This window comes from Ciona robusta, chromosome 3 (assembly GCF_009617815.1).
Source record: "Ciona robusta chromosome 3, ASM961781v2".
NCBI classification, from domain to species: domain Eukaryota; kingdom Metazoa; phylum Chordata; class Ascidiacea; order Phlebobranchia; family Cionidae; genus Ciona; species Ciona robusta.
In genome coordinates this window covers 4,134,782-4,263,370 of record NC_143237.1, presented here as the reverse complement: position 1 = coordinate 4,263,370, position 128,589 = coordinate 4,134,782, and the positions used below count along the sequence as shown (strand labels likewise).

At 33.9% G+C, this 128,589-nt stretch overlaps 8 protein-coding genes, 2 long non-coding RNA genes and 4 pseudogenes across 24 annotated transcripts; 10 read left to right on the top strand and 4 right to left on the bottom strand.

Annotated features, from left to right (window-relative positions):
- Positions 1-19,611: 19,611 nt before the first annotated feature.
- On the top strand, positions 19,612-21,813 carry LOC149738319 (uncharacterized; annotated as a pseudogene).
- Positions 21,814-30,981: 9,168 nt separating this feature from the next.
- LOC149738318 (uncharacterized) lies at positions 30,982-31,729 on the bottom strand (annotated as a pseudogene).
- A 1,763-nt stretch (positions 31,730-33,492) lies between these two features.
- LOC149738317 (uncharacterized) lies at positions 33,493-34,744 on the top strand (annotated as a pseudogene).
- An 8,228-nt stretch (positions 34,745-42,972) lies between these two features.
- LOC149738316 (uncharacterized) lies at positions 42,973-44,210 on the top strand. Its single transcript, XR_016384603.1, has 2 exons — positions 42,973-43,126; positions 44,003-44,210. It is a non-coding gene; the product is annotated as an uncharacterized LOC149738316 (long non-coding RNA).
- A 5,085-nt stretch (positions 44,211-49,295) lies between these two features.
- On the top strand, positions 49,296-55,859 carry LOC149738315 (cytokine receptor-like factor 3). Its single transcript, XM_089874520.1, has one exon. It carries the CDS (start codon positions 49,760-49,762, stop codon positions 51,149-51,151), a length of 1,392 nt encoding a protein of 463 aa, XP_089730646.1. The 5' UTR covers positions 49,296-49,759; the 3' UTR covers positions 51,152-55,859.
- A 2,162-nt stretch (positions 55,860-58,021) lies between these two features.
- LOC149738314 (uncharacterized) lies at positions 58,022-79,084 on the bottom strand. 10 transcript variants are annotated; one of them, XM_089874512.1, is made up of 5 exons: positions 71,860-74,216; positions 69,965-71,319; positions 67,952-68,755; positions 67,824-67,892; positions 58,022-67,751 (listed from the first exon to the last, which is right to left on the bottom strand). In XM_089874512.1, exons 1-3 carry the CDS (start codon positions 74,214-74,216, stop codon positions 68,295-68,297), a joined length of 4,173 nt encoding a protein of 1,390 aa, XP_089730638.1. In that variant the 3' UTR covers positions 58,022-67,751; positions 67,824-67,892; positions 67,952-68,294. The 10 variants fall into 10 exon arrangements, with proteins under 10 accessions (XP_089730638.1, XP_089730642.1, XP_089730637.1 ...); XM_089874516.1 differs by having other exon boundaries at positions 70,448-71,319; XM_089874511.1 differs by having other exon boundaries at positions 67,952-70,696; positions 71,102-71,319.
- A 251-nt stretch (positions 79,085-79,335) lies between these two features.
- Positions 79,336-82,209, top strand: LOC149738313 (deubiquitinase DESI2-like). Its single transcript, XM_089874529.1, has 4 exons — positions 79,336-79,456; positions 79,526-79,619; positions 81,183-81,324; positions 81,553-82,209. The coding sequence occupies exons 1-4, from the start codon at positions 79,351-79,353 to the stop codon at positions 81,733-81,735; spliced, it is 525 nt and encodes a 174-aa protein (XP_089730655.1). The 5' UTR covers positions 79,336-79,350; the 3' UTR covers positions 81,736-82,209.
- Positions 82,210-85,566: 3,357 nt separating this feature from the next.
- LOC149738311 (uncharacterized) lies at positions 85,567-89,503 on the bottom strand. 2 transcript variants are annotated; one of them, XR_016384601.1, is made up of 4 exons: positions 89,370-89,503; positions 88,378-88,521; positions 87,377-87,456; positions 85,567-86,713 (listed from the first exon to the last, which is right to left on the bottom strand). It is a non-coding gene; the product is annotated as an uncharacterized LOC149738311 (long non-coding RNA). The 2 variants fall into 2 exon arrangements; XR_016384602.1 differs by having other exon boundaries at positions 87,377-87,453.
- On the top strand, positions 86,977-88,530 carry LOC149738312 (uncharacterized). The gene is made up of 4 exons (XM_089874528.1): positions 86,977-87,104; positions 87,167-87,462; positions 88,127-88,279; positions 88,407-88,530. The coding sequence occupies exons 1-4, from the start codon at positions 86,999-87,001 to the stop codon at positions 88,425-88,427; spliced, it is 576 nt and encodes a 191-aa protein (XP_089730654.1). The 5' UTR covers positions 86,977-86,998; the 3' UTR covers positions 88,428-88,530.
- LOC149738310 (uncharacterized) lies at positions 88,366-90,654 on the top strand. Of its 4 annotated transcripts, XM_089874526.1 has the most exons (5): positions 88,407-88,492; positions 88,586-88,691; positions 88,748-88,936; positions 89,016-89,195; positions 89,352-89,848. In XM_089874526.1, the coding sequence occupies exons 1-4, from the start codon at positions 88,467-88,469 to the stop codon at positions 89,190-89,192; spliced, it is 498 nt and encodes a 165-aa protein (XP_089730652.1). In that variant the 5' UTR covers positions 88,407-88,466; the 3' UTR covers positions 89,193-89,195; positions 89,352-89,848. The 4 variants fall into 4 exon arrangements, with proteins under 4 accessions (XP_089730653.1, XP_089730652.1, XP_089730651.1 ...); XM_089874527.1 differs by lacking the exon at positions 88,586-88,691 and having other exon boundaries at positions 88,366-88,492; XM_089874525.1 differs by lacking the exon at positions 89,352-89,848 and adding an exon at positions 90,222-90,654 and having other exon boundaries at positions 88,467-88,691.
- Positions 90,351-128,344, top strand: LOC149738306 (uncharacterized). Of its 2 annotated transcripts, none has more exons than XM_089874518.1 (6): positions 90,351-90,544; positions 93,948-94,117; positions 113,273-113,419; positions 115,912-116,016; positions 124,920-125,639; positions 125,845-128,344. In XM_089874518.1, exons 2-6 carry the CDS (start codon positions 94,018-94,020, stop codon positions 128,193-128,195), a joined length of 3,423 nt encoding a protein of 1,140 aa, XP_089730644.1. In that variant the 5' UTR covers positions 90,351-90,544; positions 93,948-94,017; the 3' UTR covers positions 128,196-128,344. The 2 variants fall into 2 exon arrangements, with proteins under 2 accessions (XP_089730644.1, XP_089730645.1); XM_089874519.1 differs by lacking the exons at positions 90,351-90,544; positions 93,948-94,117 and adding exons at positions 94,132-97,120; positions 97,225-97,853.
- Positions 101,028-107,838, top strand: LOC149738309 (zinc finger MYM-type protein 1-like; annotated as a pseudogene).
- Positions 109,457-110,319, top strand: LOC149738308 (zinc finger MYM-type protein 1-like). Its single transcript, XM_089874521.1, has 2 exons — positions 109,457-110,079; positions 110,117-110,319. The coding sequence occupies exons 1-2, from the start codon at positions 109,457-109,459 to the stop codon at positions 110,175-110,177; spliced, it is 684 nt and encodes a 227-aa protein (XP_089730647.1). The 3' UTR covers positions 110,178-110,319.
- On the bottom strand, positions 117,151-118,317 carry LOC149738307 (52 kDa repressor of the inhibitor of the protein kinase-like). Its single transcript, XM_089874522.1, has 3 exons — positions 117,707-118,317; positions 117,458-117,654; positions 117,151-117,402 (listed from the first exon to the last, which is right to left on the bottom strand). The coding sequence occupies exons 1-3, from the start codon at positions 118,308-118,310 to the stop codon at positions 117,307-117,309; spliced, it is 897 nt and encodes a 298-aa protein (XP_089730648.1). The 5' UTR covers positions 118,311-118,317; the 3' UTR covers positions 117,151-117,306.
- Positions 128,345-128,589: the final 245 nt, after the last annotated feature.

Below are 128,589 nucleotides of genomic sequence, written 5' to 3'. Positions count from 1 at the left end.
ATTTTTTTTTGTTTTTTTTGCATAAAAATTGTAGTTGTACCGTTTATAAACTTAAAATTTTTATAAAAAATTTTTGCAAAAAAAATTGTTTTAAAAACTAATGTTAAATATTTTTTTTTAATAAAATTAATTTTTTTATTGTTTAAAACAAGTAACTGTACAGTTTTAACTAAAACATTTTTTTGAATTCCTTTGGAAAACATGAAAAAATTGTTTTTTTTTTGTTTTTTGCATAAAAATTGTAGTTGTACCGTTATAAACTTAAATTTTTTTAAAAAAAATTTTTGCAAAAAAAAAAAAAAAAAAAACTAATGTTAAAAATTTTTTTTAATAAAATTTAATTTTTTTATTGTTTAAAAACAAGTAACTGTACAGTTTTAATTAAAACATTTTTTTGAATTCCTTTGGAAAACGTGAAAAAATTGATTTTTTTTGTTTTTTTTGCAGAAAAATTGTAGTTGTACCGTTATAAACTTGAAATTTTTTTAAAAAAATTTTGCAAAAAAAAAAAATTGTTTTAAAAACTAATGTTAAATATTTTTTTTAATAAAATTAATTTTTTTTATTGTTTAAAACAAGTAACTGTACAGTTTTAACTAAAACATTTTTTGGAATTTCTTTGGAAAACATGAAAAAATTGTTTTTTTTTTTGTTTTTTTGCATAAAAATTGTAGTTGTACCGTTATAAACTTAAATTTTTTAAAAAAATTTTTGCAAAAACAAAAAAAAAAAAAAACTAATGTTAAAAATTTTTTTTTAATAAAATTTAATTTTTTTATTGTTTAAAACAAGTAACTGTACAATTTTAATTAAAACATTTTTTTGAATTCCTTTGGAAAACATGAAAAAATTGATTTTTTTGTTTTTTTGCACAAAAATTGTAGTTGTACCGTTATAAACTTAAAATTTTTTTAAAAAAATTTTGCAAAAAAAAAAAAATTGTTGTAAAAATTAAAGTTAAAAATTTTTTTTTAATATAATTTAATTTTTTTATTGTTTAAAACAAGTAACTGTACAGTTTTAATTAAAACATTTTTTTGAATTCCTTTGGGAAACATGAAAAAAATTGATTTTTTTTGTTTTTTTGCATAAAAATTGTAGTTGTACCGTTATAAAGTTAAAATTTTTAAAAAAATTTTTGCAAAAAAAAAAAAAAATTGTTGTAAAAACTAATGTTAAAAATTTTTTTTTAATAAAATTTAATTTTTTTATTGTTTAAAACAAGTAACTGTACAGATTTAATTAAAACATTTTTTTGAATTCCTTTGGGAAACATGAAAAAATTGATTTTTTTTGTTATTTTGCATAAAAATTGTAGTTGTACCGTTATAAACTTAAAATTTGTTTAAAAAAATTTTTGCAAAAAAAAAAAAAATTGTTGTAAAAACTAATGTTAAAAATTTTTTTTAATAAAATTTTAAAACAAGTAGCTGTACAGTTTTAACTAAAACATTTTTTTGAATTCTTTTGGGAAACATGAAAAAAATGATTTATTTTTGTTTTTTGCATAAAAATTGTACTTGTACCGTTATAAACTTGAAATTTTTTTAAAAAATTTTTGCAAAAAAAAAAAATTGTTGTAAAAACTAAAGTTAAAAATTTTTTTTTAATAAAATTTTTTTTTATTGTTTAAAACAAGTAACTGTACAGTTTTAATTAAAACATTTTTTTGAATTCCTTTGGGAAACATGAAAAAATTAATTTTTTTTTGTTTTTTTGCATAAAAATTGTAGTTGTACCGTTATAAACTTAAAATTTTTTTAAAAAATGTTTGCAAAAAAAAAAATTGTTGTAAAAACTAATGTTAAAAATTTTTTTTTAATAAAATTTAATTTTTTTATTGTTTAAAACAAGTAACTGTAGAGTTTTAACTAAAACATTTTTTTGAATTCCGTTGGGAAACATGAAAAAATTATTTATTTTTTTTGTTTTTTTTGCATAAAAATTGTAGTTGTACCGTTATAAACTTAAAATTTTTTTAAAAAATTTTTGCAAAAAAAAAAAAAAATTGTTGTAAAAACTAATGTTAAAAATTTTTTTTTAATAAAATTTAATTTTTTTATTGTTTAAAACAAGCAACTGTACAGTTTTAACTAAAACATTTTTTTGAATTCGTTTGGGAAACATGAAAAAATTGTTTTTTTTGTTTTTTTGCATAAAAATTGTAGTTGTACCGTTATAAACTTAAAATTTTTTAAAAAAATTTTTGCAAAAAAAAAAAATTGTTGTAAAAACTAATGTTAAAATTTTTTTTTTAATAAAATTTAATTTTTTTATTGTTTAAAACAAGTAACTGTACAGTTTTAATTAAAACATTTTTTTGAATTCCTTTGGGAAACATGAAAAAAATGATTTTTTTTTGTTTTTTTTCATAAAAATTGTAGTTGTACCGTTATAAACTTAAAATTTTTATAAAAAAAATTTGCAAAAAAAAAAAAAAATTGTTGTAGAAATTAAAGTTAAAAATTTTTTTTTAATAAAATTTAATTTTTTTATTGTTTAAAACAAGTAACTGTACAGTTTTAACTAAAACATTTTTTTGAATTCCTTTGGGAAACATGAAAAAATTCATTTTTTTTTGTTTTTTTGCATAAAAATTTTAGTTGTACCGTTATAAACTTAAAATTTTTTTAAAAAATTTTTGCAAAAAAAAAAATTTGTTTTAAAAACTAGTGTTAAAAATTTTTTTTTAATAAAATTTAATTTTTTTATTTTTTAAAACAAGTAACTGTACAGTTTTAGCTAAAACATTTTTTGAATTCCTTTGAAAAACATGAAAAAATTGATTTTTTTTGTTTTTTTGCATAAAAATTGTAGTTGTACCGTTATAAACTTAAAATTTTTTTAAAAAATTTTTGCAAAAAAAAAAAAAATTGTTTTAAAAACTAATGTTAAAAATTTTTTTTTATTAAAATTTAATTTTTTTATTGTTTAAAACAAGTAACTGTACAGTTTTAATTAAAACATTTTTTTTATTTTTTTTGGAAAACATGAAAAAAATTGATTTTTTTTGTTTTTTTGCATAAAAATTGTAGTTGTACCGTTATAAACTTAAAATTTTTTTAAAAAATTTTTGCAAAAAAAAAAAAAATTTTTGTAAAAACTAAAGTTAAAAATTTTTTTTTAATAAAAATATTTTTTTTTTATCGTTTAAAACAAGTAACTGTACAGTTTTAACTAAAACATTTTTTGAATTCCTTTGGGAAACATGAAAAAATTGATTTTTTTTTTGTTTTTTTTGCATAAAAATTGTAGTTGTACCGTTATAAACTAAAAATTTTTTCAGAAAAATTTTGCAAAAAAAAAAAAATTGTTGTAAAAACTAATGTTAAAAATTTTTTTTTAATAAAATTTTTTTTTTATTGTTTAAAACAAGTAACTGTACAGTTTTAACTAAAACATTTTTGTGAATTCCTTTGGAAAACATGAAAAAATTGATTTTTTTTTGTTTTTTTGCATAAAAATTGTAGTTGTACCGTTATAAACTAAAAATTTTTTTAGAAAAATTTTGCAAAAAAAAAAAAAATTGTTGTAAAAACTAATGTTAAAAATTTGTTTTTAATGAAATTTAATTTTTATATTGTTTAAAACAAGTAACTGTACAGTTTTAATTAAAACATTTTTTTGAATTCCTTTGGGAAACATGAAAAAATTGATTTTTTTGTTTTTTTGCATAAAAATTGTAGTTGTACCGTTATAAACTTAAAAATTTTTTAAAAAAATTTTGCAAAAAAAAAAAAATTGTTGTAAAAACTAAAGTTAAAAATTTTTTTTTAATAAAATTTAATTTTTTTATTGTTTAAAACAAGTAACTGTACAGTTTTAACTAAAACATTTTTTTGAATTCCTTTGGAAAACATGAAAAAATTGATTTTTTTTTGTTTTTTTTTGCATAAAAATTGTAGTTGTACCGTTATAAACTTAAAATTTTTTAAAAAATTTTGCAAAAAAAAAAAAAATTGTTGTAAAAACTTAAGTTAAAAACTTTTTTTTAATAAAATTTAATTTTTTTATTGTTTAAAACAAGTAACTGTACAGTTTTAACGAAAACATTTTTTTGAATTCCGTTGGGAAACATGAAAAAATTGATTTTTTTTTGTTTTTTTGCATAAAAATTGTAGTTGTACTGTTATAAACTTAAAATTTTTATAAAAAAAATTTGCAAAAAAAAAAAAAATTGTTTTAAAAACTAATGTTAAATATTTTTTTTTAATAAAATTAATTTTTTTTATTGTTTAAAACAAGTAGCTGTACAGTTTTAATTAAAACATTTTTTTGAATTCCTTTGGGAAACATGAAAAAATTGATTTTTTTTTGTTTTTTTGCATAAAAATTGTAGTTGTACCGTTATAAAGTTAAAATTTTTAAAAAAAACTTTTGCAAAAAAAAAAAATTGTTGTAAAAACTAATGTTAAAAATTTTTTTTTAATAAAATTTAATTTTTTTATTGTTTAAAACAAGTAGCTGTACAGTTTTAATTAAAACATTTTTTTGAATTCCTTTGGGAAACATGAAAAAATTGATTTTTTTTGTTTTTTTGCATAAAAATTGTAGTTGTACCGTTATAAACTTAAAATTTTTATAAAAAAAATTTGCAAAAAAAAAAAAAATTGTTGTAGAAACTAAAGTTAAAAATTTTTTTTTAATAAAATTTAATTTTTTTATTGTTTAAAACAAGTAACTGTACAGTTTTAACTAAAACATTTTTTTGAATTCCTTTGGGAAACATGAAAAAATTGATTTTTTTTGTTTTTTTGCATAAAAATTGTAGTTGTACCGTTATAAACTTAAAATTTTTTTAAAAAATTTTTGCAAAAAAAAAAAAATTGTTTTAAAAACTAATGTTAAATATTTTTTTTTAATAAAATTAATTTTTTTTATTGTTTAAAACAAGTAGCTGTACAGTTTTAATTAAAACATTTTTTTGAGTTCCTTTGGGAAACATGAAAAAATTGATTTTTTTTTTGTTTTTTTGCATAAAAATTGTAGTTGTACCGTTATAAACTAAAAATTTTTTTAGAAAAATTTTGCAAAAAAAAAAAAAATTGTTGTAAAAAGTAATGTTAAAAATTTTTTTTTAATATAATTTAATTTTTTTATTGTTTAAAACAAGTAACTGTACAGTTTTAATTAAAACATTTTTTTGAATTCCTTTGGGAAACATGAAAAAAATGATTTTTTTTGTTTTTTTGCATAAAAATTGTAGTTGTACCGTTATAAAGTTAAAATTTTTTAAAAAAATTTTTGCAAAAAAAAAAAAAATTGTTGTAAAAACTAATGTTAAAAATTTTTTTTTAATAAAATTTATTTTTTTTGTTGTTTAAAACAAGTAACTGTACAGTTTTAATTAAAACATTTTTTTGAATTCCTTTGGGAAACATGAAAAAAATGTTTTTTTTTTGTTATTTTGCATAAAAATTGTAGTTGTACCGTTATAAACTTAAAATTTGTTTAAAAAATTTTTGCAATAAAAAAAAAATTGTTGTAAAAACTAATGTTAAAAATTTTTTTTAATAAAATTTTAAAACAAGTAGCTGTACAGTTTTAACTAAAACATTTTTTTGAATTCTTTTGGGAAACATGAAAAAAATGATTTATTTTTGTTTTTTGCATAAAAATTGTACTTGTACCGTTATAAACTTGAAATTTTTTTAAAAAATTTTTGCAAAAAAAAAAAAATTGTTGTAAAAACTAAAGTTAAAAATTTTTTTTTAATAAAATTTTTTTTTTATTGTTTAAAACAAGTAACTGTACAGTTTTAATTAAAACATTTTTTTGAATTCCTTTGGGAAACATGAAAAAATTATTTTTTTTTTTGTTTTTTTGCATAAAAATTGTAGTTGTACCGTTATAAACTTAAAATTTTTTTAAAAAATGTTTGCAAAAAAAAAAATTGTTGTAAAAACTAATGTTAAAATTTTTTTTTTAATAAAATTTAATTTTTTTATTGTTTAAAACAATTAACTGTACAGTTTTAATTAAAACATTTTTTTTGAATTCCTTTGGGAAACATGAAAAAAATGATTTATTTTTGTTTTTTTGCATAAAAATTGTAGTTGTACCGTTATAAACTTAAAATTTTTTTAAAAAATTTTTGCAAAATAAACAAAAAATGTTTTAAAAACTAATGTTAAATATTTTTTTTAATAATTTAATTATTTTTATTGTTTAAAACAAGTAACTGTACAGTTTTAATTAAAACATTTTTTTGAATTCCTTTGGGAAACATGAAAAAATTGATTTTTTTTGTTTTTTTTGCATAAAAATTGTAGTTGTACCTTTATAAAGTTAAAATTTTTTAAAAAAACTTTTGCAAAAAAAAAAATTGTTGTAAAAACTAATGTTAAAAATTTTTTTTTAATAAAATTTAATTTTTCTATTGTTTAAAACAAGTAACTGTACAGTTTTAATTAAAACATTTTTTTGAATTCCTTTGGGAAACATGAAAAAATTGATTTTTTTTTGTTTTTTTGCATAAAAATTGTAGTTGTACCGTTATAAAGTTAAAATTTTTTAAAAAAATTTTTGCAAAAAAAAAAAAAAATTGTTGTAAAAACTAATGTTAAAAATTTTTTTTTAATAAAATTTACTTTTTTTATTGTTTAAAACAAGTAACTGTACAGATTTAATTAAAACATTTTTTTGAATTCCTTTGGGAAACATGAAAAAATTCATTTTTTTTTGTTATTTTGCATAAAAATTGTAGTTGTACCGTTATAAACTTAAAATTTTTTTAAAAAATTTTTGCAAAAAAAAAAAAAATTGTTGTAAAAACTAATGTTAAAAATTTTTTTTTAATAAAATTTAATTTTTTTATTGTTTAAAACAAGTAACTGTACAGTTTTAACTAAAACATTTTTTTGAATTCTTTTGGGAAACATGAAAAAAATGATTTATTTTTGTTTTTTGCATAAAAATTGTACTTGTACCGTTATAAACTTGAAATTTTTTTAAAAAATTTTTGCAAAAAAAAAAAAATTGTTGTAAAAACTAAAGTTAAAAATTTTTTTTTAATAAAATTTTTTTTTTATTGTTTAAAACAAGTAACTGTACAGTTTTAATTAAAACATTTTTTTGAATTCCTTTGGGAAACATGAAAAAATTGATTTTTTTTTTGTTTTTTTTGCATAAAAATTGTAGTTGTACCGTTATAAACTTAAAATTTTTTTAAAAAATGTTTGCAAAAAAAAAAAAATTGTTGTAAAAACTAATGTTAAAAATTTTTTTTTAATAAAATTTAATTTTTTTATTGTTTAAAACAAGTAACTGTACAGTTTTAATTAAAACATTTTTTTGAATTCCTTTGGGAAACATGAAAAAATTGATTTATTTTTGTTTTTTGCATAAAAATTGTACTTGTACCGTTATAAACTTGAAATTTTTTTAAAAAATTTTTGCAAAAACAAAAAAATTGTTGTAAAAACTAAAGTTAAATTTTTTTTTTTAATAAAATTTATTTTTTTTATTGTTTAAAACAAGTAACTGTACAGTTTTAATTAAAACATTTTTTTTAATTCCTTTGAGAAACATGAAAAAATTGATTTTTTGTTTGTTTTTTTGCATAAAAATTGTAGTTGTACCGTTATAAACTTAAAAATTTTTTTTAAAAAATTTTGCAAAAAAAAAAAAAATTGTTGTAAAAACTAAAGTTAAAAATTTTTTTTTTAATAAAATTTAATTTTTTTATTGTTTAAAACAAGTAACTGTACAGTTTTAATAAAAAATTTTTTTTTGAATTCCTTTGGGAAACATGAAAAAAATGATTTTTTTTTGTTTCTTTTGCATAAAAATTGTAGTTGTACCGTTATAAACTTAAAATTTTTTTAAAAAATTTTTGCAAAATAAAAAAAAAATTGTTTTAAAAACTAATGTTAAATATTTTTTTTAATAATTTATTTTTTTTTATTGTTTAAAACAAGTAACTGTACAGTTTTAATTAAAACATTTTTTTGAATTCCTTTGGGAAACATGAAAAAATTGATTTTTTTTTGTTTTTTTTGCATAAAAATTGTAGTTGTACCGTTATAAACTAAAAATTTTTTTAGAAAAATTTTGCAAAAAAAAAAAAAAATTGTTGTAAAAACTAATGTTAAAAATTTTTTTTAATAAAATTTAATTTTTTTATTGTTTAAAACAAGTAACTGTACAGTTTTAACTAAAACATTTTTTTGAATTCCTTTGGGAAACATGAAGAAATTGATTTTTTTTTGTTTTTTTTGCATAAAAATTGTAGTTGTACCGTTATAAACTTAAAATTTTTATAAAAAATTTTTGCAAAAAAAAAATTGTTTTAAAAACTAATGTTAAATATTTTTTTTTAATAAAATTAATTTTTTTTATTGTTTAAAACAAGTAACTGTACAGTTTTAACTAAAACATTTTTTGGAATTTCTTTGGAAAACATGAAAAAATTGTTTTTTTTTTTGTTTTTTTGCATAAAAATTGTAGTTGTACCGTTATAAACTTAAATTTTTTTAAAAAAATTTTTGCAAAAAAAAAAAAAAAAAAACTAATGTTAAAAATTTTTTTTTAATAAAATTTAATTTTTTTATTGTTTAAAACAAGTAACTGTACAGTTTTAATTAAAACATTTTTTTGAATTCCTTTGGAAAACGTGAAAAAATTGATTTTTTTTGTTTTTTTGCAGAAAAATTGTAGTTGTACCGTTATAAACTTGAAATTTTTTTAAAAAAATTTTGCAAAAAAAAAAAAATTGTTTTAAAAACTAATGTTAAATATTTTTTTTTAATAAAATTAATTTTTTTTATTGTTTAAAACAAGTAACTGTACAGTTTTAACTAAAACATTTTTTGGAATTTCTTTGGAAAACATGAAAAAATTGTTTTTTTTTTTGTTTTTTTGCATAAAAATTGTAGTTGTACCGTTATAAACTTAAATTTTTTTAAAAAAATTTTTGCAAAAACAAAAAAAAAAAAAAACTAATGTTAAAAATTTTTTTTTAATAAAATTTAATTTTTTTATTGTTTAAAACAAGTAACTGTACAATTTTAATTAAAACATTTTTTTGAATTCCTTTGGAAAACATGAAAAAATTGATTTTTTTTGTTTTTTTGCACAAAAATTGTAGTTGTACCGTTATAAACCTAAAATTTTTTTAAAAAAATTTTGCAAAAAAAAAAAAAATTGTTGTAAAAATTAAAGTTAAAAATTTTTTTTTAATATAATTTAATTTTTTTATTGTTTAAAACAAGTAACTGTACAGTTTTAATTAAAACATTTTTTTGAATTCCTTTGGGAAACATGAAAAAATTGATTTTTTTTGTTTTTTTGCATAAAAATTGTTGTTGTACCGTTATAAAGTTAAAATTTTTTAAAAAAATTTGTGCAAAAAAAAAAAAAAATTGTTGTAAAAACTAATGTTAAAAATTTTTTTTTAATAAAATTTAATTTTTTTATTGTTTAAAACAAGTAACTGTACAGATTTAATTAAAACATTTTTTTGAATTCCTTTGGGAAACATGAAAAAATTGATTTTTTTTGTTATTTTGCATAAAAATTGTAGTTGTACCGTTATAAACTTAAAATTTGTTTAAAAAATTTTTGCAATAAAAAAAAAAATTGTTGTAAAAACTAATGTTAAAAATTTTTTTTTAATAAAATTTTAAAACAAGTAGCTGTACAGTTTTAACTAAAACATTTTTTTGAATTCTTTTGGGAAACATGAAAAAAATGATTTATTTTTGTTTTTTGCATAAAAATTGTACTTGTACCGTTATAAACTTGAAATTTTTTTAAAAAATTTTTGCAAAAAAAAAAAAATTGTTGTAAAAACTAAAGTTAAAAATTTTTTTTTAATAAAATTTTTTTTTATTGTTTAAAACAAGTAACTGTACAGTTTTAATTAAAACATTTTTTTGAATTCCTTTGGGAAACATGAAAAAATTAATTTTTTTTTGTTTTTTTGCATAAAAATTGTAGTTGTACCGTTATAAACTTAAAATTTTTTTAAAAAATGTTTGCAAAAAAAAAAATTGTTGTAAAAACTAATGTTAAAAATTTTTTTTTAATAAAATTTAATTTTTTTATTGTTTAAAACAATTAACTGTACAGTTTTAATTAAAACATTTTTTTTGAATTCCATTGGGAAACATGAAAAAATTGATTTATTTTTGTTTTTTTGCATAAAAATTGTAGTTGTACCGTTATAAACTTAAAATTTTTTTAAAAAATTTTTGCAAAATAAACATAAAATGTTTTAAAAACTAATGTTAAATATTTTTTTTAATAATTTAACTTTTTTTATTGTTTAAAACAAGTAACTGTACAGTTTTAATTAAAACATTTTTTTGAATTCCTTTGGGAAACATGAAAAAATTGATTTTTTTTGTTTTTTTTTGCATAAAAATTGTAGTTGTACCGTTATAAAGTTAAAATTTTTTACAAAAATTTTTGCAAAAAAAAAAAAAATTGTTGTAAAAACTAATGTTAAAAATTTTTTTTAATAAAATTTAATTTTTTTATTGTTTAAAACAAGTAACTGTACAGTTTTAATTAAAACATTTTTTTGAATTTCTTTGGAAAACATAAAAAAATTTATTTTTTTTTGTTTTTTTGCATAAAAATTGTAGTTGTACCGTTATAAACTTAAAATTTTTTAAAAAAATTTTTGCAAAAAAAAAAAAATTGTTGTAAAAACTAATGTTAAAAATTTTTTTTTAATAAAATTTAATTTTTTTATTGTTTAAAACAAGTAACTGTACAGTTTTAATTAAAACATTTTTTTGAATTCCTTTGGGAAACATGTAAAAATTGATTTTTTTTGTTATTTTGCATAAAAATTGTAGTTGTACCGTTATAAACTTAAAATTTTTTTAAAAAAATTTTGCAAAAAAAAAAAAAATTGTTGTAAAAACTAATGTTAAAAATTTTTTTTAATAAAATTTAATTTTTTTATTGTGTAAAACAAGTAACTGTACAGTTTATCTAAAACATTTTTTTGAATTCTTTTGGGAAACATGAAAAAATTGATTTATTTTTGTTTTTTGCATAAAATATGTAGTTGTACCGTTATAAACTTAAAATTTTTTTAAAAAATTTTTGCAAAAAAAAAAAAATTGTTGTAAAAACTAAAGTTAAAAATGTTTTTTTAATATTATTTAATTTTTTTATTGTTTAAAACAAGTAACTGTACAGTTTTAACTAAAACATTTTTTTGAATTCCTTTGGGAAACATGAAACAATTGATTTTTTTTTGTTTTTTTTGCATAAAAATTGTAGTTGTACCGTTATAAACTTAAAATTTTTATAAAAAATTTTTGCAAAAAAAAAAAATTGTTTTAAAAACTAATGTTAAATATTTTTTTTTAATAAAATTAATTTTTTTTATTGTTTAAAACAAGTAACTGTACAGTTTTAATTAAAACATTTTTTTGAATTCCTTTGGAAAACATGAAAAAATTGATTTTTTTTGTTTTTTTTTGCATAAAAATTGTAGTTGTACCGTTATAAACTAAAAAATTTTTTAGAAAAATTTTGCAAAAAAAAAAAATTGTTATAAAAACTAATGTTAAAAATTTTTTTTTAATAAAATTTAATTTTTTTATTGTTTAAAACAAGTAACTGTACAGTTTTAGCTAAAACATTTTTTTGAATTCCTTTGAAAAACATGAAAAAAATGATTTTTTTTGTTTTTTTTGCATAAAAATTGTAGTTGTACCGTTATAAACTTAAAATTTTTTTAAAAAATTTTTGCAAAAAAAAAAAAAAATTGTTTTAAAAACTAATGTTAAAAAATTTTTTTTATTAAAATTTAATTTTTTTATTGTTTAAAACAAGTAACTGTACAGTTTTAATTAAAACATTTTTTGAATTTCTTTGGAAAACATGAAAAAAATTGATTTTTTTTTGTTTTTTTGCATAAAAATTGTAGTTGTACCGTTATAAACTTAAAATTTTTTTAAACAATTTTTGCAAAAAAAAAAAAAATTGTTGTAAAAACTGAAGTTAAAAATTTTTTTTTAATAAAAATATTTTTTTTTATCGTTTAAAACAAGTAACTGTACAGTTTTAACTAAAACATTTTTTGAATTCCTTTGGGAAACATGAAAAAATTGATTTTTTTTTGTTTTTTTTGCATAAAAATTGTAGTTGTACCGTTATAAACTAAAAATTTTTTCAGAAAAATTTTGCAAAAAAAAAAAAATTGTTGTAAAAACTAATGTTAAAAATTTTTTTTTAATAAATTTTTTTTTTTTATTGTTTAAAACAAGTAACTGTACAGTTTTAACTAAAACATTTTTGTGAATTCCTTTGGAAAACATGAAAAAATTGATTTTTTTTGTTTTTTTGCATAAAAATTGTAGTTGTACCGTTATAAACTAAAAATTTTTTTAGAAAAATTTTGCAAAAAAAAAAAAATTGTTGTAAAAACTAATGTTAAAAATTTGTTTTTAATGAAATTTAATTTTTATATTGTTTAAAACAAGTAACTGTACAGTTTTAATTAAAACATTTTTTTGAATTCCTTTGGGAAACATGAAAAAATTGATTTTTTTGTTTTTTTGCATAAAAATTGTAGTTGTACCGTTATAAACTTAAAAATTTTTTAAAAAAATTTTGCAAAAAAAAAAAAAAATTGTTGTAAAAACTAAAGTTAAAAATTTTTTTTTAATAAAATTTAATTTTTTTATTGTTTAAAACAAGTAACTGTACAGTTTTAACTAAAACATTTTTTTGAATTCCTTTGGAAAACATGAAAAAATTGATTTTTTTTTGTTTTTTTTTGCATAAAAAATTGTAGTTGTACCGTTATAAACTTAAAAATTTTTAAAAAATTTTGCAAAAAAAAAAAAATTGTTGTAAAAACTTAAGTTAAAAATTTTTTTTAATAAAATTTAATTTTTTTATTGTTTAAAACAAGTAACTGTACAGTTTTAACTAAAACATTTTTTTGAATTCCGTTGGGAAACATGAAAAAATTGATTTTTTTTTGTTTTTTTGCATAAAAATTGTAGTTGTACCGTTATAAACTTAAAATTTTTATAAAAAAAATTTGCAAAAAAAAAAAAAATTGTTTTAAAAACTAATGTTAAATATTTTTTTTTAATAAAATTAATTTTTTTTATTGTTTAAAACAAGTAGCTGTACAGTTTTAATTAAAACATTTTTTTGAATTCCTTTGGGAAACATGAAAAAATTGATTTTTTTTTGTTTTTTTGCATAAAAATTGTAGTTGTACCGTTATAAAGTTAAAATTTTTAAAAAAAACTTTTGCAAAAAAAAAAAAATTGTTGTAAAAACTAATGTTAAAAATTTTTTTTTAATAAAATTTAATTTTTTTATTGTTTAAAACAAGTAACTGTACAGTTTTAATTAAAACATTTTTTTGAATTCCTTTGGGAAACATGAAAAAATTGATTTTTTTTTGTTTTTTTGCATAAAAATTGTAGTTGTACCGTTATAAACTTAAAATTTTTATAAAAAAAATTTGCAAAAAAAAAAAAATTGTTGTAGAAACTAAAGTTAAAAATTTTTTTTTAATAAAATTTAATTTTTTTATTGTTTAAAACAAGTAACTGTACAGTTTTAACTAAAACATTTTTTTGAATTCCTTTGGGAAACATGAAAAAATTGATTTTTTTTGTTTTTTTACATAAAAATTGTAGTTGTACCGTTATAAACTTAAAATTTTTTTAAAAAATTTTTGCAAAAAAAAAAAAATTGTTTTAAAAACTAATGTTAAATATTTTTTTTTAATAAAATTAATTTTTTTTATTGTTTAAAACAAGTAGCTGTACAGTTTTAATTAAAACATTTTTTTGAGTTCCTTTGGGAAACATGAAAAATTTGATTTTTTTTTGTTTTTTTGCATAAAAATTGTAGTTGTACCGTTATAAACTAAAAATATTTTTAGAAAAATTTTGCAAAAAAAAAAAAATTGTTGTAAAAAGTAATGTTAAAAATTTTTTTTTAATATAATTTAATTTTTTTATTGTTTAAAACAAGTAACTGTACAGTTTTAACTAAAACATTTTTTTGAATTCCTTTGGGAAACATGAAACAATTGATTTTTTTTTGTTTTTTTTGCATAAAAATTGTAGTTGTACCGTTATAAACTTAAAATTTTTATAAAAAATTTTTGCAAAAAAAAAAAAATTGTTTTAAAAACTAATGTTAAATATTTTTTTTTAATAAAATTAATTTTTTTTATTGTTTAAAACAAGTAACTGTACAGTTTTAATTAAAACATTTTTTTGAGTTCCTTTGGGAAACATGAAAAAATTGATTTTTTTTGTTTTTTTGCATAAAAATTGTAGTTGTACCGTTATAAAGTTAAAAATTTTTTAAAAAAATTTTGCAAAAAAAAAAAAATTGTTGTAAAAACTAAAGTTAAAAATTTTTTTTTAATAAAATTTAATTTTTTTATTGTTTAAAACAAGTAACTGTACACTTTTAACTAAAACATTTTTTTGAATTCCTTTGGGAAACATGAAAAAATGGATTTTTTTTGTTTTTTTGCATAAAAATTGTAGTTGTACCGTTATAAACTTAAATTTTTTTTAAAAATTTTTGCAAAAAAAAAATTGTTGTAAAAACTAATGTTAAAAATATTTTTTTAATAAAATTTAATTTTTTTATTGTTTAAAACAAGTAACTGTACAGTTTTAACCAAAACATTTTTTTGAATTCCTTTGGGAAACATAAAAAAATTGATTTTTTTCTGTTTTTTTGCATAAAAATTGTAGTTGTACCGTTATAAACTTAAAATTTAAAAAAAAAATTGTTTTAAAAACTAATGTTAAATATTTTTTTTTAATAAAATTAATTTTTTTTATTGTTTAAAACAAGTAACTGTACAGTTTTAACTAAAACATTTTTTGGAATTTCTTTGGAAAACATGAAAAAATTGTTTTTTTTTTGTTTTTTTGCATAAAAATTGTAGTTGTACCGTTATAAACTAAAATTTTTTTAAAAAAATTTTTGCAAAAAAAAAAAAAAAAAAACTAATGTTAAAAATTTTTTTTTAATAAAATTTAATTTTTTTATTGTTTAATACAAGTAACTGTACAGTTTTAATTAAAACATTTTTTTGAATTCCTTTGGAAAACATGAAAAAATTGATTTTTTTTGTTTTTTTGCACAAAAATTGTAGTTGTACCGTTATAAACTTAAAATTTTTTTAAAAAAATTTTGCAAAAAAAAAAAAAATTGTTTTAAAAACTAATGTTAAATATTTTTTTTTAATAAAATTAATTTTTTTTATTGTTTAAAACAAGTAACTGTACAGTTTTAACTAAAACATTTTTTGGAATTTCTTTGGAAAACATGAAAAAATTGTTTTTTTTTTGTTTTTTTGCATAAAAATTGTAGTTGTACCGTTATAAACTTAAATTTTTTTAAAAAAATTTTTGCAAAAAAAAAAAAAAAAAACTAATGTTAAAAATTTTTTTTTAATAAAATTTAATTTTTTTATTGTTTAAAACAAGTAACAGTACAATTTTAATTAAAACATTTTTTTGAATTCCTTTGGAAAACATGAAAAAATTGATTTTTTTTTGTTTTTTTGCACAAAAATTGTAGTTGTACCGTTATAAACTTAAAATTTTTTAAAAAAATTTTGGCAAAAAAAAAAAAAATTGTTGTAAAAACTAATGTTAAAAATTTTTTTTTAATAAAATTTAATTTTTTTATTGTTTAAAACAAGTAACTGTACAGTTTTAATTAAAACATTTTTTTTAATTCCTTTGGAAAACATGAAAAAATTGATTTTTTTTTGTTTTTTTGCACAAAAATTGTAGTTGTACCGTTATAAACTTAATATTTTTTTAAAAAAATTTTGCAAAAAAAAAAAAAATTGTTGTAAAAACTAAAGTTAAAAATTTTTTTTTAATAAAATTTAATCTTTTTATTGTTTAAAACAAGTAACTGTACAGTTTTAACTAAAACATTTTTTGAATTCCTTTGGGAAACATGAAAAAAATGATTTTTTTTTGTTTTTTTGCATAACAATTGTAGTTGTACCGTTATAAACTTAAAATTTTTTAAAAAAAATTTTGCAAAAAAAAAAAAAATTGTTTTAAAAACTAATGTTAAATATTTTTTTTTAATAAAATTTAATTTTTTTATTGTTTAAAACAAGTAACTGTACAGTTTTAACTAAAACATTTTTTGGAATTTCTTTGGAAAACATGAAAAAATTGTTTTTTTTTTTGTTTTTCTGCATAAAAATTGTAGTTGTACCGTTATAAACTTAAAGTTTTTTAAAAAAATTTTGGCAAAAAAAAAAAAATTGTTGTAAAAACTAATCTTAAAAATTTTTTTTTAATAAAATTTAATTTTTTTATTGTTTAAAACAAGTAACTGTACAGTTTTAATTAAAACATTTTTTTGAATTCCTTTGGAAAACATGAAAAAATTGATTTTTTTTTTGTTTTTTTGCACAAAAATTGTAGTTGTACCGTTATAAACTTAATATTTTTTTAAAAAAATTTTGCAAAAAAAAAAAATTGTTGTAAAAACTAAAGTTAAAAATTTTTTTTTAATAAAATTTAATCTTTTTATTGTTTAAAACAAGTAACTGTACAGTTTTAACTAAAACATTTTTTTGAATTCCTTTGGGAAACATGAAAAAAATGATTTTTTTTTGTTTTTTTGCATAACAATTGTAGTTGTACCGTTATAAACTTAAAATTTTTTAAAAAAAATTTTGCAAAAAAAAAAAAAATTCTTTTAAAAACTAATGTTAAATATTTTTTTTTAATAAAATTTAATTTTTTTATTGTTTAAAACAAGTAACTGTACAGTTTTAACTAAAACATTTTTTGGAATTTCTTTGGAAAACATGAAAAAATTGTTTTTTTTTTGTTTTTTTGCATAAAAATTGTAGTTGTACCGTTATAAACTTAAAGTTTTTTAAAAAAATTTTGGCAAAAAAAAAAAAAATTGTTGTAAAAACTAATCTTAAAAATTTTTTTTTAATAAAATTTAATTTTTTTATTGTTTAAAACAAGTAACTGTACAGTTTTAATTAAAACATTTTTTTGAATTCCTTTGGAAAACATGAAAAAATTGATTTTTTTTGTTTTTTTGCACAAAAATTGTAGTTGTACCGTTATAAACTTAATATTTTTTTAAAAAAATTTTGCAAAAAAAAAAAAATTGTTGTAAAAACTAAAGTTAAAAATTTTTTTTTAATAAAATTTAATCTTTTTATTGTTTAAAACAAGTAACTGTACAGTTTTAACTAAAACATTTTTTTGAATTCCTTTGGGAAACTTGAAAAAAATGATTTTTTTTGTTTTTTTTGCATAAAAATTGTAGTTGTACCGTAATAAACTTAAAATTTTTTAAAAAAATTTTTGCAAAAAAAAAATTGTTGTAAAAACTAATGTTAAAAATTTTTTTTTAATAAAATTTAATTTTTTTATTGTTTAAAACAAGTAACTGTACAGTTTGAACTAAAACATTTTTTTGAATTCCTTTGGGAAACAGGAAAAAATTGATTTTTTTTTTGTTTTTTTGCATAAAAATTGTAGTTGTACCGTTATAAACTTAAAATTTTTTAAAAAAATTTTGGCAAAAAAAAAAAAATTGTTGTAAAAACTAATGTTAAAAATTTTTTTTTATTAAAATTTAATTTTTTTATTGTTTAAAACAAGTAACTGTACAGTTTTAATTAAAACATTTTTTTGAATTCCTTTGGGAAACATGAAAAAATTGATTTTTTATTGTTTTTTTTGCATAAAAATTGTAGTTGTACCGTTATAAACTTAAAAATTTTTTAAAAAAAATTTGCAAAAAAAAAAAAAATTGTTGTAAAAACTAAAGTTAAAAATTTTTTTTTAATAAAATTTTTTTTTTTTTATTGTTTTAAACAAGTAACTGTACAGTTTTAACTAAAACATTTTTTTGAATTCCTTTGGGAAACATGAAAAAATTATTTTTTTTTTTGTTTTTTTGCATAACAATTGTAGTTGTACCGTTATAAACTTAAAATTTTTTAAAAAAAATTTTGCAAAAAAAAAAAAAATTGTTGTAAAAACTAAAGTTAAAAATTTTTTTTTAATAAAATTTAATTTTTTTATTGTTTAAAACAAGTAACCGTACAGTTTTAACTAAAACATTTTTTTGAATTCCTTTGGGAAACATGAAAAAATTGATTTTTTTGTTTTTTTTGCATAAAAATTGTAGTTGTACCGTTATAAACTTAAAATTAAAAAAAAAAAAAAAATTGTTTTAAAAACTAATGTTAAATATTTTTTTTTAATAAAATTATTTTTTTTTATTGTTTAAAACAAGTAACTGTACAGTTTTAATTAAAACATTTTTTTTGAATTCCTTTGGGAAACATGAAAAAATTGATTTTTTTTTTGTTTTTTTTTGCATAAAAATTGTAGTTGTACCGTTATAAACTTAAAATTTTTTTAAAAAATTTTTGCAAAAAAAAAAAAAAATTGTTGTAAAAACTAATGTTAAAAATTTTTTTTAATAAAATTAATTTTTTTTATTGTTTAAAACAAGTAACTGTACAGTTTTAATTAAAACATTTTTTTGAATTCCTTTGGGAAACATGAAAAAATTGATTTTTTTTTTGTTTTTTTTTGCATAAAAATTGTAGTTGTACCGTTATAAACTTAAAATTTTTTTAAAAAATTTTTGCAAAAAAAAAAAAATTGTTTTAAAAACTAATGTTAAATATTTTTTTTTAATAAAATTAATTTTTTTTATTGTTTAAAACAAGTAACTGTACAGTTTTAATTAAAACATTTTTTTGAATTCCTTTGGGAAACATGAAAAAATTGATTTTTTTGTTTTTTTGCATAAAAATTGTAATTGTACCGTTATAAACTTAAAATTAAAAAAAAAAAATTGTTTTAAAAACTAATGTTAAATATTTTTTTTTAATAAAATTAATTTTTTTTATTGTTTAAAACAAGTAACTGTACAGTTTTACCTAAAACATTTTTTGGAATTTCTTTGGAAAACATGAAAAAATTGTTTTTTTTTTGTTTTTTTGCATAAAAATTGTAGTTGTACCGTTATAAACTTAAATTTTTTTAAAAAAATTTTTGCAAAAAAAAACAAAAAAAAAACTAATGTTAAAAATTTTTTTTTAATAAAATTTAATTTTTTTATTGTTTAAAACAAGTAACTGTACAGTTTTAATTAAAACATTTTTTTGAATTCCTTTGGGAAACATGAAAAAATTGATTTTTTTTTGTTTTTTTGCACAAAAATTGTAGTTGTACCGTTCTAAACTTAAAATTTTTTTAAAAAAATTTTGCAAAAAAAAAAAAAATTGTTGTAAAAACTAAAGTTAAAAATTTTTTTTTAATAAAATTTAATTTTTTTATTGTTTAAAACAAGTAACTGTACAGTTTTAACTAAAACATTTTTTTGAATTCCTTTGGGAAACATGAAAAAAATGATTTTTTTTTGTTTTTTTTGCATAAAAATTGTAGTTGTACCGTAATAAACTTAAAATTTTTTTAAAAAATTTTTGCAAAAAAAAAAAAATTGTTGTAAAAACTAATGTTAAAAATTTTTTTTAATAAAATTTAATTTTTTTATTGTTTAAAACAAGTAACTGTACAGTTTTAATTAAAACATTTTTTTGAATTCCTTTGGGAAACATGAAAAAATTGAGGGCAAGACACTTAACGACAATTGCTCCAACCCAGTGGTCACTAATGGGTTGTCCAAATTATCAGCCATACATAAAAAAATAAAAAAAATTCCAAAAAAAAATCACACACATAGTAACATACATGGTAACTCGTAAGCTGGCACGAGGTGATAAACCCGTGTGATAACGACTGTCGTTTTCCGGCCACGCGAGGATAAAAGTAAAGTAAGTTACATTCATTCATTCATATTCTGAAATGGCCGCTAGTTGACGCTGTTGCCGACCGGACCAGGGATGTGTAATCTTAAACAAAAAAAATTCCATCATTCTACGTTAGCGCTCGTAGCGAGCGGACACTAAAGGGCATGGATAAAGGTCCAAGCTTTGCGCAAGTTGTGCACCAAAAGGGTGGAGGTTATTTGAAGAGACCCACCTGCCTTAGCTTCAAAACTAAGGATCAATGCAAAAGAGAAGATGTTATCAAAATCATAGAAAAAGAAAAATTTTCAGTTAAAAATTTGATCGGAATGACGGAAAGAAAAGGAAACCTAATAGATGTTACATGCACTACGAGAAAAGCTGTATTGGATTTGTACGAAATACTGATCAAAGTAGATGCACTATATCGGTGAGACTTTATGAGTTAGATAAAGTGAACGTGGCGGTAGGATGGGTGCCAATACCTTTCCCTAATGAGGTCATTAAATCCGAATTCCAGAACAGATGCGGAGAAGTTAAACATATTCAACATAGAAAGGATAGAAATGGCTTACTAACAGGAATGCGAATTCCCACACTGGATAAAAAAACCCAATCCCAAGCTATATTACCATAAACAACTATGAGTTCTACTGCACGTATAACGGGCAACAAATAACGTGCAAGTATCGCACAAAATCTGGACACAAGCAGCAAAACTGCCATAAAAGGAAACAAGACTATCCAAAGCTTACCAATAAAAGAAACGAGAAAAACCAAGAAGACGCCGAATGCCGCGAAACCGATAAGAGTAGTAGCAAATTGTCCGCCACAGGAGGAGAAATAAAGGAGAGAAGCAAGCAGAATGGAGAACAACTCGACCACAGCACCACTGCCGCTTCCGGCGAAAGTAACAACCTAAAACCAATACTACCTGATAAAAATCAAAACAACGAAATGGAACCAATGCCTAAAGTTACAAGGAAACGCCAGGAAAGAAGTCCAACCGAAATTAACCTCCACCAAGCAAAGTCGATAAGTCTCAGCGAACTTAAAATACCAGTTTCATGCCCAAAATGTGAGGAAGAGAGCTATGTAACAGACCAAAACATCAACTTCTTCTGCTGGAAATGTTCATCGGAATTTAGAATTGCGACAGTGTGCTGCAACGATAACGATAAATTTCTTGTCCCGAACAAGGAGGTAACAACCAACTGCTCCACCTGCCACCTACCGATGAGAAAATTGCTCTGCTGCCACACATTTCAACCGGAGTTTCAGACCGATGAAGGAACACTTGAATGCATACAGTGCAAAAGGTGTGACTTGCAATGACTTGTATATGTAAAACATTAAATTTTATCCCAAAACGAACCATGACATCTAACTGTATTAATAATGCCTGCAATGCTACACTAGTCCACTGTAGCTGCGGGTAAAAAACGTGTCAGATTATGGAACCGGACAAACCGTATCAGTGCGAATGTGGTTTCGAGTACGAATACGATATTTATATAGGGGTAGAACGTTTTTAATGCCTCTTAGTTTAATCACATACAATGTTGCAGGGTTGCAAAACCCTCGAAAACGACGCAGTATTTTTTTTTCTACGCCAAAAAAAGTTTGATATTATTTGTCGGACCCCTTTAAATACCGCAGTACACCAGTGCCTCCAGTGCCTCCAGTGCCTCCAGTGCCTCCAGTGCCTCCAGTGCCTCCAGTGCCTCCAGTGCCTCCAGTGCCTCCAGTGCCTCCAGTGCCTCCAGTGCCTCCAGTGCCTCCAGTGCCTCCAGTGCCTCCAGTGCCTAGTGAAACTAATGTATCGCCACGTTTACGTTGTTTTGAACTAAACGAAATAATAAATGTTTATGACATCATAACACATATTAAAACTGTACAAGAGATACATGCAACCACCTCACCGTCAATGACGCACGTGTTTTTACATTTTACTGTTTTTGAAGCTCCATGTGACCACTGAGCAACGATGTCTGCACGTCAACTTTTTAATAAAACTATTCTGGCAATGATACGATTTCATTCCAACGTTTCGACGTCCTATTAAGGTCGCCTGCATTAGGGTAAATGGATTTGGCATGATAAAGACGACGTCGAAGCGTTGGAATAAAATCGTATCATTGCCAGAATAGTTTTATTAAAAAGTTGACGTGCAGACATCGTTGCTCAGTGGTCACATGGAGCTTCAAAAACAGTAAAATGTAAAAACACGTGCGTCATTGACGGTGAGGTGGTTGCATGTATCTCTTGTACAGTTTTAATATGTGTTATGATGTCATAAACATTTATTATTTCGTTTAGTTCAAAACAACGTAAACGTGGCGATACATTAGTTTCACTAGGCACTGGAGGCACTTGGAGGCACTTGGAGGCACTTGGAGGCACTAGAGGCACTAGAGGCACTAGAGGCACTAGAGGCACTAGAGGCACTAGAGGCACTAGAGGCACTGGAGGCACTGGAGGCACTGGAGGCACTGGAGGCACTGGAGGCACTGGAGGCACTGGAGGCACTGGAGGCACTGGAGGCACTGGAGGCACTGGAGGCACTGGAGGCACTGGAGGCACTGGAGGCACTGGAGGCACTGGAGGCACTGGAGGCACTGGAGGCACTGGAGGCACTGGAGGCACTGGAGGCACTGGAGGCACTGGAGGCACTGGAGGCACTGGAGGCACTGGAGGCACTGGTGTACTGCGGTATTTAAAGGGGCCCGGCTCAACTAAAAGCAAAGGAGTCGCGGTTTTGTTTTCAAATAAACTGTCATACTCAAAACAAGACGTATTGCGTCGATAACTTCGGAGGATATATAATCATGAACCTCGAAATAACTGACCAGCGGTTAACGTTGTGTAATGTCTATGGACCAAACCAAGACAGCCCTCAGTTTTACGGCAACCTATTTACGCTATTTACAAAAAGACAAGCGGAAAGCGGGATAGAAAACTGTATTATAGCCGGTGACTTAAACTGTGTCCTTAATGATAAATTAGACAAAACCGGCGGGAGAGAAAAACACGGGAACCGGCGCGCAAAAACTACCATATTACAGGCAATGAATGATCTCGAGCTATACGACGTGTTCCGCATCAAACATCCAAACTCTAAGCAATACACCCGCATGCAAAAACGCCCGCACACGGCGAGTCGGCTTGACTTTGTTCTCGTCACAAGCGAAATATTACAAAAGACCACTCAAATCCAAATTTTTCCGAGCACGCAGTCGGACCATTGTATCGTCAAACTTGTACTCAACCTTGATAAAATACCCAGGGGTAGAGGCTACTGGAAAATGAATACGTCCTTGTTAGAAGATGCAAAATTCGTCGAAAATACTAAAAAGTGGATCGCGGAATTTCTGATAAACAACGACAATGGTGCCGTATCCCCCCAAGTTCTCTGGGAAGCACTAAAATGTAATATACGGGGCTATATTATCAAATACGCGTCCGAAAATAACAAAAAAATTAAAGCTAGACAGACAAACCTAGAAAGTAAACTCGCGGATCTTCAAAACCTACTCCAACCTCACGATGAGTGCACGATGGGTAAAATTGTACAAACTCAAGAACAATACGACGATATTATCGAAAGCTATAGTAAGAGCGCAATAGTCCGAAGCAGGGTTCGATGGGCAGAATATGGGGGTAAAACTAACGCCTATTTTTTTAATCTAGAAAAACGTAGGATGGAGAAAAGGGCCTTTAATAGACTAAATTCAAATGCCAATATAGAAACGGACCAGCAGTCTATTTTACGACTCCTAAAAGAATATTTTAAAACCTTGTATAGCTCAAGTAATAACCCGGGCTGCACTAGCAAAGGTAAAATAAAAGAGTATACAAACAGCTTAATGTGTCCAAGACTCGATGCGGAAAAAGCAAACGAATGTGAAGGTAAACTGACCGTCGGCAAATGCTACGAAGGGCTAAAGACTATGCAAAACAACAAATCTCCCGGATTAGACGGTTTTCCGGCCGAATTTTACAAAGTATTCTGGAAAGAAATAAATTCCACATTAGTCAACGCATTTAACCATGCATTTGAAAAAGGTGCTTTCTCTGGTCAAATGAATTGGGGGGTCGTAACTGTAATTCCTAAACCTGAAAAAGACCTTTTGTACCCAGAAAACTACCGGCCAATTACATTATTAAACGCTGACTATAAAATAGCCGCAAAAGCAATTAACAACCGTATAAAAACGTACTCACTAAAATTATAGCCCCCGAACAGACGGGGTTTATAAAAGGAAGATACATAGGAGACAACATTAGAACTCTTTTTAACGTCTGGGATCACACCACTGATCAAGGCTTACATGGAGCCCTCTTGTTTTTAGACATACGTAAAGCCTTTGACTCGGTAAATTGGGACTTTGTTAACGCAGCATGTTCTAGTTTTGGTTTTGGGAAAGATCTGTCGAGATGGATAAGAACTTTTTATGTTGACGCAAAATGCCTAATTATTAACAACAACCACATGTCTACTCCATTTAGAGTTGTAAGAGGCGTGCGACAGGGGGACCCATTGTCCCCTTCTCTATTTTTGTTGGCCATAGAATTTCTGTCACTAGCAATTAAAAGAAATAAAAGCGTAAAGGGAATCCCAATTGACTCACAAGACATTAAAATCTCACTTTTTGCGGATGACGCGCTGTTATTTTTGGATGGTTCAGAAAAAAAGCTTTCGTGCAGCATTTGCAGAAGCAACAGAATTCGGGAACCACTCGGGCTGCAAAATTAATATTGCGAAATCCAGTGCCATGTATATAGGTAAAAAACAACCTAACTCACCTCACCACCTCTCTTCGCGAGGTCTTTCTTGGCCAAACACGTTTATAAAATACCTCGGGGTTAAAATCCCAGTAAATAGGAACAAAACCAACTTGTTTACAATCAAGTTTGAATCAATAGGAAAGGAAATTTAAGCTGTAACTAAGCCTTGGCTGGCAAGGTCACTTTCATTACTAGGGCGAGTTACGATTATTAAAACCCTAGCGATACCAAAGCTACTCTACAAACTTAGCGTGTTGCCGGTCAGTCTACCCAAACAATTTTTCAAAGAAATTAAAAGAAAACAGTTTACATTTTTGTGGAGCTCCAACTGGGAGAGAGTAGGAAGAAAAACACTATGCAGTAAAATAAAAGAGGGTGGCCTGAAAATGATAGACCTGGAGGCGTACGCAAAATCAATACGCTTCTCTTGGATACGAAAACTACTAGATACAAATCACGAATCGCATTGGAAAAATATTGAAACTAAAATTACCTCCCTAAATGCCATGATTTGTGTAGCCGCCTCCGATTTAAAACTTACGCATAAGGAAATCACCAAACAAACGCCTCTCTCGACATTCTGGTCATCGATCGAATTGTGGAGAGAATGTGTCTCTCAATTTTGGCCACAGGACAAAGTTTACAATTGCGCTAGTTGGCTAAACAAAAAAGTTCTTTTCAAACTTTATAAAATCTGGTATATTAATGTACCAACAAATCATAGACAACAACTCGGACTATTGCAGCTTTAAAATATTATGCGAAAAGTATACGTTGACAAACAACAATCAAAACCACGCGGACTACCAGCGCCTTATTGCAGCCATTCCAACAACTTGGGAAACGTACACGACGGACAGACCGGAACGAGAAACTGCCATCGACAGACTAAGGAAGGGTGAGACAATTTGCCTACATCCAAAATCGCATCGACAGACTGAGGAAGGGATAAGCGACAATTTGCCTACAGCCAAAAACGCATACGAATATTTTGTATCTCCCAATAAACAAAAGCCGACCAAACAACAAAATAAATGGGAAGTAACCTTACAACGGGGACCTCTGAACTGGTCAGAAATTTACAAAAACTTATACGACTGTACGTTTGAAACGAAGCTGCGCTCCTTTCAAGTTAAAATGAATCTGAGCGCCATCGTCCTAAACGATAAGCTCCATGGCTTCGGGATTATTGAGACTGATGTGTGCACTTTTTGCAGTGTAAACAAAGAAACAATATACCATCTATTTTGTGAATGTAAACATGTCCAGGTATACTGGGAAAGCGTCAGTGCCTGGATGGACAGTGTTTTGTGCCATAAAACAATTATAAGCAATACCGTAAAGCTCTTCGGAATTCACAATGATTGCCTTGAAAAATGTGTTTTAAATTTAATGAATTGCATGCTTGTAGTTGCCAGATTTGTTATATACAAATGTCGAATTCAAAACTTGAAGCCAAATATAGAAATGCTAGTTTTGGTTTTGGGAAAGATCTGTCGAGATGGATAAGAACTTTTTATGTTGACGCAAAATGCCTAATTATTAACAACAACCACATGTCTACTCCATTTAGAGTTGTAAGAGGCGTGCGACAGGGGGACCCATTGTCCCCTTCTCTATTTTTGTTGGCCATAGAATTTCTGTCACTAGCAATTAAAAGAAATAAAAGCGTAAAGGGAATCCCAATTGACTCACAAGACATTAAAATCTCACTTTTTGCGGATGACGCGCTGTTATTTTTGGATGGTTCAGAAAAAAAGCTTTCGTGCAGCATTTGCAGAAGCAACAGAATTCGGGAACCACTCGGGCTGCAAAATTAATATTGCGAAATCCAGTGCCATGTATATAGGTAAAAAACAACCTAACTCACCTCACCACCTCTCTTCGCGAGGTCTTTCTTGGCCAAACACGTTTATAAAATACCTCGGGGTTAAAATCCCAGTAAATAGGAACAAAACCAACTTGTTTACAATCAAGTTTGAATCAATAGGAAAGGAAATTTAAGCTGTAACTAAGCCTTGGCTGGCAAGGTCACTTTCATTACTAGGGCGAGTTACGATTATTAAAACCCTAGCGATACCAAAGCTACTCTACAAACTTAGCGTGTTGCCGGTCAGTCTACCCAAACAATTTTTCAAAGAAATTAAAAGAAAACAGTTTACATTTTTGTGGAGCTCCAACTGGGAGAGAGTAGGAAGAAAAACACTATGCAGTAAAATAAAAGAGGGTGGCCTGAAAATGATAGACCTGGAGGCGTACGCAAAATCAATACGCTTCTCTTGGATACGAAAACTACTAGATACAAATCACGAATCGCATTGGAAAAATATTGAAACTAAAATTACCTCCCTAAATGCCATGATTTGTGTAGCCGCCTCCGATTTAAAACTTACGCATAAGGAAATCACCAAACAAACGCCTCTCTCGACATTCTGGTCATCGATCGAATTGTGGAGAGAATGTGTCTCTCAATTTTGGCCACAGGACAAAGTTTACAATTGCGCTAGTTGGCTAAACAAAAAAGTTCTTTTCAAACTTTATAAAATCTGGTATATTAATGTACCAACAAATCATAGACAACAACTCGGACTATTGCAGCTTTAAAATATTATGCGAAAAGTATACGTTGACAAACAACAATCAAAACCACGCGGACTACCAGCGCCTTATTGCAGCCATTCCAACAACTTGGGAAACGTACACGACGGACAGACCGGAACGAGAAACTGCCATCGACAGACTAAGGAAGGGTGAGACAATTTGCCTACATCCAAAATCGCATCGACAGACTGAGGAAGGGATAAGCGACAATTTGCCTACAGCCAAAAACGCATACGAATATTTTGTATCTCCCAATAAACAAAAGCCGACCAAACAACAAAATAAATGGGAAGTAACCTTACAACGGGGACCTCTGAACTGGTCAGAAATTTACAAAAACTTATACGACTGTACGTTTGAAACGAAGCTGCGCTCCTTTCAAGTTAAAATGAATCTGAGCGCCATCGTCCTAAACGATAAGCTCCATGGCTTCGGGATTATTGAGACTGATGTGTGCACTTTTTGCAGTGTAAACAAAGAAACAATATACCATCTATTTTGTGAATGTAAACATGTCCAGGTATACTGGGAAAGCGTCAGTGCCTGGATGGACAGTGTTTTGTGCCATAAAACAATTATAAGCAATACCGTAAAGCTCTTCGGAATTCACAATGATTGCCTTGAAAAATGTGTTTTAAATTTAATGAATTGCATGCTTGTAGTTGCCAGATTTGTTATATACAAATGTCGAATTCAAAACTTGAAGCCAAATATAGAAATGTTTATCTATGATGAACCGCAGCAGGGCCAATGAAAAGGCTGTTGCAATAAAACATAACAAGTTATTGCAATACAAACGGAAGTTGAACGCAAACTTGCGTTAATTTTAAGTATCGTTTGTTCGCTACAATCGTTTTCGTTATAATTTGTCGCTGTTGTGTTATTATCACTATCGTGTTGTAAACTTTATATGCAATAAAAAAAACAAAAAAAAAATCAAAAAAAATCATTTTTTTCATGTTTCCCAAAGGAATCAAAAAAATGTTTTAATTAAAACTGTACAGTTACTTGTTTTATTCAATAAAAAAAATGTTGGATTACTTTGGGAAACATGAAAAAATGGTTGATTTTTTTGTTTATTTTTTTTGCATAAAAACTGTAGTTTTACTGTTATAAACCTAAAAATTTTTCGAAAAAAAATTGCAAAAAAAAAAAAAATTTTTGTAAAAACTAATGTTAAAAAATTTTTTTTATTAAAATTTTAATTTTTTATTGTTCAAAACGAATAACTGTACAGTTTTAATTAAAACCTTTTTTTTGAATATCTTTGGAAATCATGAAAAAAATGATTTTTTTGTTTTTTTTGCAAAAAGAGAGTCCAAAATCGTTTTTATTACAATGGTTACACTTCATACAACAGTAAGAATAAGGCAACTGAGAGAGTACGGTAACAGAAAAAGGTAGTGTCTGTAATTAAGCAATGGCGATAGGCAAATAACACGTGACAGTAATTACGCAATACCGAATGTGAACGACTAAGTTTCAGTCGCCACATAACTCCCCCCTAGATGCCAAGAGTTGTCTTTAGCCGAACAACCGTAACGTTCCGGTGGCCGAATATTTCGTTGTGGCCTTGTTCGGATCATGGTTGGTTTAGAGGAAGTTGCTTTCATCTGGTCAGCGATGATTTTTGGTGGGCGTCCTCGTCGTGGGCGTTGGGCGGTTTGGACTGGTGTTCCGAGATCTACATGTGCGGGTTTCAATCGATCGATTGAGACCAGTTGGTCTTTACCGCCCACATCTAGTTTAAACGCCTTTGGACCATTTTCGATAACCCTGTACGGTCCGTCGTAGGGAGCGGTGAGTGGCCTACGATGTGCGTCTCTGCGAATGAACACGTACTTGGCTTGTTGCAGGCTGTTTGTAACGGATGAGGGTGGAGTGCAATGACGTGACATGGCAACCAGAGCCAGTATTCGCAAGATTTCTTGTAGTTGTTTAGGAAATTCGGGTGCTGCCGGTTGTGTCTCCTTTTACGTTGTTGTATCTCCTGGAGCGGCGACCGGAGTACCATACACCAATTCCACAGACAAAGTTTGCAAGTCGTCCTTTGGCATTGTTCGGATTCCAAAGAGAACCCATGGTAGAGCATCCACCCAGTTTGGATCGGTCAAACGGGCCATCAGGGCACTTTTCAAGTGATGATGGAACCTTTCCACGAGACCATTTGCCTGTGGATGAAACGCTGTGGTTCAATGAAGCTTTATATCTAGGAACTTGTTGGTCTTGGACCACAATTCGGATGTATAGTTGACACTGTTGCCGACTGGACCAGGGATCTGTAATCTTAGAGAATGCAAACGTTAACGGTTTGTGATCCGTGTAGGCAGTAAAGTCGCGACCTTCTAGAAAATACCGAAAATGACGGATTGCAAGATGCAGGGCTAACAGTTCTCGGTCAAAAGCGCTGTCCTTTACCTCAGCGGCCCGTAATTGTTTTCTGAAAAACGCCAATGGGCGCCAAAGCCCATCTATAAACTGTTCAAGCACACCCCCAATTGCAGTTTTTAATGCGTCGACCGTCAAAGCTGTCCGAGCCTGCGGCTTAGGGTGCGGTAAAAGGTTTGCGTTGGCTAGCGCCTGTTTGGCTGCTTCAAAAGCCGTCTGTAGGTTATTTGTCCAGGTTAACGTTTTTTGTTTGCCAGCCATGGCTGAATAGATCGGCGCCATTATTTTGGCTGCAGAAGGTATAAATCTATGATGCAAATTCCTTTAGTCCTATAATGGTTGTTGGATACTGGAATTGTAGAATAGCGGCCACTTTGTTTTTCAACGGTCTTGCGCCTGCCCGGTCTACGTGATGACCAAGAAAATTCATTTGCGCTTTTCCGAATTGGCATTTCTTGGGGTTGATTATCAGACCAAATTGCGACAGACGGTGGAACACTGCTTTTAGATGCTCGAAGTGTTGTTGTTCATTCTGACTGGCCACTACGACGTCGTCTAGATAGGCGAAAACGAAATCGAGTGGTTGACAGACGGTGTCCATTAATCTCTGAAAGGCTTGGGCTGCATTTTTCAATCCGATAGGCATTCGACGGAATTCGTAAAGACCGAATGGCGTGGTGACGGCTGTTTTGGGGATATCTTCAGGTGCTACCGTGATCTGATGATAGCCTCTGATTAAGTCGATCTTTGAAAAAAAATTCGCCCTGGCTAGCTTTGCGGTAAAATCGTGGATGTGCGGTATATTATAGCGATCCCCTTGCGTACGCGCGTTCAACCTCCGGTAATCTCCGCATGGTCTCCAACCTCCTGACGATTTAGGGACCATGTGTAGCGACGACGACCACGGGCTTGATGATCGTTGAATTATGCCCATTTCTAGAATTTTTGCAAATTCAGCTTTGGCGAGCGCAAGTTTCTCTGGCGGTAGTCTTCGTGTTCGTGAGTGTACCGGTGGTCCGTCGAATGTAGTGATATACTCCCTGTTTTGTCGTCGCTTGGTTAAACGGAGGAGTGGTGATCGTTGGAAACTTTTTTAGAAGAGCAGAGTAGCTAGTGTTCGTCTTTGAAATGGTCCTTCTTTCCGCCTGGTGCACTACATTTTGACATGAAGCACTCTTTACCGTATTTGCGATAAGCAGCCAGTAATGTTTAAAGTCGATTATCAACAAATATGCTCGTAAAAAATCGGCTCCAATGAGAGGACATGAGACATCGGCGATGTGGAACTTCGTGGTGGAGAGGTAAATTTACCTGCTAACAAGTTTTTGTACCATAAGTTTGTATTTTGCTTCCGTTAGCAGCTAATAGACTTGTGCCCCTCGCACGTGTCCTACGGTCTCGCCCGGATGGAGGAATGACGCTGACTTCTGCTCCACAGTCGACTAAGTAGTTAATTCCGGATGTGCGGTCCCACATATAGAATAGGCAGTTTTTTTGCCGGTTGCTGAGGAATACATCAACGACCGGCTTGGTCGTTTCCGGGGTAGCCGACGGAGGGACACATTTTCGCGCTTGATCCCCAAATCTGCGATGGTAAAAGCACAGCCTTGCATCTTCTCCGGCAGGTTGGTTTCTCTGTGAGTGTGGGCTCTTTTTTTTGACGATCTTAGCTACGCTTTGTACCCGCTCGCTGATGGATTGCCAGAGTATGTCTGGTCGCTGTGCTAGCTCTCGTGGGTTATTTGTTTCGTCGCCGGACAATATGACGCGGATATCCTCTGGCGGGCGTTTCAGGAACAAATGCTTGAATAGAAAGCAGGGCTCATATGGTTTCCTAACAGTGCCAGCATGTCATCCATGAGCTCGGAAGGCTTCCGGTCGCCCAAATCTGGCATGTTTAGGAGTTGAGAAGCTCTGTCCTGAGGCGAAAGGCAGAATGTTTTGTAGCCGTTGTTTTATTGTCGCGTACTTTTGTTCTTGCGGCGGTTTTTCTAGGATATCGATCAGGCGTTTTGCTGTTTCTTGGTCCAACGCTGCTACTACATAGTAATACTTGGTAGTATCCGCCGCTACATTTCGCAACACAAACTGCGCTTCTGCCTGCTGAAACCATACCCGAGGTTGTGACGTCCAAAATGTTGGCAGCTTGAGTGCGACAGCGTTTTCCATCTGGTCGACAGTTTGCAGAAATATCGTTCCTGCTACGTCGAGGTCACCAATTGTAGCGATGTTGAGTCCAAGATCGTTTTTATTAGAATGGTTACACTTTACACGTTCGTGTGTGAAAACAACAACAGTAAGAAAAAAGCAACTGAGAGAGTACGGTAATAGAAGAAGAAGGGGGTGTCTGTAATTAAGCAATGGCGATTGGCAAATAACACGTGACAGTAATTACGCAATACCGAATGTGACCGACTAAGTTTCAGTCACCACCTAACTCCCCCCTATAAGCGAAGAGTTGTCTTTAGCCGAACAACCGTAACGTTCCGGTGGCCGAATATTTCGTTGTGGCCTAGTTCGGATCATGGTTGGTTTAGAAGAAGTTGCTTTCATCTGGTCAGCGATGATTTTTGGTGGGCGTCCTCGTCGTGGGCGTTTGGCGGTTTGGACTGGTGTTCCGAGATCTACATGTGCGGGTTTCAATCGATCGATTGACACCAGTTGGTCTTTACCGCCCACATCTAGTTTAAACGCCTTTTGGATCATTTTCGATAAGCCTGTACGGTCCGTCGTAGGGAGCGGTGAGTGGCCTACGATGTGCGTCTCTGCGAATGAACACGTACTTGGCTTGTTGCAGGCTGTTTGTAACGGATGAGGGTGGAGTGCAATGACGTGACATGGCAACCAGAGCCAGTATTCGCAAGATTTCTTGTAGTTGTTTAAGAAATTCGGGTGCTGCCGGTTGTGTCTCCTTTTACGTTGTTGTATCTCCTGGAACGGCGACCGGAGTACCATACACTAATTCCGCAGACGAAGTTTGCAAGTCGTCCAATGGCATTGTTCGGATTCCCAAGAGAACCCATGGTAGAGCATCCACCCAGTTTGGATCGGTCAAACGGGCCATCAGGGCACTTTTCAAGAGACGATGGAACCTTTCCACGAGACCATTTGCCTGTGGATGAAACGCTGTGGTTCGATGAAGCTTTATACCTAGGAACTCGTTGGTCTTGGACCACAATTCGGATGTGAATTGTGGCCCGCGGTCTGACGACACGTTCGTAGGGATTCCGAATCTTGATATCCAGTTGTATATGAACGCTCTTGCACAAGTGATTGTCGTTGCGTCCTTCATCGGAACTGCTTCGGGCCATCTCGTGTACCTGTCAACCATCGTTAGGAAATACATGTTACCCTGAGAAATTGGAAGTGGGCCGACTATATCAATGTTGACGTCGGCAAATCTTACTCTATCTTACTCTAATTTTGTAAAGGAGCTCGGGTATGTTGTTGGATTTTAGCTTTTTGAAAGGCTAGGCATCGCTTAGTCCACAGACCGACTTCCTCTTTAAGCCCATGCCACACAAACTTGTTTGCCATAAGCCGCCGTGTGGTTCTTATAGAGAGGTGGGCCAAACCATGTAAGACGACAAACACCTTTTTTCGCCATTTTACCGGTATGATTGGTCGTGGGTTACCGGTGGAAACGTCGCACAGGAGTTTAGTGCCTGTGACGTCAACAGCTACATCCTCTCGTTTAAGGTTGGATATAGCGGTGCGGTATGCTTGTACTTCTGGGTCGAGCTGCGCTATCGCCAACTGCTTGTAGTCCAGGTCGATGACCGCAGCATGTATGTTTCCCAAGAGCGCACAAGAGAGAGCATCAGCAACCCTGTTGTTCTTACCGCTGACGTGTTGGACGTCGGTAGTGTATTCTTATATGGCCGCTAGTTGACGCTGTTGCCGACCGGACCAGGGATCTGTAATCTTCGAGAATGCAAACGTCATTCAACGTTAGCGCTCGTAGCGAGCGGACACTAAAGGGCATGGATAAAGGTCCAAGCTTAGCGCAAGTTTTGCATCAAAAGGGTGGAGGTGATTTGAAGAGACCCAACTGCCTTAGCTTCAAAACTAAGGATCAAAGCAAAAGAGAAGATGTTATTAAAATCATAGGAAAAGAAAAATTTCCAGTTAAAAATTTAATCGGAATCTCGGAAAGAAAAGGAAACCTAATAGATGTTACATGCACTACGAGAAAAGCTGTATTGGAGTTGTACGAATTACTGATCAAAGTAGATGCACTATACTCGGTGAGACTTTATGAGTCAGATAAAGTGAAAGTGGCGGTAGGATGGGTGGCAATACCTTTCCGTAATGAGGTCATTAAATCCGAATTCCAGAACAGATGCGGAGAAGTTAATCATATCCAACCATGGCCTACTCAAAAACCGTGACGTAACAATGTATTATAATGGGCATTATTTGCGTTAATAGGCCTCTTATTTTCTGAGCAGTTTCGGTGTATTCCTAGGCCGTGTATTGAGTAGGCCATGATCCAACATAGAAAGGATAGAAATGGCTTACTAACAGGAATACGAATTCTCACGCTGGATAGGGCCGATATTGAAAAGAACCCAATCCCAAGCTATATTACCATAAACAACTACGAGTTCTACTGCACGTATAACGGGCAACAAATAACATGCAAGTATTGTACAAAAGCTGGGCACAAGCAGCAAAACGCCGAACGCCCCGAAACCGATAAGAGTGATAGCAAATTGTCCGCCGCAGGAGGAGAAATAAAGAAGAGAAGCAAGCAGAATGGAGAACGACTCGACCACAGCACCACAGCGAAAGTAGCAACCTAAAACCAATACTGCCTGATAAAAATAACGATAAATTTCTCGTCCCGAACAAGGAGGTATCAATCAACTGCTCCACCTGCCACCTACCGATGAGAAAAATGCCCTGCTGTCACACATTTCAACCGGAGTTTCAGACCGATGAAGGAACACTTGAATGCATACAGTGTAAAAGGTACTCAATGACTTGTATATGTAAAACAGTAAATTCTATCCCAAAACGAACCATGACATCTAACTGTATTAATAATGCCTGCAATGCTACACTAGTCCACTGTAGCTGCGGGAAAAAACGTGTCAGATTATGAAACCGGACAAACCGTATCAGTGCGAATGTGGTTTTGAGTACGAATATGATATTTATATATGAGTAGAACGTATTTAATGCCTCTTAGTTTATTCACATACAATGTTGCAGGGTTGCAAAACCCTCGACGCAGTATTTTTTACTTTCTACGCCAAAAAAAGTTTGATATTATTTGCCTGCAAGAAATGCACACAACCGCATCATGTCTCAGGCAATGGTAATTAGAATGGGGTGGAGAAATCTTAGCCTCACATGGCTCAACTAAAAGTAAAGGAGTCGCGATTTTGTTTTCCAAAAAACTGTCTTACTCAAAACAAGACGTATGTGTCGATAACTTCGGACGATATATAATCATGAACCTCGAAATAACTGATCAGCGGTTAACGTTTTTTTTTAACTGTGTCCTTAAATTAGACAAAACCGGCCCGAGAGAAAAACACGGGAACCGGCGCGCAAAAACTAGCATATTACAGGCAATGAATGACCTCGAGCTATACGACGTGTTCCGCACCAAACATCTAAACTCTAAGCAATACACCCGCATGCATAAAAACGCACACGGCGAGTCGGCTTGACTTTGTTCTCGTCACAAGCGAAATATTACAAAAGACCACTCAAATCCAAATTTTTCCGAGCACGCAGTCGGACCATTGTATCGTCAAACTTGTACTCAACCTTGATAAAATACCCAGGGGTAGAGGCTACTGGAAAATGAATACGTCCTTGTTAGAAGATGCAAAATTCGTCGAAAACACTAAAAAGTGGATCGCGGAATTTCTGATAAACAACGACAATAGTCCCGTATCCCCCAAGTTCTATGGGAAGCACTAAAATATAATATACGGGGCTATATTATCAAATACGCGTCCGAAAATTACAAAAAAAAATAAAAGCTAGACAGACAAACCTAGAAAAATAAACTCGCGGATCTTCAAAACCTACCCCAACCTCACGATGAGTGCACGATGGGTAAAATTGTACAAACTCAAGAACAATACGACGATATTATCGAAAGCTATAGTAAGAGCGCAATAGTCCGAAGCAGAGCTCGATGGGCAGAATATGGGGGTAAAAATAACGCCTATTTTTTTAATCTAGAAAAAACGTAGGATGGAGAAAACAGCCATTAATAGACTAAATTCAAATGCAAATATAGAAACGGACCAGCAGGCTATTTTACGGCTCCTGAAAGAATATTTTGAAACCTTGTATAGCGCAAGTAATAACCCGGGCTGCACTAGCAAAAGTAAAATAAAAGAGTATACAAACAGCTTAATGTGTCCAAGACTTGACGCGGAAAAAGCAAACGAATGTGAGGGTAAACTGACCGTCGGCAAATGCTACGAAGCGCTAAAGACTATGCAAAACAACAAATCTCCCGGATTAGACGATTTTCCGTCCGAATCTTACAAAGTATTCTGGAAAGAAATAAATTCCACATTAGTCAACGCATTTAACCATGCATTTGAAAAAGGTGCTTTCTCTGGAAAATGAATTGGGGGGTCGTAACTCTAATTCCTAAACCTGAAAAAGACCTTTTGTACCCAGAAAAATACCGGCCAATTACATTATTAAACGCTCACTATAAAATAGCCGTAAAAGCATTCGTTTGCTTTTTCCACGTCAAGTCTTGGACACATTAAGCTGTTTGTATACTCTTTTATTTTACTTTTGCTAGTACAGCCCGGGTTATTACTTGCGCTATACAAGGTTTCAAAATATTCTTTCAGGAGCCGTAAAATAGCCTGCTGGTCCGTTTCTATATTTGCATTTGAATTTAGTCTATTAAGGGCTTTTTTCTCCATCTTACGTTTTTCTAGATTAAAAAATAGGCGTTATCTTTACCCCCCTATTCTGCCCATCGAGCTCTGCTTCGGACTATTGCTCTCTTACTATAGCTTTCGATAATATCGTCGTATTGTTCTTGAGTTTGTACAATTTTACCCATCGTGCACTCATCGAGAGGTTGGGGTAGGTTTTGAAGATCCGCGAGTTTATTTTAGACCCACGAGCTGCTGATCCGCGACAAATTAGACCCAAGAGCTGCTGATAACGTATGTAAGGGAACAACGTGAGTTTCAATGTCTTTCCAAGGAGCACTATAGTCTGAATCAAGTAGCTGTTTAATTGATCGACTTCTGAGCGCAGTTATGTAGGACCCTACATCGATCATGTTGGTTCCTTCATTTTCAAAATCGTTTACTAACACCGTTCGTTTTATTCTTTTCCAGCTCGATCCCCAGATGAATGTGAAAATCATTCTATTCAGTTTACGCACGAATTGTTCTGGGACGAGAGCTGGTACCATGCTGAGTTTGTATAGTAGTGTAGGGATGATTAAACTTTTAATAATTGTGACTTTTCGCAGAAGTGTAAGTCCACGTCGCGACCACGTGTTTATAATTCGTCGAGTATTCGCTAGACTACTGTCGAAATTTAGATTAAACAGTGTTTCTTTAATGTTTCGTATTGGTATTGCTACTCCTAGATAGGTAAATTTGTTAACCGGCCACGTTAGTTTTCTTCCATTCAATGTTTTTTCGGTGCATTCCCTTTTTAAGCCAATGTAAAAAGCGTTAGATTTGTTGCTGTTCAATTTGCATCCAGATAGATCTCCGAATAGTCCTGGAATTTTCATTGCATTTGTAATTGATTCTATTGAGCCGTCAGTTATAACTATAGGGTGTCAACCGCATACATTGGCACCTTGTAGCTGATTTCAGTGATGTCAAAGCTTTTAATTTGTTTACACAGTTGCAATGCTAAGCCGAGTGTTTCAATCGCGAATATGAATAATGTTGGCGAGAGTGGGTCCCCTTGTCTTACCCCTCTTCTAACTTGAAAAGATTTAGAGATTTTATTGTTGTTGATCACAACTCCATTTGCATTGTTATATAAAGTAAAAATCATTTGTAGAAACTGTGGTCCGAAGCCAAAGTTAACCAACGCCCGCTGTATAAATTTCCAGTTTATTGAGTCAAACGCTTTCTTCATGTCGACTGCGAAAAGTGCTCCTGGTAGGTTTACTTCATCTGCATAGTCCACAATGTTGAACTCTCAATAGAATTAATTACAAATGCAATGAAAATTCCAGGACTATTCGGAGATCTATCTGGATGCAAATGGAACAGCAACAAATCTAACGCTTTTTACATTGGCTTAAAAAGGGAATGCACCGAAAAAACATTGAATGGAAGAAAACTAACGTGGCCGATTAACAAATTTACCTATCTAGGAGTAACAATACTAATACAAAACATTAAAGAAACACTGTTTAATCTAAATTTCGACAGTAGCCTAGCGAATACTCAACGAATTATAAACACGTGGTCGCGACGTGGACTTACACTTCTGGGAAAAGTCACAATTATTAAAAGTTTAATCATCCCTACACTACTATACAAACTCAGCATGGTACCAGCTCTCGTCCCAGAACAATTCGTGCGTAAACTGAATAGAATGATTTTCACATTCCTCTGGGGATCGAGCTGGGAAAGAATAAAACGAACGGTGTTAGTAAACGATTTTGAAAATAGAGGAACCAATATGATCGATGTAGGGTCTTACATAACTGCGCTCAGAAGTCGATCAATTAAACAGCTACTTGATTCAGGCTATAGTGCTCCTTGGAAAGACATTGAAACTCACGTTGTTCCCTTACATACGTTATCAGCAGCTCTTGGGTCTAATTTGTCGCAGCAAGAAAAATGTACAAATCGCTCATTCCGCTTCAAGCATTGCAAGCCGACCTGCTAACATGGGTGAAAACGGTTAACCGAACAACTGTCCAACACAACATCAACCGCTGCGGTTAAACAAACATGTATTAATCAAAAGAAAAGCAATATTTTACGACGAATGGGCAGAAAGGGGTAGCCTATAATGAAATATAGGGACATATTATCAGGCAATAGAAACGTCTTGACATTTGCCATAATGGCATTCAAATACGGCCCGTACAAAACAGCATGGGAGTATAACAGATACGTAAAACTAGTCGCAGCGATTCCAAACAATTGCTTTCAAACCTCGCCGGAAACTACACCACAAACCAACGAAGAAGAGTTAAGAGGCAGAAAATGGTTCGACAACAGGAACTATACGAAAGATTTTTACCGGACGATTTTAAAATTCAAATTGACCAAACCAATTAAAGCCCAGCAACATTGGGAAGAAGACGTGAATACAAACATAGAAGACGCCGCGTGGTCCTTTTACAGAAACACGCTCACTTCAACGATTGAAACGCGCCTAAGGTCCTTTCAACTGAAATTTAACCTTCGGGCAATTGTACCAAACGTCGATATGCACCGATTTAAAATAACAGACTCTGATTTGTGCACTTTTTGTAGTAATGCTCGAGAAACACTCATACATTTGTTTTACAATTGTTCATATACTAAACTTCATTGGCATAATGTTGAAGGTTAAATAGCAGCAAAACTAAGACAGCCCCTAGCGTTACAACGAGATAATCTATTGTTTGGTGTTCGCCGTGATGTTCTTTTAAACTGCTTACTTCTGATCGCTAGATTTGTTATTTATCGTAGTAAAATGCAAAAACACCGTCCTTCCATACTTTCGTTTAATAATCTAGTCGCCTCTGTTAAACGATCTGAACGCGTCATTCCTTTTAATTACCACACATTGTCGATACACCATTTAAAATGGCCAGGTCTTCTCTAGAACCTTTCTTTGTTACCGTTTACCGTATTTATATGTATAATTCCTAAACTGTATTTTATGTACAGCTGTATTTGCTTATCAGCCGCTTTCTAGTCAACTTAGACCTTGTTTACCGCCAAGTCCTTTAATATTTTCATATTTGTGTTGTTATTATTGCATATATTAAAAAAAATATTTAGGCAAATTTTATGGCAAAGCTGCAAAAACTAATTATCTTATAAAATTAATTAATTCTGTTACAGAAATAAAAAAAAAACGTGATATATATATTTTTTTCTATTCACGTGACCGACTCCGTTCCCATTTCGCTTGGTCTCCATCTAGATAGGCGCATAGTAGTTTTAGCTGTTTATTTACACAGTATTTATGTACACAGTATCCGACATGCGAATTTGCTTACGAAGTCGTATGCAAACCCATTACTGAGTTTCGCATTCGGCAGCGAAATCCGGACAAAACAGAAAAAACGGACGAATTCCGGATACTGTGTACCTTAACGCATACAGTTTACCACTTTTTAGGAAATTTAGTTATTTGATACATTTAATTAAAAACCTTCAAACAAACGGTTTGTTAGAATTATGTCTATATTAGAAAATAATTGTTTTACCCTATAACTTTAAATCAAGTCAGATACCGAAGAAAAACTACATCCAACGCCCTCGACTTCATTGTCTACAATAGTAAACGGGAACCTCCGCGAAAGAGAGAGAGTATATCACCTCCCTCCTTTACCGACATGGAAGATGCACCTTCTATTTTTTTTTATTTCTGTAAGTAGAACGCGCAACTTTCCAAAACCGTGATATATTTTTTTTCTATTCACGTGACCACCAACTCCGTCCCCATTTCGCTTCGTCTCCATTGTAAAAGATAGGCGCATGGTAATTTTAGGAGGTTTTAGCTGTTTATTTAAAAAACTACACCAACTATTCAAGTTTATTAGGTCAGTTTAGTTATTTGGTAGATTAACGCTTACAGTTTACCACTTTTTAGGAAATTTAATTATTTGAAAATTTTAATTAAAAACCTTTAAACAAACGGTTTGTTAGAAATATACATATATTGAAAAAATAGTTGTTTTACCCCATAACTTTAAATCAATTCAAAATCAAAGAAAAAATACATAAACCGGCCTTATTGACTACACTAGTAAACGGGAACGACCCGCGAAAGAGAGAGAGTGTTTCACCTCTCCTTTGCCGACATTGGAGATGCGCGTTCTATTGTTTTTGAGCACGTTAGTATATAGATCCTTTCAGTGGCGTCGATTTTATAAAAACGTAGGGGTTGCGACATTACACTATGTTAGCTGAAAGTAGGTATATGTAGAACAAGTAAAACCACGCATATAAGGTGTGCGGCATTCAATAGAAAAGGTATGACATAAGTCTGGCAGTTGATTGCGGGTAAGTGTTTAAAAAACTTACAATATGACATGTAAATATCATCATATAATTGCCAATACGTTGATTATACAAACGCACTGTAACCCGTTACGATAATGGACCACATCACAATACCGCGTATGACGTAACATTGTTCAACTGACAGGTGCAGCATTGCGCAATATCTTACGTTAATTCTCTGCGTCACAATATTGGTTATAATGCAACATTTGACTTTAAAACTCGTAATTGCGCAACATAAAACTAAAAGTTGTTCGCATCACAATTGAACACGTAACAATTTTGTGTTGGTTGACGGGCGCAATGAAGTTTAAAAAAATCATTTTAACAAAAGTCGAGGAAACAAAAAAAATTAATTAAACATGCGTCAATCATGTTGTACAACACACGATCAAAGCTGCGTTCGCCTATCACCGATCAAAGGAGCATTACCGGCACCGCCACGATCTCCCTTTTAACAGACGAACTTAACAGGATAAGGTTTGCGAGCGAGAATAATGTTTCACATGTAGGCTAAATAATGAATGTGTGAATTGCTATTATGTTGCAATAATCGACGTGTAAATTGTCATTATGTCGTAATGAATCCACGCGTGAATCCTTACTATTTCGTAACAAACATGTTGCTTGGCTGAAGAAAATATCATATATAAATATAAAGCAGTGACCGACCCGATTTAGGTAGTTCATTTTCGCACGTTTAACAGCCAAATTACATCGATTTTACACGCAACTGTTGTTAGGGATTCATGGCATGTGCGCGTCATAGAAAAAGAACACCTATTCCTTTAGTTTAATTTTCTCCTGGTTCGCGTGTTTTAAGTTTAATTCGAATTGCCTTCGGGAGAAAAGCAGCTTTGGAAGTAGACGTTAGACAAAATTTAAAAGGTAGAAATGACTAGTAAACATTACATTCTCACACAATAATATAATTGTTGCTGTAACAATTGGCTGCGATTATTAATGTGACGTAAACACTTGTCTGACGTAACACGCAGCCGTTATAGGTAACCGCGCAGGGTACAAAAACGGCTAGTTTATGCGGAGAATGAAGGTGTTGCGTAACTACTATAAAGTAATTGTTTGATAAAGTTAAATATATTTATTTAAAAAGAGTTTAAGAATAATTTCCTTTAATAATTTGAAAATCCAGGGGTTGCTGCAACCCCTGCAAAATTGTCAGGGTAGGCCTGCATACCCTGCACCATATAAATCGACGCCAGTGGATCCTTTTTCGTCGAACAGTTGTTCTTGTTGTTGTTTTCGTGACTTTTTTCCGCACTTATCTCAATCCTTAATTGTATCATTTTTCTTTATTCTCTTGATTGAAATCAAATCATAATATATATTTATGATTTTAGACTGGATTTTCAGATTTAAAACCGCACAATGAGCAATTAATTAACGATTACTTTCCTCATGCACTTTACATAGCGGAAACACTGTCTGGGAGGGAACGACGGCACGTGCTGGTGAGATAAGAAATCCACACAACGGTTAACGACTGAATCTAACTATTAGCATTTAAGTGGGGACGCATTAAATGCACTACTCTTATACCGTATTATCAATAATCGTAATTGAAACATTATTTTTAATTTAACACCATATGAATAATTATACTTTCTAAAAATTACCTAATTACTGCGTGACTACGGTTTATCTAAATTCACGAAAACAAGCGATTTTAAGCATCGACAAGGTTAACTAATGTAAGTATACAGTTGTACAAAGCGTATTTACACATATTCTTTACCAATCATTTAATCCTCATACATAATAATAATAAGTCTTTATAATACATGTAAAGGAGTTATAATACATGTAAAAAATGCATTCTACCTACTACTCCACAGTCACCAATAATGGCAACTAAAAACCGCTTTGTTGGTTACTTCGGGTTTGTTTTTAATCGAGCGTAGTCGACCGTTGTTATAGTAAAAGGGTTAATTAATACTATGCCAATTAGTTTTAAACGTGCTTACGCGTCAGTTCTGTGATCTCTTGTTTATTTCCGTGCTTTTAGTAAAACCCTAAGTCCATAGAAATCACAAGTTAAGAAACGTAACAATTTGGACGCCATTTTTGTTCGAAAAAATTGGCGGGAATAAGAAAGCTACTATGTTTATGCTGTACATAGAACTGCGTTATATTGATGTTTTGTAGCTTATACAACACTTTATGGTGTTTGTGTACTCTGTATTTCGTCAGTCTGTGTATAGGTAAAATGTTATCGACAATAATTGTTAGTATAGTGGCATACTTTGCTCCTAACTGCGCTGAAAGCAGCAGTGAAAACGTAACGTCTTTTCTTTTTCATTGAAGTCGGAAAGAAGAAAAAGTTGGTCTGTCAACGGCGGAAAAGGTGACAACGGGTTTCCAATAGCAAGGAGTAGTTTATGTGAAGTATACTTTTTAAGAAAAAAATCTATATAGAGATGTTTTATGTCACTGTTGTGTATAAGCAAATCTATGGCATAGGAAAACTTTTTTACATGAGAAAGTTTAGGACTTGAGTAATAATTTATAAGTATTTTAGTTAGTCTTATTTATGCAAACAGCATTTTTATTTGTAAAACACAGCTTACATTTAGACTTTTTGGGTTAAATTATGTTAGTTTAAAAAAAATCGCAAAAAGTTTTTGACCCACATTTGACTCGCAAAAAGGTTTTTGACCCACACTCATTTTTTTAGATTTCTATTTTAAAACAGCCAGGACATTTTATGACTACACTGTGTGGCAAATAATTTACTAAATGCAACTAGAAGTGCAAAACTTTCGGTATTAGAAGAAAATATGATAATCCTCACTTGTGGCAACTGCAACAAGGAGTTGGTTAAAAGTTTCCAGTGAAGCGTGGAGGTTATATATTTGTTATAAAAATTTGAGAGTACCAAGGAGATGCATAATGTCCTCGTAACTGTCATAAATTTGTTACTTCTTAAAATGCATCAAGTAAAACTTTGTTCGTCTAAAAAAAGAAACAGTAAACCAACTGTGCATTGTCCTGCAAGGGTATCTAACAAGATTTATTTATGCAGTTTATTGACAGCGTGACAACCAGTAACTAGTGTTAATAAATAATAATGTTATGAAAATGTCATATAGAGAAGTAAAGAACAAACAAAACTGAGTGTGAGGATAGTCAGGATACCCTGACTGAAGTTTGGTGCTGTAGATACAAAAGAAACAACATTATGAACAAAAATTACACATATTCCTCTTTGATTTTGCTGCAGATGCTGATGAACAAAGTGATCTAAACAGATGTCGCTTGGTCCAGAAGCTAGTCATGAAAAATCTAACAAAAGAACAGTTTAATGTTTGTGACTCAAGACGATGGCATTAATCAAATGTAGTTACTTACACCTTTCATTTGGTTAGGCAAGAATTTTTGAGTGGTTTGCTCACTTTCCTGGATCTTCCAATAAATTAAGCAAGATAAAAGTTGTTTTTATTATTACAAAAAACTTATTAGTCACTGTAACAATTTTGCAATACAGCATGATGTTTATACTTTAATAAAATGTTTTGGCAATAATGGTTTGGCTTTAAAAATTTGATTGCTGCATATGTGTCACATACTTGACAGTACAGAAAACTATCGCCTGATGTTATTACGAATTTGGCTCCCATTAAAATGGATACCATTGGTTGGGATTTGAAAATGAGCATTATAATTAAAATATCTGAAACATAATAGAATGTTTCATTATTGGGCATAATTTCCCAGACTGCCACTTCCTTTATAGTTTAAAAAGTTTTTGATTGCCTATTTGTTATTAATAATTTAAAATCGCCAGAGCTAATATAGAAACTGTCACCTCTCAAAAAAATCTCTGTAAAAACAGTAGCCTACATACATATTCAACATTATCAAAACACTTTATATACATACACTTTTACTGATATCTGATACTACTGTTATATGCATATTTATAGGGTACTATACTGTTTTATTCGTATTTTGGCAATAAAATAACATAGTTTTAGTTTCTGTATTATTAAAATGCTGGAAATGTCTTTGTAAATGCCTCAATTGTCTGTTAAGAGGACATTTTTACATATATTTCGCAGTTTTGCCATTATCAGCTGTACAGCTGCTCGACCAAAAATGGCGTCCATGCACGCGTAAACAATAGACAAGTTAGTTGCTTAACTTGTGATTTCTATGGACTTTGCTTTTACCCAGAGTTGTAGAAACAGCAAGTGGTTAAACAGCCGCCATCTTGTTCCCAAAATCGAGCAAAAGTGGTTGCCTTCGCAATGAATTTAAACGAACTTGTTATGTTCCATTTGCGATTTTATTTTGTGGGAAGCCGTAAAATAGCTTATGTTTACCTTATTAAACATTCTTTGCGGAAAATATAAATAATTGCCCATATTAAATGAATGAAATGTCACAAATTCACCGCTTCTAAATCTCGTTTTTAATTTTATTTCGATACAGAAAACGAATTACGCATGTTTTTTGGACTTTGCAGCATTTAAATTGATTTTAAGGTTTAAGTTTTGCTTCAAATTATCAAAAAACATGCATTTTCCTTTCATCTGCTGTGTGTTTTGGGAAACAAAATGGCGTTCAATTTGTCTTTTACGTAACAATGGGTTGGACCAAAGCCATAGAAATTGTTACAATACAATTTCTATGGCTTTGGGTTGGACTACTCAGTATTTCTATGGCTCTGCTTTTACCTAGGACCGTTTGTTACACCAAGGTGATCCTAGAATACAGATATTTTAGCGGCCATTTTCGATACCTTCTACTGGTGCCACCAACCTAAAATTTGGACACTGTACTAACTAGACCCCAGCGGTACCGATTCTAAAATAAAAAATAAAAATATTAATTATGAATATTAATATTCGTCATAAAAACATATTTATAGAATTTTCTCCCGTTCCAGCTTCGAATATGTTATAGCGCTACGTAATAGCTACAAAATGAAACATTATTTTCTTTAAAAAAGTGCGGGGATAGATGTTAAATATAAAAAAGTATGATCATAACTCGAATCATATAAATATTATATTTTCGATTTTTTTTTGCGAAAATATAACTCACGCATACATCTATGTAGGTCACTAGCATGTTATCCCCATCGAAAAAAAAAATAATTTCAATTTTTTTTTATAACTGAATATTAATATTCGTCATAAAAACATATTTATAGAATTTTCTCCCGATCCAGCTTCGAATATGTTATAGCGCTACGTAATACCTAAAAAATGAAACATCATTTTCTTCAAAAAAGTGCGGGGAAGGGTTCAGAATACAAACAAGTATGAGGGTCATAACCCGAATCATACAAGTATTAAATTTTAAAATATTTCGGCGAAAATATAACTTACGCATGCATCATGTAGGTCACTCACATGTTATCCCCATCAAAAAAAAAAATAATTTCAAATTTTTTTATAACTGAATATTAATATTCGTCATAAAAACATATTTATAGAATTTTCTCCCGATCCAGCTTCGAATATGTTATAGCGCTACGTAATACCTAAAAAATGAAACATCATTTTTTTCAAAAAAGTGCGGGGAAGGGTTCAGAATACAAACAAGTATGGTCATAACTTGAATCATATAAATATTAAATTTTCGATTTTTTTTGCGAAAATATAACTTACGCATACATCTATGTAGGTCACTAGCATGTTATCCCCATCGAAAAAATAATTAGTTTAATTTTTTTTTTAAATTTGAATATTAATATTCGTCATAAAAATATATTTATGAAATTTTCTCCCGATCCAGCTTCGAATATGTTATAGCGCTACGTAATACCTAAAAAATGAAACATAATTTTCTTCAAAAAAGTGCGGGGATGGATGTTAAATATTGCGGAGAGTATTAATTACTCGTATTTTGGGTTATTTACGGTTATCCTGTCCGTACTTACGTACCTGGAAATATACCAAGAATTTTAATTTATTTGTTTCAATTAATACAAAGGATTGTTTGTTCTTGAAGCCTCTAAGATTAGCGCCTTTTATTGATAGGCTCGATCGAATTGTCGCAGACAATAATGAATGTCTAAAGGAAAGGAAGATAAACCTGTTTGTTTTAGAAACGCCTGAAGTAGAGGTGCAAGGTCGCTTTCGCCCATATTATGATAATCTTTGCACCTCCGTTATTTAAATTGGCGAATGTGTTCATCTTTGGCATTTAAAGAGTTTTAACGCTGTTGGTAAGGTCCACCAGGAGAGGAGTTTTGTGCAGTTGTAATCCAAACACTTTACTCTTCTACTATTCTGCAAACTGACACGATGCAGAATTAATAGAAGAGTAAAAAGTGAGGAATAGTGACCAAACATTTAGTGATCTCCTCGTTGTCTGTTCGTTGATCATCGTCGGATACCTGTAGAATATAACTGAAAACACATAGTTATCGTAGGTAGTAAACAAATTAGTCAGAGCAATTGATACAAAACCATTTAACGCCGATACTTTTAGCCTCACTAGGTATTTCCTCAGCGACGCAGTCAAAATGGAGCCATGTCTTGCATTTAGAACACTGTATATACTCGTTGTCGTCCGCCGCGAGTCTTTCGCGGGGAACATCATTCGTACCTAAACCAATAATAACAGCATTAACATTCTTCATGATTGAAGCGGGACATCGCAACTCAATGTCTCCGTGCATAATGCAGCCACCGGGCACAGAGATTACGGAGAGGTTGAACGGGAACCCGATGGAAGGACGAACCACACATGGCAAAACCAAATCTCTCCCGTTGCTGTCCGTGATGAACAGAGCATTCTTCTCCCATTTTGGCTCTGGAAACAACCTTGCGGTTTGTTTCCCTGAAATCCCAATCGGATATCGAACAACACGTGCCCTCGCACCACGATGAGCAAACTTGCCACGTGTACATTTAGTTGACATCTATAAAGCAGAAACGTACAGATAGTAATGACAAACATAAACAAACGAAGAGCATATTGTACGCTAGCATTGTAGATACGTTACAGAACAAATAGCAAAACTAACCTTTGTCGCCATCATGTTTGTTTTACTTGAGAAAGATGATCTTCAGATTTCGTAAAAAAATTCGGCAGAACTTCGGTATATTTGCAATATAATATCACTGTGTCAACTGTCAGAGTAACGGTGTTCACAGGAACTGGAATGACTGCACCTCTAAACAGGGTTTATGTACAACTTTCACTAACGAGGCTCCAAACTTTGATTAAAGCTTCACCGCCACTTCAAAGGTCGGGTGCGAACATTATCAACACGGAGATATCATACTCGAGCCAAACAAGTGAACAGTTACAATAACAACAACATGTTATTGCAAAACAAACGTTCAGTTACAAAAACAACTTTTGTTTTCCAAGTTTGAATGAAAAATAAAGTCAATTAACAGTGAAGTGACATGAACTATATCAATATTCTTCACAATATTTAATACCCATCCCCGCACTCATCAGTTGAAGAAATTAATGTTTCATTGTTTAGTTATTCAGGAGCACTATTACATTTCAAAGTTTGTCTGATGCAAGACTCTATAAATATGTTTTTATGACATATATTAATAGTCATTTCAAAAGATCTTATTTAATGAACAATGCTGTCGTATAAAAATGAACCGTGTCGTTGTACATACACTTTAACAATTCTAAGCATATTAGACACACAACTGTAAATATTTACTGTTATAATTTTGTTATAAAAACATTTATGTGGATTAATATGTACTATTTTTGCGTTCGTGCAAAAAAATATACAAACACGAAATTCGAGTAATTAATACTCTCCGCAATATTTAACATCCATCCCCGCACTTTTTCGAAGAAAATTATGTTTCATTTTTTAGGTATTACGTAGCGCTATAACATATTCGAAGCTGGATCGGGAGAAAATTTCATAAATATATTTTTATGACGAATATTAATATTCAAATTTAAAAAAAATTAAATTAATTATTTTTTCGATGGGGATAACATGCTAGTGACCTACATAGATGTATGCGTAAGTTATATTTTCGCAAAAAAAATCGAAAATTTAATATTTATATGATTCAAGTTATGACCATACTTGTTTGTATTCTGAACCCTTCCCCGCACTTTTTTGAAAAAAATGATGTTTCATTTTTTAGGTATTACGTAGCGCTATAACATATTCGAAGCTGGATCGGGAGAAAATTCTATAAATATGTTTTTATGACGAATATTAATATTCAGTTATAAAAAAAAATTGAAATTAATTTTTTTTTCGATGGGGATAACATGCTAGTGACCTACATAGATGTATGCGTAAGTTATATTTTCGCAAAAAAAATCGAAAATTTAATATTTATATGATTCAAGTTATGACTATACTTGTTTGTATTCTGAACCCTTCCCCGTACTTTTTTGAAAAAAATGATGTTTCATTTTTTAGGTATTACGTAGCGCTATAACATATTCGAAGCTGGATCGGGAGAAAATTCTATAAATATGTTTTTATGACGAATATTAATATTCAGTTATAAAAAAAATTTGAAATTAATTTTTTTTTCGACGGGGATAACATGCTAGTGACCTACATAGATGTATGCGTGAGTTATATTTTCGCAAAAAAAAATTGAAAATATAATATTTATATGATTCGAGTTATGATCATACTTTTTTATATTTAACATCTATCCCCGCACTTTTTTAAAGAAAATAATGTTTCATTTTGTAGCTATTACGTAGCGCTATAACATATTCGAAGCTGGAACGGGAGAAAATTCTATAAATATGTTTTTATGACGAATATTAATATTCATAATTAATATTTTTTCGAAATTTTTATTTTTTATTTTAGAATCGGTACCGCTGGGGTCTAGTTAGTACAGTGTCCAAATTTTAGGTTGGTGGCACCAGTAGAAGGTATCGAAAATGGCCGCTAAAATATCTGTATTCTAGGATCACCTTGGTGTTTGTTACGCCTTAAACTGTTTTGATTAGACTGTAAAACTTATAATAGTCGGTCTCTGCAGTCGTTGTACCATTTTTCACCATGTATGAAGGTGTTCAGGAAGCTATAGAAACTGTTGACAGTGCTCGTCAACATAAATGCGAACTTGAGAGCCGTGAAAAACATTTAAAAACCGCCGTTTGCCAAGTAAGTGCTACTGCAGAACATGCAAGGAAAGAAATTAAACATCATTTCGAAAGTATGAACAAGGAAATAGCTTGTAAAATTGATTTGAGAAAGAAATCATTGTTGCATGAGATCACACTTATTGAAAAAACTGCATTAATACCATTAAATGAATGTCAACATTTCTTACAAGAAAGAATAAGCGAAGCTGGCACTCTAGTTTCCACGGGAGAGAATATTTTGCAGTGTGATTATGATAATACTTCTGGTAAAATAAATTTTGATTCCTTTATCAGCATGGCGGAAAATCTTTCTCTGGACAGTGTCCCTGAAGTCCCATTACTCAGCGATGTTCCAAGCATATCATTTGTTTTTAATGAAGACTTTTCATCTGAAATTTGTCAAGCTCTTGAGCACTATGGGACTGTGAGTAAACGTTCCCCTGTACAAATATCTGATCTTAAGCCAATTCCTGGCGGTGTAGTGGTGACATGGTCTGATAATAATCTTGGTGGTAATGAAAAATCTCACCGGATATACAAGCTTCAACTTTGCCATGGTAGGGTAAACTTACCTTTGCAACTGAAAAACACAAATGAAACAATTTTTAAAGATTCTTATGTTGGCCCCAATCTTACATATTCCGTTAAAAATTTATCTTCAAACAGTATTTATACCTTCAGGGTATGTCAGTGCTCGCTCATGGTAAATGGTGATACAATAAAGCAATGCAGTCCATGGAGTGTGTATCAGGAGAAAATGACAACAATGGATCCGTTTTTGTGGTCGAATTCTTCAGACAGTGTCTCCTATACATTAAGTGATAAAGGGAGATCTGCTATTAAGAAAAATTCTCTTGACACGGTTCTGTATTCTGCAAGATCATCTCATATCATTGGTTATTCAATTAATTTTAAAATTGATGTTGAAGGCAAGTCTTACCATACTAATGATTGCCTAGCACTTACTGTTAGACGAGATGCCGATGCTTGTAGTTTGCATATGAAAAGTGGAACTTTGTGTTTAATGGCTGATGGGCATGTTTGGGTTAATGGAACAAAAAGTACGACACGATTTTCACACTTTTGTCGTGGTTCAGTAGTTGCCTTTGATGTTAGTCATATACCTTCAACAGAGTTTGGTTATATTGGTAAAGAGATAAAGCAATTAAGAGTCTCAATCACTGTTGGTGAACATTGTGCTGTTTTTAATTGGCATCCATTGAAAGCAGCAGCACAACTTCATTCTCAGGACTTTGCTTTTGCCATGTTGTTCCGTACTCCAGGATGGAAAGTCTCTATAACTTAGGTTACTTAAGTTATTTTGTAACTTATGTAGTCATTTGTTTCTGGGAAGTGTAAAGTAAAGCCAAGATCTTTTTAAGCTGCATTATTTTATTTGTAATCAATACGTAACCCTGTCTCTTCAGAAATGTATTTAAGTTTTTGCAATTTCTTTTAATTTGACAGTTTGTTATGTACTGCTCTCTAGTAATACAGGTGTTCAATAGAGTCAGAAATATTGCATACATACAGTCAAGTGTGGTAATAAAAAATAATACAGTACTCCGGGTAAGAAAGGAGGACCCCCAGCTGGCTAAAAAAAATTATCGCAAACAGCTTTTGTGGGTAAAAACTATATTTATTTGTCTTTTTTTTGTATAACTTTCATTTTAAGCGGTAATTACTTTTTTAGTTAAACACTATTAAACTGCCTTGCTGCTGATATAATATAGCCTATATAATATATATTTCAGTTTCAATTTTTACAAACATTTTACTTTTTTTTTTTTTTTTTTTTTAGCCTAACCAAGATTAATTTTGTGATAAAACTGATTTTAAAGGTATATTATACATGTTACTAATACCATAATATTATTTTAATTTGGTACAAGTCATTTTATGCTGTTTAGGTATTTTTCAAAGACATTTATCTCTTAGTTAAATAAGTTGTAATACCCGGGTACTTCTGGTCATATTCTGACGGGGGTGTTCTCACGAAAGTGTTTAAATAATAGTTGCAAAGCGCCAAATTTTGCATTCAATTTTTACAGTACAAGAGCTTATTAACTAACTAACCAAACGTTCATTGTATAATGTTTTTCATGTTGCTACAATATTTTGTTACACACTTATAGTTAACAACACCGGTTGTAGAACATAATAGGATACGCATATTTCTGGAAAGCCTGTTCCTATTTTTTGCTAATCCGGGTTTGGTTTACCATCTCTATTACTGCATAGGAATTAAGTTAAACAAACAACAACATTACTGCTAAACAGACAATTGTCGCTGCATTGCATTCCAAACGATTTGGGCAGTAATAATTAACCTTAATTTGTTCCAGAAGCAATGCTACTGTATAGGGAGGTGCCAATTTGCAAAAGATTCAAAAAACAAAACAAAAAACCCTATATCCACGAAACCGAATAGTTTCGGGTGTGAAATCAGCAATAAAGTGTGACGTCAGCAAATTTACGGTCTTTTGCCTTATTCACTCACGTATATAGTTGCGCTACAGCGAGCGACGTGAGTTTGTAAGAATTAAAACTGAGCGCTAACTTCTTCATAAATGTAAACTCATTTGTAACAATCCCAAAAGTATTAAATTAAACTCAAGTGTCTGATCACTGGTACACCGCATGTCATGTTTATTAGGCGAGTGTAACGATGAGGCTACTTTAGGTCACTTACGCGTCTCTTTTTTTGGGCGTCAACGTGATACACAAACAAACTGCATTAGCTAATAAATATATAAATTTAATGTTTGTTTAACGGAGGCGAGGTAAATTTATTTGAAAACATTTACAAATTAGCCAATTAATTAATTCCAAGTTTATTAATAACTAATAAATAATAAATATGCCTGTAGTTTTATTTTTATATTAACGACCATTTGTTAAAAAAAATTATATATAGTCTAGTGGGGTAACAAAAAACAGAAAACATTACCTTTCGATTTTCCCCCCAAGTAATAAACTAAAAAAGCAATTTTAATCTGGAGGAACGTACCTTTATGTCCAAAAAAGATTGTAGGAGTTCTATGAATACTTAAAATTTTATTCGAAATTTTATGCTGTTTTTTATTCCCCAGGATTTGGGGTAAAAAAACATAAGCGGGGCAATAAAAAACAATGTTTTCAAAAGCAACTTAACCTAATCTAAAAAATTAATATTGGAAGTACAAGGTAATAATACAAATATTAGCCATACAACTTAGGTATTATGCAGTCTATATTTTTTCAGAAACTTTATCATTATTACAGTATCACAGTATCACTTCAGTACTTCCTTTTAAACATAAGCTTACCCACGAATAACATTTATTAGACTAAAAACAAAGCCCATAAGCTTAATAACTTATATAAAGCACAAAAAGGAACTAGAGCATTATACTTGATATACCTAAGTTATAAGAGCCTTTAAAAAACTTAAATGAAATCTTGGCTTTATCTAAACTAAATTCAGCAACATAACCATAAAAATGACCTGTAAGCTGTAACTAAACAGTCTTAACCTAAAATATAGGTTACATTATCAGAAAAAGTAGGCAAAGCTGTAAAATATCTATTTTTGATACTTGGTTACCTTTAAAATTAATTAAATTAAAATAATTTACATACATAACTTTAAAATTAATTTTATCAATAAGGTAATATTGGTTGGGAAAGAAAAAAAAAAACAGAAAAAAAAACAGTTGTTTTTTTACCCTTTTCCATAAGGTGATTTTGGGGTAAAAAAACTAAAAAAAAGTATGAATTGTTCGTAAAATTTAGAATTAAAATATACCAACAGCAAGGTACTTAAATATGTAGCAAAAACCTGCATTCATAATAAATTTATCATGAAGGCTTTCTCACACAAAAAGTTTACCAAACCCTCTAAAAATTCTTTTTTTGTAAGTTTTTTGTTTAATTTAGTAATTTGTGTTTTACCAAAAAAATAATTACCACCTAGAACAGGGGTTCCCAAACTTATTTTATCGCGGGCTAATATGTGAAATCGTAATTATGCGTCAGGCAAGGTTTTCCCTGCTATATTGGCGACGCGACTTGGGTAATCCTTTAGCTGGTGGCCACCTGAAATTTTGGTTTCAAAATGTTCTATAGCCCCCACTAAAACCTGCTGTCTAAATTTTTTTTAAAAGAGGGGCGTTCATGTCGAAAAATTAGCCTGGTCACCGTAATTCGTCTGATTTGCGTAGGGTCAATGGTTTATTACATCACAATTGTGGTCTGTTACGTCACAATAGTGGTATATTACATAAGTTACAAGACGGTATAGCTTTGTTTTTTTCCCCATTGTTTTAACGTACAAATCAAACGTAACAATATGCATTCTATGACTTAATAATCCAATCTTGGTTTAATTCATAACGGCTGGTGTAGAAAATACGGTGACGCAGCTTGATTTCGCACACATTTTTAAGTTAATTTTCGACACGAATGCCTGAGTTTTTTCAAAAAAAAATAATACAGTGGGTATCAGTGAGACCTAAGGAACATTTTGAAACCAAAATTTCAGGTGGCCACCAGCTAAAGGATTACCCGCGACCTGTATTGGCCAAAATTTGGTTATAACGAATACTGTTAGTTAGGTCAGGAAATTCGACACATATGCTTGTAATAAACATGGCTTCTAGAACAGATTAAACTACGTACTTGCGGAGTAAAAGATAAAGTTTCACAGTTTTTTGTTGAATCATGCCGCGGTATAACCACTATACCAGAGTAACAAGCGTGGCAGGTTGGCTGATGTTGTGACAGTCATAACTATATTTGTGACGTAACAAAGACAATGTAAATTATTACAGAAATCAATAAAACATTTTTAGACGATTTTTTAAAGTAATATGTTCATTTGTGAACGTATGAAATCGGTAATTTTGAAGTCCTCTTGAGGGCCAATTATTTTGCTTCTGCGGGCTGCAGATGGCTGCGGTTTGGGGACCCCTGACCTAGAAGGACAGTTAGGATAAAAAATGGGCCAAATAAATGTCCTTTCCACCCACAAAAGCTGTTTGCATTAAAAATGAATTTTTAGCGGGCTAGGGGGGTTGTCCTTTCTTACCCCAAGTACCCCATTGTTTCTTATCACCCCACTTTACTATATATAATATATATATATATGTATATATAATCTTTATTTACGGCAGGTTCAGTAAAAATATGCAATAGGCCTTCTATAATGTATTTTCCCTTTAAAAATAAACCCAACTTTACAAGTTTATACTATAGTAAAACTTTGCACTCCTCATTTCCAATGGGGTTTAGTAATACAATTTTTTGTTAAAAGGTTTTTACTAGTTTGTTAAAAGTCTTTCATCTTAAGTTCTTTGAATATGCATTTAGTGCACAATTGCTTCCACTATAGCCTATACAACACCTGGCTGTTAGATTTTTACAGCATTGTCTTTTTACTTTTATTTCTTCAGTATAATTAAAATGTTTTATTAGTTGTGATGGAGTTTATTGTTGTATTTAAGTATATATACATAATATATAGTCTATTTAAACCTTTATAGGATATAGAATAGGGTATACATATGTCTTAAATTGCATTCTTATTTTTTTATTTTAAAACAATATTTGCTGTACATATCATACAGTTTTGTTTTTCGTTCATAGTCTTTTGGAATCTTTCTTTGCTTTATTATGAGAAACGCTTCCGGCATATTTAGTATTTAGCAATCCATGCTGTTTATTAATGCACATTATAGCCCCAAAGAGGATACATTCACTAAACCGATGCATCATTTGGTAAATCTTGATTTTTTGTTAAAAATCTTGCTAAACAGGTTAAAACCCTTTAATCTCTGTCTTGTGTCTTTTTTGTGTACAGTGGACGTAAGGTTTCTTATGGATTATGAAGTAATCTTCAGTTCTCCTCTGCTTTCACTATTCTTTAAAACACTGCAATAATATTCTAGTTATATTGTTATAATACATGGCATTGTTTGATATCTGAATGTAATTGAATTGATTTAAATATTTAATGGATACTTATACTCAGGAAACTCTTGGTGCTCTTGGAATATATCTTTTTGTATGTTTATCAAATATAATTAACGAAAGTTCCTAGTGGTGTTGTAAAAGAAGTTAATGCAGTCGTGCTGTATTAGAAGTTAATGCAGAATCCACTGGAAGTGTCAAACATAGAAAGAAGGCCAAGTGAAATTTAAGGTATATTAATGATTGTATTTTGTTTGCTTGTTATTTTTGATAAACCATATGTATTTAAGGAGAACATTGTTTTCAGATATGTCAAGCTCTCCAATAATTTTGAATGTTTATGACATGGTAAGAAAACGCTTCAAATAATTCAATAGGTTTGCCTGCATGATTATTTTTAAGTAATTAAAATCCAGAATTCAAAGCTTAAAATTTCTAAAAACAGGTGATTGGGCAGGTCTTTTGGACTCTGTCTCTTTTTATTTATTTTGTTTCTTCGTTGGTGTTATAGCCAAACAGTCAAACGCGCAAATCTTTTAAATGTATTGTTTGTGGATTGCGGATTGCGAATTGCGGATTGCGGTAACTAAAAGGAGAAATAACAATAGTAAATAAACACGTAAATATGCGAATAAACAACTAATGCAAAAAGATATATACCTGAAAATTTGTGGCTATAAACTACTTCCGTTCACTACAGAAGATTACCAACCAACGTTCATTCAAATCACTTAAGTATAAACTAAACTGAAATTGCCACGTAATGAACAAAAAGAATGCGAGAGAAAAAAGGCGATGACGTAACAAAAGAGAGAACCGGAACATAACTTAATTTGATAGACGTTTGGGTAAAATAACTGCACGCCAATAACAAAATGATTTTTTGGGGAATAATCTCTTGGAAACTGACAAAGTTTACTTCTAAACAAAATTGAACTTCTGCTTTTTACTAATAAACTGATATTTGATACTAGGAAACAAAGGATCAGTGTAAATTTAAAACGTCTATTCAAGATATTTCAATAATAGAGACAACATAGTTGATCTGGACCGACATGTTCTCAGTAGGTAACATCATGGGTGTCAATTGTGTGTTAGGGTGCAGGCTAGTGTTGTATCGAGCTGAACCGCAGCTCAAAAGTTGGTGACCGAGCATCTATGTTTTTGACACATCATCTGAAGATTGGTTAGCGCAGATACCTCTGACCCAGAGTTTATGGCTTCAAGGCCTATTGCTGCTAACATTGTAGGCCTGTGTGTTTTTTGGCAAGACGATTTACAGCAGTTGTCTAAATTGTTTGTCATACATAACAAAAATCTAGTAAAAACAAGAGATCAAAGATCTAATGTGTGAACACGTTTAAAACAATTAGCATATTATTAATTAATCCTTTTACTACAAAATTTAATCCCCACTTAAATGGTAACAGTTGATTCAGTCGTGAATCGTTGTGTGGATTTCTTATCTCACCAACACGTGCCCTCCCAAATTTCCAGACAGTGTTTTCGTTAAGTTAAAGTACATGAGAAAGGTAATCGATAATTAATCCCTAATCATGAGCTTTCAAATCTGAAAATTTAGTCAAAAAATTATAAATATATATTATGATTTGATTTCAATCAAGAGAATAAAGAATAAACGCTAGATTTAGGAATTGAGATAAGTGCAGAAAAAGTCACGCAAAAAAACAACGATCTATATGACCACTAACATGTTCAACAATCACTCACACAGTTAAACTTGTAGTAATTCGTAAGCTGGCACAAGGCGTATGAAACTGAACACCCATAGGCACCTAATGCGGTCGGACATTTTAGGCAAATGCATACTGGAATTTGGCACGTTGCCTATTAATTGTTCCATAACGAAGTAAACGAGCGCAAACGATTTAAGTATTTTATAAACCATTACATGTCGACGATTGAAGCTGTTTACGCTTCAACTTCTGACTAGATTTACATTACTATTAGTTAAATGTACGTCTACCAACTTAACTGTTAGCTCACAAGCTGTATTGTGATGCCATAGGCCAGTGGCGTCGATTTTATAAAAACGTAGGGGTTGCGACATTACACTATGTTAGCTGAAAGTAGGTATATGTAGAACAAGTAAAACCACGCATATAAGGTGTGCGGCATTCAATAGAAAAGGTATGACATAAGTCTGGCAGTTGATTGCGGGTAAGTGTTTAAAAAACTTACAATATGACATGTAAATATCATCATATAATTGCCAATACGTTGATTATACAAACGCACTGTAACCCGTTACGATAATGGACCACATCACAATACCGCGTATGACGTAACATTGTTCAACTGACAGGTGCAGCATTGCGCAATATCTTACGTTAATTCTCTGCGTCACAATATTGGTTATAATGCAACATTTGACTTTAAAACTCGTAATTGCGCAACATAAAACTAAAAGTTGTTCGCATCACAATTGAACACGTAACAATTTTGTGTTGGTTGACGGGCGCAATGAAGTTTAAAAAAATCATTTTAACAAAAGTCGAGGAAACAAAAAAAATTAATTAAACATGCGTCAATCATGTTGTACAACACACGATCAAAGCTGCGTTCGCCTATCACCGATCAAAGGAGCATTACCGGCACCGCCACGATCTCCCTTTTAACAGACGAACTTAACAGGATAAGGTTTGCGAGCGAGAATAATGTTTCACATGTAGGCTAAATAATGAATGTGTGAATTGCTATTATGTTGCAATAATCGACGTGTAAATTGTCATTATGTCGTAATGAATCCACGCGTGAATCCTTACTATTTCGTAACAAACATGTTGCTTGGCTGAAGAAAATATCATATATAAATATAAAGCAGTGACCGACCCGATTTAGGTAGTTCATTTTCGCACGTTTAACAGCCAAATTACATCGATTTTACACGCAACTGTTGTTAGGGATTCATGGCATGTGCGCGTCATAGAAAAAGAACACCTATTCCTTTAGTTTAATTTTCTCCTGGTTCGCGTGTTTTAAGTTTAATTCGAATTGCCTTCGGGAGAAAAGCAGCTTTGGAAGTAGACGTTAGACAAAATTTAAAAGGTAGAAATGACTAGTAAACATTACATTCTCACACAATAATATAATTGTTGCTGTAACAATTGGCTGCGATTATTAATGTGACGTAAACACTTGTCTGACGTAACACGCAGCCGTTATAGGTAACCGCGCAGGGTACAAAAACGGCTAGTTTATGCGGAGAATGAAGGTGTTGCGTAACTACTATAAAGTAATTGTTTGATAAAGTTAAATATATTTATTTAAAAAGAGTTTAAGAATAATTTCCTTTAATAATTTGAAAATCCAGGGGTTGCTGCAACCCCTGCAAAATTGTCAGGGTAGGCCTGCATACCCTGCACCATATAAATCGACGCCAGTGCCATAGGCGCTGAATGCGGGCCTGCAAGGCCTGCGCGCAGGCCCTCACAAATACCAGGGTACTCTCGCAGGCCGTGAAATTTTAATGCGTGCGTCATGTTTATTGGCTTTCTTACGCAAACTTATAGATCATATTCGCACAGATAATACTAGAATAACTCGATAGGATCATTAATATTTCCATTAAAGTATTAAAATAATAAAAATCCAGCGTTTATAAATGTTCCAGACCGCAGTTCTAACGGAGACGTTAGTCAAGGTATGTTTCGGTTGCCTGGCAACTTATCGTGCGATAAAAGCATTTGTGTCTGTGACGTAACAACATTCGGTTCTTGGTAGTTTCAAAATTTTTACAAGGTTCAAATAAATCCGGCTCAATGTTTGGTTTAATAAATATTCCAACATATCCAGTAAACGCATTTCAAGTACCCCACCGGGTTTTCAATAGAATTACCCCGCTGTCCAAAATTGTTGTCACTATAAAACATCATATACTTACATCGCAGTTTACTCTAGTTTCAACGTCATGTATAACAGGTTGTCATGTAGCCAGAACCCAAAAAAGGGGCCGGTCTAAACTCTAAAACCTGCCGTCATATTTAAATACTGCGTTATCAGGATCGTTTATCAGTATCGGCGTATCGTTAAGCCTACAGTTGTTAATACATTCTTGAAGTAATAAAGTCGATCTTTACCGAAGTTTCCCTCAACCACGCATAAAGACATAGTGGCGATTCACACTTTGATTATTTACGTCAGGCGTGCCCAACCTTTTTTGACCCAAGATCTACTTTTCAACTAACCAACTGCACGCGGTCCACCAGCTAGCGTCAACGTATGCTGAAATATCTCTTGTATGTGTTTATCCCCTGTATAAGCAACTGCAGCTGTTCAATGAACCATGCTCATGGTTTTAACTTATCAGCAACAAAACTACTTTAATTACTACACAAATTTCAATGACTTCGTTACCAAAACTAACTGAAATGTAACAAACGAAAAACGTCACACATACAATTGTTGCGTCACACCTCACACGTCATCTTTAGCGGAGCTTAGTTGTGTTTTTGCAGGAAAATCCCTCTCATAGCCCCGTGTACCGTTCTAAAAGGATCAAAATTTTGGGGAATATAAGCAAAAATACTTAGTTTGAAGCACAGAGTTATTAGTGTACAAATCATGCAGACCAGGTTAAGGAAATTATTGTAAAATAATCGCTATTGTTCCGATTGTTACGTCATAGTAGTCGTCATATTGGATTTTTTGCCTGCTGCCGTACAGGTACGCCCTCTTAACACGGTCCGTATTTTTTGTACAAAGTATTGATAAAATTAATGATTTGGCAATTATAACGCCACAGCAGATTTTTTATTTTTTTTATTACACCTGTCACGGTCGACCTGAGATAGGTCCGCGGACTACCGGTAGACCGCGGTCGACGGGTTGGGCACGCCTGATTTACGTCATAATAGCATTTGATCTTTTGATGTGTCGATTATTGGCGTCACAATGCCAATTGACGCGTTCATTATCAGCATTCCAGGAGATAACAAACTGAATGTTCTACGAATCTACGTTCACGGTGGAGACTGTTTTAACCCAAATTCACGTGAACACATGCGTTAGTTTTCTACTTGAAACAGATTGCAATGAAATACATAGCTAGCGCCATTATATACAATTTCCCTCTGTTGTACCGCGACCGTATCAGAACTAAATAACATATATAATACATTAATACTATAGTGACAAATGGTCTGTATTAAACACAATTTAAAATTAACTGTCTTATCATTTAAATCTTTTACGCATGGCGGATGCCCTTGGTTTTAATTTTCTACTTACAGTTAGCTGCCAACGTAATAAAATCGAACGAAAGGTCCTTGGCATATTACAGAACTCACGCCTCCGTGAAAGTTAAATCAAACGTAATGGCTAACCCACGAACCGAGCAAAGCCTATATTGGCAAGCACATAAAAACGATTTACAAACGTTTTTAATGATACGATATGATATACAAACGTTTTAATAAAAACGATTTACAAACGTTTTTAATAAAAGCAATTTACAAACGTTTTATACAAAGACCCCACAAACACAAGATTTATAAAAAAATTACATATGTAATGTTCAACAGCACAAAACTATTGGATAGCGTCTCAGTATTTTAAGATCGTTGTCTAATAGGGATCGACAGGAATTACTTTATTTCTTATGTTTTAAAACAGCACGGACGATTCTATAGCTTGAAATATAGCTCAAAAGACACAAACAGTTTGCCAACAGTGCATTTTGTTGTTTTTGTTGGTGGCTAAAATATTATTGGTAATATGCCGCAAATATTTGGCATACCCTGTCATTTTAAAAGTTCTCCGCCTATGTTTATATTACGGTAAGGTAAGATGTTAAAAAATACCAACTTGCAGCGATGCATTATGTCACAAGCAGCATTGTGATGCAATCCATTATTGTGAATTTCATATTGCTTGCTTAACCTATGAAGTTACTAGGGATGTGCCGAGCCGAGCCCGAACTCAAAAGCTCGTGCCCGAGCGTCTCCTTTTTTGATGCTCGGCTGAAATCTGGGCCGAGCGCCGAGCCTCATATGTTATTATGTTGCACGCATAGGCGCCGAGTTTTGAAATGTAGTGCAGAGGCGGAGCCTATTATGACGTAACACAATCGTGACGTCATAACACTTCGGCGTTTCATTGACGTTATTTTACGCTTGCTCAACGCTGGACGTCAGTGTTACGCGTTGATCCTTTCCCCGTGCGTATTTGCAAGATTGACCGATATATAAATCGTTCGTTCGAGGCGACGTGCTTTCTAATTGACCTTTACGTGCGTCTTAGTTTAACGTCCATGTGCGTCGTAGTTTAGCGTCCACGTGCGTCGTAGTTTAACGTCTACGTGTGTCGTAGTTTAGCCTTTTCGCCAGCGTCGTACAAAGGCAAAGCAACGCATTCAATGTTAGCTACTTAGAAAATGAAGTACAACCAACGGGCTAAACAGACGATATTATCCTACTCTAAAGTTTCTAAACAATGTAGGCGGTAATAAACAACCTAAATATGTTCCACAAGTAGCACTGCTGTATATTTACGATGTTTTCCTCAGCCAAGCAGCATAATTATTACGAAATAGTAGGGATTCACACGTGGATTCATTGCATCATAATAGCGATTGTTTGACGTGGTAATTAATTACGAGATAATAGCAATTCACACGTTGATTGTGTGCGTCATAATAGCGATTGTCCCCTTGATTATTTAGCCAGCGGGAGCTTGAAAACAGGTTTGAAGTTGAACGTTTGCGATCAAGTAAAGAATTGTTCCATCTACAATGAATACTTTCATCTACAATGAATATTAATGTAACCACCTTTATCATTTACCAACGATAGATCAACAACGTTTGTTTGAACCTGGTTTAAACTAACGTTACTAACCTGTTCCAAGCATGATTACCGCATGTTCAAAGTGACGATTGTGACGTAAATAAGACAATTACGCATACGTAACAGCTATATAACAGATTCTGCACATGTGGTCAACGCATGACCAAGTACCATGCGGTCAATGCATGCCTAAATATCCGTTCTCTTATTGTCACGTCGTTAATTTTGATTTTCTTTACCGCAATGGTATATTTTTATGAGAACAATACGAAAATATTAATAAATTTAGTAAAAATACATGTTTTTTTGTTAATTCGTGTACGGAGGCCGCCTCCGTGCCATTATTTCGTACGTAGGCGCCGCCTACGCATACTCGGCACCTATGGTTGCACGCGAGAGCGAAAAATACTGAAAATGAAAATAAAGTGAAGCTACTAAGAGGAGATAACGAGAACAGTCAACATAGCTTTAATTATTTTCGTTCGTTGTGAATTTGCTGTCTCGCAAGTAACAAATCGCAATGTCAGTGAAATTACCCGCTTTACAGCCGGTGTCAAATTACACGAGTGCGCAATGTTCCTGTATCTGATTTTAAATAAAAAGCCAATAAAACTTTTTTATAATGAAATAAATAAACTGCTGCAACCATGGGGGCTGTTTTGTTGAATGACAGACCCCATTTCCGCAAACACGCATGCAGACAGAAAGTGCTAAAACAGGCGTTGCATTCAATATTACTTTCTTTCGCTGGGAATTGAAACATGTTTTATTTAATTGTTACGTCACTTGTCCTATAACAAAATAACTATAAATTATGACGTTTCATAATATAACAATCGGAAAGAATGTTCCCACTTCCAATCATACATGAGATTGAAACCTCGTGTATGAGCGTCACATTTTTATGCTCTGCGCCGGGGTAGAATACAAAGGAAGACGCATGCGGTAGCATACATTCTACACCTAACAAATGAAGCAATCGTTGTGAACTTATTCTCTTGAAAAATTACGTAATGAAATTCCGGTTTTCAAGCGGTGCCATCAAACGATGTTTTTTGGCTTCTGTCCAGGCTCGACCGAGACAATCCTTTGTAATATCATATTACAATCTCTGTTGGTTCCAATTTACTGATAGCGTCGCTCTTCGCTCTTCTATTTGCATCAATTAAAATTCACATAATCGCGAATTACCTGCATTTAAACTAATCATCAGAAACAAAAATTATACACAAATTACAGATCGCATAGAAGCAAATAAAACTTGATTGTTTTATAACAATCTCGTTTGTAATGTAACAATCGTAATGGTTTATTAAAGTTATTCTGAAGTAAATAATCGTTAGAATATCCACGATGGACATGCGTAAAACTTACACCAATGTTTCATTTATTAAAAAGACGTTTCTAGTTTAGTATAAATAATGTAATGTTAGTCCTAATTTACCGCATAAAATAGAATAGATATATTAGTGTGCAAGACCAATATCTAAAGCGTTTATATCGCTTCAGAAATAACGTTGATTTTTATCTGTATGACAGACCCCTTTTGAACGCGCTAGTTGCATCACTGGCTGCAAAAGTTATAAATACTTTTCAATTAAATAATTTTTACTGGAAATTACGAAATGAGATGTCTTTTTAACTGCAAACCACTTGCTCTGTAATATTTAAATTAGCGACGCTTTTTCGGCTGAATAGAAGTGCATTCTCGTACGCCTTTCTCCCTAATGACGTCATAGGTGCTCGGGCTTGTGCCGAGCTTTTCGTTGAAGCTTTTCGTTTTACAACTTCAGAACATTCCTAGAAGTTACATTACTTTACAATCGTCATTGTGGTAATTACCTTATTAGCCTACGTGTACATAATCTAAGTAGTTGACATTGTAACTAAAAGGTGCACAGGGTGCAGCTGCACCCTGAATTACAAACCATAGGTGCAATAACAACGCCTTTGGATGTTATCATACTTTATCTCTTTGTGTATTTTAACAATTTTACAAAAGTCATAATTTAAAAAAAATTCTTGCTTGCAAGAGATAACGTTTCAACGTCTTTTCAGAAGTTGCTATATTTTTCGGCTAGGCCGTTTTGGCTTCATACGTAGCTAGGGATTTGGCGTTTTCGCACCATCATTCTGCAGGGTTTGGAGCTCTCTGTCACCGCAGAAAAGTTACCCAACAGTACAATTTCTAATGTATAGCTCATGATCCAACAAGGCTACTGATATATGTGGGTAAAATTATTTTTTCATCTAAATAAAAAAAAGATTCAAAGTTCTAGTTTAGATTCGAAAAAAGTATTCTAGGATATCCCAGCTAGAATACCTAATTATTCTGTAATGTGCGTCTCGAGATACGCCAATACTCATAAACGACGCCTATAACGATTTGTTTAATTTTGGCGTCATGTTTAGCACCTCCAAGATTTTTCTAAACCGAACACCCATGACAGCAGGCAATATCTTAGTGGTCCCGAATTTATTACTATGCAGCTTACACCGAGGGTATTTGATTGTACCATAATTGAAAGGGATTGAAAGTATTGTGTGACCAACAGTGACCACAAATTCGGCATCTATTAATTTAATTTACATTATTAATTATGTAGAGCGGTCATTTTATGCTTCCATGTGGTTCCCAACTTTTTTAAACAGGGCGCTGCTTAAAGTGCGTACTATATTTTTGCAAACCTATCCATAAGTAAAACATCAAAAATATCCTACCTGATTTTAAGTCCCTGCAGGCAAAATAATCAAAGGGACAACCGCTATTATGATGCAAATAATCAACGTATGAATTAGTATTATGTCATAATGAATTGCCAGATCAAACAATCGCTGTTATGATGCAATGAATTCACCTGTGAATTCCAACTATTTTGTAATTGACATGCTGCTTGGCTGAGCAAAACATTGTAAATATACAGCAGTGCTACTTCTAGAACATATTTAGGTTGTATATTACAGCCTGTTACTCTGTTTGATAGTCAAATTTACAAGCAACTTTGTGAAAGGCAATGCCAAGTTTGTGTTGCGAATTTACGCTGAAAAACTAGGTAAATAATCAGGCGACTTTTTGTTTAACATTCACAAGCTTTTAATATGTATGTAGTACGAGAAAGCTGCATCAACCAAAAAGTGGTATGCAAGTAGAAATAGTTGGGAACCATTGAATTAAATAAATGCATAATTTATAAAACACTGGCTACATGCTGACGTTGCATTTTGTCATTTTTCGCGGGAACAGATTCACAACGACTGCTTCCCTTACTGAGTGTTGAATGCATGCTACTGCATGCGTCTTCCTCCACCCCCTAAGCAGGTGCAGGGCGTAAATATGTGACGTTTCGATGTCGTGGTTGGTTAGGTAAGAGGCACATTTCTCTCGATTGGTACATTATAAAACATCGTAATTAATAGTTCAGTTATGTTATAATAAGACATAATTGAACGAAAAAATGTTTAAAATGCAGCATGAAAATGTTTGCTATTCGATCGACTTCGTTACCTGATAATTAGGAACACGCGACTAACATAAAACAATAATTTAAAGCCTTAACAAACTTTCTATCACACATGCGCCGGCACTATAGTCTGAATTACGCTTTATACCAAGATTTGGTAGCTTGAGTGTCGCGGGTAAAACTTATTACTTTCGGATTTACGAGATTTCTCCCATTCAGAATAAAAAACATTATATCGTTCTAAATTAGTGTCCGAGATTTCTCCTGATCAGAAAAAAATAAACATTATATTGCTCCAAAACAGTGTCCAAGAGAGTAGAGTTTAGTCATCTTTTTATACCAAGTTACATCCATCAAAGTGTAAAAGGAGGGTGGTTTCAGCAAAAATGGGGGTTTTTTTTTAAAAAAAAATTTCTATCGAAACCCCCCACCCCTTACTTTTTACTGGCTGCGCCACTGGTGACCAATATAAATATTTTTACTTATGTTTGTTTGGGTACAACTTATTGTAGAATACAAACTACCTACTTTCTTAAAACTAATTTAGTTGCCGGAAGAAACAAGCAGAAAAGATTTTTTAGTGATTAAAACATTATTTTTACACCCAAATGTTTTGTACCTACAGTTTTGTGTGTTGCAAGTGGGAATCATTGCAGTAATCCAGCTATAATAAGGAAAAGACGAAACATGATTGGCCCGTTTTCAATTAAATCGTGCGCTGCGATCAGTACCGCAAGAAATCGTTGGCTTATAGTCATAAAGCAGGTGTAAAAGTAGATTCTTTAAAAATAGTAGCATAAAACTAAAACAGCAGTGTTCTGATATATTGTATTTCTTAAATTGAATAAATTTTATTTAGGTTAATTTAAAATTAAGGACTGGTGCTGGAAACCTATTATATCGTCACAGTGTCGAAATATAACTAAACGTTACAAATGTAATTGTTATGCTTTTGTTTAACTAAGGGGTGGATCTTTAATTTAACTGCAATCATAAGTTACAGTTGCCTGTTTTTGATTGCTGGTTTATTCGCAATGTTACTTAAATATGACTGATACAATAGCTTACTATGTGGTGAAAGTGGTACACAAACACGGGGATAGCAATGGTGGACACTTGGTCAATATTTGGGGGGGCTGACAACTAGAGGCTGGCCGAAATTTGCGTTTTACCGATAATCGTTATCGGTCAAAATGCAAAGATAATACACCGATATATAAAATAGTTCGTGCGAAGCGACGTGCGTTGTACTTGACCTTTACATATGTCGTAGTTTAGCCTTCTGTGCGTCGTAGTTTAACGTCCACGTGCATCGTAGCTTAGCATTTATGTGTCATAGTTAACGTTTAGTATTCACGCTGGTCGTTTATCCAAAATTGTTTAAGAAAAGCAACACATATAACGTTACCTACTAAGAACGTGCAGAACAACCATTTTTCTTTATTATAACTTGCAATATCGTGAATACAGTTATTAATTTTGATTAATACTGATCAGCTACATTGCCGCTCACTTTGTATTACTATCTTTTTTCCTATGAACGAACGAAAGTTAAAGGAAAAAAAAGTCAAGCTCTGTCGCGGCTGCAGACGTTCTTTTGCCTAAAGGACTCGGCACTCCTTATACGCACTTCAGTTGGACGCGCTTTATTATGTTAACCAGCTTCGTTTGGTTGTAATTCATGCGGTAACTAAAAAGAAACGGAATACACGTCAATATACATACACATGATTTAAACAGCGATGTTAATCTAAATTAATACCTGAATTTTCGGCGTTTAAAAGTTGCAAATAATAATACAAACAATCGTGTACACACAATCATGGGTAATCTGCAATTATGAGAAGAATATTAGTATAAGTTAAATAGAAAGAAAATACACGAACATACCACGTAGAGAATGTAACCTCTGACCTCTAGTGCCAATCCTTTACTTAAATGAAATCAAAATTATGCGCCAGGAATAAACTGAGATTGCCACGTAAAGAAACTCAATGAAGCAAAGAAACATAGATATTTAAACTTAAATAAATTTGGCAGTCAGCCAGCCGTGACATGGCTCCTCAAAAATATCAAAGACATATTTTTTCTACACAACATGATAACATTAACATAGAATGTAGCACCAATTGTAACTACGCTACGGCTTATACTTAAGTTGACAACGGTTATGCGATTATACGCTGCAATACATTTTTACAAAAAGAGATGTATATACTTTGAATTTGCGAGTTTAATCAATTGTTAAAGCACTGCGTGGCTCGTCATCATGGCTCCCCGTCGAGGAATCTCTTGCAACATCTTCTGCAATTTGTAATGCTTTTTCGTCACTCGCTCTAAGCAATACAATAAGTTTACATATCGGTCGATCGAGTATAGATGGAGCCGAAATTCGCTTTCCTTGATCATCGCGTTCGCGCTCGCTCAGTAGCAGTTGTACTTTTCTGACAATTCCATCTGGACCTGGATATGTATCCAGAACCCGCGCTAGTCTCCATTTCGATCGTGGTGCGTGGTCATCATTTAACAATACAATGTCATCGACTGCAATGTTCGGCATTCTTCTTTGCCACTTGTTTCTTTTCTGCAAAGATTGTAAGAATTCTTTCCGCCATCGAACCCAAAACTCGTTGGCTAAATATTGAACGCGCCTCCACCTTCGTCGCACATATAGGTCTTCCCGCTGGAACACACCTGGTGGAGCAAGTAATGGTTTTATTTTCATAGTTAGTAGATGGCTTGGTGTTAAAGGTTCGGGTGCACCCGGTTCTGATAGATTGTCCGTGGTTAAAGGGCGCGAATTTACTATACTTTCCACTTCTACCAGAAACGTTCGGAAAGACTCATCATCTAGCTGAGTCCCGAGTTGCATAAGCAAGGGGTCCAATGCGCGTCGAACAGTTTGAATTTGGCGTTCCCAGACACCTCCCATGTGGCTGGAATGGGGAACGTTAAACTTAAAACTTATCCAATCACAATTGTTAGCTAAAAGATATTGATGAATACGTTCGTGAGACAAACCACGTAACCCAGCGCTCAGTTCATTGCATGCACCAACTATATTTGTTCCTTGATCCGATCTAATTTGTGCAACAGGGCCTCTTCGAGCTAAGAATCGCCGAAGCCCGTTAATAAATGAATCCGTATCCATAGAGTTCAGCGACTCGATATGGACAGCTCTGGAATTTAGACACGTGAAAATTACGCAGTAACGCTTTAAAGTGGAGCGTCTTTCTTTAATAGAGAAAGGCCCAAAACAATCTGTCCCACAATACAAAAATGGAGGTCCTACGTAGACACGGTCCGCAGGCAAGTCTGCCATTTTTTGCACCTCAACTCTCCCCCTTAGCCGTTTACATAAAACACACTCGGAAATATAATGAGCTACTGAGGAAGACCCGTTAACTATCCAAAACCCATTTTGACGAATAGAATTGTGAGTAGTGGTTCTCCCCATGTGATTTACACTCTCGTGAAAATGTCGCACCAATAACTTTGCTACATGCGACCTTTTGGGAATAATTGCAGGATGCTTAATTTCAAACCTGCAAATCGTATTTGATAACCTCCCCCCAACCCGTATAATACCTTGGTCGTCAAGGAAAGGATCTAACCTGTACAGCGAGCTTCCTCGTTTTAGAATAACATCTCGTTTGTTTGACTGGGTATAAGACGTGTTAACAGTAGATAATAATCGTAGTTCATCGGGAAAATAAGCAGCCTGTACCATCTTAATAATAACATTTTCAGCCTTTTTCAGCAGGTCAGTGTTTATATACACTTGACTATTCGTTTGTTTAAACTTGTACAACAAGATCATGCAATTGCCAATTGCTCGTTTGGCGCGAAACCAAGTTGATATGTGACTTAGCCTATCTGGTTCAAAAACGGCTTTTAACGTACGTGTTTGTAAACTGCAAGATCTTTTCATTTCGTCGTTGATGAGTCGTTCGTCTGTCTCAGTACATGGTGCAGCGTTAACATCATTGAGATTAAGATCGCTTTTCCATAGAAACTCTGGTCCACGTATCCATGGAGACTCAGATGTCAGCTGGCACGCTTTCATACCTCTGCTTGCGCAATCGCTCGGATTATCCTTAGAGGACACATAATACCAACCCTTTGGCTCGGTTAAATCATTAATTTGTTGAATGCGATTTGCCACAAAAACATGAAATCGCCTTACATCGTTTGCCAGGTAACCCAGCACCACTTTGCTGTCTACCCAAAAATATTCTTCATAATTGGCTATATCCAATTGCCAACGTAAGTACTTGCTCATTCTGGCTGACACAAGTGCTGCCGTCAGCTCAAGTCTGGGTATAGTCATAGGCTTTAATGGAGCGACCCGGGACTTCCCTATAAGGAACGAACACCAAACCTTACCTTCGCCGTTGAGAAGACGAATATACGAACATTGGCCGTAACCGACATTGCTCGCGTCAGAAAAGTGATGTATTTCTCTTCGTAGAACTGTTCCAAATTGGACAGGATGCAGGCATCGATTGATTTTAAGGTTCTCAATGTCTTGAAGTTCGTTTCTCCATCGCTCCCAACGATATCGTAGGTCGTTTGGAACAGGATCGTCCCAATCTGCCCCTTCTTTGCACAATTGTTGAACTATCCGCTTTCCCTCTAAAAGTACAGGACCAACAAAACATAAAGGATCATAAATAGAGCTTACTGTTGACAACATTCCCCGGCGAGTTAGAGGAACATCCTTTATTTGCATCCTAAAGCAAAATACGTCATTTTCTATGTTCCACATAATACCCAGAACTCGCTGTAATGGAAGCTGGACCTTGTTCAAATCCACCGCTTGCAGATCGGACGTGCGATCTTCCACGGGAATGCTTGCCAGGACTTCCCGGCTGTTACTTGTAAATTTATGTAAACGTAAACCTGCTTTTGCACATAGTCGTCGGCTTCGGTTAATCAAAGAAATAGCTGATTGGCTATCTGGAGTTGCCGTAATTCCATCGTCGACATAAAAATCTCGACGAATAAATTTTGCAACATCAGAACCGAATTCTGACTCACCGTCATCTGCTGCACGTTTCAAACCAAAGTTTGCACAACCCGGAGAACTCGTTGCACCAAAAATGTGTACTTTCATTCGATACTCCACTATCTCCTGTTCCACGTCATCATTTTTCCACCAAAGAAAACGTAGAAAATCTCGAAAGGCCTCGGTGACGTAAAACTGATGGAACATGCCTTCTATATCGGCGGTGATCGCGACCTCGTCTTTTCGGAATCTGCAAAGTACACCGGTTGAACCATTTAGCATATCTGGCCCTTGCAGCAGAATATCGTTAATACAAATTCCCTGATACTTGACGGCACAGTCGAATACAACTCGAATCTTGTTCGGCTTCTTCGGGTGGTAAACTCCTGTGTGGGGAATATAATTTACTTGGCCGTCATTATCGTTTAATACATTGGAAGGAACCTTTTCTGCGTACTTATCAATTACATTTCTCATAAATGTGATGTAATCTCCCTTATACTTGGGTTTTCGATTAAACCGCCGTTTCAGTTGATTTAATCTTGCCTCTGCTAAAGGCCGGTTGTTCGGTAAATGAACCTTATCCATTTTCATAGGGAGGGGCATTTCGTAATGCCCGTCTGGCCGTTGAAACGTACTCGATTGTAGGATATCTATAAACCGTCGGTCTTCACGTGATATTGGTTGATCGTTTATATTGTATTCGTTAAAATCCATCTCCAACCACTTACGGAGTTTTATGGGGTCTAGTATTTCTTTGGATACCCGTGGCACAGTAAATTTCACTAACCTTACACCTCTATTGCTTGTGTTACCAACGCATCGGTGCGAAACCACTTCTCTTCTCTTGCCTTGATGCTTGTCACAAATTGACCCAACAATTCCCCATCCCAGAAGAGAGCGCTGTGCATATGGTTCATTTTCTTTCCCAACAATTATATCACGGGGTCGTAATGCTTGAGTAACAGTGGTTCCTAGAAGAATACAAACAGGTACATTTGGTTTGTAACGTACAATGTTATCGGCTATTTTTGCTAAATGTCGCCACCGCTGAGCATATTCGGGCCTTGGTATTTGATGCCGACTAGCTGGTATCTCTGGTCTTGTGAACATGGTAGGCAAGGGAAGCGATACGGTGCGGTCAAAGTTTAATAACTCCAACTTTACCACTCTCTTGCTTGGTGTAATGCAATTCTTACCAGCCATTGTGCTTAAACTGATATACGTTTGTACCGCCGACACACCCAATTTAGAAAGAAGTTGATCCGAAATAAATGAAGTATTCGACTGCGGGTCCAAGATACAATAGCACAGTACTTCTTTCTCTGGTCGAGATTTCGGCCTGATCCAGACCGGTAGAATCATTGAGCTATCGTCACCATTTACTAGGTTCTCGCACATGTTTGTACAGTTGCACTGTGCACCTTCAGAAGTTCTAAATATGTGCAGAGGGGTTAAATGACATCTTTTACACACTCGACACTTGGCTCGTTGGCGACATGCACGAGCGCTATGCCGTTGACTTGATCCACAGGCATAACACAAACCGTTAGTTCGTAGAAAACTGATCCGTTCCGTTCTTGTAATATTCATGAAATCTTTACACTCATCCAAGTGATGGTATTTCTTGCAGTAAAAGCATTTTGGGACTGAAGACGAACTATCTGACCATGCGGCAAACGAATTGACTCCTCGTGGGTTTGTCATGTCGTTTTGCCTTCTACCCTTCACCTGAGCATAAATTCCTTGTAGCTCTGGGATGTTTTCACGTTCCGCATGATCAGTGATAAATTTAGCCAACGTCTCGAACGGAGGGTAGGAACCATTGTGTTTTGTCTTCCACAAAATCACGGTATCTTTCCATCTGCAAGATATATGTGGTGGTAGTCGGGTAACGATTTTTGCACTTTCTGTTGGAAAGTCTAAAATGTTTAAATTGCTAAACTTTCTTTTGGCCACGATGACTTGGTTGACGAAGTCTGAAAACACTCTGAGAGCCCTTGCGTCGTTCGGTGGGATTTTGGGCCAGGCGTGTATTTTGTCTAAGAAAGTGCCACATATAATACTATTGTTACCGTAGCGTTCTTTAAGTTTGGTTCTCGCTTCTCGGTACGCGTCTTCAGTTTGCAGCAAGAACAACCCGTCAATCATGGCTTTCGGTTCACCTCGAACATTGTGTTGCAATAGGTTCAGCCGTTGTGCGGTACACGTAGAAGTGTTTTCCACCAGTGCATCAAATGCAGTTTCCCATGCAGGGAATCGCAATGGATTGCCGTCAAAAACCTCGACTTTGACATCAGGTAAACGATACGACGAGAACCCACTCTTATTATAATTTGGTGATATGTCGTACTTTGAAGTTAAACTCGTGTTCACTTCGTTACTACAAGTTGGAACTTTGGGTAAGTGCAATTCGTCGCTTTCCAGTACTTCCTGCCTTTTCGCGGAGTTTTCTTCAGGCAAAACATATTTTGTTAACTTACTTATTGCCGGTGATGCGATTTCCTCATCATGGATGCCGAATGGATTCTCAAGCCTCTGGGCGTCTAAACATGCCGATGAAATTGCCTCTCTCTCCGCAATTTCTTGGTTTATTTCTATTTCTTTGAGTTGCTTCTCCGTTTTCAACTTAATAGCCTCCAGTTCGTACCTTTTTGCGGCATAGGCCAACTTTGCTTTCAACGCAGCCGCTTCGATATCTTGTTTATATTTTTCTTTCTTCAGGGATTTTTCTACGGTCTCTACCACAGACCGCTTTGACGAAAGGCTCGACCTGGAGCTAGCTTTAATCGACAAGACTTCTTCTCTAAACGATTGTACCGCAAGTCTTGCATTCTTTGTTACCTCTGCAAACAATGCTTCAATATCTTTACTTCTTTTAGCAACGAGCTCAGCGTGTTCCGCGGGTATTGTTGACATTACATCGTCAAACTTTCTCTTTGCAGCGAACACGTCACTTGTCGCTTTCTGTATGTCGTTTTTGTCGTTTGCAGTGATCGTAATTTCTTCTAGTCGGTTCACCGTGGATCTTAAGAAACTTTCGGCTTCTCTCCAATGTAGCATTTGGTCGGTGTCAGAACAAGTTGTCTGTTTCCTTCGTACTGTCACATTACGATCATCTATAGCATTCATGTTTTCTTCTTCCATTAAGCTTCGATTTTTTATATATACAACTAAGTATTCGCTTCTTCAACGTCGGTTTCCTTGCTGCAACCGCTTCCGGCGTTCAAGCGAATTCAGTTACTGTCGCGGCTGCAGACGTTCTTTTGCCTAAAGGACTCGGCACTCCTTATACGCACTTCAGTTGGACGCGCTTTATTATGTTAACCAGCTTCGTTTGGTTGTAATTCATGCGGTAACTAAAAAGAAACGGAATACACGTCAATATACATACACATGATTTAAACAGCGATGTTAATCTAAATTAATACCTGAATTTTCGGCGTTTAAAAGTTGCAAATAATAATACAAACAATCGTGTACACACAATCATGGGTAATCTGCAATTATGAGAAGAATATTAGTATAAGTTAAATAGAAAGAAAATACACGAACATACCACGTAGAGAATGTAACCTCTGACCTCTAGTGCCAATCCTTTACTTAAATGAAATCAAAATTATGCGCCAGGAATAAACTGAGATTGCCACGTAAAGAAACTCAATGAAGCAAAGAAACATAGATATTTAAACTTAAATAAATTTGGCAGTCAGCCAGCCGTGACAAGCTCAATAAATTTTAGTGCTTCTCTTCCTTCAATTTTAATATTTTTTCAATCTCGCGTGTACCAATTGCTCTCTCGTTTATACCAATCGCATACGGAAATTTTCCGTTTTCTAATGGGAATTGACTACCCTCGATTAACATGACCATGAAGCCCTGCTACGCATGACGGATTATTGTTAATTAACGTCAGCTGTTTCATTTGAATTACTGATCGTAACTATGATATTTTAAGTCCGCACGTCCTCCAGACAAACCCACGCAGGAAAGATTTTAAGCCCGCGAGTTAGCACTTCTATTGTTTATTTTATTGGGGGTGCTTGAGCACCCACTGGCACCCCAATGTCCGCCGTTGGGGGATAGTTATAGTGTCAAAAATTGGCTACAGAACACACATGTTTACGATTAATTAAACTGCTGGATAAATTTAAATGTTCCCAGTATTGGCCGAATTTTTGTTATTAACATGACTGACACACAGTCGCAACGAAGTAAAGAAAAAAAAACATTTATATAATAAATGCTCCTAAGCATTTTATGCGAATGTCTGTCCTATCACACGTAATAATGCTAATTGTTCCACGAATCCTTTGTATCTGATTAGTCAATTAGAGCAGGTGTAAAGTGGGCATGATTTGCCAAGTATTTACAATATCACAAACAATCTGATGTTATGTTTTAGTAATCATGAATATGAATGTGAGTCAAATTTTAATATATTCTTTGTAAAGTTAGTACACATGATTGGGGAGGGGCACCGCACATACAAGTTAGATACAATAGGAACTAAAACAATGGTAACTTAACGCACTTTAACTCTTTTAAAACAAAAAATTAAGTGAAAAAATTAGGAAGTCGGTTTCGGGAACATACAGATTTTAAGATGTCTGTAGAAACATCTTGCTTTGTCAAAGTATCAGCTAGCATACATTTTGTTGAAATCAATTTAACAGAGATTTCCTTTCCCAAAATCAGCTCCCTTAAGCTTCCAATGTCGACTCGAAGATTATATTTATATCCAAAACACCCCCTTCAGACTGATCCCAGATCTCACAAATAGAAAACGAAGATGATTTGCCGCATCCACAGCATCCGACATGGCTAAGGTTTCTGCAGCATGAGTACTTCTAACCACTCTTCGGATCTTTTTAGATTGCCAAGAAAGTAAATTGCACTGGTTGTTTTCTTCAACTAAAAATATGAAATAAGTTTCCTGACTTCCTCCAATACACAAATTTGCAAAAGCAGCGTCCGTAAACACAACGATCTTCAGATTTTTACAACTTCCCAAAGATGGGTAGTTGAGATAAACTTTCTTTGACTGTGCATTACATATGACTTTATTACAGTGAATGATATGTTTAATCTTTGCATCTTTGCATCTTTGAATCTGGTTGACAATAAACATGTATTGAAACTTATATCTAGCCTTGTTTGATTGCTAATCCAAAGTAATTGTCCAATCCTTGATCGAAGTTCATCTTTCTTTTGATTACTAAGTTCTTGTTTTTTATTTTTCAATTCTTGCAGGCTGATCGGAATAGCATTAAGAATAACAATGTAGTTACTTTGGCAAATGCAGATTGAGGTCTTGTTCTGATTAACTTTTAAACCAATATATTTAAAAACTCTTCATTTTCTTGACCAATTTTGTAGTCTTTCCACATTGCTTGCATAACATTTTGCTTGAAATGTTCCGTGCCTGCTCAAAGGAAATCGTCAACATAAACTGCTACCACACCATCCAATTGTGATGCGTTTTGCCAATAAAATACTGTTGAGTCAATTTTAGATGCTTTTCCATGTTTGCTTAACAGGAAATTTCATCTTGACAATTTGCTTCACTCGGAGGACTGGCGAGTCCTTTTCCAAATTCTTAGTACACTCTTCGAAACCCCTTGAAACCAACCTTGCCCTTGGCTTAACAGAACCATTGACATCTTTTAACGTACACACCATCGTATGAAGATGATTTTGCATTTGAAGTCCGGAATTGGAACTTAAGTGTAAACTTTGTTTTCTTTCCAAGAATTTAGTTCTGCCTTTTTAGCTTAATCAGAAGAAAAACCATTGATTTGAAACACTTCTTCTGTCACTCTGGTTTCGTCATTCTCTGTATAGATAATAATCCCACTATTTACATTTTCCATTTTATTGAAATCCACCCAAGTCTTGTCCCCTTTTAGTTCAGGGGGGTATTCATAAAAAATATTATAACAGGTTTTATATTTCCCTGTTGCTTTTCCTGCATGACCTAAAACAGTTGCAGTGTGTTGAACTCCTCCTTTTTCAAACGAAAGAACTTGTTGTTTGTTCAGTTTTTGCCATATTTAGCCTGGGAGGATTCTTAACTGGAGCAGGAATTGATATTTCAATTCTCAGACCATCAACAGGGGAATCCCTTACTTCATGATGAGGTTTTTCTGATAAATTGTCCCTCCATAGGGAAAAAATCTCTCTGAACACGAGTCCTCATGTGTGTCCTGTGTAACCGGCTTGTTTTGATTTCCCCCATTTATATTCAAGAACCTTTCTTCATCGGCAAGTTAAAGTCTACACACATGAACACGAAGGAACTGACCACCTCACTTGATCTTCCCCGATGTCTCCGCTGCCATGAAAGCTCTTCTAGCTGTGTATAGTGCACTTAAATGCATTCTTAGGTCTCTGCCTTCTGTTGGTTCCCTTGGATTGGGGTTATTATCAAGAAGCACAGAGGACACAGAAATATTTTGACCAAAAACTAGTTGAGATACCCAAGTTACGGCTGTTATCCAGTCACAACTTTCGTTATATTTGACTGTACGGATAATTTCATTTAAAATCAAATTATGTCTTTCACATACACTGTTACTCCACGGAGAGTACGCAGGAGTAGTTAAAACAGAAATATTAAATTTTTCACACAATTCACGAAACTCAGAATTGTCAAATTCACGCCCATTGTTAGTTAACCTTTACATCATGCCAAAACATTTTGACTTTTTCGTTTTTTAAATCAATTTGAGTTTCTGCTTTCTTTAGGGAAGTGTTGCTAAAAAGTAGAGAAATGTTTCCGGCAACAACTTCAGTATCAACTGTGCATTTTACACCCGCAATGCAAGCTGGTATACGTGTTGCTTTATGGAAAAAAACCTTTCTGCCATCCCCAAAAACAAAAGCAGTTTTACTTGGATAAATTTTAACTTGATTTTTTGTTTTATTACTTATAGATGCAACAAATATTTTTAACCAGTTTTTTCCACATGCCTTTTGATAATACCTCTATCTTCTTATTATCCATCTGTAGAGTGATGGCGACATTTTGCTGCTCCATTTTCGTAGACATGACTTGCTCTTTGTGTGTGGACATGTTGGGGCCAAATGCATTTTTGAGTAGCATTTTACACATGGGATGATGTAGCCAAACTTGTTTCGTGGATTCATTTTTTTCGGTGTTATTTCTTTCTTCATTCCAGTCTTCTTTCTTTCCATTAGTCGACTGGTGAATACTTTCTCTTTAACATTGGAAGTTGCTTACGCAAGTGTTGTATTCCCAAAAACTCTCTTTAATGCAGATTTCATTGTTTTGAGTTTTGAATCTGCACCCAAGGTGAGTGCTAATTGGCGCTAAAAAAAAAGTTAGTAGTTGGGTTCATTAAGAGCACATCACAACACAAGCACATGTTTAGAATGAATGACCAACAAGATCAGTCAGGAGGCCAGACAGAAAAAGGTAGAAGGCAAAATCACTGAGCCAGAACATAATGCACATGATTTGGGAGGGGCACCACACATACAAATTAGATACAATGGTAACTTAACATTCTTTTTCCAGCGCAGTGGCGTAGTGGTTAGAGCGCCTGCCTCTAACCCAGAGGTAATGGGTTCAAGGCTCATCGCTGCTACCATTGTGGCCGTATGTGTCCTTGAGCAAGACACTTTACGACAATTGCTCCAACCCAGTGGTCACTAATGGGTTGTCCAAATTATCAGCCATACATATAAATGAAAAAAAAATTCAAAAAAAATAATCACCCACAAAGTAACATACTTGGTAACTCGTAAGCTGGCACGAGGTGCACACCCGTGTTATAACGACTGTTGTTTTCCGACCACGCGAGGATAAAGTAAGTTACATTCATTCATTCATAAATTAATCTGGTGATTGTCACTGTTGAAACATTATACCTACATGTAGTGGTCATGAATTAAATAAGAGTAGCGATTAGAAAATTGGTAGGAAGAGTTGCAGGCTTGTACTCTAAACTGGTGATGCACCGTGATGGAGTATATATTTTGCATTTTTTTAATATTTTTAAAACCTGTTTCCACGTTTAATATTTTATTAGATTTTTAATTATGGAATTAGGTAGGTGTAAGCTTTCTAAAAATAAACCTTTATTGCTTATTCACAAATAAACCCGACTTTCAAGTCTCTTATTTTTTTAGATTTTGAATGTGTCGGCTTTAGATTGTCAGATTTTTCTTCAACTTAAAATTTACAGCTTAAAATTAATGGGATACAATAGAAAACTAGTATGATATAGCAACCCACTTCTCTTGGAAATAGAATGACATGTCAAACTGTGTTATTTATTTTTCTGTGCAGTATTGGATCAATGAATATATTTCTGGCCTGGGTATTGGTGTTTATCATACTGGTATAGAAGTGTATAATCGAGGTAAGGTTTTTCATTTATTATGTAACTAAATTATTGCACTGAGGTAACCAAAAATTTGTCATTACCTAGAGTTTGCATATGGTGGCCACCAGTTTCCATTTACCGGAGTGTTCGAAATAATTCCCAGAGATGCTTCTGATTTAGGAGAAACATTCAGATTCAAGTAATTAACTACTTGATAAATTGTGTTAAAGTGCTGTAATTCCAAGCTACGAAACATGCAGTCAAATACTGTTCAAATTACTATACCAAAATATGGTTGCACATTACCATAGAAAAATCGATAACTGCCAATGTTTGTACTCAAGTCAGAAAACGCTAAATGACAAACACACACATGTTGAATTTATTGCTGCATTCCTTTGCTTAGAATTAATTTTTTTTTGTCAGTTGTTGCATCAAATCTCTAACCCACAAAATTTAGATCAAAAGACGGCAGCTTCTAAAAGGTTCAGTAACCTTTAGCAATTCTGATAGAACAAGCGAAAAATAGGGATGTGCCAAGACGAACCCAAATAGATTTGCCAAATAACAGCACAATTTTGATATTCGACCGAACCCAAAAATTGCGCGAGATTTGTGTGCGAATGTTTATTACCGCATGTGATTGAGTGCAAAAACAGTAAGTTTATATCAATGCTTAACTCGTCAACACAACAGGTTGATTTCGTGACTGCAACAGAACGCACGTGGCATTCCTGACAAATAATGTTGTCTGTGTCTGTGGTGTAACACCTGTGTGACGTAAGCAAGTGTGTAGTATATATGCGTAGAAGACATTCTATGTGTGAAGATATTCCTTTTTTTCCGTGTAGAGATCATTGTCATGGTATATATGTGTAGAGATATTCTGCTCTTTTTCTTATGAGTCAGTAAGCTTTACTGTATATACTAGTGTTGCAACTAACCTGTTAAAAAGGGAACTGTCATATAGAAATTTAGGCGCTCGTGTATTTTGACCCTGGGAAAATTCATTGAAGTTGCGATTCGTTGCTTGCGAGAGAGCAAATTCACAACGAACAAAAATTAATTAAACAAAAAGCTATGTTGACAAGTCTCATTAACTTTTAGTAGCTGTACTTTTTTTCTTTATAAAAAGTTTTTGACTTTTTATTTTTATAAAAGTTTAATCAGATACGGAAGATTAGGCACTCATGTAATTAGGGGGCAAAAAGTTTTTATAAAAAAAAAAAGAACAGCAATAGGGGCAAATTTCTGGTGTTGCGATTCGTGACTTGCAAAAGAGCAAATTCACAACGAACGAAAAAAAATTAAATTGAAAGCTATGTTGACTAGTCTCATTTTATTTTACTAGCTTCACTGTTTTCATGTTTAATATTTTTACTCTCGAATGCAACAATATATAATGCTCGGCGCTAGGCCTAATTTTTAGCCAAGCACAGAGCGTCAAAAAAGAAGATGCTCGGACACATGCTTTTGAGTTCGAGCTCGGCACATCCCTACACTCCTACATAACAAAAATAGAAAAACTGAAACAAATAGTAAAAATAGATACCCCAAACAAAAATGTTAAATGGATATAGTTTTTTTTAATTTAGTACAACCAATTAGTTAATAAAAGCTATTTGTATAATAAAAAGTGAAGACTGTAGACTACATGTTTTCATAATCATTTTTAGATTAAATATATGTAATTTAAATACCTAGACTATTGTGAACAATATTTATTTCTATGCAAGTAATTAGTTCAATTATTATTAATTAGAGACAGTATTGTGCTTGGAATGACTGATTTCACTCAAAGTGATGTTGAAAAAATAGTGGAACAGCTTGGCAAAGAATACAAGGGATGTGCATACCATCTTATGCATAAGAATTGTAACCATTTCACCTCTGCCTTGTCTCAGGTTTGCTTTTTTTATAATGCCCTTTGATAGGATGAGTTTAGAATATCAATATTTTTACTTTGTTTATTTATTATTTCATTGGGTTTACTTTGTTCATTTGCTACTGTGAAATCATGCATATTTCAACTCAAAAAGTCGTAACAATTGTTAATCATTACTTAATATTTAAAAAAATGATCCTTAACATTTGTATTTTTGTTAAACAAAGCAGTATTTTATATGTTTTAGATACTTTGTGGTCGGTCCATCCCAAGGTGGATTAACAGATTAGCTTACATGAGCACATGCGTTCCTTTTCTACAGAGATGTCTTCCACAAGAATGGCTAACACCTGTAGCTCTTGCAAACCACATTGGAGAGCAACATGATCAATTTTCTGATTTTACTTCAACAACACAAGGTCGGACGTAACAAAAATAATGGGATATGTTTTGTTTATTCAAACTGGAGTATCCTAGGATTAAATGTACTTCAACTATTTTTTAAAATACCTTATTATACCATTATATTAATCAACAGAACAAAGTATGCTATCTTTGTCATTTACTTCACCCAACAAATTAACCTTTCTTTCTGGTTTACTAAGTGTATCAACTCAATAATAAAAAAAAGCTTGAAATTAATCACAACAATTTTTTAATAATTTGACAGTTTTCATTTTCACACTGGTAAATATGTTGTATAAAACTCACTACAGTATTTAGATGCACATGGTGTTTAGAGATTGTGTCTACCCAATTTAAATACCAAAATCAACCAAAAAATGAGTTTACAAGTAAAACTACCTTGTGCTCTGTTCGTCAAGTAATTTTTAGTTCAGAAAAATTGTCCCTTCTAATTAGTTCCTCTAGCACTTTTATTTTGAATAAAGAAACAAAGAGGAAATTGTGTTAGCCTACTCTTTAATTAAACTTATGTACGCAACTCTTATTATTTTACTGCAGCAGTGACAGCAATGGCAAATTTTGGTATTTTTCTATCAATAACTGCTTTGAAAATTTGACATGATTTGTGGTCTTTATATTTGTTTCGATCTTTCTTCAGTAACAATGAAGATAGAATTTTGAATAAATATATAGAAATCAACATTTCAACAAATCTCAACGACTCTATAACCATAGTATACTGCAATAATAGTACGCTAACAAGACCATGTGACCACTTTTTACGCATTAGGCGACAGTTTGGCTAGACAAGGCAGTATTACAGTACAAGGCAGAGTCTGTATATAAGCACATTTATATGATTATATACGGAAAAGGATCACGAAAATTATTGCATAGTGTACAGTGACATAATTTTTAGTTTAGTCAAATTAACTGATCGTTTGCATAGCGAAATTACATTTTCAATCAAATGGAAAATGTAGCATTCAATGACCTCTGCTTAAACAAAAAAATTCTGGACAACCTATTTGCTGATTCACTGACAAGGCAACACCACAACATATCCAAAATCGAGCAAAAGCGGTGACTTTCGCAATGAATTTAAAGGAACTTGTTAAGTTTTATTTGCGATTTCTTTTTGTGTGAAGGCGTAAAATATCTTATGTTTACCTTATCAAACATTCTTTGCGAAAAATATATAAAATTACTCATATTAAATGACTAAAATGTCACAAATTTTCCGCTTCTAAATCTCGTTTTTAACTTTTTTTCGATACAGAAAACAAATTACGCATTTTTTTGGACTTTCCAACCTTTAAATTAATTTTTAAGTTTAAGTTTTCCTTAACTACCGAAAAACATTTTCCCTTCACCCACTGCGTGTTTTTGGAAACAAGACGGCATTCAATTTGACTTTATGTAACAATGGGTTGGACCAAAGGTCATAGAAATCACAAGTTAAGCAACTAACTTGTCTATTGTTTACGCGTGCATGGACGCCATTTTTGTTCGAGCGGCTGTACAGCTGATAATGGGTGAAACTGCGAAATATATGCAAAAATGTCTTCTTTACTGACAATTTAGGCATTTACAAAGACATTTCCAGCATTTTAATAATACAGAAACTAAAACTATGGTATTTTATTGCCGAAATACGAATAAAACAGTATATTACGCTATAAATATGCATATGACAGTAGTATCAGATATCAGTAAAAGTGTATGTAATGTATATGAAGTTTTTTGATGATGTTGAATATGTATGTACCGTTTATGTTGAATATGTATGTAATGTTTTTACAGAGATTTTCTTTGAGAGGTGACGGTTTATATATTGGCTCTGGCGATTTTAAATTTTTAATAACAAATAGGCAATCAAAAACATTTTAGCCAAACCATTATTGCCAAAACATTTAATTAAAGTATAAACACCATGCTGTATTGCGAAGTTGTTACAGTTGCTAATAAGTTTTTTGTAATAATGAAAACAACTTTTATCTTGTTTAATTTATTGGAAGATTTGATTTTCGCAATGAATTTAAACGAACTTGTTAGGTTTTGTTTGCAATTTCCTTTTGCGTGAAGGCGTAAAATAGCTTCTATTTACCTTACCAAACATTCTTTGCGAAAAATATATAAAATTACCCATATAAAATGACTAAAATGCAACAATTTCACCGCTTCCAAATCTCGATTTTGTCTTTTTTTTTATACAGAAAACAAATTATGCATGTTTTTTGACTTTCCAACTTTTAAATTTATTTTTAAATTCAAGTTTCGCTTCAAATTACAGAAAAAACATGCATTTTCTCTATGCCTACTGTGTTATTTTGGAAACAAGATGGCGTTCAATTTGTCTTTTACATAACAATGAGTTGGACTACTCAGTATTTCTATGGCTCTGGCTGCACCATAGACATCATATATATAACTAGATTGCGTATCTGGTGTTCAAAATTGAAGCCATTAAAGTGTGCCATTTTGAATCGTATGTGAACCACTTGTTTATTATCGCATATTGGTAATGTGTTTTTTGGGTTAGGTTTAGATAGAAAAAACTAATTTAATCTAAACAAAAAGTTAACCTACGGCAGATATTCTTTTACTGAGTCTGTATTTATATACTTTTAGGCTTTTGCATTTTTAAAAGCGATGTTTGACCCAACTTTTACTGACGATTTACGTTAGAAACTTTTAACTGTTAACATAGTTTAGCAAGGTGTTGACATAATCCGGCAGTCTTCCAGTTAGTTATTTAGATTTACTTGTTGGTGATTCGTTATAAGCCAATTTAAGTGTGGCGGTTATACACAATGCAATGTACATTGGAATCGCATCAAGTTGTAGATCTATTAATTCAAAACAAGTGTGCAAATAGACATGACATATACAATAAGTAGTTAGCTTTAAAGAAGTTTGATCCAAAGATTGGGTCATGATGGAAAAACAAAACAGCCAAAAAGAAATTCCATCAATGGTACACAGTAAACTGTTTCAGGGGCCCATTTACAGATAACATAATTAATACATTATAGTAACATAATATTAAAATAAAAATATATTTATATACAAATACATGTACAAATTGGTGCAGGTAAATAATTTTATGAAGGAATGCTATAGCGAATGTGCTGAGTATATGTTGGTGATAAAGCAAAAAAAAGTTTCTCCTTTTGGTCCAATTAGTATTCCATTGTGTGTGTGGGGATAGGAGGTTTCCAGTGAAGAGGAATATCCGGACAACCATCAGTGGTGGAAGCTAGTCTCTACCAGCCAGTTGATCCAGGTCTCTGTGACACATAATTTTTATTGATTTCTATGGACTTTGGTATAAACAAAGAACACTATACAACAGGAAGGCCGACTCATTGGTCTCGTCACGCATGAATAGCACTGGATTGGTCGTCCGTAACAACAAAGAACACCATATCAACAACTAACTAAAGTGTGAAACCATATTGCTGCAGAAAATATCCGAAATTTTGTAAAAAATGGGAGTTACGCATTGCGCAGTGCCAGGTTGCAACTGGTCAATGAAATTAGCGAAGGCTAAAAGTATTAAATGTAAAACAATTTTTGGTGTGCGTCGTCCGGAGTTCGCAAAAACTAAAATTGAACGCGAACACCGACAGTACCTCACGAATTTTCTGTTGGGAATGCAGGATGCCAACGCAGGAGATGTCATTAAAAAAAATGCTTCACAAAGAAACGTATGTTGCTGGATTACCCTTATCTTTCTAAATTGCCCTATTTGCTGTTGTTTTCTTCTTTGCAAAATATATTGTTTTCTAGAGTTTGTAGTACTCTGTACAGTATCAATATGCCGTATTAATAATGACAATTTCACAATACACAATATATTTAACTGATATACATCAGTTTAGTAATCAAGCTTTTATTGCTTTGAAGGGCGGGAATTTGTGAGATCCATTTTAGAGAAGAAAACATAGTAGAAGTTGGGAAAAAACGATTTTAAAAATGGGAGCCAGGCCATGTCTTGAGTTACCAAAAAAAATTAATGTGACACACAAAAGAAAGTCACCAGCTAGAAGAGTAGTTCAGCAAAAAATAATTCACAGCAGTATTGAGCAACTTAAAACAATCATCCAAAAGACTTAGCATTGAAATGAAAGGTAAAAATTAAATCAGCCAAAATATAAAAGCGAATGGGTGAATAAGGATAATTAAATTGAGTAAACATTAATGCAGATAAATGGATATTTTATTGTTCAAAGGAAAGGTTTGTTTGTGAGATGAAAGAGGACAACCATTTGGTTCCAAAAGTCAGGTAGAGAATTTTTATAGTTTAGTCCATACTAGATTTATTAGTCCAATAATTGTATCTCAAAATAGACTTGAAATAGATAATACAATGAAAGTGCAAGTGATTTCTGTGTATGGATGGATTTGCCCGGATTGCAATATTATTGACGACCCCAAACACTCAACATTGTTCAGGATTTTAAGTAACCAGAATACATGACACTTGAAAAATGATTTGTAACAGCCATTATTTGCAGAAAGTGCAGAAGGAATTGTAATGTGTGAGGGTGTTGGCTGTACTGAGGCAGTTCAGGGTTTAAATTCACATCCAATTTTACAGTGGCACAGTGGAAAAATAATATCCAATAATATTTATTGGCCCGACAAGTGTGAAATCATCGGAAAATATATGCCAACATGATAAACTTTATTTTGCAACTAAAGTTGCTGCCAATTTTAGCTATTGATGGAAAGGCCAAATGTGAAGAATGCTCAAAGAAAATTTACCAGGCAACACAAGAGAAAACAAAAAGTACATAGGTATTAACTTATAGTCAAAACTTGAATATCAGTCACTTAGTTAGACCTTGATTTGCTTGTTCAGAATAAATGGAAATAGTTATTTTTGGAGGAGCAAGCAAAAAAACGCTGATGTTCTTCCAAATGCAAGGCGGTACCACCCAGATGTCTTGCGTTGGTGCATTGAATTGTATTGCCGTTCTCCAGCAGCGTATGAGCATCTGAAAGCCAGCGAAGTTTTAGTTTTGCCGTCAACCAGCACAATTAAAAGTTACAGGTACAATGATGCTTAGTAATAACTGACTTTTACAAGAGCCCTGCAATAATCCTATTTTAATTTGAAGAAATCAGATTGCACCGGAACCTGGTTTAAATTATCAGGCAATTGGACAAGTGAAAAAAGTAAAGCAAAATTACAAATGTTTGCCAGGCTATGTAACAATGGATGAGATAAAAAGTATAACTTTCTATATATTTTTTTTAATGAAAATCTTAGAAAGCCATCCATGTTTTTAACAGTTCGTGAAAGTCTAGTAATCCATGAAGGAAAACTTGTCGGATTGGTTGATTGGGGTGAACCTGACACAAATAAATTGGCAACACACATTCTTGGTAAACCACGAATGTTAGGTACATATGTGAATTTTAATAGTAAATGAAATTTTCTCTTTCAGTGTTTTACGTAAGAACTATTAAAAGAGAGATTTCGTTGCCAATTGCTTGGTTTCCCACCAGCTCAACACCAGCTAACGAGTTAGCATTAATGTTTTGGCAAGTGTTGTTTGAGTTGGAGAAGATTGGAGTACAAATATATGCACTGGTGGTTGATGGGAATTCTATAAACAGAAAATGTTTTTTATTGCTAAGTGGTCAGAAAACTGTACCTTTAGATAAACCGTATACAGCGCCTTATCCATTTGCTGAAGATCGATCATTGTTTTTGTGTTCCGATCTGTCACATCTTCTGAAGGTAAATTGAGCAGCTTTAGTTCACCTCATGATATAAACCTAGACCAGCGGTTCCCAACCTTTTTGGTGCCGTGACCCTTTTATAACATTTGCCAAGTTGCGGTGACCCCAAAGATAAAATTAGTTGGGTGGCTTTTGAAAGTTATGTAGGCTAGGCTAGCTATCGTAGGCTACCTATGGTTGATGCCAGGAATGCAATAAAATCGCGACCTTAAGTCCAACTTTTGCTTAAATGCATTTCAGCAATCAGCAATTAAATTTTTATTTTCATGGTAAAGGCCTTTGTGACGTAATGAATTACCTGAAATCAAACGAGTAAATCCTGTAATTTTTCATGGCCGCTAAACTGCCGTTAAAATCTTACTTTCCGAGCATATTTGCCATTATTAAACGAAAATCCTGTAATGAGGCCCAGGGTGTTCTGGTTTGTCTAGTACTCTAGTAAAATCGCGATGCGCTCTGTGGTGAGCTGCCCATTGTTAAGAGTTAACTTTCTAAATTTCTAAACTAATGAAATTCTAAACTTCTCAAAAGGCCTCAGGTGACCCCAGGCAAATTGTCAGGCGACCCCATTTGGGGTCGCGACCCACAGGTTGGGAACCGCTGACCTAGACCAAAAACATTTTTATTTTTAGACAGCTCGCAATTCATTATTTTCATCAAAGCCAGGTGGCCAACGCTTTATGAACATGGGAACTGGTGGTGGTGATATTTTATGGTCACACAATACGAAGTTATATGAACAGGAAAAAAGAAGTTCTATACTGAGTAGAACTAAATTATCCAGAGCACATGTTGTATTAAATCCCTTCAGCAAAGTAATTTAAACTGTTTTTACAATCTGTATATTATACAAGACAAGTTATTATGCATACAGTTGTAAAACTTGATATTACTTAAACTGTTTTTTCCTTACCTATTATCAGTTATTTAAAACTTCCATAGATGAAAGTTAGTCTGGCATGAGAGACTCTAAGCTGGAAAGTTGGTAAATGTCTGGAAACTATGCCAAGTGCAACTGGAACCTCCAAGTTTGTACTTTTGTTTACAGAGTGTGTTTCTGTTTTTTTTAGAAAACATAGAAAAGAACAAGTCTTAAAAAAGAGCTTAACATTTACATTTAGGTGGTTTGACGTGATGAACTGTTGTGCAAAATTTTACATTCGAACTATGAATGACAGCAGAATTAAATTTTTACAATCATTTTTTAACCAATTGCTAATGTGGAAGGTAATTTGATGTGATTTGTGCAACTGCCTCAATTTATCCTATTGTATATTTTAAAGAATGACGTACATCAGAACCATGTAGGGGAAGATAAACGTTTACTTGCGACACCTACCCTAATTGGTCTTATATTCACAACAACAAATTACATTGAGTTATGCCGCCAGTTGCTCCTGAGGGAGGACATTCAATATGTTTGCTTGAAAACTTTTACGCAGGACAATTTGGACGCATTTTTTGGCAATCCGGCAAGTATTTTTAGTACAAGAGATTACATGCAGGTAAAGTAATTTTTCTTATATTTAAAATGTATATTTATATACACAGCGACAACTTGGAAGAAGATCACAAAATCCAGATATTTTTCAAGCTTCATTTGGAATTCAACACATAACACAAATAATTAAACACATTAAAGGGGGAAATACCACATTTGGCAACAAAAATGCTTGGACATCAGTATCAGATGAGCCACTGCCAAAAAAGACTCGGAAATCTGACTAAAAAGTGAGCAGATAAAAATAATTACTTTTTTCTTAGCTCACCCCGAAGACCCCTTGATTGTTTGTTAAAACCCACATACATTTTTTCAAATAATTTTTTGGCAAAAGCATGTGACAGAAGCCTAACAAATAATTTAACAATATAATGAACTATTTTTAGAATCCTAGTTGGTTCTACCTCTGTTATCTCCTGGATTAGTGTTTGAAAGTTGCTGCAGTTTACTCCAAACAGAACTTCATCCAAAACACTATTAAAGTTGATTTGTGTGGGCAATTTTTTTGTTTGTTTTGTAATTTTTAAATAGACATGCTGCAAAAACAAAAGAAATTCATCAGATGGATACTTCAGGCATCCAGAATATTTTTCCATGGATTTTATAAGCTATCCATGTGGTAATTGTTGGCTAAGACACTCAATAACTTCAGGCATGTCTGGAAATTTTAATGTTGTTTTTCTGATAATATAACCACCTATATATTCCAGTGTATCATTTTCTAACGCCTGAATTTGACCATAGGATGGTGCTGGCACTGGCTCATTCTTTTTCATTACATCTTTAATAATAACCAAGAGATTTTCTGCTGCTTTTGATTTTGTTAGATTTTCTAAAAAATATTTTTTGGCATCCATGCATAACAGTGGGAACTGGCCCACTATCCTGTCTTTGTTTTTAGTAGCAACAAAAGTGTCCACTAACTTTTTGACAAGAGCGACACCTGCGTCTGAAAGCTGTAAATCTGATTTTAACTTCCAACAACTTGATAAGCGGTTTCCTGTACAACCTTGCTAAGTTCTGTTTTTGTTGTATTAGGGGTAATACTAATTTACGGGAATGTGTTTTAAGATTGTTTTAAGCCTACACCAATTACGGGAATGTGTTTTATGGTTGTTTTAGGTATTTACCAGTTACTGGAAGGTTACGGGAATGTGTTTTAAGCATATTACAGTTACGGGAATATGTTTTATGCTTGTTTTAAGCCTACACCAGTTACGGGAAAATTACGGGAATGTGTTTTACGCTTGTTTTAGGTATTTACCAGTTACGGGAATGTGTTTTGTGCTTGTTTCAAGCCTACACCAGTTACGGGAAAATTACGGGAGTGTGTGTGTGCAACTGCAAAGACATTTGTACTGCAATTAAGTGAAAGCATCTTCCCGTGCTGCTACAGGAGCATCGCGATGGCAAAGGAAACAACTTAACACTGTGGACTTGCTTGGTCATGGGATGATTTACATTTACACACCGACGGGCTAATCCTCGTTGTGTGAGACGATACTGTTGACCTTTCTCCACAGTTGGTACAATTACTGGTTCCTTCGTTGCACAATATTCTCCAAGTTTACGATGGCGGGTAAAGAGATATTTTTTCTTGGTATTACGTAACTTTGAAATTGTTTCTTTAGTTGATAATCACCAAACCCGGACTTTCCCCTTTCGTCACGTAATAAAATAAAAAAACCAGACGGTGGAATCGGTCTAATAATACGCCAAAAGGGGGGGTTGCGAAAATATTAATAAAGTAAAAACTAGTGGCGGTATTACCCCAATTTTTTAATATGTTTTGCATGTTGCTATACATCAACGTGTGTTAAAATTTTCAATAAGGGTCTAAACTTTTTTGTGACCGTTCGGTCCTGCCACTTTTTTCCCCGGTCCTGCCACTTTTTTTCCCCGGTCCTGCCACTTTTTTCCCCCGGTCCTGCCACTTTTTTTCCCCGGTCCTGCCACTTTTTTTTCGCGGTCATGCCACTTTCTTTTCCCGGTCCTGCCACTTTTTTTTCCGGTCATGCCATTTTTTACCCCAGGTCATGCCATTTTTTAACCGGTAATGCCACTTTTTCGACCCGGTCATGCCTCTTTTTTGTTGACTCCCCTTTAATTTCCGCTTCTTTACTGTATCTACCGTACATCTACTCTAATTTTCCCGCTTGTTTTCGCGTCGCCATTTTGTTATCTACCTTCTCAGATCTGAACGAAACAAATTTATAAAATTATAGCCTAGGAAATTGATCTAGTATACTTAATATATTATAGATATTTATAAAAATCATCATGCATACGATCATATATAGCTCGAATTTTGATGATATTGTTTCAAGTTTAAATAACTTGGAAGCTTTATTGTCAACAATTTAACAAAACATTTTGTACATCTGAAGTGAACTGTTAATCAAACATTTTAAATCACATTATTTACATAGAATTAAGCGTATGCTTCATGGAAAATAAGGTAAGAGCATTTTTTGTAAAATATACGAGCGTTTTTAAAGTATAAGTAAACTTAATCTTATTACAGTCATTACATAATACATTACCATGTCGAAAACATTGCATCACAAGGAAAAGTGCAAAGGAGAGTTAACGTAGTCATTATCATTGCCATTTATGTGAGTGGGTTGTTGGAAGAATAGCTACACTTGCAGACCACTTATTAAGTTGCAAAAAAGTTGCTAAAAGTGGTAAGTCTAACTGTTTCTATAATATTTTTTTTCGGTTAAACCTAATGTTTCCTATGGTTAAATATCCACAGCAATGCTATTGATTTAATTGTATCCAAGGTTACCATACACTCTATACTTTTAAGATTTGTCTGTATGTTTTGCTTATGCGCAATTATAGTTTTACTTCTTTTTAGGGGAACATTTTTTTTCATTAGGCGCCAAGTTTGGAAAAATTTTGAAGGTGCCTAACGTAACGTCATAATTAAACTAAGCGCCATAGGCATCGCTTATCAGTATCGGGGTATTGTTAACCACTCTACTAAAGGAGGGAAGTCGGGAAAATTCCGTTACTAAAAGGAGGGAAGGAAGCAAAATGGAAGGACGGAAGGAAACAATAATTCCTTTGCTTAAACCCCAAAATAAGTGGAGGGACGGTAGGAAAACTGGTAGTAAAAAATAGTTTCCCTCTGTCCCTCTGCCCATGGGGTTTCAGCAAAGGAAATATTGTTTCCCTCCGTCCTTCCATTTTACTTCCTTCCCTCCTTTTAGTAACGGTATTTTCCCTCCTTCCCTCCTTTTAGTACTCAGTTTCCCTCCGTTCCTCTGTCCCTCCGTTGCCCCCCAATGAATACTTTGTAAGTGCTTAAACATAACGTTATACTGCTCCGATTTAGTGATTGGTATGTGACCGCTGGACAGCTTAAGCGTTATCACCTCGGTATCTAACGTGTTTCCAAATTCATGACTTCCGCATCTCTGGGAGTCGGCGCCAGTGCATGTAGATATCGTTGTGTTAGAACAAATTACTTATTATCGGAAATCTTATTTTATTTTCTGTCCTTATGTTCTTAAAACTTCAGAGCTATGGTAACCCTGTAAAGATTTTTTGGAGTGATTTTAATGCATTGTAAAATTTAACCTAATGGATTAAGTGGTGGATCCTAAACTGTTTTGAAACTTATAAAAATATTTGAATGCAGTGCTTGCTCATTATATCTTGTTTAGTTTATCATAGATTAAAATGACACTATACAGGAATATTGGCCAAATCGATATTGTACTGCAGATTCTCATATCCGCATCAAGTATTGTGTACCAATTCACCACGAACAGTGATGGCGAACTGAAGAGTCAACGCAGTGTTTCACAATTAACATGCATTACTGAATTCGAACGCAAGCACAATCAGGATTACTCGATATGCGAATGTGGCAGATTAACGCCTTTTGCATGTCATGAATGGCTTGCATGGTACACAGCAGACAATTTTCTAGTAGCGTGTTCACCATGTTAACGGCCGTTACCAACCATCTCAAAATATGCTGTGTCTATAGCTTTCTTGTACTACAATGTGTGAACATGTACAGATGGATTCCGAGCGAGAACTAAGTGCCAACTATAAAGTTATAAATTTATTTTGTATAGATCTTGGTATTTATTGAGTTCATGTAAATGCATATACTTTCTAGGTCTTACAACCTTTAGATTGTGGCGCAAAGTCTAGATGGCACGTATTCAGCCCTAGCACCAGCATAAGTTTGCCAGTATAACATTGCTGTCGTTGTATTATGTGTGTTGTGTCTATCGCCCTTACACTGCCAAACTGAAAAAATAAAATATATTTAGACCATTTAAGAATGATCTCTGACATCTGTCAATGTGGATTTAAATAAGAAATTTGGCAGGACCGGGGAAAAAGTGGCAGGACCGAGGAAAAAGTGGCAGGACTGAGGAAAAAGCGGCAGGACCGGAAGAAATAGTGGCAGGACCGGGGGGAAAACTGACAGGACCGAGGAAAAAATGGCAGGACTAAGGAAAAAATAGTGGCTGGACCGAAAAAATAGTGGCAGGATTTGAAAAAAAGTGGCAGGACCGGGAAAAAATAGCGGCAGGACCGTGAAAAAAAAGCGGCATGACCGGGGAGGAAAAGTGGCAGGGCCGGGGAAAAAAAGTGGCAGGGCCGAGAAAAAAAAGTGGCATGACCGGGGTAAAAAAGTGGCAGGACGTACCGGCCGCGCTTCTGTCACGACCTCACCTCAAAATTTTGGCGATTTTTTTATTTTATCGCGTGTCAAACTTTGATAAATTAGACGGCCCGCCCAACTAAAAGTACTTTAATTATTAAATATATTTTTTGATACGTAATTGAGGTGTCGCTTCTTCTTTCTAACGACACCAAGATTGCTGCTCCAGGTGTACCATAACTCGGGATATTTAATAATATGTGATATATTTATTAATATATGATTTTTATGGGGAAATACCGTTACGATCCAATGATTTTGCTTTTTTAGTCTCTCGTTTTTTCTATAGGCAAGTGGGGAGAATTCCTCACTAGCACCAAATTTATTTTCCCGGAGCTGGCGCTTAAAAAACCATAACCATGAATGTTGAGCTTGTTTATGATGGAAACTTTGATGATGAAAGTTTGGGAAGTGAAATAGAAGATTTAAAGTGCCGTTTATCCGAAGTCGTTGGTTCAAGTATAATTTTTAAATGCTGTTATTTATTTTTATCATATATAGTAAAGTGGGGTAATAAAAAACAATGGGGTAAGAAAGGACAACCCCCCTAGCCTGCTAAAAAATAATTTTTATCGCAAACAGCCTTTGGGGGTAAAATGAATATTTATTTGGCTTATGGTGCTAGTGAAGAGTCCCCCCACCTTATTTGCTAACCACTAACCCCTATAACCACTAATTACTAACCCCCATAACCACTAATTACTAACCCCTATAACCACTAACCCCCTAACCATCAACACTTAACCCCCTAACCTAGGGGTTAGTGGTTAGAAAATAAGGTGGGGCGGAGATTCTTCACTAGCACCAAAAATGGATAAAAATTTTTTTGTATGGGGTTTGGTAACCTTTTTCTTGTGAGAAGGGCTTTTGTGATTTAGCGATCCGCACAACAGGTGAATTTATACAAATTTGAAAACACACAGGATAAGATGGGACAGTTTAAAATCATTGTTAACTTTGATTATTAAGTGTATTTATAAATAGGAATATACGTAAATAACACGAAATAATACTGTACGCTTTGAAAATTAGGTCTAAACATTCTTTTTCTTGCCCTACTGCTATAGTTTTTAATAGGGATGTGCTCGGCTAAAAACTGGGCCGAGCGCCGAGCCTTATGCTATAATGTTGCACGCCAGAGCTAGAAAAACATTGAAAATGAAAAAAAAGTGAAGCTACTAATAGATAACGAGACTAGTCAGCGTAGCTTTCTCTTTAATTGTTTTTCGTTCGTTGTGAATTTGCTCTCTCACAAGTAACGAAACGCAACATCAGCAATTTGCCCGTATCGAATTACAGCTGGTGTCGAATTACACGAGCGCCCAATGTTTCCGTATCAGGTTTTAAATAAAAAGCCAAAAACTCTTTTTATAATGAAATAATATAAGTTGCTGCAACCACGGTTTTGCAACCACATGACAGCCCCCTTTACCGCAGACACGCACGCAGCCAGAAAGTGCCAACACGCACACACACACGCGTTGCATTCAATATAACATTCCTCGCTTGAAATTTGAACAATTTTTTATTCAATTGTTACGTCACGTGTCCTATTCATCATACCTTGATGTCCAAAAAAGATTGTAGGATTTTTATAGTTACCTAAAATTTTATTCGAAATTTTGTGCTGTTTTTTATTCCCCAGGCTTTGGGGTAAAAAAGAAACATTTGCTGGGCATTAAAAAACAATATTTTCAAAAGCAACTTAACTTAATCTAGAGAAAAAAAAATTAATATTGGAACTACAGGGTAATAATACAAATATTAGTCATACAACTGAGGTATTATCCAGTCTATATTTTCTTAGAAACCTCAACTTTCCCTGTTTTATCTCCTACGTATTTTTAACAGCCTTGTTCTAAAGCTTATATTTTCTTTTATAATTTATCATTATTACAGTACTTCCAGTCTTAACTTAAAACATATATTATTTCATCAGTAAATGTAGGCAAAGCTGCAAAACATCTGTTTTTTGTACTTGATTACCTTTAAAATCAATTAAATCATTAATTAAATTAAAATAATTTACATGCATAACTTTAAAATTAATTTAATCATAAAGTTAATATTGGTTGGGGTAGAAAAAACAAAAATAGAAAAAAAACACATTTTTTTACCCCTTTAAAAATTAAATATACCAGCAGCAAGGTATTTTACATATGTAGTAAATACCTGCATTCATAATAAATTTATTAAAGGCCTTTTCACAAAAAAAGTTTAGCAAACCCCATAAAAAGTTTTTTTGTCAATTTTTTGTTTGATTTAGTAATTTTTGTTTTACCGAAAAAATAATTACCACCTACAATGACAGTTAGGATATAAATAGGCCAAATAAATGTCCTTTTTAACCACAAAAGCTCTTTGCGATAAAATGATTTTTAGCGGGCTAGGGGGTTTTCCTTTCCTTCCCCAGGTACCCCATTGTTTTTTATCACCCCACTTTACTATTTTTTACTTTAATTTATTGAATGATTTAATTGATTTTAAGGTAACCATGTATCAAAAACAGATATTTTACAGCTTTGCCTACGTTTTCTGATAATGTAATTTGTTTTAGGTTAAGACTGTTTAGTTACAGGCATAGGCGTCAAATTCCGGGTTGCCGGGTTGGCGAAATACGTATGGCCACCCCGGTTTTGGGTTGGGCAATGTTTGTATTTTTTCCAAGTATAGCGTAAAAAAACACTCGTACTATCAGTAAACGTAAATCAGGGCACGCGTTCGCAGAGAGCCTGCTCTTGCCTGTTTCTTTTATAAAAATGATAGATTGCTTTATGAGCACGTGTTTGCATGAGCACTCTTACGTTCTCACTGGTTTCTTTTTTAAAAACGAGAGAACGCTAATGAGCACGTGTTCGCATGGAGCACGCTCTAGCCTGTTTTTTTCTACATAGTAAAGTAAAGAATGACATGCCAAATATATGCGACACAACAGCAATTCAATAATACATGGATATTTTTCAATAGTTACAATTTACAGGTTTATTGTTTTCGTCATAATAGCTATTAAGAAGTATTTGCATTTTTACGTGGATTCGCTAGAAATCTGGTTAAATTTGTCCAATTATTGTTAAAACGAGAGTAAGCGAATGCCTTTTATACGATCTTATAGCATGCATTGGTTATGGTTTTACTAGAGTATTGCACGTTACGCAGCACGTTAATCCAGCCCTGGACACTCATTTAAAAGTAGGTCGGCAACCACTTGTCGGCGATATTGCCGACGATGAAGAAACGCGGCCGAACGCTAGCACTCGCATCATAAAATACTACATATGGACTTTTGCCGCATGTCGCTTCTACCGTCTGCGTGTTATTAAATCTGTTAGCGGGGCGATTCTTGAATTAATAAAGGTTTCTTACTACCGCACTGACCAAATCAAGAATGAAGTCGAACAACTTCAGAAAGTGATGGTAGATCGTAAATATTAGTTCGTAGGTTGAGAAACACGAGCTTACTAGGTAAGGACAAGACATACGCACGTATATATCTCTTTAGAGCTCTGTTATTGGTGCATAATTATAAAATTATCGTTTTGTAGCACAACTTACGAATCGTTTTGTAGCACAACTTACGAATCTGCAACACATGTGGTTTATTTACAAGACGTGAAGTGAACAACTACGTTTGGTAAAACAGCAAAAAAGGTTAAAAACCGAGAAATTCTTCATCTGAAATATCGCTGAAATAAACTGCCTAAATCGTTTCCAACACTGCTTTATATTTATATGCAATGTTTTCCTCAGGCAAGCAGCATATTTATTACGAAATAGTAGGGATTCACACGTGGATTCATTGCATCATAATAGCGGTTGTTTGAACCTGGCAATTGATTACGACATAATAGCGATTCACACGTTGATTACTGACGTCACAATAGCGATTCACACGTGAATTATTTAGCAAACAGGAGTTTAAATACCAGTTGAATGCATTTGTGTCGTGAATGACGCATCGGTATTGACATATTTTAACGAACGTAAACGAAGTTTGTTCGCAGTAATAATGGCGTCTTCGTTTGGTGGAACGTAATTCCTTACGCATTATTAGTATTGAGAAAATCAAAGGGTTGCCAGGCAACCCTGCAACCCCGTAACTTTACGCCAGTGCCTTGTAGCCTTCTTATTCCTTTTCTTTCCGAGCCATCTAAATGCTGCCCAATGAAGTTATCTACCGCATGCTCATACCGTTCAGGTGAATAGTCGCTGTCGCATCGCAATCGTAAAATGTTTTCGATGGTATTGTGTTTTAAAGACTGTCTCTCTTTTGCGAAACACGCGCCATAGAAAGGAAAAAATACGCTCGCATTTAATGAACTCAGCCTAAAGGCATCACGTACTGCAGTGGCGCAACCAGCGCGTTCAAAAGGGGGCTGTCATATTTACGTCTAGTCCACGTTTATCTCTGACGCGATAAAACACTCCATTTATTGGTTGTGCACACGAATATATATTCTATTTTACGCGGTAAATTAAAACTAACACTACATTATTAAAAACACGTATCTAAATTAATATAAACAGATGAAACATTGTTGCAGATTTACGCATGTTAATGTAACGATTATTTACGTCAGAATACCTTTGATAAACCATTACGATTGTCCCATCACAAACGAGATTGTTGGTAAACAATCGTGTTTTATTTGCTCCCATACGATCTGTAGTTTTTGTATGATTTCTGTTTCTGATGATTAGTTTAAATCAGTGCTTCCCAAACTATGGTATGCGAAGGCCTCCCAGGTGGTACGCGAGCACCTTATTAAGTTCACACCAAACGATCGCAAATGATCTTTTAGTGATTGTCGTAAACATTATTTTAATCCACATAAATTACGTAGAGCGTGACATTCCATGCTATATTCCCTACACCAGTGTTCCTAACTTTTTAAACCTAGGCGTTGCTTTACGCGTGTACAGAATATTTTTGCAAACCTACGCAAATAATCAACGTGTGAACTGCTATTATGACGTAATCAATTCCCAGGTCAAACAATCGCTAATATGACGCGATGAATCCACGTGTGAATCCCTACTGTTTCGTAATAATTAAACTGCTTGGCTGAGGAAAACGTCGTAAATATACAGCAGTGCTACTTCTGGAACATATTTAGGTTGTTTATTACCGCGCCTGTTGCCCTGTTTAATAGGCAAATTACTTTTATTTTCAACTTTGAGAAAGGCAGTGCCAAGTCCGCGGAAAAATAGGTGTGTGTGCGGTTTTTAATTTCACTATTTAAAATGAGTTGTTCACGAGCCTTTAGTAGTTTAGTATGTAGGTGGTTTGATAACGCTGCTTGAACCAAAAAGTGGTACGCGAGTAGATAAAGTTTGGTAACCACCACGGCCTACTATCTCTAGTAGGCCGTGTAACCACTGATTTAAATGCTGATAAACCGCGATTATTATGCATTTTAATTGGTGCAAATATAAGTGCGAGGAGCGACGCTATCAGTAAATTGGAACCAACACAAATTGTAATATATTATTATTATAAAGTATCGCCCCGGCGGAGCTTGGACAAAGGCCAAAAAACGTGTTCATTGGCACCGCACGAGAACCAGAGTTTTATTACGTCACTTTTCACGAGAATAAATTCACAACGATTGCTTCGTTTGTTAAGTGTTGAATGTATGCTACCGCATGCGTCTTCCTTTATTTCATACGCCGGCGCAGAGCGTAAAAATGTGACGCTCATACACGATGTTTCGATCTCGTGGTTGGTTGTGCAGTTAGCACATTCCTCCAGATTGTTATATTATGAAACGTCATAATTAATAGTTACGTTACAATAGTACAAGTGACGTAACAATTGAACGAAAAGTTATTCCAATTTTAAGCGAACGAATGTAATATTAAATGCAACGCGTGTGTGTGCGTCTTAGCACTTTCTGGCTGCGTGCGTGTCTGCGGAAAAGGGGGCTGTCATGACAGCAAATCAGCCCCCCTGGTTGCGCCCCTGACGTACTGCGAGCTCCACCCTATGACTTAGACACAAAGTAAGAAAATGAGGATCACCCAACTCCTCTTTCACAAGCCTGTGAAGTTTCAGGTTGACAGGAGCACCATCTGTACACATGCCTATTTCGTGGTGTTTCCTTGGCACAATGAATTCCATTTTATCGATGGCATTATTCATGGCAACCTTTAAGCCTTCAGCGCTCCTATCTTGTGGTTCTTCGAGTGACAATATGGAAAACGTAGGTTTGCCAAACATTGCCGATTTAAATACAAACAGTTCCTTTTCGTCCATAGTCTTTCCTGAAGAGCTGCCATCGGACAGTATACTGTAATATCTTATGCTCCCTTCATTTACCGGCTCTGTTATCTTTTTTAATCTACTGCTGCGGCTGAGGTAAGCTGTTATTTCCGCACCTGCCTTACGAATGAGATAAGCGGAACCTAAGTCTACATCAAGAATGACTTTATTAAACCTGCACATATCTTCGTACAACTGGAATGACTTCGCTTTTGTTGTTAGAAAGTGGGCTGTTTGAAACTTTCTTATCATCTGGCTTTGCTGCACGAAACTCAGACGTTTAAAATATGGCAGCAATGTTTGTCTAACACTCAATGCAGTCGACGTACTGACTGAATTACTTTCACTGGTAGTCTCATTACCTTGTTCCGCGAGTCTAAGCATTGCGGTCTTGTGAGAGTGGGACGAGAGATGATCGTGAAAATTATTTTTCTTTATGACTGTTGTACCTTTTACATAGGTGTCTATCTCCTTTGTCACACAGCCCTTTTGACGAATCTGGTTCTCATTATTTTTATAAAACTCTCTACATTGTTTGCACCATATTCGCGAAACATTCCCATCATCGTCGGCTTCATAGTCCAGCTCTTCAAATGCCCATTTTTTTACAGTAGTTTCACTTGCCATGATTAACTTGGTCTAAAAATCCAAGCAACACAAGTCGTTTTACTGCGGTTTACACGTAAATCTAAATATGTGTATTCGATTAATGTTCATGAACATTTGTTGCGCCATAATACCGGAATGCCTTTTTCTTTTTTTCTCGCCATTGCCGTGTCTCTTTTGTTGTTGCCGCAAGGGTAGCTATTCCAAACGCAAAGGTATATATCACCGATCGTTACGTCTCATTTATGCGATAATCATCGTTCTGATACGATTGGCAATTTATTAATATGTATTACTTAGTTTATGTAGCCAATCCTTTAAAATGAAATTATAAAACAAAATTTCAGAATTTTTTTTCGCAAGTCCTTTTATCGTCGGCACTGATTTGCCGATGGTTTTTAAAATACGACGGCAAAACGGTCGGCAATTGCCGATTGCCGACCTGAGTGTCCAGGGCTGTTAATCCTAAACGTCACAGTAGCGGTTGTGACGTAATAAAAGATCTTCAAACCTACAGGTGCACGCTTGCGCAATATCCTACGATTTTTATTTCCATCACAATTATGATTGTAACATCAAGGGTTGGAATTACGCAATACGAAAGTCACGATAATGGATTGCATCACAATGCTGTTTGTGACGTGATGTATCGCCCCAAGTTGGTATTTCTTATCATCTGACCTTATATAATGTCACGATAATGAATGTCATCACTAGAGGTCGACCGATATATCGGTTTACCGTTATTATCGGCCGATATTTACATTCTAAATGAATCGTTTGTGCGAAGCGACGAGCGTCCTACTTGACCTTTACGTGCGTTGTAGTTTGACCTTTACATAGTTTAACGTCCATGTGCGTTGTAGGTCAACGTCTACGTGCGTTGTAGTTTAACGTCCACGTGTGCATAGTTTAACGTCCATGTGCGCTGTAGTTCAACGTCTACGTGCGTTGTAGTTTAACGTCCACGTGCGTCATAGATTTGTACAAAAGCAACAAATTTGGAGTTACCTATTAGGAACATGCAGACTAAGTGATGACCAACCATTTTTATCTATAATAACTTGTAGTATCTTAAATACAGGTATTAATTTTGTTTTATACCGATTATTTCATATGTTTCGCTATAGTGTCAAATATCGTTAAAATATCGGTATCGGTAAAAGCTAGAAAATATTGGTATTGGTGGAAAAAATTGATATCTAGACATCACAATACAGCTAGTGATGTAACAGTTACGTTGGTGGGCGTGTGTTTAATTAACAGTAACATAAATCTAGCCAGAAGTTAAAGCGTAACCACTAGAGATTTAATCGTCGACCGTAATCGCGAATGGTTTATTTTATAAAATACGCAAATCGTATGCGCTTGTTTACTTCATTATGAAACACGATTACGTTAGGGATGCGGTAACATTGCCTGTTTAACAGGGTTATTGTTTGTTTAGCCGAATTGTAATGCCTTCGTACGGGCCATCGCAGGCTCGCGTCAGTAAAAATGCGATTTCTAGAAAGTTACGTATCGTATGACATAGTAACCCAAAAAGTAACTGCAATCTGGCCACCCCGGTTTTCGTCTGAAGATGTCATTTTGGATTTTGAAAAGCCTTTATAATTTAGTTAAATCAAGTATAATGCTCTGGTTACTTCTTGTGCTTTATATAGGTTATGATACTTATGGGCTTTGTTTTTAGTCCAATAAATGTTGTTTGTGGGTAAGCTTGTGTTTAAAAGGAAGTACTGAAGTAAAAATGATAAATTACAAAAGAAAAACTTTAGAACAAAGGTCGGCAACCTACGTCTGGCCTGCGAGCGATTAATTTCGTTCGAAGTAAACGTTCGTTACGTTAAAAAACGTCTCACAGTATGGTTTTGCAACATTAAAAATGTCATTATGACGAAATACAGCCTATTGTTTCCTTGGGATTGGACTTTGAAACCTCAACTGGCATGCACCATATGCATGCTTTCATAAAGTATATTTTAAATACGCAACAATGGGGCTTTGTTTATAGTAAAAGTTTACATGAAAACAGGATTGTAGAAGTTGTAAATCCGGACGGTGATCAATTAATTTTATTGAAAATCTGGACATAATATATTTTCATGCGTCTGACTAAAGGCACAGTCTAGTGCGGGCGCCTGTGCGATAGAAAGGTTGTTCAAGCTGCGTTCTAATGTTTTATTTTCATCGGGTGTTCATAATTATCAGGTAACGAAATCTATCCAGTCATGAACATTGCCGTACTGCAATTTGAACATTTTGCATTCAGTTGTTATGTCACATGTCTTATTAGAACATAAATATTAATTATGACGTTTCATAACGTAACAATCGGGAGGAATGTGCCCACTGCCCAACCAACCATGAGATCAAACCATCGTGTATGAACATCACATTTTTACGTTCTGCGCTGGCTTTAAAAATAAAGGAAGACGCATGTGGTAGCATACATTCCACACCTAACAAGCGAGGCAATCATTGTGAAATTATTCTCATAAAAAATGACCTAATGAAACGCTGGTTCTCGTGCAGTGCCAACAAACAGTGTTTTTTGACTTCAAGCTCTTGTTTTTTTTGTCCAAGCTCGGCCGGGACGATACCTTGTAATACCATATTACAATTTGTGTTGGTTCCAATTTATTGATAGCGTCTACCCTTGCTCTTATATTTGCTCCAATTAAAATTTACAGAATCGCGATTTACTTACATTTAAAGTTGAAACTAATCTTGGTTGCTGGCTTAAAGTTCTATCGGGAAAAAAATAATTATACGAAAACTATGCAGGTCGTATACAAGCACATAAACCACAATTGTTTTCTATTATTTTAATAATTTGTCGCAGCCGTTTTAAAATGTTTTGCCACCTCAAAAAATATGAATTTCTTTAAAAAATCGACTTCTAGGAATTTGATTGATAATCCATAGTTTGCATCATAGGCAGAGAACTTTTAAAATGCCAGGGTATGCCAAATATTTGCAGCATACTACCAATAATATTTTAGCCACCAACAACAACAACAAAATGCACTGTTGGCAAACTGTTTGTATATTTTGAGCTATATTTCAAGCTATAGAATCGTCCGTGCAGTTTTAAAACATAAGAAATAAAGTAATTCCCGCCGATCGCTATTAGACAACGATCTTAAAAAACTGAGCACCATCCAATAAAAATATAACATCACGATAGTTTTGTGCTGTTGAACATTACATATGTCATTTTTTATAAATCTTGTGTTTGTGGGGTCTTTGTATAAAACGCTTGTAAATCGCTTTTATTAAAAACGTTTGTAAATCGTTTTTATTAAAACATTTGTATATCGTATTATTAAAAATGTTTGTAAATCGTTTTATTAAAAACGTTTGTAAATCGTTTTATTAAAAACGTTTGTAAATCGTTTTATTAAAAACGTTTGTAAATCGTTTTTATGTGCTTGCCAATATAGGCTTTGACTGTTTCGTGGGTTAGCCATTACGTTTGATTTTACTTTCACGGAGGCGTGAGTTCTGTAATATGCGCAAGGACCTTTCGTTCGATTTTATTACGTCGTTTTTTCGAGGGCATATCCCAGAAACTTCTAATATTAACGCATTAATGCTTACAATGAGCAAACATTCACAGGATGTTTTGAAATGGATGCGAAAGGATAAATACAAGTTTTTAAGCCCCGCAGTACAAAACGAAATTTTGATAATGTGCAGCCACAAAATTTTGAGAAATATTCTGAAGCAAATCACGAGGGCAAAGATGTTTAGCATCATAGCAGATGAAATCACTGATATAAGTCGTAAAGAATAATTGTCTATATGTTTTTGCCATGTGGATGATAATTTTACGCCAATTGAGACTTTCTTGGGGCTGCATTGGGTAAAAGAAACAACAGCTCAATTGCTTTTTAACGCTATCACCACTGCACTAATTTCACTCGATATTGACATTCAAGATTATGTGGGCCAAACTTACGACGGTGCTGGCAACATGCGCGGTCGTTTAAACCAGGGGTGCAACCAGGGGGGCTGTTTTGCTGTCATGATAGCCCCCTTTTCCGCAGACACGCACGCAGCTAGAAAGTGCTAAGACGTACACACACGCGTTGCATTCAATATTAGATTCGTTCGCTTGGAATTGGAACAATTTTTCGTTCAATCGTTACGTCACTTGGTCTATTGCAACGTAACTATTAATTATGACGTTTCATAATAAAACAATCTGGAGGAATGTGCCCACTGCCCAACCAACCACGACATCGAAACATTGTGTATGAGCGTCATACTTTTACGCTATGCGCCGGTCTAGGAAATAAAGGAAGACGCATGCGGTAGCATACATTCGACACCTAACAAACGAAGCAATCGTTGTGAATTTATTCTCATGACAAGTGACGTAATGAAACTCTGGTTCTCTTGCGGTGACAACGAACGACGTTTTTTTGGCTTCTGTCCAAGCTCGGCCGGGACGATACTTTGTAATATCATATTACAATATCAGTCGGCTCCAATTTACTGATAGCGTCGCTACTTGCACTTATATTTGCACCAATTAAAATTCATAATAATCGCGGTTTATCTGCATTTAAACCAGTGGTTTCTAAACTTTATCTACTCACGTATACATATTTTTGGTTCATGCAGCGTCTCGTACCACCTATACACTAAACTACTAAAGCCTCGTGAACCACTCATTTTAAATAGGGAAATTAGAAACCGTACAGCGGGCACACCTATTTTTTCTGCGGATATTTGTAACACAAACTTGGCACTGCCTTTCTCAAAGTTGCGTGTAAAATAATTGTAATTTGCCAATTAAACAGGGTGGAATAAACAACATAAATAGGTTCCATAAGTAGCACTGCTGTATATTTACGATGTTTTCCTCAGCCAAGCAGCCTAATTATTACGAAACAGTAGGGATTCACACATGGATCCATTGCATCATAATACAATTGTTTGACCTGGTAATAGATTACGACCACTGGCGCCTAACCTGGGTATGCAGGGTACAAAATAAGTACCCTGCTAAAATCGAGGTTACCCAGGAGTACCCTGAATTAATCGCATATATCATTAAATGTGGCAAATCCGCTTTACAAAATCAACGTGCTTCGGTACATTGTTACGTAATGTACAACCCTTTTTTACATAATAGTAGGTGGTCTTACGCACGTTTACGAAACAATTAAAAACTGACTACCAATCAAAAACAAAGGAATCGTAACTTTTTTGAAATGACAACCTTGCATTTTATTGTGTATCGTCACTAATGGAGCTTTAAAAATTATATATATACTTATTTTACGAAATTTCGCCTACGTCGTCTGAACTAAGCGCATACGTAAAATGGATAAAACAAGAAAAAGGAAGCTTCAGCCAGCAATTTATTCTTTTTTCGAAAAAAATACGACCCGTCATCGTCACGAAGCACCAACTTTGCCGTACATTTCAGAACCATGTCTCTCTCCCCCAAGTATTTGTGTTTTGGCAACACCAGAAATATCCAGGCAAGTATGTTTAGATAACGAACCTTCTACGTCTGCACCAACACCCCCTATGAAAAACGATGGTGGAAAGTTCAAAGTAAATTGGACTTTGCAATTTCCTTGGATTGCCTATGACGAACGAAGAGATGTCGTGACATGTGGTTTGTGTACTGAAGCGGTGGAAGGAACTTATAACAAATAAATCTCGTAATGCTATAATAACTAAATATCACACTTGGATAAATGGGTTTAACGCTTGGGAGACGTGCTGTAAAGGCTTTTACAAAGCACGATGAAAGTGCACTCCATCGTGAGTGCAAAGAGGCAGTCCTTATGCATCGACAACAGGATCGTACTCGGTTGGCATTAGACACAAAAACAGAAGAACGACTAAGAAAAAATCGTCTTGCTCTAGATGCCATCTTTGACTCCATTATTTTTCTTTCCCAACAAGGATTAGCTCTTCGTGGGCACACCGATGACAAATCAAATTTGTTTAATGTCATGAGACTGTTGTCGCAACACAACGATGAAGTACACGATTGGTTGTACGTTCGCGGAAAAGCTGAATGGTTGGGACACGACCTTCAGAATGAAATCCTAGGAATGGTGGCCGATAAAGTTCGGCAGATTGTTGTTTCGTCTGTTAAAGACACAAAATACTTTGCAGTTATAGCAGACGAAACCACTGATGTGAGTCGCAAGGAGCAAGTTTCTGTTTGTGTTGGTTATGTGACGGAAAAGTTTGAAATTTATGAGGCATTTCTTGGTTTCTTTGAAACAGCTAACACCGATGCGTTAACCTTGTGTGGGATAATAGAAAATGGAGTCATTGCTTGTGGTTTAGACTTAAAGAACTGTGTTGGCCAATCATATGACGGAGCGGCAAACATGCGAGGATGTATCAGCGGTGTTCAACAAAGAATGAAGATAATATATCCAAAGATGTTGTACGTGTACTGCATTGGACACCAACTGAATCTAATTGTACAGGATGCATTACAGGCAAATTGCCACGCGAAAACGGCTTTGTCAATGCTTACAAGTGTTGTAAATTATATTAAATCTTCGCCGAGGCGTTTGGCTTTCTTCAAAGAATTTTCTCTTGGCAACGAGACGCACCACACCAACAGGTCATTGCGTCCTTTGTGTCCTACCCGCTGGGTTCTACGTCTTCCATCTATCGAGACGTTTGTGGCAGAATATGAGAATATTCTTGACTGGCTGGATGACGTAGTAAAAGATCCATCAAAATCTGCAATTACTAAAGGAGCTGCCCGACCATTGCTATTGGGCCTGGAGGACTTACAGGTATATTTCATGTTGATGTTGATAAAAAAATTCTTAGACTCATCCATCCCATTCACGTTCAAGTGCAGTCGTCTGCTATGACAGTTGATCGATGCAGGCGTTTAATAGAAGGGTTGTTGGTGGCATTGTCAGGACACAACAACATACATGAGGCGACCAGTTTTTATAATGCTTGTATTGAAAGCAGCCGGCAAATAGAGTTACAGTTGCCCTCAGTTCCCCGCGCCTCTGGCCATCGAAGTAGAGATACGATGCGTATGCCAAGTTGCCCCGTGGAATATTTTACCCAAATATACATTGAATTGTTCCAAAAGACATCTGAAGCTATCTTGGCCAGATATCCTTCTGGTGACTTATCATTTTTATCCGATATCGAGGCTTTTCCGCAGACACGCACGCAGCTAGAAAGTGCTAAGACGCACACACACGCGTTGCATTCAATATTAGATTCGTTCGCTTGGAATTGGAACAATTTTTCGTTCAATCGTTACGTCACTTGGTCTATTGCAACGTAACTATTAATTATGACGTTTCATAATAAAACAATCTGGAGGAATGTGCCCACTGCCCAACCAACCACGACATCGAAACATTGTGTATGAGCGTCATACTTTTACGCTATGCGCCGGTCTAGGAAATAAAGGAAGACGCATGCGGTAGCATACATTCGACACCTAACAAACGAAGCAATCGTTGTGAATTTATTCTCATGACAAGTGACGTAATGAAACTCTGGTTCTCTTGCGGTGACAACAAACGACGTTTTTTTGGCTTCTGTCCAAGCTCGGCCGGGACGATACTTTGTAATATCATATTACAATATCAGTCGGCTCCAATTTACTGATAGCGTCGCTACTTGCACTTATATTTGCACCAATTAAAATTCATAATAATCGCGGTTTATCTGCATTTAAACCAGTGGTTTCTAAACTTTATCTACTCGCGTATACATATTTTTGGTTCATGCAGCGTCTCGTACCACCTATACACTAAACTACTAAAGCCTCGTGAACCACTCATTTTAAATAGGGAAATTAGAAACCGTACAGCGGGCACACCTATTTTTTCTGCGGATATTTGTAACACAAACTTGGCACTGCCTTTCTCAAAGTTGCGTGTAAAATAATTGTAATTTGCCAATTAAACAGGGTGGAATAAACAACATAAATAGGTTCCATAAGTAGCACTGCTGTATATTTACGATGTTTTCCTCAGCCAAGCAGCCTAATTATTACGAAACAGTAGGGATTCACACATGGATCCATTGCATCATAATACAATTGTTTGACCTGGTAATAGATTACGACCACTGGCGCCTAACCTGGGTATGCAGGGTACAAAATAAGTACCCTGCTAAAATCGAGGTTACCCAGGAGTACCCTGAATTAATCGCATATATCATTAAATGTGGCAAATCCGCTTTACAAAATCAACGTGCTTCGGTACATTGTTACGTAATGTACAACCTTTTTTACATAATAGTAGGTGGTCTTACGCACGTTTACGAAACAATTAAAAACTGACTACCAATCAAAAACAAAGGAATCGTAACTTTTTTGAAATGACAACCTTGCATTTTATTGTGTATCGTCACTAATGGAGCTTTAAAAATTATATATATACTTATTTTACGAAATTTCGCCTACGTCGTCTGAACTAAGCGCATACGTAAAATGGATAAAACAAGAAAAAGGAAGCTTCAGCCAGCAATTTATTCTTTTTTCGAAAAAAATATGACCCGTCATCGTCACGAAGCACCAACTTTGCCGTACATTTCAGAACCATGTCTCTCTCCCCCAAGTATTTGTGTTTTGGCAACACCAGAAATATCCAGGCAAGTATGTTTAGATAACGAACCTTCTACGTCTGCACCAACACCCCCTATGAAAAACGATGGTGGAAAGTTCAAAGTAAATTGGACTTTGCAATTTCCTTGGATTGCCTATGACGAACGAAGAGATGTCGTGACATGTGGTTTGTGTACTGAAGCGGTGGAAGGAACTTATAACAAATAAATCTCGTAATGCTATAATAACTAAATATCACACTTGGATAAATGGGTTTAACGCTTGGAGACGTGCTGTAAAGGCTTTTACAAAGCACGATGAAAGTGCACTCCATCGTGAGTGCAAAGAGGCAGTCCTTATGCATCGACAACAGGATCGTACTCGGTTGGCATTAGACACAAAAACAGAAGAACGACTAAGAAAAAATCGTCTTGCTCTTGATGCCATCTTTGACTCCATTATTTTTCTTTCCCAACAAGGATTAGCTCTTCGTGGGCACACCGATGACAAATCAAATTTGTTTAATGTCATGAGACTGTTGTCGCAACACAACGATGAAGTACACGATTGGTTGTATGTTCGCGGAAAAGCTGAATGGTTGGGACACGACCTTCAGAATGAAATCCTAGGAATGGTGGCCGATAAAGTTCGGCAGATTGTTGTTTCGTCTGTTAAAGACACAAAATACTTTGCAGTTATAGCAGACGAAACCACTGATGTGAGTCGCAAGGAGCAAGTTTCTGTTTGTGTTCGTTATGTGACGGAAAAGTTTGAAATTTATGAGGCATTTCTTGGTTTCTTTGAAACAGCTAACACCGATGCGTTAACCTTGTGTGGGATAATAGAAAATGGAGTCATTGCTTGTGGTTTAGACTTAAAGAACTGTGTTGGCCAATCATATGACGGAGCGGCAAACATGCGAGGATGTATCAGCGGTGTTCAACAAAGAATGAAGATAATATATCCAAAGATGTTGTACGTGTACTGCATTGGACACCAACTGAATCTAATTGTACAGGATGCATTACAGGCAAATTGCCACGCGAAAACGGCTTTGTCAATGCTTACAAGTGTTGTAAATTATATTAAATCTTCGCCGAGGCGTTTGGCTTTCTTCAAAGAATTTTCTCTTGGCAACGAGACGCACCACACCAACAGGTCATTGCGTCCTTTGTGTCCTACCCGCTGGGTTCTACGTCTTCCATCTATCGAGACGCTTGTGGCAGAATATGAGAATATTCTTGACTGGCTGGATGACGTAGTAAAAGATCCATCAAAATCTGCAATTACTAAAGGAGCTGCCCGACCATTGCTATTGGGCCTGGAGGACTTGCAGGTATATTTCATGTTGATGTTGATAAAAAAATTCTTAGACTCATCCATCCCATTCACGTTCAAGTGCAGTCGTCTGCTATGACAGTTGATCGATGCAGGCGTTTAATAGAAGGGTTGTTGGTGGCATTGTCAGGACACAACAACATACATGAGGCGACCAGTTTTTATAATGCTTGTATTGAAAGCAGCCGGCAAATAGAGTTACAGTTGCCCTCAGTTCCCCGCGCCTCTGGCCATCGAAGTAGAGATACGATGCGTATGCCAAGTTGCCCCGTGGAATATTTTACCCAAATATACATTGAATTGTTCCAAAAGACATCTGAAGCTATCTTGGCCAGATATCCTTCTGGTGACTTATCATTTTTATCCGATATCGAGGCTGTTTTGTTGGGAGAGGGTGATTCAGGAAACATAGAGAAAGTCGAAACATTTTACCATGACGTAATCTCGCCTGCTTCTCTGAAGGAAGAGATACAAATTTTAAAACGGTATATATCTGCTAAATCAAGCAGTATTTCAACCACGTCACAAATGGCAGAATTTCTTCTTCAGAATGAAGCGATTTCATTACTAACCCCAAATCTAACACAGCTCCTTCGTGTGTATTTCACATTGCCATGCTCCAGTTGTGAAGCCGAGCGCTCATTTAGCGCTTTGCGTCGAATTAAAACTTACCTCAGATCAACAATGAGCGAGCAAAGACTGAATGACGTTTGCACCCTAAATGTGCACCAGGGCAACATTGTCGACACGCAAGATTTGGTGGATGCTTTCATAAAAAAAGCTACTGTACGAAGTAACACATTTGCTCACACACAATGCCTTCAAATTAGGTTTTTAATTAATTTCTTGGCTTGTAGAAAATGCGGAAATAAAACGTTACCAATATAAACGTTGCTCGATTTGCAGTGGTTATACAATATCGGTTGTTTTACCACAGTAAATTAGGTTAAATGACGTCAACGAATATGCTGAACAGTCCTTTTCTCAGCTTACTTACGCAGCACTATGCGTAAAGATCAGTTTTATTATTGCTTTGGGATGTTTATCTATAACTGTTTCGCATGTGTAGCAATTGTGACTTTATCTCATACAATCGAATATCAAAAATTTTGATTGCTGTCGTCTTTGAACCCATTTTTATTACACATGCCATGTGTCATCTGGTGAGTAGACTTAACTCGATTACGACTTAATGATTTAACTGAGGTATAGAAACTTGGTTAGTATCACAAAAAGAACAAGAGATCACAGGTCTAATGCATGAGCACGGTATAAACTAATTATAGTATTAATTAACCCTATCACTAGAATGGTCGACTGAGATCAATCAAAAACAAATCAAAAGTAACCAACAAATCGGGTTTCAGTCGCCATTGGTGACTGTGGAGCAGTAGATAGAATACATTTGATCGTGTATTATAACTCATTAAACTTAAGACCTACAAGGATTGAAAGTTTGGTAAAGAATATGTGTAAATACGCTTTGTACAACTCCTGTACCATGTGTTGACATGTAAACTTACAGACGTTTGTTTTTGTGAACTTGGATAAACCGTAACCTTGCAGTATTATAGGTAATGTTAGAAGTTAATATTATTCATGTTGTGGTGGCTGCATAATGATTTATTGCAAGCGGTAAACTAAAAGAGCGAAGAAACGAGAGACGCTGTGTTTATACCGAAAATAACGTTAGGAAAAAGGCACTCGTCTACGCTTCGGTGCACACACGCTAATTGTGCGGTTATATTCTGGCGGCTGTATAATGATTTATCGCGAGCGGTAAACTAAAAGAGCGAAGAAACGAGAGATGCGGTGTTTATACCGAAGATAATGATAGGAAAAGGGCACTCTTCTACGCTTCGGTGCGCACGCTTATTGTGCGGTTTTAAATCTGAAAATTTAGTCTAAAAATTAAAAATATATATTACGATTTGATTTCAATCAATTAAAGAGAAATGCTAGAATTGAGAATTAGGATAAGTGTGGAAAAAATTGTTGTTGTTGCTGATTGCTGACGAAAAAAGGATCTATATGACCACTACCGTCGCAAAATAAGCTTTGCCGTTGTAACCCAATAACATGACAACGTACGTGGTAATTTAAAAGTTCAAATGATTCTGTAAAACAGGGGCGGTTCTACAGTAGAAAGTTGGTATGCCCCTTTAAAGGGTTGCATAATTTTCTTCTTAAAATATAAATAATGTAAGATTTATTATCACATCTCCAATTTTAAGGGTTTTTTTTATCAATTTTATTATAAAGAATCTCACATTCAAGGATTAATTACAGAAAGATGAAATAAGATTGACATATTTTTAATTAAATTTGTGTGCAATGGTGAGGGTTTCATAAGAATTCATTGCCTTACAGCTCAAAAGTGTTGTTAATAATAATAATATAAAGCTAGTAGTTGCGGCAGAACCACACAAATTTAAAGACAGATTCTTATGCTGGCCAAATAAATTTCAGTTTCACACGCTGGTGGTCTTTTGCTGTCCCTTTTTGTAAAAAATGACAGATGTCGGCAAAATAAAAAAAAGGCACTTCTTAAATTGCTGCTTCCGTTAAAGGATGCAAAATAAATTAAAATATCAACCGTGTTTGGCAAGACTAATGGTGTGACAGTGTATACGATTCGCATGCCCGTCTGCTAGTTGCTAGACCACTGACCGAACATACACAAACCGTTCGATATAACACATATGAAAAGAGCAACGTAGGGAAGTACATTTCTAATATGTTAGGCTGCGATTCTATGAATATTTATTGGTCTTGAGTAGGCTATGCAGTATTCCCACAGCTAGTTCAAGTTTTTAATATTAATACTTTTCCCTAGAAATTGTATTAAAACAAGTGGAACCATGGAACAGTGTTAAAGTGACGTTCAGCATTCCACGTGAAGCTGCTGAGAAGTTGATAAAGTTGGCTGCCAACAACAGTAATGAACTTAGTGAACTTGGTGTTCTGTCTGTTCAAGTTGAAGGTAAATTGATAAATAACAGAAGGACAATGTGAAAAACTTGCCCAAAATGCGTTTTTCTCTTTTTATATTGTTGTGTAGTCTTTGTCTTTTACTGTGACATTGAGTAAACATCAAAGAAAGAGGAATTAAATAGTATATTAACGTGTCATTAGACAATTTCACTGATGGTCTAGTAGAACTAATGAGGTGAATTTATCTTTTGTAAGAAGCGAATATAGTCATACCAACAGTAGACTTTACAGAAAAGTAATACAGTCAACTTCGCTTAATCAAACCACATCTAGACGAATCCGAGCTTGGCCAATTAACGCTGCGATTTGTTACTAACTACGTAACCAGGGGTGCATACAAAACGGGAGTTATGGGAGACAGAGTCCAGACCCCCTTCCCCTTTGAATCTTAATTAATTTTTTTTAAATGGTTTCATGAAAGGGACTTTGTTTTCTTAACAAAATTAATCCAATTAGAACCTGCATGTTTGCATTTGTAGTTAATTTTCACTTAAAACTGCGATAAAACAATGAGTTATAATCGCGCTGTTTGCTTCAATAGGCCCATTATTTTCTGAACAGTTTAGGTGTATTCCTGGGCAGAGTAGGCCACGGGTACCGCAGTTTATTGCCACTGGTTCACGAGCAAATTATATTTATTTCACATGAAAGTTACACAACAGTAATTATAGAGTTGCACAGCATTAATTATACAATGCGAATTTTGGCCAAACATATGAGTGTGTCGCATTTTTTCAATGATTTAAATGATGTCATAGCCAACCCGCTGCTCTCTGTATATCATAGAAGTTTAAAAATATTGGCGCCCCTGCTTTAAGCAATGGTTAAGATCGTTAAGAACCTTCACAATAACTGTATTCGTCCGTGGATCTCTAATAATAAACCTCTTCACCATTATGACGTAAATAATCAACGTATGAATCGCCAGTATGATATAACAAAGATTGGGACCCCCTTTTTTAATTCCTGGATACACCCCTGTTACTTGTAGTACTTTTCCGGGAGCAAATTTACAACCTTTAAAAAATAATTAAAGAGAAAGCTATTGGGGGGAGGTAAAATTTATTTGAAAACAATTACAAATTAACCAATTAATCAATTACAAGTTCACCAAGAAATAATTTCTTAATAATTGAGCCTGTAGTTTAATTTTTATCCACTTTAGCAGTTTTTTTGGTTTATTTCATCAAGTTTTTAGGCGCATTAAAATCTTGGTTATCGGCAACTGTAATTTACAAAATATCGGTATCAGTTTGAATAAAGCAATATTGGTCGGCTGTACTCAACGTGTTGCAATAATAAAAACGCACGATCAAAGGGAGACAATTAAGTTAAAAGAAGGTAGACTCGCGGTTTCTTTCTCACATTCCACTTTTCCACCGTTAAAACGATAACTTTGCATTGTCTTCCACACACATATATACCACGCACTGGCTTGCGTCACACACGTTTTACGTCAAACACGGCATTATTCGCCGATGAATCCCACGTGCTGTAGTGCAATCACGAAAGCAACCTGTTGTGTCGAGCTTTGCATCGATATAAACTTATATGTTTTATCTCGTGCAAAACAAATATTCGCATGCGAATCTCACGCAATATTCGGGTTCTTGCGAATATCAAAATAGTTCTGACTAGTCTGGTTATCTTTTAGTTGTTTACCTTTTTCATTTTCGGTCTTTTTTACTCTTCTGTGCAACATTATAACAATACCATGTGGGCTCGCCGCTTAGGCCAATTTTTAGTCAAGTGCGCATGCTTTCGAGCTCGACATATCCCAAATTCCAACCCACCGTCGCATTGACAAAGAAACAATCGCTTTTTCTCTCTAAATAGTGCACTCGCCTGTGCCTGATTGTGAAAAGTGGTACGTTTAGGCAGAGAAGCTTGCAAGTAGAAATTTAGATTCCTACAAAAGAAAACGGTCGCATTAAGCATGTGCTTCCACGGGATTGACTGTATTAAGTTTTAGAACCATTTTCTTAAATCAAAAAGTTTTACTGTTGGCTTACAAAATTAGTTAAACAAAAATGTTCGTATTTAATTTAGCTAAAATTTGTTTATCAACTATTGTATTGCAGGTAGCTGTAATAGAAAACAAGTTCATGAAACATACAGCATTAAGTTGTGTGTTGATTCTAAATGTTTTGCAGAATAATAATTTGCAACCAGTTGTAGGCAGAAAGTAGTTTGTATCAAAAGTCAAGTAATACTTACTTGTAAAGAAAGGGTGATACAGGTAATTAGACTGCAATATGAAAGTCAAGTAAAAGAATTCTTAAGTAAAGTGATATTTTTATTTAGCTCTGTTCACAGTCACAGGTCACAGCTCTTGTAATGTGTAATTATTTGGCTGATAAATGCTAAATGTATAATTTTCTTTGATTTTATTCCAGTAAGTTTGTATAAGATATCCATTTTAATTTTAAAAATAAAACTGTTGTTTTTTGTTTGCTACAAAAAAGTTGATACTGTTTTTAGGTAAAGAATTGATAAAGTTATCAATTGATATTGGAGAAGGAAAAACCCAGCAAGTTGTCATTCACCAACATACAGATAATTCAACTAATTCAGTATTACAAAAAGGTAATGGTTATTTGTTAGACATGTCAACCGCTTACAATTGGACATATCAGTAGCCTTATTAATTATTTTTCTTCAAAAAGTAATGTTTATTCTTTCCCCTCATCTTAATTTTTTTTGCTAAAATCAAATTATAAAATTAAGAATGTGCAAATCCAAGCTTAAAAGTCTATATATAGTCAAGTGGGGTAATAAAAAACAGAAAACATAAACTTTCGATTTTCTCCCCAAGTAATAAACTAAAAAAATATTTTTAGTCTGGAGAAACAGTATTCATCATACCTTGATGTCCAAAGACGAAAGTAGGATTTCTATGTTTCTTTATAATTTTATTCGAAATTTTGTGCTGTTTTTAATTTCCCAGGATTTGGAATAAAAACATTAGCGGAGCATTAAAAAACAATGTTTTCAAAAGCAACTTAACTTTATCTAAACAAAAAAAATTGATGATGGCAGTACAGGGTAATAATACAAATATTGGTCATACAACTTCGGTATTATCCAGTCTATATTTTCTTAGAAAACTCAACTTTTCCTCTTTTTTTCCACAAAAGCAAAACATCTCCCACATACTTTTAACAGGCTTGTTCTAAACCTTTTGTTTTCTAATTTATCATTATTACTTCAGTACTTCCTTTTAAACATAAACTTACCCACAAACAACATTTATTGGACTAAAAACAAAGCCCATAAGTATCATAACCTATATAAAGCACAAGATGTAACCAGAGCATTTTACTTGATATAGCTAAGTTGTAAAGGCCTTTAAATAAATTATTTAAACTAAATTCTGCAACATAACCATAAAAATGACTTGTAACCACTGGCGCAAATAGGGGGAAACCCCCCCCTTTAAAAAAATGAAATAAAAAAATTCATAATTTAAAAAAAAAAAAAAAATTTAATAATTTTTTTTTTAATAATTTTTTTTTAATAATTTTTTTTTACTTCAAAATAATTGTTTAAAAATTAATTTAAAGTTTTTAATCTTAAATTCCCCTATTCTGAGCCGGGGTCGGCAGCGGTGGCTTTCCGAAAAAGCATGTGAAAATTTTTAGCGGGGTCGGTATAAGGTGCTCAATCTCTCGTAAAAAAACATTATATTTTAAGGTCTAATCGAATGACAACAGCTCGATGTTAAAACGAAATCAATTTTATTTGTCAGTTATCCAAACATTACAATAATAATTCAAGACGGCGAGCTTTCAGAGCCGCGAATTGAGTAATTAAATGTTCCGTGTCGACGATTACGTCACGATGCACCGTCATCAAGGCAATCCCGTTCAGACGATCTTAACGCATGGTGCAGCGTAGGTAGGTTTTTAACCTACGTAGCTGGGAAAAGGAACGTTCAGCACTGGCTGTGGTGACTGGGAGCGTGGCAACAATCTAATAAGGGAAAGTGTAATTCATTTGTGCTTATTTCGACTCACGTAATGCTTACTTTTAAAAGTTGGCGAATATTTGGGAAGAATTCCCCGTTACACGCCTGGAGAGCAGATTTGGCGTCAGATGGCAGTTCTTTTTTCTCTGCTGACCACTTCTGTCGCCAATAGCCCAGCTCTGACGTAATCGTTGCAGCGGCATTTTTTTCCAGGTCTTCTGAATATAGTTCAACCAAATTTATGAGCTGATTTTCATCTAAAAATAGAACATAAGGTTTTTGTTTTATAGCGCTATTGTAATTATATACCAAAAGAATCGGCGAGATATTTTGGTATGAGTGCGTAACAGTTTGCTGCACGTTGAAATGTTGGAGAAAATCGTTCTTCAATTTGGCTAATAACGTCTTCAATGAACGGTAAGAACGTAATGTTGTGCAAATGCTGCTGAACGGTAAGGTTTGGAGAAGTACCGCGTGGTAGAGTGCATATAATCGGGATGTTGAGGCTTTCAGCAATGCACTTTGCATCATGGAAAATTTTTTCAAAGACTTCTTCTGAGTTTCCCCTCATAATCTGCAATTTTTTAAGCGTTTGTTTCACCATGTTTGCGCACGATACCAGGTCAACTTCTTTGCCTTGTAGATTAACTGATAGTCGATAGGTCTCTTCGAATACCGCAGCGATGCATTTTGCATCGCTCAAAAACGTGAAATCACGTAAATGCAGTTTGACTTCTGTTGCACCCTTCGAAGTGGCTATTGTGTTCGACATCTCCAGGTCAACCACTGCATGAAGAATGTGAGGATATAGTTCCAAAAATATTTGAACCGCTTCGTGCCGCTCGACCCACCGCGTCTCACAAAGTTGCTTTAAAGCTCTGTGTTTGATTGAATGACCTTGAAGAGCCTCCATTGCGTTTTCAGAAAGTCTTCTCGGATTTCAAGGCAATTTGGACGCACCTCGTGAACGTAGCGAACACAGATGGATAATTGCTCATGTAGTGATACATCGCTTGTTTCGTCCGCCAATACAGTATAATGGTTTGCGTTTTTTATATTTGCCACGATCTTCTTTCGCATTTCGTCCTCAAGGAGAGCTATTATCTCATTTTGAATGTACCAACTGATATAACGGGCTTTAGTTGGAGCTTCGTTAACAAATTCAAGGCAGTAGGAGTCACCAGAGGAAATACGGTAACGAAGCAAAGCTCGAAAATTGCCTTCGTTTATTGTCGTTTCAAAGTCTTCAGGGTTGTTGAGTGGTCCGCAGTCTCGATGGCCACGAAGGGGAATGTTTTGCCTGCAACATAATTTAATGGTATCTACGACACATTTCATAAAACGTCGATTTCTTGACACTTGTTGAGAGTGGGAAGAAGACATTTGATTGACCACGTTGCCGGAAGTAGATTCCCAGGTAGCAATAAAGTGTTCGGTACGAGTTTGCGCCAGTTTGTGATATTCTCTCTTGCTGTGTTCAGTTATGTATTCTCTTGCCTTTTTTAAGTTGGTCATTGGTGATGTTACGAAGCGGTTCAATAATGAACCTCCAGCAATTTCAGGTGCAAAGACCACGCAACTTTTGCAGAACGCCCCCTCCTTAAGGTGACTATATGTCAGCCATTTCCATTCATTTAACCAGTTGAGTTGAAAAGTCAAATCAACTGGTTTGCCTTTAACAATGCGTTGTTTCGTTGGAAATTTGTAGTGTTGTCCCGGCTTCCAACTGTTGTTTAGCAGGAGATATTTTGTTGTGTCGTCTAACGAGTTTCTGGAGTCCACGAACGTTCCTATGTCATTGTCAGGTTGCAGCATTGGACTTGGTTGTTTCTGCCTTGTAGCGGCAAGCTCTGCTGTGATGCTCGTTTCTGCACCAACATTTTTTTCTTGCGTTGTACTAAAAAATAAATTCAATCTTGCTTGTTTCTTTGGCTTGGGATTCATAGCGAACTCAATAGGCTTGTTTCTTTGAATCGGGATTCTTTGGGTTTGGATTCAGACAGTCTGACAGCATGGTATTTATACCTTTGGATTGTGACGTCACGAATATGGCGTGATAACGGCAAGTTGATATTGGGATTGGAAGATGCGCCTGGAATGACGCGTTCATGTGCAGTTGCACCTGGAATGACGATCCAGATGCACCTGGAATGACGTGTTCATGTGCAGTTGCACCTGGAATGACGATCCAGTGCATGCCAGCCTGGAGGGGCGTGATCGCCGCATGGTCAAAAGCGTTGATGGTCTAAATTTTCCATGATGCAAAGTGCATTGCTGAAAGCCTCAACATCCCGATTATATGCACTCTACCACGCGGTACTTCTCCAAACCTTACCGTTCAGTAGCATTTGCACAACATTACGTTCTTACCGTTCATTGAAGACGTTATTAGCCAAATTGAAGAACGATTTTCTCCAACATTTCAACGTGCAGCAAACTGTTACGCACTCATACCAAAATATCTCGCCGATTCTTTTGGTATGTAATTACAATAGCGCTATAAAACAAAAACCTTATGTTCTATTTTTAGATGAAAATCAGCTCATAAATTTGGTTGAACTATATTCAGAAGACCTGGAAAAAAATGCCGCTGCAACGATTACGTCAGAGCTGGGCTATTGGCGACAGAAGTGGTCAGCAGAGAAAAAAGAACTGCCATCTGACGCCAAATCTGCTCTCCAGGTGTGTAACGGGGAATTCTTCCCAAATATTCGCCAACTTTTAAAAGTAAGCATTACGTGAGTCGAAATAAGCACAAATGAATTACACTTTCCCTTATTAGATTGTTGCCACGCTCCCAGTCACCACAGCCAGTGCTGAACGTTCCTTTTCCCAGCTACGTAGGTGAAAAACCTACCTACGCTGCACCATGCGTCAGCAAGATTAGTTTTACCACGGCCTACTAGAGATATATCTCTCGTAGGCCGTGGTTTTACTATTGCTCTGAATATTTATCTATAACTGTTTCGCATGTGTAGCAATTGTGACGTTATCTCATACAATCGAATATCAAAAATTTAACTGCGGTCGTCTTTTTAACCATTTTTGCTACACACGGTGAGTAGATTTAACTCGATTATGACTTAATGATGTTTACTGAGATAAAGTTGGGTAGTATCACAAAAAATAACAAAGAACAAGGAACGTAATTCTAACGTGTTTTTTACATCCACGATGTAGCTAATAACGGACGCGTCAATGGACATTATGACGCAATTGACCGCATATAAATTGTTGTTACGTCGGAAAATAAGCTTCGCTGTCGTAACCCAATAACATGACAGCGTACGTGGTAATTTAAAAATTTAAATAAGTTTTTACAACGGGGGGGTTTTACAGTAAAAAGGGGGGGGGTTGTAGCAAAAATTTTTTTGCGCCTTCGGCGCAAGTCAGAACCCCCCCCCTTTCAACTCGTCTATTTGCGCCAGTGCTTGTAACTAAACAGTATTAACCTAAAAAATAAATTCCATTATCAGAAAATGTAGGCAAAGCAGTAAAATATCTGTTTTTAATACTTGGTTACCTTTAAAATCAATTAAATCATTAATTAAATTAAAATAATTTACATACATGGCTTTCGAATTAATTTTATCACAAAGTTAATATTGGTTGAGAAAGAAAAAATAAAAACAGAAAAAAACACAATTGTTTTTTTTTACCCACTTTAAAATTAAAATATACCAGCAGCAAGGTACTTAAATATGTAGCACATAGCTGCATTCAGAATAAATTTATCAAGAAGTGTACCAAACCCCATAAAAAGTTTTTTTTCAATTTTTTGTTTGGTTTAGTAATTTGTGTTTTACTGAAAAAATAATTATTATATAAAAGGACAGTTAGGATAAAAACGAAGCCAAATAAATGTCCTTTTTACCCACACAAGCTGTTTACAATAAAAATGATTTTTTAGTGAGCTAGGGGGGTTGTCCTTTCTTACCCCAAGTATTGTTTTTTATTACCCGACTTTACTATATATATTTTAATTATTTTATTATATTCATAAACATTGACGTCGAAACACAGTGTTGTAATGTATTCGTTCTGTGTGGTATATTTGTACCAGGCACTGTCGCTACAGCGCATGCGGAGTATGTCAGAACAAATACAATATGCACAGTCGAACACGAATGAATACGCAACGACTAAAAAGAGTTTCGGAAAAAAAATATTATTGTATATTTTTTAATTTTAAAATTATAATTTTTTTATGGGAATAGCATGCTAGCGACCTACATAGATGATTACAAAATTAAATTTTCAGGAAATTATTTGAAAATCAAATATTCATTTAAGTTATGACCATACTTTTTTATATTTAACACCCATACCCACACTTTTTTTAAAATAATGATTCATTTTTTGGGTATTATGTAGCGCCATAGCCAAGTTACGGGGTGTTGGGGTGGCCTGGCCACTAATTTTTTTGGGGGGGTGGAAAGTGATACATAAAAATCGTCGTTACGTTATTTTAATTACCGAAAACTAAGCTTAAATATTACGCGTGATGCCTTTGGGTTGTGAGCCAACTGTACTTCGCTTGGAACATTTTTCGTTCAATTGTTACGTTACTTGTTCTATTACAATGTAACTAATAATTATGACGTTTCATATTATAACAATCGGGAGGAATATGCCCACTGCCCAACCAACGATATCAAAACATCGTGTATGAGCGTCATATGTTTAAGCTCTGCGCCGGCGTGGGAAATAAAAGAAGACGCATGCGGCAGCATACATTTCACACCTAACAAACGAAGCAATCGTTGTAAATTTATTATCTTGAAAAGTGACGTAATAAATATCGATACTTTGTATTATCATGTTGCAATTTGCGCTGGTTCCAATTTACTGATAGCGTTGCTTCTCGCTCTTAATTTTGCACACATTAAAACTCACATAATCGCGGTTTTTCTACATTTAAACTAATAATCAGAAACATAAATTATAAAAAACTACAGATCATATAGAAGCGAATAAAACACGATTGTTTTCCAACAATCTCGTTTGTGACGTAACAATCGTAATGGTTCATCAAAGTTATTCTGACGTAAATAATCATTACATTATCCTCGATGGGCATGCGTAAAACTGTCACCAATGTTTTATTTGTTTTTACTAATTTAGATACGTCTTCCTAATAATGTAGTGTTAGTTTTAATTTACCGAATAAAATAGAATAGATCAATAGATATTCGTGTGCACAACCAATAAATGGGGTGTTTTATCGCATCAGATATAAACGTTGGCTAGACGTAAATATCACGACGAATCCTTATCTATTATACCTCGTCCACTCGCTAATCAAAGGTGAAATGTTTGAGCGTCTTAAAGATCGTTGGGTTTTCTCAAAATTGATATGCAAATACAATACGAAGGTTTGAGGACCCTTCATATTTTTACAATCGTAAAAATGGATATTTAAAACTTTGTACGTGTAGAATGTTGTACTCGTGAAACACCCATTGCGATCGGCAAAAGTGTTGCTGCAGTAAACAACATTAAACTGTTTTGATTGGAAAAAAACAACTGTTAAGTCAGTGCAGTTATGTCTAAACACGCCTATCTCAATGTAAACATTTAATAAAAAACAAAGCTGATATAATCGTAAACGTAAAACACAAGCTTTTAGTTTACTTTTGCAGGATTAACGATGAACTCGTCAATCGCTATTATGATGTGAATTTGTATTATGAGGTTGGAAATCCATGTGTTAATCGCCACTATGTTGTAATAAACAATCTGCTGAGGCAACCCAATTAATATTGTATTGCTTATTCGCGCACTGAACATTACTTTGCCGTGTTGCATGCCCTCGCACAAGGCGCTGCTCTAAACATTTGTGATCATATATGATGTCATAATGATTATTACGTCACACGACTTTTACGTCACTATAGCCGGTCACCCCATGAATAAAGCAAAACTTAGCGCCTATACATAGCGCTATATCATATTCAAAGCTGGATCAGTAGAGAATTCTATAAATGTGTTTTTTATTACGGATGTTAATACTTATTGAATTAATAATAATTTTTTTTCGGTATTGCTGGGATCTAGTTAGCACAGTGCCCGAAGTTTATGTTAGACGTACGATTGGTACACCAGCACCTGTATACTATAAGTAAAAGTGCCTGTTAAATTAGCCTAAAAAAAGTTTGTTAGTAGTACTTACTTTTTCTAGGCTACAAATAACATACCAACCCAGTTCTACTGACTTTAAATCGTGTCTGGAACGTTTTTAACGAAGGGTCGTGATAAGTTTGGATCGAGTGGTCATTGTATTTGTTCCAACCTACTGCCCATTAGCATTTCGGGGCATGCGCAGTATGGCCCGGTATAAATATTTCGATCAGAACGAACATATTACAACACTGGGGTATCAGGGTGAGGAAGCCTAGGCTAAGGTGGCGAAAAAATGGCGCTAGCCATGTATTTCATCGTAAACTGCTAAAAGTAGGAAACTAATACGACGCATGTCTCTTTAACATTCAAGCCTGTTTTAAACCTCCTACATGCCTAATGATTACGTGTCAATCCCTATTATAATGCTGATTTTAGTGCGGCGCCGTGGTATAGTGGTTAGCGCGCGGCTGCCTGTAACCCAGAGGTAATGGGTTCAAGGCTTGACGCTGCTACCATTGTTGCCGTATGTGTCCTTGGGCAAGACACTTAACGGCAATTGCTCCAACCCAGTGGTCACTAATGGGTTGTCTAAATTATCAGCCATACATAAAAAAAAATAAAAAAAATCCCCAAAAAATAATCACCCACAAAGTAACATACATGGTAACTCGTAAGCTGGCAAGAGGTGTTAAACCCGTGTGATAACGACTGTCATTTTCCAGCCACGCAAAGATAAAGTAAGTTACATTCAATTCATTCATTCAGATAATCAACTTGTGAATTGCTATTATGTCGTAAGTAATTGCCAGGTCAAACAATCGCTATTATAATGCAATGAATCCACGTGTGAATCCCTACTATTTCATAACAAACAGTCTACCTGGCTAAGAAAAACATGGTAAATATATGGCTTAACTACAAAGCAAACGTAAACTGAACGCTTGAAAAGAAAAAAACTTGTTTTGATAGATTTCAATCACCTTGGCACGACCCATTTTTCAACCCTGTGCGACCCATGTTTGTGTCACGACCCATACTTTGGGAACCACTGACCTAGAATGTAACTTATATCTATCTAACCACCCCGGTTTTAATCAGAATTTCCAATGTTTCGACGCCTGTGTTCATAAAGAATTCGTTGTAAGAAATCAGATAAACAAATTTACTTTTTTAGTGGTTTAAAAACTAGAGGCGATCAAAGTTAAATGACACTTTTTTATGAGAAATCTGATGCGTTGTCACATGAACAATTGACACCATTTTTTTACTAGCAGTTTTTTGTGTTTTAAAATTTTGCTTGTATCACAATATTAAAGCAACCTATCTATACATTTTTTTTTAATTTTCTGATGGTGCATGTGTGGTTAAACAGTTCATTTGTTTATTTCATAAATTACAGCCAACCAACTGTTAAATACTCAAGTCCATGGAGCAATGGCACCACAACAACAACATACATCGCTATCCGAGGTTCCCTCAAACCCCCCAATCAAAAAACGAGCTCGAAAATCAAAAGACAAACAAGCACCCAAGCAAAAAAGTGTAGCCAAATCAGATTTGGAATACAGATTTAACAATCAAAACTATTCACAAAATTTTGTATCTCTCAGTTCAGAAGAATCTCCTAACGCGGTTCATCAGTTTCCACAGACAAATCCGCAGCTATCTCCGAGTGTTGAGCAGATGGTTTCCGAAGCCTGGGACCAGAAAATCCAACATCAGCACATGCACAGTCAAAGTGCTGAAGCGGACATAATGGACATACAGTTACAGAGTTTATTATCAAGCTCATCAACAAGTGGAATTACTGCAGCAACAAACATTACTCCACACAGTATTCCTTCATATGGTCATGCTTCCCACCAATGCCGTACGGTTGTGAACCAAGATAATAGTTCTTTTTCTAATTCAGCTGAAATTAATGTGGTTCATCAGACAAACAACCAAAATGCCGTAACGCATAAGCAGCACAGTCTTCCTGCAAATTTTGCTCAGAGTTCAAACCATCAAACGTCAACAAAAATGTTTTACCCACAGTCCTTAATGCAACAAGGAAGTAGCAATCACTTTATGAGTGACCCGGGTCAATTTAACCGTGCCTTGGTAACACCAGAGTTAGGTAAATAGCTTATTTATTTTTTGCATATTTTATATAGTGTGCATCAAATTAAGAATGTATCTTGTTTAATAAACTTAATGAATGGTAAAATATGAAAATGTAATATATTATACATGTGTATGCTTTTTGTCTGTTTGTATAGTAAATAATAGTTTAAAACAGTTTCCATATTTTCTACTGTACTTACCTGTTGGTTCATTTCCAGGTAATAGTGATCCTTCAAACAACTTGAGGTTTCATACTACTGATAGTTACGGTAGTATGATCCATTCTAGTCAACACATTCCTATCATCACAAGCACATCAGGTAATTGGTCACAAGGGACTGTGGTAAGTGCAACTGCTTCTTCCTATAAAGTGCCTACTACAAATACTGCAGAACAGCATATGCTTCAATCACCAGGACCCAATCACAGTTCCTTTCCTCTCACAATATCTAATCAATCATCCAGTAAGATTATACCACAAAATATTTCTGTAGAGGAAATGAAACAAGAAAAGGGTCAGAACCACCAAGGCATGTCCATGGCTAGTCCGCTCCTTGTCACCCTTTTGCAAACAGAAGCATGTACCACTGGACTGAGTGCTATTCAAACTTTGGCACACACAACAGTGGCTGGGGAAAATCAATCAAAACCGAAACGAAAGAAACCAAACCGAAAAAAGAAACCAAAGTCATCTGCTCTTACTACGCCAACTGGATCAACAGTTCAAGCTGGCGGAGTGATGCTTTCTCCTCCAGAAGATCTTGCAAATATGTCTGGTGTTGAAGGACATGCCATTCCATATTTAAATCAAAGATTCAATCAATTTAAGGTTCAGGGTGCTGAACATGCAATGCACCAGAACATGTCTTCTACTGTGATGCATAATATGGCATCTATCAGTAAACAGAATTACCACGATCCTAAAATATCAGTAATTGAAACTATAAGTAGGAGTGATGTTGGTGCAAGATCAATGCCTTACTCAGGAAATATTACCAATCCGCATGAAGCATCTCAGCGAAGTCAGGTAACTGGACAAATTTTATATCAAAGACAAAACCCAGCTCTAATGCCTGGTACTCAGTCTTTTCCACATAACTTTGATGCTCCTAAATTTCAACAAAAATCAATGCTAACTATGAGTCCTCAACAACAATCCCAGCAGCAACACCTATACAACATACACATGAGTGGGAATCAGTTTCCGCAATACGATTCTAGTAGTAATCGTGTTGCCATGCCACAACAACCGCATTCAATAATGCAACATCATATGCATATGGGGGGTACTAAGACACCCAACCAATATGGTGTAGGAATAAATGCTGGTAATTTTGGATTATCCGAAGCTTCTCTGATGCAGCAAAATTTTGGAATGCAGTATACTGCAAACAATGCACAGCACATCTCATTACAAAATCAATTGCAGCAACAACAAATTATGAAAAGTCAAGCCACACGCACAAATCTAAATACCAACAGCAATGTAGGCTATGACAATGCTTATCCTGTAATTCCTCACCATCCAGCACCTGTGAAAAAGCATCAAACACTTCCAACTTTACCACATGCCCCAAATATCCCAGCTGACCAACATTACATCCAAAGTTCTGCTATAAAGAGTATTAAGGTTTCAAGAAATTCACATTTTGGATTCTTATCTACAGGAGTTCTATCTGTGGTCATGAAAGGTTCATGCAGCTTGCCTGAAACTAATAACAAATTGTCTTCATTTCATCTTCCCACATTACCACAAGTTTCAAGCTCACAAGTATGTGGACAACCTCTACGTTTAACAGTGCAACAAAAGTCACCTATATCTTTGGTTGACTCAGTTATGTTTGGGAATACAAGCCCAAAAATGGGTCATCACAACTCACTTTCTCCTCTTATGAGATCATTGGGTTCCCCATCATCACTATCTTCATCACATAGTAGTAGAAGCGGAACGCCTATGTCCCGTTCACAGTCAACAACTCCTCGCAGCTTACCACTTGCCAATACAAACAAAATTCCTTCAAGTCAAACTTGTCGTTCAATAGAACAATATTCTCATTCCGTGGTTACCCATCCACGCTTTTCAAATGCTACAACTACACCAATCAACAAATCTCACTGTAGCTCTGTACCAACAGCCAACTTTTTTCACCAACCATCTGCATCAAGCTATAACGAATTTCATCCAACTAAAATCGAAGATCAGCAGGAAGGTGCCCACCACATGTCTAATGTCTCTAAGCCTACGTACTGGAACCAACATAGACAGAACCGCAATGTTGTTTCAAGTGTTTCATCTAACATTTCCATACAACCTACAGGTACAATGAAACCAAACAAATATCAAACTCAAATTATCCATGATTCATCAAACCTTGGTGACCAAACAGTTAATACAGGTGCTCAAATTTTAACTCCAACAACCAACATTGTAGCTTCCGATCATTTACCAACATACCCCACCCTCCGACCTAAAGAAACTGCACCTGTCATAACTACGGGCAACTTGCCCACTTCAGTCACTCCGACAAATGTTAAAGATGTTGTTACCTGTACAAGTGAACAGACATAGTTGCATCTATGTTGCTGTTTCAAATTGAGTGTAACAAGCTTTTTCTGTGCATCACATTTGTTAATATTTGGCTTACATGTCTCATTTGACTTTTCGGCTGAGATCACGATTCATCAGTAAATAATAAACAAAAATCCAGTTCTGTTTTATACCATGTTTGTTTGTTCAAATTGCCCAATTAAGCACCTTGTTATACCAAAGTTGGCTTCCTTTTTCATATAGGTTGTTATAGTTCTGCATAAATACACAATCCGTACAATAGAGCGAGTCGGCTTTAAAGAGGATTCACCCGAAGATTGGGTGCTGATGAAAAAACAAAACCCCTAAAAAAGAAATTTTACCAATAAAATATTAAACAGTTTCAGGAGCACACTTGTAAGTTGAAGAAGTGCAT

Excerpts from the sequence above, each read along its gene's own strand:
- LOC149738315 (XM_089874520.1), top strand. The coding sequence starts at position 49,760 with ATGTATGAAGGTGTTCAGGAAGCTATAGAAACTGTTGACAGTGCTCGT.
- LOC149738314 (XM_089874508.1), bottom strand. The coding sequence starts at position 74,216 with ATGGAAGAAGAAAACATGAATGCTATAGATGATCGTAATGTGACAGTA. Across the intron at positions 71,320-71,859 it reads ACAAGCAATAGAGGTGTAAG|ATTCCGAAAAGACGAGGTCG; the intron begins GTTAGTGAAATT and ends TGTACTTTGCAG.
- LOC149738313 (XM_089874529.1), top strand. The coding sequence starts at position 79,351 with ATGTCAAACTGTGTTATTTATTTTTCTGTGCAGTATTGGATCAATGAA. Across the intron at positions 79,620-81,182 it reads GGAGAAACATTCAGATTCAA|AGACAGTATTGTGCTTGGAA; the intron begins GTAATTAACTAC and ends ATTATTAATTAG. Across the intron at positions 81,325-81,552 it reads TCACCTCTGCCTTGTCTCAG|ATACTTTGTGGTCGGTCCAT; the intron begins GTTTGCTTTTTT and ends TATATGTTTTAG.
- LOC149738312 (XM_089874528.1), top strand. The coding sequence starts at position 86,999 with ATGTTTTTAACAGTTCGTGAAAGTCTAGTAATCCATGAAGGAAAACTT. Across the intron at positions 87,105-87,166 it reads ATTGGCAACACACATTCTTG|TGTTTTACGTAAGAACTATT; the intron begins GTAAACCACGAA and ends TTTCTCTTTCAG. Across the intron at positions 87,463-88,126 it reads ATCTGTCACATCTTCTGAAG|CCAGGTGGCCAACGCTTTAT; the intron begins GTAAATTGAGCA and ends TTTTCATCAAAG.
- LOC149738310 (XM_089874525.1), top strand. The coding sequence starts at position 88,467 with ATGCCAAGTGCAACTGGAACCTCCAAGTTTGTACTTTTGTTTACAGAG. Across the intron at positions 88,692-88,747 it reads ACCAATTGCTAATGTGGAAG|AATGACGTACATCAGAACCA; the intron begins GTAATTTGATGT and ends TATATTTTAAAG. Across the intron at positions 88,937-89,015 it reads ACGCATTTTTTGGCAATCCG|CGACAACTTGGAAGAAGATC; the intron begins GCAAGTATTTTT and ends TTATATACACAG.
- LOC149738306 (XM_089874518.1), top strand. The coding sequence starts at position 94,018 with ATGAATGTTGAGCTTGTTTATGATGGAAACTTTGATGATGAAAGTTTG. Across the intron at positions 94,118-113,272 it reads ATCCGAAGTCGTTGGTTCAA|AAATTGTATTAAAACAAGTG; the intron begins GTATAATTTTTA and ends ACTTTTCCCTAG. Across the intron at positions 125,640-125,844 it reads CTTGGTAACACCAGAGTTAG|GTAATAGTGATCCTTCAAAC; the intron begins GTAAATAGCTTA and ends GTTCATTTCCAG.
- LOC149738308 (XM_089874521.1), top strand. The coding sequence starts at position 109,457 with ATGCATCGACAACAGGATCGTACTCGGTTGGCATTAGACACAAAAACA. Across the intron at positions 110,080-110,116 it reads TATCCAAAGATGTTGTACGT|GATGCATTACAGGCAAATTG; the intron begins GTACTGCATTGG and ends CTAATTGTACAG.
- LOC149738307 (XM_089874522.1), bottom strand. The coding sequence starts at position 118,310 with ATGGAGGCTCTTCAAGGTCATTCAATCAAACACAGAGCTTTAAAGCAA. Across the intron at positions 117,655-117,706 it reads ATATCTCGCCGATTCTTTTG|ATGAAAATCAGCTCATAAAT; the intron begins GTATATAATTAC and ends TTCTATTTTTAG. Across the intron at positions 117,403-117,457 it reads ATATTCGCCAACTTTTAAAA|ATTGTTGCCACGCTCCCAGT; the intron begins GTAAGCATTACG and ends TTCCCTTATTAG.